General features: G+C 50.0%; 1 protein-coding gene across 1 annotated transcript; it reads left to right on the top strand.

Annotated features, from left to right (window-relative positions):
* The first annotated feature begins 47,392 nt into the window (after nt 1–47,392).
* LOC150020540 (biotin--protein ligase-like) lies at nt 47,393–115,964 on the top strand. Its single transcript, XM_090270960.1, has 10 exons — nt 47,393–47,407; nt 58,025–58,112; nt 59,791–59,951; nt 60,707–61,114; nt 70,530–70,594; nt 106,255–106,322; nt 107,706–107,866; nt 111,858–111,972; nt 114,114–114,327; nt 115,725–115,964. Exons 1-10 carry the CDS (start codon nt 47,393–47,395, stop codon nt 115,894–115,896), a joined length of 1,467 nt encoding a protein of 488 aa, XP_090127086.1. The 3' UTR covers nt 115,897–115,964.
* The last annotated feature ends 1,977 nt before the right edge of the window (nt 115,965–117,941 follow it).

The following is a 117,941-nucleotide window of genomic DNA, read 5'->3' as shown; positions in this document are numbered from 1 at the left end:
CAGCGGTGTCCGGAGAGCAGGTTTGCACGATGTGTGAGCTGTGTTCAATTGAAATAGGCTGGAGCTTTGTACTTGGAGACCTGTTCTGCTGGGTTCCTGCTGAAGGCATTCTTTGAGCACGCTGTAATCCCATGTGCAGGTTCGAACGGTGCTCTTGGTGAAGAATTTTCTTTTTATTCCTTCTGTTTCCTGGACTTTGATTAAAGCTTGAAAAATGGAAAGCAGATGAAAGGAGTGGTTTAAACTCCCCAATTAGTCAGTATTAATTAATCCTCTTATTCTGAGATAGTTGAAAATGTAGGATCATAGAGGCAGTAAGAAAAGCATCTTCCCCCAGCATGGGACTAGAATGGAAGGAATGTAGGATTCTCCCCATAAAACCCAGGTTCACAGTTTCTAGGCACTTTCCCGGTTAGACTGCATAGCTAAACGCATAATTCAACCTATGGAACACATGGAAATATTTTGGCCTTTCTTCGTAATAATTTCTGGAATTCGATAGCATGTTGATCTCAAACGATGGCCTTAAGATTTCTTGACGCTCACACTGGAAGTCCTAGAAGCGGCAGTGGCGTGTACGCGGCGGACAGAGGAGACGCGATCGCGCAGGGGAGTTGGCGGATGCGGGGCGGGCCCGCAGGACCGGGGAGCGAGCCCTGACAGCCACAGCTGCTGCTGACTGAGGCGTCTCGGGTCGTACGTCTCTCCCCAGCGTTCCCAGCCTCTCCTGCTCCACTCCCCTCTCGCCAGTCCCCGGCTGCCCGGCAGAGGGGAAGCCTGTTCTTGTAGGTGGAACCGTCATTACTTGCTGGTTCAAACCCTGTGATAACCCTTTGTTACTCAGCGGAACACTCTGTTATGTTGAGGGGGTGACCCTGTATAATTATGTTTTGGCATGACGTTGGGCACCAGATTTGGGGAGGTGAAAAGCAGAAGGAAAACCCTGGCACTGCCAGACCATTTTTGCTGTGTTCGTGGGCATCAGTGAAGACTCCCGTGTGCTGGGCGATCTTGAAACCTTGGAATGATGGGCTCTGAGCTTGAGTTTGTGGAGTGGGTGGTGCGTGTCCAAGAAGCCTGCTCACGCCCTGCTGGAGTGGATGGCCTGGCGCTCCCACGAGATCGGGTCCTTGGGTTTCCTCACATATCGGGGAGCCTGGCTTAGGGTGGAAAAAAGTGCCATGCAGATACACGGCTTTAGTACCCTCGAATATCGGTAAGCTCCTTTTTGGCGTTGGCCTTTCTATAAAGAAATAAAAATTGTGTCTTAAGCAGCGGGGGCCTGTAAAAGTGTGGAGCTGAGCTCCGTGTTAGTGGAGTTGGAAACTTCTGTAGGATTAAGAGTTTCTGTTCTTACAAAAGAAAACTATTTTAATTTTTCCGAGGGCATTATGAATCTTCTTTGTTTCTCGCCTTGAGGGGTCCCTGCAGCGCGCAGCGTGAGGTGGCTCTGGCGGGTAACGACTGCCCCTCTGCTGGGCACAGAGCAGATGCTGCAGGAGCGGCTGCTCACAGTACCGGGTCCTGGATGTCCTCTTTGCCTGCGCTCATGGGAGCCTTCCTACCCGGTGGGGTGGGGGGGCTTTCCCTCTGCTGTCAGCTGCGTCCGCGAGCCTGCTGACCAGTTCCTGGGGGGCGGGAGCCGTTTTTAGGAGAGGTCACTTTAGTGCCAAAATGACCTGAAGTTGTCCACAAAGAGACCATGAGACAGATCAATGGAACATATGGCTTATTACTTTCTAAGCACAAGACCAGAAACATTTTTTACCGCGGATATTATATTTGATCCTCCATAAGCTATCCTTTTGGAAACACAGTATTGTGGTAATAATAACAACCATCATAGCCAACACATATTGAAAGCTTTTATCTTCCAGACGCTGCTTTTATGTACTTCACACGTATCGACTGATTTCATACATCATCTCTCGGTGCCTCGGGTCATTCATCACTGGAACAGAGTCAAGCCCTATTATCGCAGCCGTGTGTGGAGGCATTGCTGTTTCTGACTGTTTATAATAATTATATGGCACATCACATCAGTGGGTCAGCGCGGCAGGGCAGGAAGGGCTTTCCGAGCCGTGGGCTGGATTTGCTCCGTGCTTTGTGTTGCTGTCGTTGAAGTGGGGGCCCTCGAGTCCCCTGGGCAGGGAGGGGAAAGGAGAGACTCCCCACGCTGGTGGCGGGTAAGTTTCCTGGTGGTCTGTCCATCTGGCAGCCTGGGGTTTCTGCTCACTGTGGTTTCTTGCCCAGTGTCCTTTGGGGTCTTGGCTTTGCCTTTTTTTGGGGGGTGAGGGAAGTTTTAACCTTACCACAACTAAGATGAGCGTTGGAAGGCATGGGGTTTTCACGTCCTCTTCCTGAGAGGGTTTGGGGTCTGGGAATTGTTTTGAGGGCGAATAATCATGGCTTTTTACAGCTCTGGTTTCTGGGGAGATAGAAGTGTTTCAAAACCTCAGGAGGCCTCTAGCCCGTGTGCTTCCGATGTTCCATGTGAATAGCCATGAGTGGCCTCGTCGGGACAGAGGGCTCTGCATCCCCTTCTCCCCCAGTTTGACCGCAGCTCCCTTGGGCCGAATGAAGCGCTGGGCTTGGGTGGAAGGCCGGCCCGTCCTCACGTCTTTGGCATAAGGATCCTGAGCATCTGTCTTTATCACTTGCTGAGGCTGCGGGGGCAGCCCCATAAGCTCCAGCGTAGATCCTGACAGCGCCCCTCTCTTAGCAAATCTGTTCCACCTTCGGAAGACTGCCTAGCTCCAGTGGAGGTCGCTGCTCTTTCTTTGAACTTTGCTTGGAGTGTCAAGGACGGAGACACTGCCATCAGAGCTATTGGCTACAATGATACAGCTTCTATCAGACACCTCCAAGGTGCAGAGGCCAGGCTGCATGACCACAGTGGTCACCAGGGGTCGACCTGTGACACCTGTGTCCTCGCCACTTGTCCCGCCCAGATGCCCCCTTCCGGTTGCAGTTCTAGGCCTTGTTTTTGTGGCTTACCGATTCTGTGCCCAAGATCCAAACCCTAGCTCACCTGATTTAGGTGCCAGTTTCTAGGCCAGTTAGGATCGCGTGCGGCTGTGAACGAGGTCCCCAAATGAGAGGCACTTAAACTGGATGGACCGAGGGGGGTGGTCCTGGGCCAGTGCGTGGCCCACAGGGTCAGGGACCCCGCTGCGTCGCTCTGTTGCCCTCAGCAGGTCCGAGAGGCGACCCGTGCATGTGTGCTCTCCTTTAGGCCAGTGAGCGGGAGGAGGGGCTGCAGGAGGGCGCGGCTCCCTTCTTTCCAGACCCTTTCTTGTCGTCAGTTCTGTGTGAACAGCCACTGGAATCTTGTCTGGACAGAGTTTCCCAGAAGTGGCTCATGGCGTTTTTGTTTGCATCCCAGGGCCAGGACCTATGGTAACATGACCACATCTACGCCCAGTGAAGGCTGGGAAGTGAACGTGGTCTTTATGCTCAGTGTTCATGAACCCAAGAGCCCTGGGGCTCTAGCGCTGAGGAGGAGGGGAGGGCGGGTGCTGGAGGACAGTTAGCAGTCTTTGTCAGACACGTGCTTTCTAGGTGCCTGATGCTAAACACGGTAGCTGCAGCCGTGGCCACAGCCCCAGTGCCCGCAGGATCGGAAATCACAGGCGGAGGGAACACTGAGGGGGGTGGGTGACAGCAGTTTGGTGTGACTGCTGACTCAGCGTCATTAGCCATGGTCCTCCTGCATCAGCGTAAACTGGGAGGATTTGGAAGTTTCTCTTTTGGAGGACATTGTGTTTTCTTCAACGACTGCAAGCCCAGCCGAGCTGCTCTGGCCCGGAGGTGGCACTGTCCCTCCCCGGGGGTGGACACTTGCTGTCTGCTGTCTGGGTGGGAGCGCAGGCTGGTTGGTCGTGAGGCTGCGGCCGGCCACCTTCACCCCCACCCACCCTGTGGATGTCAGCGCTGCGCTGGTGCCTCCGCAGAGGGGACCGAGTCCTGGGGAGAGCCATCTACACAGGGAAACGTGGGAGCTGCCTGCTGACAACCAACTAAGTCAAGGCGGTTGGAGGGCTGGCACCCCCCGGAATGGAAGTAAAAGAGAAAACCCCCGGAGGGATGTTCCCCAAGCAGTCTGACTTAGCTGTGCCGCCCCTCCCAGTCTGGCGGGAGGAGGCCGTTCCACTCTGTCTGCCCTCCCCGCGCGTTCCCTCTGACATACGTTGCTGGCCATGACCCGCATGTCTACTCCGTTGCCAGGGTAACACCTTTTGGGTGCAGTGCTGATTTTGGTCGACTTTAGATGCCTTTCTTTTCCTTTCCGTCCTGTTTCCTGCTATGTTTCCCTGTGACCTATTAGCTCAGCTGGTTGAACGGGGTCCCACAGGTTGTGGGTTTAGTGCTGTGTCTGGACCCGTGAACCAGACTCTGGTCCAAGGTCATGTTCTCCAGCTGCAGACTCAGAAGGCCACCCACTCACGCGAGCCATCGGTAGGGTGGGCTGTGGACAAGGGTGTGGACGGGCCACTGCTGGGAAAGCACCTCCGGGTGCCTGCTCTGCCCCGGCGCGGCGAGAAGCTCCACGCGTCTGTTTAATCTCCGATGAGCGATGACCGCGAGGACAGCCTGAGGCTGGACCACGGAGCTCAAGAGCTCGGGGGAACTGAGTCACTGTGGTCACTTGGAAATGTCTTTTTATTTCACTTCTTGTACCTTCGTGAGGACTTGCACCTTGTCTCTGTCAGCTACTGCAAGGACTCAGGGTACAGCAGGGCGTGTGGTGAGCCCCCTGACCCCCAACTTGTCCACAGCGATTTCCTTCATGTCCTTGTACGTCCTAAATCAACTGGCCACGGGCGTGCTCGTTTTCCTTTGTAAAGAAGAATTTGTTTCCTTATTAAATAAGTTTATTTCCGGAACGCGAAGGCCTTGACTTTTCAGGCTGCAGTGTGGCTTCACCATTCATGGGATAAACGTGATGCCGTGTGTGCTGGGCGCGGGAGAGGGACTGGTGAAGGGCCCCCTCGCCCCAGCGTGCGCAGGAGGCAGCGTTCAGCTCCTGTGGTTCCGTGCCCCTTCTGGGCTGAGCGCTGGGAGTCGGGGCGGAGAGGGGGGGCCCCAGCAGGTGGTGTGATGCGCGGTGAGAGCTAGACTGGCCAGTGAATGTTTCTGAGCAGCTAGCACTCTGTGTCAGGCCTTGTTCCTGATGCCAGAAAGCTCGGTCTGGCAGGGAAAGTGCTGGAACTGAAGCTGTCACCGCCGACCAGCTCTGTAGCCTCAGCGGTATCTCCCATGGGCTCTGCTCTCCTCAGCTGAGAGGTCAGGGCCCTGGGTGCTCCCTGGTCCTTTGTCCACGTGCCGCTCCCAGGCCAGCACCTGCCACCGAGCCGGCCTTCGTGTCCCAGTAACCTGCAGCGTCTTTAGAAGGTTGCTTGGTTTTCTGATCACCCTCACGGCAGTTAGAGAAACCTTGTGTGAAAGACAGCGGAACTCTCCAACCAAAGGCAAAGAACAACCAGACCCATACGATCGTTTTTAAAAGCACTTGGGGGAAATTGCATCCAGGAGAAGAGCCACCGTCATGTAAGAAAGATAGTATTTTTGTTTCAGGATGTGGGGCCCCTCCCGGCTCTCCCCTCTCTGCACGCAGGTCTGGCCGGCCCCGCCCAGCTCTCCCCCTTCTCTTCCCTTCCGACTCCGGCCCCTCGCCCGCTGCTCTGCACCCTCCTCCTGAAGTCCAGGCCTGTGAGGACAGAACCTGGGCTGGAACTAATTTAATGGCTGAGTGACCTCACAGTAGAGAAACAGCCGGATCCTAATGGGGGTCTTTGTCTGCCTTTTCGCCCTGGCTGGTAGCATGCCAGTCAAGAGTCAAGCTAGAGACACAGGTGGAAGCGATTAGACCTGTCATAAAGTTTGAAAAATTGATTCTGGAGGCGAAGTGAATAGATTGAACTTGACAGTGTTGTCCTAAAGATTCTAAGGGAAAATTCTGTAGTTTAATTTGAAATCCCTTGATTATTCATTAGCCTTCCAGATGGCTTTTGTTGATGTTTTACATATTAATGCCTGTATTGTGTTATTGGTGTTCTCTTAATGCGCACGTAGGTAATGGGCAAAGAATAAGCGCCTGGGTGAGTGTCCTACGTTAATGGGATGGTAACGTGATTGTGAAAGAAAGGGTCTCTGAGAAGCGGATTGCTTCGGAATAATTAGCGCAAGCTTTTTTATGGGCCAATTTGGTACTTTTAAAGTGAAAATTATGGGAGAGTTTTAAAGAAAGCTTCATTTTAATGTTCATTTCTAAATTAAGGTTTAGAACAGAACCTCAGCCTTTGCCTCCGGTGTTTCTGGCAAGCTCTCCCTCCGGTGCTTTTTGCTGGTCCCAGCCCAACGCCTGGTTACGTTAGCCTTTCCCACTCAGGACTCCTGGAATTGAACTAAAAAGTGGCCTGTTGTTGCCCAGAGATCCCCCACATGACATTTTTTGGTGTTCTAGCATGTTTTTACATTTTGTCATTGATTTTTAAAAGTAGGGCAAACGTATTGTGCTATTTGCCATTTTATGGCGGCCGCAGTCTGTCAGTTAGATGGTATTTTCATTAGACTTGGGCCTTCTTCTCTGTCTGTCTCGCTCAACGCTGGACGCCATTTAACTCTTGGTTCACCTGAAAGGGTCCATGTGTTCCTGCGCCGAAGAGTGAGACAGAGGGCAGATGCCAGGCCCGGGCTGAGGGACAGGCCCCACCCGTGGAGGGGCACCCAGCCATGGCAGGGGACGGTAGGCACCCTTCCTCCGAGCCCTCCCTCAGACCCCCAGTTTGGGCTCTTGCATGTTCTCGGTGGTGGCGGGCTACATCTCCTGAGGGTATACCAGACTTTGGGGGAAAAAAGTAGATACCCTGGTGGGGTGTCCACTGTGGGAGCTATTTGCAGAAACTGCTGTTTCTCCACGGGCACCCATTTCACATTACTGAGGACCTGGTATCTTTTTTTTAAAGAAATCCTCACCCAAGGATATGTTTACTGATTTTAGAGGTGGGGAGAGAGAGGAAGGGGGCGAGAGAGAGAGAGAGAGAGAGAGAGAGAGATCGATGTGAGAGAGAAACATTTATCAGTTGTCTCCCATATATGCCTCAACTGGGGATTGAACCTGCAACCGTCTGGTGCCCAGGATGATGCCCCAACCCACTGAGTCACCTGGCCAGGGAAGGACCTAGTATCTTGGTTTGACCTAGGGGCCTAGGTCTTGGGGTGGGGTATTGCTGCCCTGGGTTCCACCTTTTCCTACGTGAGTAACTTAGGGCAAAGCAGTAATGGTCAGGCCTCCGTTTCCCTGTCTCTGTGTTGTAGCTGGTAATCGTCTCTGCTTTTTGCTTTTCTTTTCCCTTCTGAGTTCAGGCACTCAGCTAAGGCCTCCTCGGCACCAGCTGTGTGCCCGGAGGGGTAGGCCGCAGCCTGGCCTCTCCCCCAGGAGCCCACACTCTACCTCGGGCCCCGGGAAGAGGCCGGGCAACAGGCCTGCGAGCCTCTTAGCTCCCGTGTATTGGACCCTCCGCACTGTTTACCCTTCGGAGGGGCTGCTTTCTCTTTGACCTTCTCAGCGCGTTCTTCCCCAGCCGCACCGTGGTGGCCGTGAGACAGCGCGGTGTGGTCTTTGGACAGTGGGCTTTCTGGGGGTAAAGTTTTCATTGAGGATTATGACGGCTTCTTGTTGACACATTGGGAGCGCAATGGCTCATCATGAGCTGGTTACTATTTTGCCAAAAAATGTGTTATTTTAGTCCGGCGTTTCTTGAAAGAAGAGAAAACATAGTCAGTGGTCCGTGGGTGTGTTTCCCTTAAAATATGTGGAGCCAGTTCTTTTCATCAGACTTTCTCTTTATAAATCTTAACGCTGTCATTTTCGTAGGTGACAGCAGTCAATTTGAAAGAGCCAAACCTTCAAGTGTTTGAACAGTCCCATCTGTTCCGTGGAGATGCCTCGCGCATGATCCACACCTTTCTCTGTGCCAGTTGGAATGAACGTATGGGTCCGGTACTGCTTTAGTCTCTTGAATTTCTTTAAACTTCTCAGATATTTATCACTCTGTGGAATGGCTTGATTATACGCATATATTTGATAGTCATTTTGTCAAGTGCTTCTGCTATGGTCAAACAAGTAATAAAAGACCACAAAAGGAGTAAAGCAAGAGGAGGCAGAGGAAGTAGTTAATTAAGGATGAGACGGGGAATTCTCTAAAAGGTTTTGTGCGCCCAGCTCACGTTTACCTGGGCGAGAAAGCCAGGAGTGTCAGCTGCAGGGGACAGGAGCGCTGAGGCTTCTGCTGCTGCCAGTCTGGTTGTGGATCACAAAGGAGTTATTTCGTAGCAACAGGGCCATTTAAATGGTCTTGGGGCGCCCAGAGGGCGCTTATTAGAAACCTGGCTAACACCGGGCAGGACAGCGTGGGATACTGACGGCAGCCCTGGCCTTGGAGCGCCGGCAGGTGCCTGCCGGGGCCGAATGCTGTGACTTCTCCGCTCAGAACGGGCAGACCGGTGTGATGCCCACGCGTAGGAAGGCCACTCGGGTCACGGGGGTCAAAGGGAGTAGTGACGCGGAGCAGGCGGTCAGCAGGTGCTGGGTTCCTCTCCTCTTTGCCCGCCACCTAAGCCCGCGCAGTGGCCTCCCCACGTGGGGACTGCTGACAGCCGCGTGCCGGGGACCGTGCGGAGCTCAGGTGGTAAGAAACGTGCGGTAAGAAAACAGGATTTCTAAAGCCGGGCCACACGACTGCACGCGCAGGCCTCGAGGACAGCGTGCCGAGTGAGAGAAGCCGGAGGAGCGTCAGTGCTGTGCAGTGTCGCTTATGTGTGGGGCCTAAAAGGGCTCGGGAAACAGAATCAAATGGAGGTTGGCAGAGGCCGGGAGGGGACGGAGCAGGCGCTGCTGACGGGGCCGCACTTCTGAGGAGCCAGGCCATCGTACTCTCCGGGTGCCTGAGCGGGGCGGGGGCTCCGTTCCCGACCACCATGGTAAGGGGACCATGGCGATCGTCACAGACTGTTTGGTGTCTCATTGCACACAGTTAGTCTGAGGACGCAATAGCATTACATCTAATAAAACAGCCTATGTACTGTAATTAAAAAAACACCTCAGCCCTGGCTGCTGTGGCTCAGTGGATTGAGCGTCGGCCTTCAATCTGTGTCGCTGGTTCGATTCCCAGTCAGGGCACATGACTAGGTTGCACATCAGGTCCCCAGTTGGGAGCGCGAGTGAGAGGCAACCACACAGTTATGTTTCTCTCCCTCTCTTTCTCCTTCCCCCCTCTCTAAAAATAAATAAACAAAACAACAAATAAATAAATAAATTATTAAAAACAAAACAAACACCTCATCGCTAACAAGTGCTAACCACCATCTGAACCCTCGGCAAGTCATAACCTTTTTGCTGGTGGACGGTGTTGCCACATGGCTGACGAAGGGCACTGACTTACAGGGACGCTAGTGGAGGCCTCACAGTTTACACGCAGTAGCTGTGAGGCGCAGTAAAGCGAAGCTCCGTAAAATGAGGTTTGCCCGTAAATAAGTCCTCAAGGTCTAGTGCCCGGTGTGGTGAATGAAGACGACAATATTGTATTGGAGCCATCAGACTTGCTGAGAGACTAAAGACTAATTGTTCCAGTAAAAAGAGCTGATACTTTTGTCGCATGATAGACAAGCTAGCTATGGCTACAGTGGCAATTCTAATATTTAAACATATCACATTAACATCTGCACCTTAAATGTATATCAAATAATTTCAATTAGAAAACCGAACACTTCTCTAAATGCAGAAGAAAACCATTTGGTGTATGAATTAACATGAGTTTCCAAGTGGAAAAATGTCAAGGATTCCCAGAATTTAGTCCTCACGATAATCCGAGTCTGACCGCTCACCTGTATACCTGCGGTGAGGAAGTGGAGGCTGTGTTTTGGGCAAAGTCTGTCCGCGCGCGGGGTGACCGAGCAGATGTTTTCCCTCTGCCCCACGCCGCATCCCTCCCCCCCGCCCCGTCTCTCTCCTGACTGCGCTCTGACTCACTTAGAAAAACCTCTGTTTTCCTTTCCAATAAAACACTTACCTGCTTCGGAGGTGAGGCTTGATTTGCTTTCATCTGCCCCTTTAAAATCTTTTACACACCTACCATTTGGCCAGGCACACTCAGAGCTCAGAAACCCGCTTGTTTCTGCTTTTTGTTCGCAGAGAAGCATGTTCTGTTTCTGCATGAGGGGCATTCCGTCACCGTGAGATCCCCAACGCCGCGTTTTTTCTGCATCGCACAAGGAGTCATTCATCATTTTCCTTCTCTGCTTGGCTCTCCCACAAGAGCACTCAAATCAGCGAGGAGAGCGATGAAGTCATGGCCTGGCAGAGAAGTGTTTTCCTGGGACGTGGGAAGAGGCGAGGAGGCAGGAGGCGGGGAAGGGACCGGTGAGGTCTGCGCCGACCTCTCCTTCCGCCCTTCGGTTCCAGAGGGCACGTGGATGCCAGTGTAGGCCTCCCAGCTCCACACCGGATACCGCGTGTGTACAGAACTTACCTGAAAGACACCGTGGGCCGTCACGGTGTCTTTCTGCTGCCGCCGGCCAGCTGTATGGAGTTGGGCGAATCACCCGAGCTCTTGGCCCGTGGCGTAATTATCTGTGTAGAGCGGGAGCCCCTTTACAAATGAGGCGCCTCGCTGTACAAACGGGGCCGGGGCCCTTCTCAGAGCCCAGGTTCCTCAGGCACCGGGGTCACTACCACTGGCCCAGAAGTGCCCAGGGTCCTCCCAACGAGGACAGTCAGGTCCAGCTGGCTGGGGACAGTTACACCTTTATGGCAGGCTGACGGGTTAGCCGGGCTGTTTCCTTCTATACCCTGTCATGTTCCAACAGGGTTTAAGGCAGCGGGGATTTAAGGTCAGCCCTCCTGAGTTCTTTCTGTTCCCCGTGCAATCGAAATGGCATTCGCGGGGTTTCTTGGTTGGTAGGTGTCACGTGCAAGCTATTGATGTATGCATAGCATTCGTGAACCCAGTGCCATGCAGTTGTGTGATTCTCCCCGGCTAACAGTAGTGAGCCCTGAGTAAGTGGGGTTCCCTCTGCAGCCCGGGGGAACCTGGGCTGTGAACCTCTGACGTGGGCCTTGTTTTACAAGAAGTCGGTTTTGTTTTTGTGTAGAAGCTCAATTTAAATGCCTCCTCTGGCTTTTGATTTTGGGTTTGTTCCTTCCATTCCCATCTTTCTCTCCTCTTTTTTTTCGATGCAAAGGATAAGTGTCTTCCATCTGCTGGGACGTTCTTGGAGATTCCCTCCAGGTCCATGCAGACGGAGCACCATGAGAATATAATAGGCAGCCCTGACCAGTGTGGCTCAGTTGGTTGGGCTTTGTTCCAAAAGCAAAAGGTTGCTGGTTCGATTCCTGGTCAGGGCATAGGCCTGGGTTGTGGGTTTGGTTCCTGGTGGGGGTGTGAGCGGGAAGCAGCTGATTGATGTTTCTCTCTTGCATCAATGTTTCTTTCCCCTCTTTCTCCCTCCCTTTCCCTCTCTCTAGAAATAAATACATAAACTCTTTTTAAAAATATTATAGGCAGTTCCACTTAAAAAAAAAAAAAGAACTGTGACATCAGGAAAACTATCGTGAAATAGACCAAAATTTCCCATCACAATGTTGCCATCATTGGGATAGAGCGAAGGATTTGGCATCTACTAAACCTGGAACGGTGGATACCAAAACTCTGAAAGCCTCTTAGGTCTGCGGGTGCCTGCAAGGCCAGGCACCCCAGCTTCCCGGTGCCCTCAGTGCTGTTGTGGGTGTCTGAGCACCCGGTGCTGGGCAGCTTCCTTTTTATTTGTTCTGTTGACAAATGTTTATTGAGCTGTTATAGCTCGAGGCAGCTCCTTCCAGTGACCTTACAATAGTTCTCTCTCCCAGGGTGGGTCCTTGTGAGCCCACAAGGCAAAGTTCCACAAAGCAAATCTGGCCATGGATCCAAACGGAGAAAATTTCACTTTTTGCCAAATGAGAGTTAAGGTATTTGTTAATTAGTTAAGATAGTTGTTTGTTAAGTCAGTTATGGTTTATTAGTTGAAGATAATTATTGTGGCCTTGCTTGTCCTCATGCTATCTTCTCGAAGCATCTTCAGTTATAAACATTTCTTCACAGCCCCATGCTGGAGGTCGAAACTTGAGGTCTGAAGGACTAAAAACCTTTTATATGCCAGGTATATAAAACTACTGAAATTTATTTTTTTCAAAATACTACCAGTTATAAGAAGATTCATGTCCATTACAGAAAAACTTGGAAATAAGTAATGAATAATAAGGAAATGAAATAACTCCACCATCTATAAAAGATCATGTTAATCTTTTGGTATGTATTGTTCTAGTCTTTTTTCCTTCCTATATGACATGTGTAAATTATGGTTCTATTACATGTGAAATAAACATTTCCCACACAATCAAATGGTCTGCTAAAAAGATTACTTTTATTGGGTACAAGTACAGTAGTCCCTCGCTATATCGCGGTTCGCTGATCACGGCTTCACTGTATCGTGGGATTTTTAAAAATATTATACTTAATTATTTATCACAGATTTTTTGCTGTATCGCGGGATTTTGTGGTACTGTGTACACATGTTGTTAAAGTGACGTAGGTTTAAGAGTGTAGAATATGTTTAAGAACATAAGTAGTGTTTATAAAAGTGTGGAAAAGGTTAATAAGGGAGTGGGGATGGTTTATAAGTGTGTGGGAAGGGTTTATAAAGCCTTCAAATATATATAAATACTGAAATAAACGTAAGGTCCCTACTTCGCAGATTCTCACCTATCGCGGGTGTGTGTGTCTAGAACATAATACCCACAATAAGTGAGGGAATACTGTTATTTGACCATAATTTAGTTAAGCAATTTCCTATGAATACATTCCTCTCGTTTCCAGTCTCCAATACCTATTATAAATGATAAACATTTTTTTCATTTATTTTATCGTATTCAAAAACATATTTCTTTTTAAGCTAACAGTTAGTAACCTCATTCCACTACTCCTTTGCCGGAAGATAATTGGAAAATAATGAAATACTGATAGAAATTGAACAGGATGAGGCTCATATATGTTGTTATTTACAATATTTCATATTATTTCATCACTATTACACAATTGTCTCACATATTCCATCCTGTTTCCAGAGAGATGTCATAGCTTAATAAAGATAGTTCACACTAGACAGGCAGTTACTGGGAGGTGGGTCCCGTGCACTAGGTGTATTATATTTTCCCCATTCAGTCCCTACCAACCCCCACGAGACAGGTACTCGTTGTTCCCATCATCAGAGGTGAGAGAGCTGGAGCTCAGAGAGTGGGAATGACTTGACCCGAGCCACAGAATGAGTTAAATGGTGGACGTGTCGTCTCGAGAGCCTTAGTTCTTAGCTCCTAATAGGACGTGATCTCCAGCAGATGCTCTGTTGGAATCCCGAGATGCTCTATTCCCCAAGCTCCCAACACCTACCTACATATTAATCTCGTTACAAAAGGAAATCAGGTTAACTGACACGTCTAATTCTTGGTGATTTTCTTACATTTTTTAATGAAATGGGTGCCAGAAAGGACGATAATGGGAATTCTAAGTTAGTTACTGGTGGGACGAGTTACCTAACTTGTTTGTTCCTCTGTACCACTGTCTGTAAAATATGGGCAGTAGTACCTGTATTAATGAGTTATGATCTGGGTTAATTAGAAGAACATATGTACAGTATAGTTCCTGTAGTATACTGGTGCTCAAGAGTAGTACTTTCCTTATTTCTTTGAATTTCAACTGGGATAGGACATCTCTAGTTAGTAAAATTTCCTTTGAAAATTAGAATGGCATATTTTGTTTAGTTTGTCTAGTGCACAGTAACCCTTCAAAGATCAGCCATAATGAACCTAGTTATAGTTCCTCATGCTCCCAAGTTCTGTGAACTTGAAAATGGATCAATAATAATTATCCAATTTGAAGAAGAGAGAAAATGGTTGAAAAAAAAATAACCCCAAACACCTGAGGCTCAGGAACCTGTGGGATGATATTAAAATGTCTAATATATGTGTAATTGGACTCCCAGAAGAAGTAGAGAGAATGGGGTGGAAAAAAAACCATTTGAGGAAATAATGGCCAAATGGTTCCCCGGTTTGGTAAAAGACATAAATTCACAGGCTTAAGAAGTTTAGCAGACCCCAAACAGAATAAATAAATGTGATGAAAGTAGACCTTGGATAAGGGGAAAATACTGAAAACAACACTTTATATACAGAGGAACTATGAATTGAGTGGCCACAGATTTCTCATCAGAAATTATGGAGGCCAGAAGAGAGTGAATAATATTTTCAAAAAAGCTCAAAGAGAAGAAAAACCTTGTCAACCCAGAATTCTATACCCAAGAAAAATATGCTTCACCAATGAAGGTAAAACACATTTTCAGATGAAAGAACACTAAGACAGTTTGTCATAGTGCAGATCTGATGTGATACATTTGACAGCTAGCTTCGAGGACAGTGGAGGGTGGTAAATGACCTATATGACTGCAATACTTGTACATCTGCTGTGAAATGGTATAATTATGCTCAGTAGATGTATAAATTCAGCAGATATAGTTTAATCCATAGAATAGTCACTACAAACATAAGGCCAAGACAGAAAGCCAGGGAATAATTGAACTAAAATATCCAAATAATTCAAAAGAAGGCAGGAAAATAAAGGAATAGAGAAACAAAAGACATAAGGAAGAAAACAAACAAAAATGATCAGAATGGTAGACTTATCAATAACCACATTAACTGACAATGGGCCAAGCACTGCAGTTAATGGCAGAGAATGTCAAGATAGATTAAAACCAAGAAAGACATGAGTGTATGTTCTCTTTAACACATTTAAAAATTATTTATTTATTTATTTATTTTTAGAGAGAGAGGGAGAGAAACATCAGTGTGTGGTTGCCTCCCGTGCGCCCCCAGCTGAGGACCTGGCCCACAACCCAGGCATGTGCCCTGACTGGGAATCGAACTGGCGACCCTTTAGTTCACAGGCCAGCACTCAGTCCACTGAGCCACACCAGCCAGGGCCTCTTTAACACCTTTTAATTATAAAGACACATGCAGATTAAAAGCAGAAGGAGGGAAAAGGATACACCATACAAATAGCACACTAAAGAAGGGTAGAGTGACTTGATGAACATCCAATAAAACAGACTTCAAGACAAGGAATTGCAAGAGGTACAGAGGGATGTTTCATGACAAAAGAGTCAATTCATTGAGAAGACATACGATCGTAGATATGTGTTTACCTAATAACAGAGCCTCAAAATACATGAAGCAAAAACTGACAAAATTAAAGAGAAAAATAGACAACTCCGGAATCATAGTTGGAGATTTTCATACCACTCTCCTAACAGGTGATGAAACAACTAAGCACCACTCGGTCCTCTGGGCCGCACCAGCCAGCGCTCAGTCGCTCCTTAAAAATTGATGCTTATAGAGCACCGCCTGCAGCCGGATGTGCTCATAGAGCACCGCGTGCAGCCGGATGCGCATTCATTTCACGTGCACATGGCATATTCATTGAAGTAGAGTATATGCTGGGCCGTAAAACCAGTTTCCATAAACATAAAGTAGCTGAGATCACAGAGAATGCATTCTCTGTCCATGATGGAATTCAGTTAGAAACCAGTTAAAAAGTATATGTCTAGGAAAATCACAAATATTTCAAAATTAAACAACAGACATCTAAATAATCCATGGGTCAAGGGAGAAATAACAAGAAAATTATAAAATATTTTGCCATTAGGGAATATCTATATGGAGTGATCGTAGCAGAAGGTTCAGTGTTGTTAAGATGCCAGTTTACTTTAAATTAATTTATGAGATCAATGCAAGTTTAATCAGAATCTCAGCAGGAGTTTTATAAGTTGAATCTAAAAGTTATGTGGAAGTTATATAAGATGCCAGGGTCCTATAGTAGAGAAAATTATTTTGAACAAGAACAAAATCTGAGAAGTTATTATCTGCCTTGAAGACTTACTATAAAACTGTGACAAGCAAAGCTACGTGGCAGTGGCATTACCAAAAAAAACAGAAAAGTAGAACAGAATATCCCCAGAAATAGACCTGCCCTTCACTGGGCATTTGGTTTTGACACAAGTGTCAAAGCACTCCAATGGAGAAAGGAAAATCTTTCTAAGAATAACTAGATGTATGCTCCGTATAGGAAAATAAATAAATCTTGACCCTGCCTCCCATCATACACTACAATTGATTTGAAATGGGTCATACGCCTAAATACAAAAGCTAAAATTATGAAGTTTCAGAGGAAAATAGAATATCTTCATGACTTGGAGTAGGCAGAAATGTTTCAAGTGCACGTGATATATTAAGGTAGAATATTCTGATTATGAAGGCAGTCACAAAAGAGATTAATGAATTAGACTTGTGAAAATAAAAATACTCTGCTTATCAAGATACTAATTTTTAAAAATGGATAGGTAAGCCACACACTGGGAGAGAAACAGTTGCAGAACGTGTATCCGACAAGCACTGTTATCTATGATATGTAAAGAAATTGTGTAACTGAGTAATAAAATGACAAACAGCCCAATTAAAACATCTGAACGACACTGGATATAATACCGCCAGCCGGGTAAGTATATGAAAAGATTGTTAACATTTCCCGTCTTTCAGGAAAATGCAAACTCAAACCTGAGCGAGATACCTCTACACACCCACCAGCGTAGTGAAAAACGGAAAGACTGACCGCACCGAATTTTAGGGAGGATGTGGAACCAACCACAATTCCCAACCACCACACCGTTGGTGGGAATATAAAATGGTTCAACCACTTTGAAAGAACCAGTGTGGCCGTTTTTTATGAAAGTAAACATGTACCTCCCTTCCGACCCAGCAGCCCCACTCAGAATTGTTTACCCAGGATGAATGAAAATATGTGCCTCCGCAAGGGACCTGTTCAGAGCAGCTTTATTTGCAACAGCGGAAACCTGGAAACAGCCCAGGTGTCCGTCAGCAGGTGAATGGCTACGTTGTAGCATATTCACACAGGTGACCGTCATTCAGCAGGGAGAGGGGGCGGGCTGCGGATGCGTGCATCAGCTTGCATGGGTGTCAGCACCTTCCCCAAGGGCGGAAAAAGCCTTCCACAGAAGGACATACTCTGTGACTCCATTTTGCAGCGTTAGAACAGGCACATCTAATCTGCGGCGGGAGGAAATCAGGGGCGTAGTGGTGCCTCTGGGGGAAGGGCGTGGAGATCAACTGGGAGGGGCCGTAAAATTAATGTTATTAATGTTATTAATTTTGAGAGGGGTTTTGCTAACATAGGTGAATATATTTGTCAAAACCCAGCAGATCTTAGGCTATCGCCACAGATATATTTTACATGAGAGCTTCAGGCTGAACTCTAGCGAAATGGCGTTCAAGCTTTAGTATTTCAGGCGGGGGGTGTCTGTACCGTCCACCAGGATGCACGGCGCGGTACGTGGCCGGTCAGGTGGATGGCCTGCTGGTTGCGTACTAGCGTGAGCGTGATAGAGTGTCAACGCGGGCGCAGGTGTTCCCTCTAAAATTCAGCCCTGCTGTAATGTGTCAGTATTTGTGTAAGTAAATCACTTGAAAAATTTTAGAATTGGCTGTGATCGTCCACTTAAAATCAATTTAAATTTACAAAAATTGCCTTTATGGGACATCTTTGGATAGCCTTGATTATACGGGGACGTGAAGGCTGCCCCGTGAAAGCTCATTCATTTTCCTCTCCGGTCTTCTTCCTCTTCTTATTTATGCACACAATTTTCTTTCCCTCCTTGAACAAAATTGTTTGAAATATTAAGTTTAAACTGAAGTATTAACTTTTGGAGAATTGCTAGATTATTTACTCCGTAGGTACTGAGTATTCTGAGTACTAAAATTTAAAACAAAAACCACAGTCTGCATTCTTGTTTTCTGAAGTCCCAGTGGCCTAATTTCTCTTTCTTTATGCCCCATAGTGAAAATATGCTAAAAATCTAAATTTGTCTGCACATAAAGTTTTCATTTCTCACACCTCATATGGTCCAGCCTGCTGTCGGGCCTTTACAAGTGTGTGCGGATGGGGAGGCTCCCTGCTGGGCACAAGCTGGGGTTGCCTGCCGGCAAGCGCGCAGCCCCCTCTTAGGAAGGGAAGATAGAATTAGCATTCTCATCCTGTAAAGTGTTCTCGCTGCTATATGTTCTAAGGGGATTTTACTCCGTAACTGCTCAGAAGAACCTCTCTGAGGTCGCCATGGCGGGCGAGGGGCAGGGGCCCGAGTCTCTGCCTCCTAAGATGCTGGTTCCCGGACCTTCTGCCCTGTCCTTTGACGCAGCCCTGGTGGGCTGTGAGGGATCTCCTTTCTTCTCTAAGGGTTTGGGTTTGCTGATAAGCTTGTTAACTCGTCCTTAAGATACATTTCCGAAGATGGTGTTTTGTCCTAGCCCCCTGCCCCCCTTCAGACTTTCCGTTTACTTTAAGGGGCACTTTCAGCTAAGATTCCGTAACAACGACTGGCAGGAGGTCTGACATGGAAATCCTCCTACCTCCAAATGTAGCAAATTTACCAATACCGGAAGGAATGACGTCATAGTTAGTAGTGCAGTTTCTTTCTATTTATTGATAACCTAATTTTTAAATTATCAGTAAACTATTATCTAGGGAGATATTTTAAGCAGTGGGAAGGAGAACTGTTCATATAGGTGACAGTCTTTCCAAGTAATAGCTACTGAAACTAAAGAGTTCAGTGCCGATAACCACGCGAGTGACTGCGGCTAAGACCTCTGGATGTTCTCTTCATGCCTCCCACGTGCCTCTGGGTAGGAAGGAGCCTGAGGTGCAACTGGGGGCGCAGCAGCCTAGGTGCGTGGTCCTTGGGGAGCTGCCGGGCTTGAGTGCAGGCCGGTGGCAGCCAGGGGCCATGGTCCTCACCGCAATGTGGGGGCCCAAAACAAAAGCAGCTGGACCTGGCCCCTGAGCGTCATTCAGTGGTGACTTCCCAGGTCCCCTCAATGGAACCAACCACACACGGTTCACCGTGGAGTTCATTGTCAGACCATGGCTGTTACTTTGACTCTTCGGACTCTCGGCAGTTTGAAGGTGATAGCCAGGGGTCGCAGGTTTTATTGTGACGGTGGTTCTCTGCTGTTCCCACCCCCGGACCGTGTACCCCTCCTAGACGACACCGGAGCAACAAGCTAGGGTTTCCCCAGAAACGAGTGCCCTGTGTTCATAGAATGATCCTGAGTGCAAAGACCTCCGTTCTTTTTCTTTTCTTTTCTCCTCTCCTCTCCTCTTCCCTTTTCTTTTCTTTTCTTTTTTTAAATAAGGACATTAGACGTGATCCCTGAGTCAGTGCTGGAGTTCTGGCTGTAGTGTTCACTCAGCTGATATAGACACAAGATTAAGGGTGCCGGCTGCAGTAAACATAGGGGTGCATATATTCTTTTGAATGAGTGTTTTGGGTTTCTTTGGATATATACCCCAAAGTAGAATTGCTGGGTCATAATGCAGTTTCCTTTTTAATTTTTTTGAGGAACCTCCTTGCTGTTTTCCATAGTACCCATCAGTATAGACGAGTAGATAAAGAAGTCATGGGATAATATATACGATGGAGCCCTAGCTGGTGTGGCTCAGTGGATAGAGCGCCGGCCTGCGAACCAAAAGGTCGCTGGTTTGGTTCCCAGTCAGGGCACAGGCCTGGGGTGCAGACCAGGTCCCCAGTCAGAGGATGTGGGAGGCAACCGAGTGTTTCTCTCGCACATCAGTGTTTCTCGCCCTTTCTCCCTCCCTCCCCTTTTTGAAAAACAAATAAATAAAATCTTAAATACACACACACACACACACACACACACACATAATGGAATATTACTCGGCCATAAGAAAATGAAACCTTACCCGTTGTGACAGCGTGGATGGACCTGGAAGATATTATGCTGAGTGAGATAAGTCAGAGAAAGACAGATACTGTATGATTTCACTTCCATGTGGAATCCAAAGAGTAAAATAAACAAATCAGAAACAGACTCGTAGGTACAGAGAACAGACTGAGGCTGCCAGTGGGGAGGGGGCTGGGGGCCTGGGAGACAGAGGGGGAGGGGGCTGGGGCCTGGGAGACAGAGGGGGAGGGGGCTGGGGGCCTGGGAGACAGAGGGGGCGGGACTGAGAAGCTCAGATTGGCGGTTACAGAACAGTCACGGGGACGCAGAGCGCAGCACAGGGAACGCAGTCGGTAATATTGTACTAACTGTGTGTGGGGCCAGGCGGGTGCTGGAACTACCAGGGGACACCTTGTAAAGTCTGTGACTGCCTAACACTATGCTGCACACCTGAAACCAATACAAAGTAATATTGAATGTAAATGGTAATTGGAAAAAAAAAAAAAAGATTAATGGTGTCAGTAAATTTAAAGGGAAAGGTTAACAAAATAAGGTTATGGCATCAGAAAGAAACTTTAGAGGTGGAGAATTTAATAGAGCTAAATGGCCCTGGCAAAGATGAGCGTCATCAAGGCTCGAATTTCTGTGCGCTGAGCGTCAGGAAACTTCCCGGGCCCGTCTTGGGCCCTCACTTTTCTTTTTAAACGCGAAGGACATTTTGAAAACACAAAATGCAGACTGCATGGGTCATCTGTAGGAAAGACAGACTGGAAAATGAAAATCTTTTGTCTGGCACGTCAGGAGATGGCTGAAAGGAACTCATGTAAAATTAAATGTCTTTCCCTTAATACATTGACTCAGATCATTAAAAAAGAAAAGTTGTAATTTTCTCCTTAGGCCGTTTCAGGTGAGGCCTGAATCTGAGGCGTCAGAGCTCAGACACAACCTAGCGAGTCTCTCGGTTTTTCACGGGAAGAAGATGCAGCTCAGCTCTGGCCAGTGCGGCTCAGCTGGTTGGGTGTCATCCTGTGAACCGGAAGGTCGCGGGTTTGATTCCCAGTCAGGGCACTTGCCTGGGTTGCCAGTTTGGTCCCCAGTAGGGGCTCGTGCAAGAGGCAACCGATCAGTGTTTTCTCTCCTCTTTCCCTCTCCCTTCCCCTCTTTCTGGAATCAATAAAAAGGAAAAAAAAATTTTTTTTAAAGAAAAGAAAATGCAGCTCAGAGAGAGGAGGGGCTTCTCTATAAACCTCACCACCATCAGCAGGCTGAGGGGGCCCTTGGGTCGCTCACCCCCACTGCTGGCCAAGCCCAGTGCTCTCTGGGCCTGTGGAGATGGGCTGAAGTGGGGGTACATTGTCAGGGACTCCTGGGGACAGAGTTCTCTGCTTGTGGGAGGCACTCGCTTTGCTGCCTTTGGAGGGGGAGTCAGGGGTGGGGGGCAGGGCAGGCAAGCAATGTTCTCAGGATGCTTTTTTCCGTCACAATATTTATTTTGGTCATCATTTTCTTTTTACTTTGTGGAAGGATGTATTTACTGGAATTACATTAGAATAAAAATACAAGCTCAAAGCAGAATTTAGAGGAACAATGGAATTATACTCAAAATCTTAGAAATCCTATGGTCTGCTACCTACCAGCTTTCAGTTATACAAGTAACACATATTTTTGTCATAAAATGAAAAATTGCAACTGATGTTAATGTTCACCCAATCCTGTGTTTCTCCTTTCCCCTCACCCTTCCCAGCCCTCATCCTACCCCTTTAATCACCGTTTGGAGGCTGAGTTTTCTTTTTCAAGGGCTTTTTACAAAGCACAATATGAAAGGTGTCTTCCCAGATGTTTCTGTCCTGGGATAAAAGACGGAGTTGCTGAGCAGCAAGAGACCCCGCAGTAATTTGGCTTTAAGAGAACGGCCTTCAGTTCTGCCTCCCGCGGTTGTCCGGGACACGCCGTCTCGGTCCCTGGGCTGCCGTGTTCCGTGCGGTCCTGCGGGGCCCCGGGCTGACAGTGGTTTGGGTCTTTAACGTGTGCCTTCCTGGATCAGCCTGGTCCTTGCTCTTCCGCTGGAGGGTGGCAGTGGAGGGCCGGAGACCTTCTCCGAGACAGCCGAGGCTGGAGTGGAGCCTGGCTCTGGCCGGCCCGGCTGAGAGGAGGGGCGAGAGGTGGCAGGGTGCAGCCAGGAGCAGGGGAGGACGGTGGGGGTGGCCGCTCCCCTGCCGGCTGCACTGCTCTTTCTGTTGTTCAGCCGCGGTCGGGAGACTTGGCTGTTAGTGCATGCACACCTGGCTCGCTCCTTTTAACTGCTGCATAATATTCCACAGTAATGTTTGTTTAGCCATGTGCTTCTTACTGGACAGTGAGCTGGTTTCCACGGCTTGCTCTCAGCATCTGTGTGGCAAGGCACCTTAGGCCTAGGAGGAGAGAGTGAGGAAAACATCCACTTGGCATTCCACTTATTTGTGCCTTTGCTGGCTGTTTCTTGTATGTGCCGTGGCCGGGGATCGAACCCGCGACCTTGGCATATTGGTCCAGCGCTCTAACCAACTGGGCTATGCGGCCAGGGCAGAGCAGAACAGTATTTAAAAACAACACAAGTTCTTGGCTTTATTTTGCAGCCAGCACCTAATACTAATTTATTTCTAGTTACTCAATTTAGTAACAATTTAAAAATCTGTGGTTGAAGATGATAGTTAAAGATGAAACCGAGTTATTTAAAGGAAATAAAAATTAGCTTCTGATTTAGCACCGGCTGCCTTAGAGCAAGATTGCTAAGGAGGAATTTATGATCAAAGGAATGCGATCCCTCCGTTTCTGCTATAGATTTGCTCAACTCGTGAAAGCAGCCCCCCAAATTAGAGGGGCGCTGCCCTTCACAGACCAGAGGGGTGATGTGGTGCTAAAGCTGTACCTTGTATTCTAGTCAGATCTCACGATTCTGAGCTGGAACTTGCAGAAATCTGTACCATTTTTGTAGACGCAGCTTTACACCAACCTCATATAAACTTACTCACATGGTCCAAATGGTTATTATTTTTATTCTAAGATAATGTTTATCATTATCTATGCATTGGTCGATATCTTTATTTCCTAGTGTATCCTAAATTTCCTTTTCGAAGGAAAAGATGAATTTCTTCAAGCCTCAGGTTATTGATTTGGTTTCATTTCCAACATTGCTGCCTCTTTATAGTTCCCTGCCCCCAACCACCAACCAGAGACTTAAATGTGTTATTACTTTGTGCTGCGAACCAAACTAATTTTGTCCAGATTGAAAGGTTATAAAATGTATGCAACTCAGGCTCACAAAAATAAGACAGCACATGTGAATTCAAGAAGCTGTTAGTTATGAAGCTCTTTTCCTTTCTGAAAGGAAAGTAGTTTTAAGCTTCATTGAATGGATCTATGAAAAAGGTTGAGTATTATTTTACAATAATTTTAGACTTTCATGACTGGAAATTAAATACAGCACTTTTAGAGGTATATTTTACTTGAACTTTTACAAGCTCAGGCCATGTTTTTATTAAAAAATCGGACTCAGCACCTTATATGGAGTACAATACCAGATGTGAGATACGCGAGAAATTGCTGGGCCACCTGCTTACTGTGTATTAAAAACTTGTGTGGTAGCTGATGTCATATAAAGTGTGTATGATAGGGAATAATTTTGAGTTATTAGACCACATCAGAACAGTAAGGTTCGCTGGTGGTGGAACCTTCAGAATTTTCGATCACATTTTACTGTTTGTTTGGAGAAAGTTGGGTTGAAATGATGACCCTTTGCTTTCACAACAACAGCAGAAGCCAAGTGCAAAAACGGAAAGAGACCCTGTGGATGTATCTGGGAGACGCAGGAGCCGGGTAGGGGACAGCTGAAAGAGGTCTAATTTGATGGGCTTGGTGGCAAGAAGCAGAGATCTAATTTGTAGAGCTTTTCTCTATTTTAAAGAAGTTTTTTCATTTATTTTCTGTTCTTTTCTAAGGCTTTTCACCCTTTTCATCTTTGCTTCCTTCCTTTTTCCCAGTCAGTTCTTCCTCGGTGTCAGTAGGAACAAAGCCTCCGTTACAAGGTTTCAGCAGAGTGACAGACCCCGGAGTCTGCAAACGTGTGCCTCGGAGCCGTGGTCTTTAAACCAGGGCCCGTTCTGGGAGGTGTGCGTGGGGAGCTGTTTTGCTTCCAGACCCTCGGCCTCCAAACGGACCCTTTCCTGAAACTGATCGCTTGTACAAATGCCTGCAGCGGGGCAGCGGGCCCGTGTTACCCCCTGACACCCCCTCATAATCGCCCCTTTGCACCCATCCCTAATCTTATCATGGACGGTGCCCTGTCTGAGATGGAGCAGCCTTCGGGGTGGCAAACAAAGGGAGAGTGTGAAATATTGGTGCGAGACAGTGAAGGACACCAGCCGTCCCTTTGGCACACCAGGTAGTTTCCAGTTCTTCAGATGAAATTGAAGAAGGGCCCCACCAATCTGTCAGCTGACAGGCCATTAAAAAGGCCGTCGATGACAGATAAGGGTGTGATTTTTGGCAAATACGCTGGAAGGCGTTTAAAGCATTGAGTGACACTGCTATAAGAAAATTCCCCTTTCCCTCTAGTTGTGTGTGTGAACAAGGCTTCTCAGTGTTGACATCTGTAGAAACGGAAAGGAGGACTAGAACTGATGCTGAGCGCTGTCTCCTTCCAGCAATGGTGCTAGTCATCCGCGGGGCCAGTCGGAAGGGAAGAAGGCCCCCGTGGTCTCCTTAAGAGATGTGTTTCTGGTGCATTTCAGCTTGTTATATGTGAGGTTTTGATAAAAACTTGAAACATTGTATTTTATCAGTTCTGTGCTGTTCATAATTGTAACTATAAATCAACCCAGAAAACACATTTTAATACTTATAACTTTATGGTTATAGGAAATACAGCAATTAAAAATGTCAAATTTTACATACATATTTTTATTGTAGACAAGTAAAACAGGGAATTAAGACTTTCAAGTAGAATACGATTACTTTGGGATGAAATTCTGGGGATGAAGTGGAATTCTACTGAAGGATAAAAAGAAAAGAAAATTTCTGACTAGAGAGCTTTATGTACTTTTAAAATAAGTGATGATGGCTTAACACATTTCAATGAAACTTTGATTCCTTTGAATACGTTTAAAAGAGTGATGTAATAGTTTTATTTAAAATATCAATGTCCACCCTGAGTTGGAAATTCCATCCTTTGCAACCATCCAGACTTATACTGAAAAGCTTCATGTGTCACCTTAAAAAATATGCGAGTCTTTCATAGTTTTTCGCAATTCTCTTAGGGGCTGTGCAAGCCAAAGGTTTGAGGACCACCGCTCTTGGGTGCATGGAACCCCCAGCATGGTGGCGCTTCCTGTCCCCGGGGTGGGTCTGAGAGGGGCTGTTGGTTCTTGTGCAGGAAAATGTCTCCAAGAAGAAGCGAGACAGAGAATCTTGAACAAGTTCAGGTGTTATTTTACAGTAATCTTCAGTTTTCATAACATTTCTGGAAAAAAAATCTGTGTGATGTTTGGGGACATTGTTGCTTCAGAGAGTGCTAAGTGCAAATGTGTCCATGTGACTGGCTTGGTACGTTCTAATCTGTAAAATTCCAACCCTTCATGTGCCAGGGAACACTCCACCCCTGGGCTCCAGCCTTGGGTCTACTCCCCATGACCCTGCCCAGGACCCTGACCCCCTCTCTGTGTTTTGGTTTCCTAAACACCTGCGATTTGCTGAAAGTGGACGTTTGACGGTGCTGTTCCCACTGCCTGACTGGTTTCCCCACCGTCTCTCATCTGGTTCACTCCCACTGCTTAAGCTTGGTCACTTCTCTACCCTGGACACCTTGGTCACGTGCGTCACCGCAGCACACTGGCACCATGTGTCCCCTCCCCCAACCGCTCCACATGCGCCCTGTCAAGAGTGATGAGCTCTTGTATCTATGAGTCCACGTACGTGGGGCTCATGGGATTCGGGGTCTGTGTGGCATAAAGAAAAGGCAAGGGTTGCACGAGGGGCCTGACGTCGTTTGCTGAAAGGGGCGGTGCAGAGGCCTTGGGGCCCATGTCAGCCATCACGGGACTGCCCTCCCTTTGGCAGGCCGGCAGGCCTTCGTCTGCTTCCTCCTCTGGTCTGTCAAACATGTAAGTGCTTGATGAGAGGCTCTTTCATCCCCTTCCCGGTCTGAAAGCTGAGAGTATAGGCTCCATAAGGCTCGCCAGCCATGTGTGAGCAGTTACCCCGGCCCCGCGAGGAGGCAGGCAAGCCCGGCACGGAACAGGAGCGCGAGAGGGGCGGACGACGGGCTGGGAGGGGCCCATGTGGAATTTGAAAGAATATGTGAACTTTTAGAAAAATTTGTAAAGGAAAATGGATCTTTTCATGAGCACATGAAAAAATGCCCCACGTCATTAGCCTTTAGGGAAATATAAGTCAAGACCCCAATTTGATAGCATGTCACATCACCAGACGGCTATAATAAAAAAGACACACAATGACAAGTGTTGGCGAGGATGTGGAGAAATTGGAACCCCCTACACTGCTGATGGGACTGTAAAGTCATGCAGTGGCTTTCAGAACAATCTGGCAGTGTCTCAGAAGGTTAAAGATGGGGTTCCCATGTGACCCAGCAGTTCCACTCCTAGATATCTACCAAAGAGAAGTTGAAATGTAAGTCTACCCAACAACTTGTGCATAGACATTTATAGCGTCACTATTCCTAACAGCCAAACAACAAATGTGTACTGTGGATACTTAAAGGTGATCTGTCCATACAGGGGAATATTATTCAGCTGTAAAAAGGAATGAAGGACTGATCCATGCTACAACGTGGACGAGCTGTGAAAACAGTATGCCAAGTGGCAGAAGCCAGACACAAAAGGCCACGTATCGTGTGGTTTTATTTATGTGAAATGCCCAGAACAGACAAATCCATGGAAATAAAGAGCAGATTAGTGGTTGCTAGGGACTGGGGGAGGGGGGGAGGTGGGGAGTGATGCTAATAGGCAAGTGGTTTCTTTTTGGGGTGGTGAAAATGTCCTCAGATTGGGCCATGGTGATGGTTGTACAACTCTGAATATACTAGGACCACTGAATCGCCCACTTTAAAAGAGTGTATTTATGACATTTGAATTCTATCTCAATAAATCTGTTATTTAAAAAACTATAGGGGGTGTAGAATTCAGAAGTATATGTCAGATGTGATATGTCTTTAAAAATAAAATGCAATAAACATCTCGTGGCGAATAAGGTTTTCCACATCTGGAAGCAGCTTAGAGTAGCTTGACAACCACTCGGGCGCAGGGAAATTATCTGGACAGAGTGCAGGGGTTTTGGTGGTAGGGAGGGGAAAGGGGAGGGCCTAGAGCTGTGGGGTCCGGCATTTCCTCATTTGGGCTGCGCAGAGACGTGGCCATGTTATAAGGTGGGCTGCATGTGCTCCTTAATGACAGGGGACCACACTTCATGCCTCTGTGTCTATCCCGTTCCCCAGCCCGTAGCGCGGAACCTGGTCAGCATTCCATAAATGTTGGTGGAAATAAAACGACGTAATTTTTCTGTCAACATCACCGCCATTGGAAGAGGTGAAAAATGGAGAAAATGAATAGAATGTGTTTAACTTATTTTCACACTTGTTTTATTGAAGCGCTCTGTAAAAATAAACCCATGTGGAAGGTAATTGATTGAGTGATAATTTCTAAGTAGCCACGTGTTAAAGTAGATAAGTGCCTCCTACTGTAGGGAGGTGGCCTGGCCAGAATCCCCACCACTGAGGTGTTTATTTTAACACCGGGGAACAGTTATTACTGTAAACTTGGTCCTGTTCATACACAGCATCTATCATACCAGATGTGCCACGTCTAAACGCGACAGGCTTCCAGAAAAGGCAGTAATCCCGTATCAGGTGAACGTCTAAGAGAACTAATTTTCCCTTTTCATTTATTGCTTGTTTCTTCAGCCTCTGTTCCTTTAAAGTAAAGCTAAAGCTGTCACTTGGCTTAGTTTATTTGGCTTACACAAGAATTAATATGAACATTGTCTTATATTTTACTCAAGTATAGCTTCGAGTTAAAATTTGAATATCTCCAAATAAAATTTGGACTTGGGGGTCTTATTAACAATGAGATATCAGCCATTTTCCCGGACCGGCTCCCTGACTGCGTTAGTCCTAAGTGGTCAGTTTGAGGACGGAGCCCCGTGACTCCTGGGGAGGGCATGGCTCCCGGGGGGGGGGGGGGGGGGGGGGCGCCCCCGCGAGGCTTCCAGGGGCGGGGTTTCCAGGGGGCGTGGCTTCCCAGTGGGTGTGGCTTTGAAGTCTGATAAACCTGGTTTGAGTTCCCCTCCACGGCTTCCTTCCTGGGTGACCGTGGGGAGGTTATATGACCTCTCTCTGTTTTGTTTCCCCTTCTAACAAGTCAGGAATAATAATGCCTACTTAGAGATCATAAGATGAAATCAAACGCTAAGTTTGATACCAGGGACAGAGCAGGTGCTCAGTGAAAATGCACCCCTCCACCCGTCTATGCTTCACGTGTGTGAGGATCCCCGTGCATTCTTGTCCTGCTAAATTTGACCTGAAACCTGCCATATACTGGGCTCCAGGTGAATGCTGGCTGACCAGATGTGTGACCTACAAGGAACAATTCTAGGTTTGGGCTTGGGTCAGCCTTGTCCCCAGGCAGCCTCTGGCCCCCAGGGTGTGACTGAGGACTGCTAGCATGGCCGTCTTCCCCCTGTCCCAGGACAGCGGCATTTGAGCGGTGCTGGGGCTGGCAACACATCTGGGAAAGGTGTTTCATGAAGCTCACCTGGGGACCCCTTACATTCTTGTTTAAAATCCTTACAATTTCAGTCTAAACTATATGCCAAAGGCTGAGGGAGAACGCTGAGTCTGCGCGTGGGCTAAAGGCAGTTAATGTGATGGAAGTTGGGGGGGTGCGGCTGTGACACAGGGGACCTCATGGCACCGAGCAGGCGGGCCCCTTCCGCCGCCAGTTTGAGGCCACGTTTTGAGATTAAAAGGTTGAAATCCTCAATCTTTCTGCTTCTGTGAAGCATTAAGATGGCAGCTGTCACCCCGACCTCCCTTTCTTTGTAGACTGTGGGCGTCTGTGGGGTGCACAGGCAGAGATGTGGGTGCCAAGCCAGACCCAGAAACCATTTGTGAATAGCCACGAAGTTTCCCAGGCATTTTGCTGAGAAAATCAAAGTCGGATCAGGGAGAGGCGAGAGGGTGGGGACGATGCAGGTCAAGCCAGACAGTATGTGAGTGAGCAACGGGAGAAGGTCATGGAGCCACGAGAGAAGGTCACGGAGCAACGGGAGAAGGTCACGGAGTCCTCGGGAACCCAGCAGATCGCAGCCCAGCACCTGCAGAGGGTGATGGCGAGGAGGAACTGCCAGTGGCCGGAAGGCTGTGCCCCGCTCCTCGGTGTCTCCCGTGGGTCTCTGCTCAGATGTCCCCATGGCCAGGTGGGCTCCTCACGCCAGGCACCCTCAGTCTGCTCCTTCCTGCCCTCCTGCCCTCGTGCCCTGTCTCTCTCCCTCTAAAACCCAGACCTCACCAGGTCAGGAAGTTGTTTACTGCTGATCCATCGTGTTTGCTGAATGAGCGGATGCGTTTGGAAAACACATTCAAGGCCGTTCTGACCACTTCCCCTGCAATCCTCTGATGCGGGTGTCGATTTAATGAGAGGTTGATGTTTCCCACCTCAACTTTGCGAATGGTGGTTCCTCTTAGAAATGAGGGCTTAGTGTGGTTAGGGAGAGAGTCTCAACTTTGTATTTCAGGTAATCCTTAGCCTGTAACTCCTTTTGGAACATTGTGTCTTTTAGAGGTATATCAAAATAGATTGCAGATGAATTAACTGAGGAATTGGCTATAAAAACATGAGAAACAAGGAGACAGTGAAGTACATATTCAGTCATGCTCCTGATGAGATAAGCCTTCTTAAATTTAAGGACAATCAGTGAGATGTTTTTAGAAACCTTTAATAACTTTAAGTATTGAATGAAGATGTTTAGAATACAATAGTACGTTTTAAAACAAACAGGGCGCCCCACGAAATGGCAGCCAGTCGAGAACCGGGCCTTTGTGGAGCGCAAGGGGCCACCGTGCTTTGTCCGGGGAACAAGCGTGAGGTGCCTACGTGGGCAGCAGTGCTGAAACATCCTTATACCAATACTGTCTTCTGGTGTTAATATCCTGTAGCGATTGGCTTTGCAGTTCTTCATATGCAGTAGCTTTTAGAGTAAAAGATGGCGCCCTGGCTGGTGTGGCTCAGTGGGTTGGGTGCCAGCCTGCGAATCAAAAGGTCGCCGGTTCGATTCCCAGTCAGGGCACAGGCCTGGGTTGCAGACCAGCTCCCCGGTTGGGGACGCACAAGAGGCAGCCACACGTTGAGGTCTCTCTCTCTCTCTCTTTCTCCCTCCCTTCCCCTCTCACTAAGAAATAAATAAAATCTTAAAAAACAAACAAACAAACAAAAAAACGATGGGCCAAGCAGAGCAGAGCAGAGTCGACCCAGGGCCTTAACACTACGGCCCCCCGTGCAGACCGGCCCGTCTCCTTGATAACGGGGCTGGGCACCCTCAAGTGTACACACAGGTAAGAACGCCAACGGCACGGGTCTGTGTGGGCTTCTCTGTGACGTGAAGGCAGACAGTGTGAGGAGCCGAGGTTCTCGGTGTTTCTCCTCCCCAGGTGCCGCCTCTGCCTTCCCACCTCCAGCTCTGGGAGAGGGCCGGACGGAGAGGAGGGGTAAAGGGAGGCAAGGGGGAAAGATCGAGGGGCTTGTGTTGCCCAGTAGAGTCACGCAGACCCGGGCTCCATGGTGGGCCTCGGGGGCGGGACGGCGGCGGGGAGCAGGCGGGCAGCCACCGTGAGAGGGGCTGTACGTGAGGTCCCCCGTATTTGTGAGGACTTGGAAACATCGGCTGACCTAGTTGGGGTGCAGGCGTTCCTCGCTGTGCGTGGTACCCTGTTCGCTGGATCCCACGCGTGTCAGAATGGTGACCTCACTTTGTGCGGGGTTTGAGGACATCGCTCCCATAGGGGTGGGTGTCAGGTACCGTGGTACCACGCGAGGTGAGAACTGCCTGTACTAATAAACAAATAAAGTTAAGCTCATCAAAGTATGGCTCCACGTGGGGGAAGGTACCTGTGTGTGTGTGTGTGTGTGTGTGTGTGTGTGTGTGTGTGGCATGTGCTAGTAAACCTTAGTTCCTTTGCGCTGGTTTTCTGATTTCAAAATACATTCGCCATTTCATGCTCTGGCTCATACCCACCTCGTAACTGGAGGTGCGGGAACATGATCCCTAGATGTGGTTTTCTCTTAACAAGGTGATTATTGGTGGTGGGTGCTAGCCGGGCACTCACGGATTTTTTTTTTTTCCTTCTCTTTTTCTTTTTGCTGCTGTGGGGACCATATGACGCATGTTGGCTGATGATGTACCTTCTAGAACGGGTTACATTTTCATGCCTTTCCCATGTGTTAATTGGGTCCGGAGGGCTTTGAAGGGCTACTGTGGGCACGCTACGTGTTCTTGATGCCTCGCTGACCCAGAGAAGCCACTTGTCACCAGAGCCAGCATCTACTTTAGAGTCTCACCCCTGTTTGCTGCCGTGTGCATGTCCCTTAAAACCGCAGCCGTCCCAACCTGAACAGCAGACGCTCCATCCTTCCCCAGCAGTTTCACACCGCAGGACCCCCTCCGACCAGTGCGCGCCTGCCCGGGCTCTTCTCAGTCCACTGCTCGAAATAAGGGTGCGGTTTCCAACCAGATGACACCCCTACTTTTTTTAAAGAACAGCTTTTTTGAGATAAAACTCACATCCGATACAGAGCAACATTTGAAGTGTGTAATTAATTCAGTGATTTTAGTGTATTCAGACCACAGCAAATTCAGAACATTTTTGTCACTCTCCCAGTGGGGCCCCCAGTGGGACCTCGGACCTGTTAGCTGTCACTCCCCGTCCCCCGCCGTCCCAGCCCTAGGCAGCCACTGTCTGCCGTTTGTCTCTGTAGATGTGTTTAATCTGGATGTTTCATATAAACGGGGTCATACAACGTGGCCCTTGGTGTCTGGCTTCTTCCCTGTAGCGTATGGGGTCTAGTCATGGTGTGGCCTGTCCACACCTCTTTTTTAAATAAGTATTTCATGTGACCATCTTTGACCTCTGCAAGTCAAATTCATAGATTATATAACCTGTCTGCACACATAACTTAAAATTCAATGTAATATCCCAAACATCATAAAACAGGGATGAAGAGGGATTGTTAAGGAAAAACACGCCTGGCTGTTCAGGACGATGCCCCACATGGGAGCGGTGGCCGTGCCGGCCGCCGGACGGGCCCGTACGACTGTGCTGCACTGGGCGGCCCAGGCACCGCGGACGGTGTCACCTCAGACCATGTGGTTTTACATAACGGGAAGCAGCTCAGCCCTTTGGACTTGACCCATTTTTCCTTGAGTTATGTGGTGGGACCATCCTTGGAAGGCTGAGTGTAATAAAACTGTACAGAAAGTTTGTATGTAAAGATAAAATCAGGTTCTCCTGCCAGGCACTCGTGAACAGGCTTTAGATCCACGTGAGTGCCCAGCGGGCCGTCAGAGACCTGGTCCAGTGTGGGGGCGAGCCTGGCTGTCCAGGGCTGGCCTTGCGCGTTGCAGGACAGCGTGAATCCCTGGGGCCCTGTGAGCACTTGATCGTCGTCACTGCGACAACCAAGGACATGGAGTTCTGGAATGGCCCCTCAGGGGCAGTCCTGCGCCCGTGCAGGACCCCCGCTCTGGGCCTACCTTGTGACATCCGCTTTATGAACGCGCTGTTAGTACTTAAGCTTTCTTTTCCTCCCAGAATGGTTCAGATTGTGGGCAATACTCCCATGAGCGAGAGGAGAGCCGGGCCTTCCTCAGGGGCGGTGGGAGGAAGCACTCTTTTCTCCCGCTGCCCTGCCCAAGATTTCAAGTTCCCCTTCTGTTCTGAACTGTCACCTACACAGACCAGTCCCAAGAAAGCGCTCCCGCAGCCTGGGTCTCCTCTGGGTGCTTGCTGCAGCTGTGCACGTTGTAAGTTATCTTCGGCTGGGGCGCGCTCCTAAAACCTCCCTCGCCGCGCCCAGGACCTGCCTGTCTTGGATGGAAACCCGCTGAGCGTCAGTCTCTGGAGGGGGCAACAGGACCTTGTTATAGCACGGTGCTTTACTTTAATCTTTTTGGAGTTGACATACAATAGTGTATTAATTTCAGGTGTACCACGTAGTGATTTGACATTTATATATACCTTATGGAGTGAGTACCACGGTGTTCTAGTAACCGTCTGTCACTGCGCAAAGTTATTACAATGTTGTCGACTGTATTCCCTGTGCTGTGCGTTATATCCCTGTAACTTATTTTATAACTAGAAGTTTGTATGGAGCAGGGGTTTCTAAACTCCTCACTGTGTACCCCTAAAGTAATTATGAAAATCTACAAATCCCTTTACATGTGTTTCAGCTGACATCTAACGATTTTCATCAAAACTTTAAATAATTGCAAAGAATGTAATTTTCAACATATGATGAATATTTATGTTCAAAAGCAGAGCATCCCTTTCTCGAGTCGACCTGGTGACTGTACACGCATACCTGTCTGAGGCCTGCCATCATCCATGACTACCAGATGAAGCTCTCTCATAGGCAAGCTCCCACGCTAACTTCATCTCCTTGAAGTCTTGTTTCCGTTTCAGGCCTCCTGTAGAATTGTATCCTACTATGTTACATCTTTATGCCGGTAACCTCATCACTCACTCTAGCATGCTTCTTTACTTCAAGACTATGTAATTTTCTGTGAACATAAGGCTCTAAGAACTAAAAAAAAAATTCTTCCAGATCGAGTTCTCCTTATAATTATTCATGGCATATAACATACCAGAAACAAATGCATTGTACTGTTTGCCACCTGCTTATCGAATGTAACTAAAATTTTATTGGAAATATACCTCTGGGTGATGCGGACGGAGTCTTTCGTGTCAGGTGGTTTATTTGCCTGGGAACGAACGTGATTTATTGGCAGAAGGAGATAGCTCAGCATTTTTTCTTTTCTTTTCTTGTTACATGTGGAATTGATGAGAAATTTCTCCGCATAAGAAAGTAGACGGAATGGAAGACTTTTCTTTTTTAACGTAGCATCATCACTCAATTTCGGGGAGACATTTTCACGTTCTCAGATTATGTGCCAAAAATTACGTTGCTTGCTCCTCAGTAATGTTTTTACTGACTTACCAGTTGGTAACTCAGTGAAGTCCTTCTGCCGCTCTCCTCAGTACGTGGAACTGGAAACCACCTGGACTGACGAGGGGATTTGTGAACAGTCGTTAGAGCCCTCCACCTATTACTAGCTGAAGTTTACCAGAGAGACTTTATTGAGACTTATCAAATTATTATAATTATGCTTAGCGATGCTTTTTCTAGAGACTCCTAGTTTAAATATTTTATTTATTTATTTTTAGAGAGAGGAGCAGAGGGGGAGAAAGAGAGGGAGAGAAACATTGGTGTGTGGTTGCCTCTTACACGCCCCCAACTGGGGACCTGGCCTGCAACCCAGGCACGTGCCCTGACTGGGAATTGAACTGGTGACCCTTTCGTTTACAGGCTGACACTCAATCCACTGACCCAGACCAGCCAGGGCAAGATTCCTAGTTTAGTCTACTTAAAATAGTTGAGAAAATTGAAATAGTTAAGTTTAATACAGCCCCATCAATAGATTTTTTTTAAAACAAAATGCTTTTATTTTATCCCACTTTAAAAAACATTTATTAATTTTAGAGAGATGGAGGAAGAGAGGGAGCGAGAGAGAGAGAGAGATTTATTCTTCCACTTATTCATGTATTCATGGGTGTATCGAGTCAGTGCTGCCGCCAACTGAGCTATCTGGTCGGGGCTATCCCATGTGTTAAATATACTTTCATATAAACCTCAGAGCTGCAGATTTAACTCTCCCAGTTTTTGGAAAGTACCTGCCATATAATCTCATTGGCACAGCCAGTCCTCATTGCAAACTAAAAAGCCAAATCAAACTGTGTTAGAAAGTCCACTTTTTTTTTTTTGCCATTTAAACAAACTTGTTAGTATTTCGGCCCCCCAGGGTATGCCTCGCTTCTTTATCCCAAGTGGAAGATGAGTAAACGAGGTACGCAGTTGGTCCCCTGGGTGAAATAAGGTGCCCCCAATCTTAAATAGTTCTCTTTGGCGTTGTCCTGGGAGCAAGCCCCCTTAGATAGCAGCTGAGGCCTGAAGAGGCGAGACCGTTACGTGGATGTTGTTTGCCATCCTGGCCGGCCCCGGCGTGCACCTCGGTCAGGAACGGTGCGGCAGGGACTGGTACCGCTGCAATGAAAAATGGGGTGGGGGCTCCTCAGAAAACGAAGACCAGAGTCCCGTATGACCCAGCAACCCCCTCTTCTGGGTATCTACCTAAAGAATTAGAAAGCATTTATTCACAAAGACATATACACCCCTGTGGTCACTGCAGCAATATTCACGTGGCCAAGGCGCGGGAAGAGCCGAAGCGTCCTTTGGCAGATGCGTGGATAAGGAAGACGTGCCGCACCTGTACCATGGAGCCCTGCTCAGCCCTCAGGAAAGCTGAAACCCTGCCATGTGTGACAGGAGTGGTCTTGAGAACACCATGCTCAGTGAAATAAGTCAGAAAAAGTCAAGAACTGTATGCTGTCACTCATGTGGGCTACAGAACTGAAAGCAACTATCAAATAAATAAGAAAAACAAACGAACACTCATAGGCACGGACCACAGGACAGGGGTCCCAGGGACGGGGATGCGGTGAGGAGGCAGGAAAGGGTACAGCGAGCAGAATATATGATGCGGAAGATCATTTGACCTTGACCTTGGGTGGTGGGCACACAATGCCATAACCGGATGACATATTGTAGAATTCTACACTTGAAATCTATTATAACCTTATTAACCAATGTCACCCCAATACATTTAATTTAAAAAAAAGAATGATGCAGCATGGATCGGAATGCCTCCACTCAGGCTCGGCACTTCCCAGGCTGTGTGTGTCCGAGATGGGGACCGATCTCCGGTGTCCGGTGGAAGGCTCTTTTTTGTGTGCCGTCTTCAGAGGGCGGGAGGCATTCCCCTCCTCGGCGTGGGGCTGGGGGGAGGCTGTCCGTCTCAGGAGGCAGAGCGGAGCGTGCGTGCCTGGACCGCACGTCTGTTCTGAGACAGGCTCGGCTTAGGAGTAGCGCATGGGGAAAGCTGAGGCTCTGGGGTCCTTTTCCTTAAGCCGGTCCACGCCCGAGTGCCCTCTGGAAGACGCGTTGCCCCGGTTGGACAATGCCTGTATGTTAGGCAATCACGAGAGTCTGTAGTGATGGCTGTGCCTTGAGTTCTAGAAAGCCGAAGAACATGCCGCGAAGTTGTGCTTGTGTCTGGAAGTTAGAGAATGCATGTTCTTCCTCCCTCTTCCTTCTCTGTCTCTCCTCCTCCTGCCCTGCTCTGTCCCAGAGGGGGTTAAGGCAGTTCATGGGGATGCTAAAATCTATCAGATCCTGAATTAAAACCGGGAGGGACAAAGTTGGTGGAGACATACAACGGCGGGGAAAATACCTAAAGCCCTGGTGGGAGTGGGTGAAAACGCTGTGCAAGATAAGGACGTGGCTCGCTGGACCTGAGGCTTTTGCTCCAGGACTTGGCTGGAGTTTAAGGCCATAGGGCATGGCTCACGAAATAGACTGTCACGGGAAACTCACCAGCCAGAGACCAGGCCCCCTTCTGGTACCCGTGGGAGAGGTCTGCGTGGCCCTGTGCTGGAAGGAAGTGGGTACACTTTCCGGGGAAGGACCCTGTCCCCTCCTGGTCTCGCGTCATGCAGGACCAGCCCTAACCCTGTCCAGGGATGGCCCCTGGGCTTGCGTCCCGTAGCAGGGCTTGGGTGCTGGCGTCCCGTAGCAGGACTTGGGTGCTAGCGTCCCGTAGCAGGGCTTGGGTGCTGGCGTCCCGTAGCAGGACTTGGGTGCTGGCGTCCCGTAGCAGGGCTTGGGTGCTGGCGGATGCAGGGGTCACCTGGGAAGCCCAGCGGCCTTGCGTGTGGCAACTTGAGGGACCACAGCAGCTCGGGGTGGCCCTGTTTTGCCCGCCGGGGGAACAACTGGCCTCATAGGGAACTGAGAGGAGGTAGGGCACCCAGTCAGTCCCGTGAATGAGGCTTGTGGTCCAGGTAACGCAGAGGGCACTCATGGGTGATCTTTTGATAGTCCTGCTTACCTCTTCACAGTTACACATTTTTTGTTTAAATTTACTAAGAGCTGATGTAAAGAGTAAAATCTGCTTTGTTAACAAGTTACAAATTAAAAATAGAGAGCCACTTAGAAAAGAAGTAGAATTATCCCAAGAGGTGAGGCTAGACGGGTATCTCTTCTGGATCTTCATGCAAGAACGCCGTGTGAGTGAACAGCGTCCTCAGAACCCTCTTCAAGGTGCAACACTGCTGTCACCGGGTGGCACTCGCATAGGTGATCTGTTAGCTTAAAACATCTCTTTCAAATTTACTTAGGAATCACAATTCCAAAGGAGTGGTAAATTTAGTTCTACTTTTTCTAATTAAAAAATTTCAAGTATGTGTTTCTGAAATGTACAAGGCGCTTAACCTAACTGTTGAAATATCTTGCTTTGTTCCATAGCCTTTGTTTCGGGGGGGGGGGGGGGGCGGGGCTTGAGGATGGGGGTGGGGACAGAAAAGCTCTGGCTGAGAGAAAAAGCATCCGATTTGGGGAAGCCTGGTGCCCAGGCCACACATCGCCCGCGGACATAGGCCTGCACCCCTCAGCTCTGTCCCACATCCCCACTGGGGCGGGGGTGGGGGCTGCCAACACTCAAACGTGCAGGGAGGGGCGTCCCCGGGAGTCACTGCCTCCCCACTTCCTGGCCAGCCTGGAGAGCTGACTGCCCCAGGATGGAGTCTCCACATGGGAATGGGGGGAGGGGTGGAAAAGGGACAGAAAATGCAGCAGGGCAAGACTTCAACCAGGACTTTCGTTCTTGTTGACCGATGCCACCCCATGGTCCCCTGCTCCTGGAAACTCCAGACGGGGCCACAGACAAAAGCTACCCTCAGGGCGTCTCTCCCTTCCCTCGCCCATTCCTTTGGGAAGGGAGCCCAGAGGAGCCCACCCGAAGGGCTCTGGGCACTGAGGGGTGTATGCGTGTGTCCTCTCATGCGGCCTGTGGCTCCCCCTTCCGGAGTCTGTGCTCTGTCCCTGTGCTGATTTGGGGCTAGCCTCTGGGAGGGGGCTTCTCTGTAGCTCCAAGGTACAGGGTACAGAGGAGTCCCTCTGTTTCCCCAACTCCCCAACCTGGCCAGGGGTCCCGCTGCCCCCAGGGGTCATCTCCACATGCCCCTCCCCCCTCGCCCCAAGTCCCTTCACTACAGTAAAAGAGAATGCATAGGTATCTAAACGTTGACAATAATGTCAAGGTCCAGATCCGTGTCTGACTCACTTTCTGATATATTCGTAGGAAAAAGTTAAGCATCCATCAGTGACAGCCACAGGGGCGCTGTGGCCAGCTGCCATACAGATACGTCCTGCAAAGTGGTGGCAGAGTGACCAACTTTCCCATTTCTCCTGGCCTCTGCGGGCTCCAACCCCCCTCTGCCGCCAGGTCGGTTTTGGGAGGGGAGTGAGCGGGAAGAAGAGATGGTGAGGGGATCAAGGTCAAGTGTGCCACGCTGTGAGATGCACAGGGGAAGTAAGATGAACAGAGGCCGCTTTTGAACAGAGGGTGCATACCTCAGGGCGTGGGCCGTTTTGCATGGCAGTGAGCGCTCGCAAGTGTAAGCCGCGGGTTTGTCCAAGCCAGGGGTCACGGTTGCCAACCACAGACTGCCTGGGAACGTGAGCAGAAAGGAAGTGTGTGGGAGGCGGGGTGTTGGGGAGCTCACCAAGTTGAGGGGAAGGTGGAGGATGAGGCTGGGGAAGCAAGTTAGAAAGCGGGGTGGCAGGGCCAGGATTCCGGTGGCTCCGTCAGGTCTGGTCTGGGGAGGCCGTCTGGGGAGGAAGCTGCGGGGCACCCCTGCCCACTCCTGCCCCTGCCCGCGCCCCTTCCCAGCAGGAACTCTGGGCTGGCTGGGCTCTCTAGCCAGAGTTTGGGCGAGCTTCTCCAGCCGCAGGAAGGAGGCGCAGGGCTCAGCCAGGAGCTGCCAAAGTCCTTCTTTTCCATTGAGCCCTGACGAGATCGTGACTACATTTAGTGACAGTAAAACGAACGAGATTTAACAGATTTCTTTTAACTTTGGGGAATACATAAAATTTACATGGATATGCGTATAGATCTGTTATAGGCCCTTAATAAACAATATACAAGTTAGCCCGTTGGCACACAATTATTGATTAATTGATTGCAGATGAAAAGGCCTTTCCCAGGGACGTTACTGAGGACCTGTGGTTCTCTTTTATGCTCCCCAGACTGGGCATGTAAGTAACCACGTACTTCAGTTCAACATTTTCTGGGTCATTGTTAAAATAACATGGCTTAAATGGAATTTATTCGCGGTGCTGTTATATCAATATATTCTTTATTATTTTAGGATTGGATTTCCGTGTATAACAAGAATGTTGTTATTGTCTTCAGAGGGGATTTTATTATTACCGTTCTAGAATGGAGCTTTTATTCCTTCACCGGCTCCATTTTCTCCTTCATTAACTAAGAAGCAAATTAGACTTGCATTTAGCCGGTGTCTGCCAAATGTTATTTTTAGAAGCCTTCTCACCTCTCCTGCTCCTCCGGGACTCCTCCTTTCTTTCCTTACCTCTGTTTTGCCCTCTCAATCACTGCAATCAAAATCGGTGCCCTCCCGATATTAGTTCAATATGTAAAACAGATTGTTTATTTGCTCTTGGGATAGGAAAGGCCTGTCTAAGCTTAAAAATCCAAGAGAAAATGAGAGAAGAGAGAGGTAGGTTTCTCTATAATACATTTCTGCATGTCAAGCAACACCATGAAACAGGTGACCGCTGGAGGAAAAAAAAAAAATTGGGGACATAAATTATAATCAAAGGGTTAATATTTTCAGTATACAATTTTTTACAATTGAAAAAGTGGGTAAGGGAGAGAGCAGTCTGTTCCCAGAGGAAGCAATCAGGTGAGCAGGAACAGTGTGGGAAACATCTGAATATCATTAGCAATAAAAATGGAAAAAGACATAACTTTTTACATGATATGTTGTGAAGATTAAAAAATTATTTGGGCAAAGGTGGAGCGAAAAGGCTATTCTCACACTGTTCGTGCGGAATTCGGACAGTGTCTCTGGTGAGCTTGTGTAACACGCGCCTTAAAGTGTGCGTGCATGTTGGCCCGGCAATTCATTTTGTGGGACTTTCACCCAAGAAGATGGAGTAGGTACAAAGGTATATGTGTCTGCATGTTCGCTGCACCCCTATTTGTAATACAGGAAAACAGCCTCAGTGCCGCATGGGATTTAATGAACTATTGTTAAAGCCATAAAAACAGATAAAAAATGCCTTGAGTATGATCCAGTTTTTGTTTTAAACAAGTAAAGAAGTGAAAAGGTTTGTGTATACTCAGACAGAGGGTGAACAAAGCCTGCCAGGGTGTATTAAAGGCAGTTAGGTCTCTTTGGGGCATGGAATGATGGGAGACTTCTTCCCCGTCTTTGTGGGTTTCTGAATTCTCTCCTGTGAGTGTGCATTGCTCCTGTAACCCAGGAAGAGAAGAACAATAAATCCTGCCGAAGGAAAGAGAGTGGCAGTGTTTTTGGCATGTGGAATATTAGGAAGAAGATTCTCCTTATGCTGGTCAGCAATGACCCAATTCTTTGCAGTTTTGACCCAAATGTTATTCTGGTTTGACAATTTACCATAAGCACGTTAAAATAAACAGTACTTTTGAGAATTTTTCGGGGAAGTACATTGGATATCCGTTCCTTAGCTTACATGCAGTTCTAACAAGTTGAGACCAATTTGTAGGATTGTAAATAAGATGCTGTTCATATCAACTACATAAAGTGTAAAAAATAAAGATACTTATATCTACTGTTAATGCTGCCCGTAACTCTGTGTGCGATGCTGCTGTTAGCACGTGAAATTCCTTTTAAATGATTCACAGAAATGAGCCTGTCCCAGAGTTCAGCTCATCTCGGTGCTAGCGTGCTTCCACGACTACCAGCCCTTACTGGTCGTCACTCCTGAGCCGAACACCGGACTTTTAACAGAAGAAAATTGTGCCCCCCGAACTTTCATTTCCCTGCAAAAAGGATTCCCAGTTCCTGGTGCCGTTTCTATATTCTGCACGCCAGATAGCTTTGCCATTTCCTAAAGTTTCTACCCAAAGCCTTTCATGACAAAACTGTGATAATTTGTGGCAAAGGAGGAAAATGCAGCCACTTTGTATTGTGGCCAAGAGCGCTGGTGCCCTCAACTTCACTGCCCGCAGAAGGGGGGCTTGAGAAGTGAGTTTAAGCTGGCGGGCCAAACAGCGAGCCAGAGGAATTGGATTTCTGTGTTTCTGCAAAGCCTACAAAGCTTGCGAGGGCTGTTCTGGGAGCGGCCTTTTGAAAATCCCCTTGCGCGCTGGGTGCAGGGCGAGGGCAGGGCTTCGGGCCCCGCATTGTAGGGCCAGCGGCACGGCGACCGGCTGTATTGACAGGAATGTGGCAGGAGGGCCGCGTGCAGCGGAGCTGTTTGCTTTCCGATTTAGCGGCCCTTTGGACAAGCAGGATGCTTTGTTCTTGCTCAGACCTGAGCGAGCGGAGCCTCAAGGTTGAAAAGTAAAAAGGGAACGTAAGACCAAGTCCTTTCTCAGCTTCGATTTCGGTGTGTCATATTGACTTTCCGTCAGAACCTCCTTTGTTCTGAGTGCTGTTCCTTTCCATCCTGCTGAAGGAAGGGGTCTTCAGGGCTCCCTGCGCGCTTTCGTTATCCGCTCTCTTTTGTTTCATCAAAAAACAAAACACAAAACCAAAAACCAAAGCAAATAACAACAACACAAAAACCGAATAGACTTCCCCCAGATAAACAAACAGAAACTTAAGAGAACTGTCCCCCTCTGTTTGGGACCACAGGGCCAGGCCCCCTAGAAGTGCCTTCAGAGGTCTCAGGAGGAGGACAGAACCCAACACTCACGGAGTGCCTACTGTGTGTCGACTTCTAAAGCTCTAGGAGGTGACCGTATTCCCATTGCATGGATGAAAACGCAAACGGTGCGATCACTCAGCTAGGAAGTGCAGAGCTGAATTTGAGTCTAGGTTTTTGTAACCCAGCCCCCTCCCCACCCCGTCTACAAAGAATAATTCAGTGGCCTGGGCCGCCAAGAAAAGGGGCCAAATGCTCCCCTGTGGCCGTCCGTCTGAGCTCATGGGGAAGAAGGTAGGTGAGGCTTGTTTCTCAGCCCCATCGTAGCGGGGGTACGTGGACATTTATACCCTAAAAAACAAACTATTAAACCTCCAGCTTTCACACAATACAATATACAGATGATGGATTATAGAATTGTACACCTGAAACCTATATAATTTTATTAACCAATGTCACCCCAATAAATTCAATAAAATAAAATAAAAAACCTTCGGCTTGAACAAAAATAAGCTAGTAATGTTTGGGGTGGACACCGGCCTCTTCGCTGTCCTGAGCCTTCCCCCCCGAGCCCCCCACCCCGACTCTGGCAGCTGTTGAGCAGCAGAAGAGCCTTGGTCTTCAGATGCTGCCGCCAAGGGGCTTCCAGCATTACCTCCGGCGCGCACAAGCGCTTCACACCGCGGACAGTGTCAGTTTTTGCGCACTTAGATCAGGGCGAGGCACATTTGCCACTGTTTTCCCTGTTTTACTGGGCATGAAACATCCTGGTTTTCTGATTAAGCTGGTGGGGAAGGCTGCGGTAGGACAGCCAGTGCCCCTGGTCGCGCCGTCCGCACAGCTGAGAACAGTTCGCGTGTCCCAACGCTGGCGTCTCTGAAGGTGACGCTGGCCCCTGTTCCTTCTGGTTATTCCTCACCTCTCTGGTGACTTGTGACCGTGGACCCCCTGTCCCGGGAGCTGAGCAGCAGGCAGGCTGGGACGGGGGAGGGGCGAGGGGCGGGCAAAGGTGTGCAGTGAATGCCTGGACCAGAAAGTTTGTTGCTCTTTTAAAAAAAGTCACAATCCAAATGTACAAAAGTTATTAAACTTATTTCCTGTGTTTAAAAAAATCGTGGTGGAAGAAAGTTGAAGCAAAAAAAAAAGAAAAATCAAGTCCATGTACGCTTGAGAAGGAACCTGCGGAGGTGGATTTGCACATCGGCCTTAATTGGCCCAATTGACCTTCTCTGCTGTATTTACAATTGCCTGAAAATTGTAAGCAGATGTTGGAAACCCCTTCTTTAATAGGCCTGCAACATCTGTTTCACCAGCACGGCTGCCCACCAAAGCAGCCGTAATTAGGGAGCACCTAATGCATACATCTTTCCTTCTGGACGCAATCGATCGTGTTTCTCCCTGAGGTATTAAAGTCGACCCTTACTCTTGCTTTTATTTGAATACATTTTGCATTATATTTTCTAACACAGAAGAACAGTATGCCAACCCAGTACAAAAAAAAAAAAAAAAACCAAAACCTGAAACCCAAAAAACCCACGAACTACCCCATGATTGTTGTGCTCCGTAAGGCATATTGAAAATCGCATCTGTATGATAGCCACTGACAATGAGTGAAAAATGTTCGCATCGTCAGTTGTAAATAAACCCTTGAAAATGTGCAAAAGCTTTTGTTTTTTCCTGTTGCTTTTGTGGTCTGGGTGAGGTGTGGCTTGCAAAACCAGCAACATAAAATGTGCAAATTTTAAAATCTGGAAGGGAGCGTTACTTATTTATTTTATTTTATAATTAACAGACTTCATTTCTTAGAGCAGCCTAGGTTTATAGCTGAACCAAACAGAATAGAGTTCCTGCATACTCCCTCCTCTCTGCTTCCTCACCCTAATTTCCTCGTTACTAACTTCTTGTGTAACAATTCGTAACATCCTGTATAACATTTGTAACAATTGATACACACCTGTATTGATACATGTTATTCATGATAAGTCCACAATTTACCTCGGGTTCTCTCTTCCTGTTGCACAGTCCTGTGGCTTTTGCTCAGCGTATAATGTCATGTATCTACCACTGTGGTATCATTCAGAATAGTGTTATTGCCCTAAAAATCCCCTGGGCTCCACCTATAGGAGGGAGCACTAGTAACTGAAATATTCTTATATGAGGAGGTGTTTACTTTCAAAAGAAATTATTTCTCATACGTGGTGGTCAAAGAAACAGTCATTCGGATGTTTCAGAACTGACTGCACAGAATTTCAGAGAACTTGATTTTTTACATGTTTTATATTTTAAAGCAACATTGCATATACCTTATAAATTTTACTAAAATTGCTATGGTATGAGGAATGCCTAATAATTAAAAAATTATATAAATTGCCAGCATTCATTTCAGTTGCTTGTAAGTAAATTATCCTTTTAAGGATTAACTTCCTTAAAGTTGTGTCTTTAAAGTGGGTAGGTGTTGGAAAGGACTCGCCTGAGATAGGATGTGTTTAGCGGAAAGAGTTTGGTGTCCGTGGGTTCATTTTAGCTCTGTACCCCGAATTCCTTCTGTACGGATGATGGCCGGAGTCTCAAAGTGAAGAAACGCGGCCGGGAAAAGTGCCCAGTTTTAAACATGTGGAAAGCAACAGCAAGCTGCCAGGTTAGACATGAGTGAAGAAGTCATGGGTGGGAGAAGGTGTTACGTCTGGCCCGTGTCCCCTCGCAGCAGGTGGTTAAGCTGATGCAGGCCCGTGGCATTCAGGGCTGGGGAGTAGAGTGGTAGGTGTTGCCCTTGGCGCATAACCTTGAGCGAGGCACAGGTTTTTTAAATCAGCGGGAAGAGTTGATTTTAAAAAAAGAAGTCTTGTGAAAGTATAAAATGCATACAAAAAAGTGCAGCTATCCTAAGGGGGCAGTGTTTTAATTTTTACAAACTAAGCTCATACATGGCGCCAGGTCAGGGCATACAACAGCCTAGCATCCCAGAGGCACCTGTCGTGGTCCGTGTGGTCACCGTCCCCCTCTGCGGGGCACTGCGCTGCCTTTGGCGCCATCCCGGTTTTCCTGGTTTTGTGCTTGATACCGATGGGTCCACGGCAGACCCCCCCGTGCTCATCCACACGGCTGCGTTGCTCGGCTTGTTCACCTGCGCTGCTGGGAGATGCCGTCGGGTGGGTGTTCCGGCTGTTGGACCATGCGACTTCTGCTGGGCATTTGGGTCGCTTTCGGTTCGGGGCTCCTGAGAAGAGTGCTGTTATGAGCAGCCTGGTTCTTTCGGTGGACATCTCTGCGGCCTTGTGCACGCAGCCCTTGACCTGGCCGTAGTCAAGCGCTGACTGAATCCTCATGCCTTTAAAGAAGCTGCATTCTCTGACTTCTGGGTAACGTGGGGAGGCCATTGTCTGTATCCTTTATCCAGGCCTCACTCAACGCACGCAGGATTTTACTACAGGCGTCCCTCTCTGTATCGCGGTTCACTTATCGCGGCCTCACTGTATCACGGGATTTTAAAAAATATTATATTTAATTATTTATCGCGGGTTTTTCGCTATATCGCGGGATTTTTGCAGTACTGTATACGTATTTACATGCATAGTATTTATGATTTTAATGATTTTTGCCTAAAAATTTTCAAAAAATATATAAAATATATAATAAACGATTCTAACATTAAAAGAATATTAAATCGAAATAAAATACTACACACTGTACTCGAATGTAAGGTTCCTACTTCACGCATTTTCAGCTCTCGTGGGGGGTCTAGACCATAATACCCGTGAAAAGTGAGGGATCCCTGTATTACCTTTGTAACAGTGGGTAATGTGCTAATGGTCCAGGGCGACTTATTCGCATATTTTATTAAATCTAGATCTTTACACACATTGTAAATTTTTGCTAATATTTGAACAATGATTTGTTTATTTTGTTTGCAGTTACCTCAAAGCCAACAGAATACCCTTGGTTGACACTTTCAATCCATTAAAACTTAATTATAAGCCAACTGAGTTAAAATGTTTTTGGCAAATTAAAACGCAACTTCACTTCATGGCAGTGAAATGAAAATAAACAAATGCCTCCCAAACATTTTTGTGTATGTGTACGCCTGAGTCTTTCTCAATTTTATTGAGATGCAATTCACATACTATAAAATTCACCCTTCCCAGAGTCTTGTCTTCATATTTCTTCCCCAACCCTTTGTGAAAAATAAAAAATCTTCATGGATTTTAAAGTGAAGTTTACAAATTTAGTCTGAAAGCAATATTGTAATATAGCCTGTATTACCTTCTCATCATTCAGGAATATTATTTTATAATCTCCTTGTATATGAATCATGATGACAAGTCACTTTAAAATATGGGAGACATGGCCTTGCTGCTGTGGCTTAATGGATTGAGCGCCGGCCTGAGAATCGAAAGGTCGCCGGTTCAATTCCTGGTCAGGGCACATTCCTGGGTTGGGGGGCCAGGTCCCCAGGTGGGGGTGTTTGAGAGGCAACCAGTTGATATTTGTCTCACACGTCCCTCTCTTTCTCCCTCCCTCTAAAAATATAAATAAATAAAATTTTTAAAAAATAAATAAAATATGGGAGACAGTTATAATTTTTGTATATCATAATTTCACTATAAGCAATCTAAAATTCTTCAAAGGCAATCATTAATATATCAATATTAATGATTGCCTTTAATATTAATATATTAAGATTCAGGTGAGTTTTTTAAAAAAATATTTGGGTATTTTTGCATGAAAGTGTCTTCCAAGTTCCTTTCAATAGTTATGGAAGCAATACGGCTTCAGTAGTAAAGGTAGATCAGATTTAAAAACAAAAACAACAACATTTATTCACTTCTGTAGAGATAGGTTATTTTCGTTTTAGGGACTAGTCAGTTTTGCCTCAAATCAGATTTAAGCGTCAAGGAATGTGCTGGTCTCGGGTCTACGATTAAGTAAGAATCGGTGATGAAATAAGTAGGTCTGTAAGGTGTTACAGGTTTCCTAAGTCAATCCACGTGTGCCTCTCTGTGAGCTAATTCAGACCCATCACTAACCTCTGTTATGACTTGTGGAGTCTTACTGAAGATTAGAATTTGTTTGTATTTTGAGTTTTTCCCCCTTGGAAAGCACTTTTAAAGTTGTGCTAGCAAATTAACAGCGGGCCGTTTATAAGCTACATAACAGTTTTGCTGTTCAGTACTCTTGACATCCAGTGAAATCAGTGTTAACTTTAGAATTTACTATTCAAGTTAATAAGCAGTATTGTGCTACTATCTTGAGTTTTACTTGTGTTAAGGTAGTTGGGCTGGAAAACACATGGGTGAAAACACCCTGCCTTTCAACGCAGTACTTACTAACGTGACCGTAAGGGTGTCATTTTTTAATGAAGTGGACACGCTAATGCTGTAGGCCGGCCTCTTGAGACTTTTCGGCCATGGCTGTTTCACAGGTGAGCGTGAAACAGGGTCCATGTGCAGTCCCACTGAATCTAACTAGCCGCCCAGTGCTTGGGTTGCGCTCAAGATGGGAAGCTGCTCCTTTACTGTTTGTGACGTTACTCTGCTGCTTAGAAATGAGAGTATCTGTGTATCTGGAATGTATTAGTTTCTTGGCACCGCTCAGACAGATTACCACGAACTGGGTGGTAATTATTCTCTGCCCGTTCTGGAGGCCAGAGTCCAAGCTCATGGTGTCACCAGGGCAGGACCTGCTCGCTGCCTCTTCCAGCCCCCGGCGTCCTGCGGCTGGCGGCTCACCACCCCGGTCGCGGCCTCAGTCTTTACGGGCCTCCTCCTTCTCTGTGTGTCTTCTCTCCTGTCTCTTATGAGGACACCTGTCCTTGGATTTGGAGCCTGCCCTGGGATTCAGAATGGTCTCCCCTCAACATCTTCCATTGCATCTGCAAAGGCCCTTTTTTCAAATAAGGAAATACTCTGAGGGTCTGGATATTAGGGCAGGGGCATATGTTTGGAGGAGAGGGGGTGCTGCCATGGAACGTGCCACGGACGGGAAGAAAACTTGCATTACAGAGAAGCTGGCGGCGCGAAGGGTGACGGAGGGTTACCGCCCAGTTCCCTGGAGGGCTGGAGGCTGGCATCCTGGCTCTGGGCGCAGGGAGAGCCCCGGCGGGCCTTCCTCAGCTGCTTTGAAATGAAGCTGCCACCTAGCTTACACTCGTCAGCTAAGAATGGGACGAAATAGCCTAAAAATAAGTTCCTAAGCATTCTCTGGCTTTCAAATTGGCCCAAATTACCACCCTACTTAAGGAGTGGGAAAGAAAAACTTGGGAAACTATCAGCCGCCTAAATGGTCATTACCCAAGGATTATTCCGACTTTGGCTTGGTTTCAGGAAGCACACTCATTTCGTTTCCAGTTCGTACTTTCTTGCCTTCCCGGCCGCCCACCCCCAGTGTAGGAACGTGGGGAGCCCGCCCCCCGAGGTACCAGGGTTTCAGCGGGGGCCAGCCGTAATGAGCCCGCCAAGACAAAGTGGCTTTCATTGTGGGGCTTGATGCAAGGTTCATGATTACAGCTGACTTACACATTTCTCTAAAATTATACTTTTATGAAAAACCAGCTCTTCCAATGTGTACAAATCACCACTCCTTTCTTTCTGTTTGACTGCTGTGGCTCTGACTGACATTTGTTCTTCTGTTGAGGAGCCTTACTGGTAAAAGAGTCTTTATTTTTAAACAAGTATCGTTCCATCCCTGCAGATAGTTCGGTGAATTGGAGATGGAGCGGTGATAACAGGAGCCGCTGGGGTAAGGGGAACATTAATGTCCTCTCGAGCAGCAAGTTTTTTTCGCTGAGATTTATCATCTAGCCACTTGCATTGTGTTTGGACTTTTCCTTGGCAGGGCACCGCCAGGATGCTCTCTCCTAATTGAATGTTTAAATGTGCAAATCTTCTTCCTGTGTGTATTCGGGGGGATTTCAAGTTGCCTATTAGTAGAGGTTTCTACTTAAAAAAGTATCTTCAGGTTATAAAAGCCGACATAACAGTGCAATGTTTGTAATGCTTTAGGGCTTCATGAAACCTCTGTAAGTCGCTTTCTGAACAATAAGCATGATCAGATCCTAGTACTAAGAATATCAAGGGCCATCCAGTTTATGCACCTTTATCATCTGTAGCAAACGGTTCCTACTACATGAGCGAGAAGCTTAGATCATTCCTTGACACTTACTGCCTCTGCTTGTCTGTGTTTTTTAACACATCCCGATTTTCACTGTACTGATGACCAAAGCAGTGATCCTGTCGCAGCCTTGCGGGGAGCACAGTTCTTGTTCCTGCTTTACAATGGAAGGAAACAGATTAACAGGCTTGGATGGAAGGGGCTGACCGTTGAGGACCTTTGCCCTTTCCGAGTATGGAGGCAGGGTTGTGTTCCAAAACAGTCTTGTCACAGTGGCCAGGAGGAGTGGTGAGCTCGGGGATTTGTGGAGATGATCTCACTAATCCAGGCCAGCCATAATTAGGACGAGAATTCAGACTGCAGCATCGAGGATAGGAGTTGGGAAGAGGCCCCGAGCGTATCTGCATGACATTATCGAGTAAGAAGATTAGGTTGGATGTGGGCACAGTTGGCCAGAGGATGAATATAAGCCAGGTGACTCCTGGTTGGATTTAAAAAAAAAAAAAAAGGGAATCAGCACCTTGTGGCAGTGACTGAGGCTCCAAAAGGCCCACAGCAAGAGGGCGCCACCTCTGACCCGGCTGAAGGAATATTTTTGTGTCTAAAACTGTCCTGGCACTGATCACAGCTGGAAAAACTTGACATCTTTATAGTGGCTAATTAGACCACTCATGTGGCATGTCTGCCTGGGGGACAGCTGATCCGGGGCGTGCAGGAGAACTGTGATCCCATGACACCTGATCCCAGCCCTGGACTGGGAGACATGCCCATGTCCATCAACACAGGGCAGCAGGGAGCCCTGGGGTGGCCTTGTGGGGGACAGTGAGGCCCCGGGACAGGAGCACGGCCTCAGGGTTGTGCTCTGAGCAGAGTTCTCACCCTGGAGTCCAGAGCGGCCGTCTGAACTATATTTAGATTAATGGGCCAGGGAGGGACCGAGTTATAAAATTACTGCTTCCAACTGTCATCTAGAGAATTGTGACTTCATGTTACAGCTTTGACATATGTTCTGGATTTAATCTTACTGCTGATAAAATAAGTTTTGGTTGTCAGTTGGTTTTAATCAAAATTTTGACCCGAAAGGTGATAGTTATGATTGCTGCGTTTTCTGCCTCATTTCTGTGATTCATATAGAAGTATTCAGCAGTGGAAATTGGCTCCATAAAACTCCTGACATAATGTGAAATTAAAGTCTTTGTCACAATATTTAGAAAAGACAAAGCTGCAAGTTGCTTTACTGGTGGCCTTGGAAGCCCTTGGCCTTAAATCTCTGGGAGCAGCAGCTGCCTGCCATGCTGGGCAGGACCCCCCCCCCACCCCCAAGCCTTGGGCTCCATGGTGGCCCCCGGGCCAGGACGCTGGGGCTGCAGTATGAGGCCGAAGAGCTGCATCGGGCAGCCACCACCCACTGCATCTCTGACCCCACGCAATTCCAGACCGATCGCTGTTCTTAAGAACCTGTTCTCTTTTTCAACCTGAAAGTTTATTTTTGAACTCAGAATATAAAGCCTTAGAAGGATTTTCTGGAAGCGTCTCTTCATACATAACCTCAACCGGCTGGACCACCCAACACACTGAGGCACGCTCGCCCCGGCCCTTGGGCCTCAGACATGATATTCTCACGGCTTTGGTCATTCTTGCGACAGGCCACCCTCGCGCTGGGTGGCTCTCTTGCGCTCAGTCTCCCTAGCAATGAGTCACTCGCTGGCCCTCAGCCTGTCGGCCACGCTCATGCTCAGGCATGCCCCTGGTGAGTTAGAGCACTTTCCCTTTTCTCCCAGTTAGAGAAGAAGAATGTTCACGTCCACAGCTGGAATCGGAGAACATCGGTGTAGAGACGGTAGGTGACTAAGTGACGACCAAGTATATTCATGCAGAGCCACAAGGACCCCTGATGGACTGTGAACATTAGCAGCCTTTCTTCAGTCTGCACAGATGTTCAAAGAAGAACCTCCTTGCCTCAAACCTCGAGCCCCAAGTCTGGGAGCTGATTTTGTCCCTGGGTGTACTTCACAGCTGCAGTGTTTCAGTGGGAGTTTTGGCATGGGCGTCTTTGGGTTGTGTGCCGCTGTCTTTCTTTGGGACCTTGCCCTTGTCCTGTCCGATTTACCCCCTTGGCTTGGCTGGTGCTCCCATATCATCTTTTTCCTTCACTGAATGTTGATATCAGCATACAAATCAGTGTCCGAAGCAAACATTTTCCTGTCTGTTTCGAAAGGCTTCTTTTGTGGGGTGCTGTGCTCCCCCTGTGTCTCATGGCGTCCCGCGAGGGGAGCAAGTTCCCCGGGACCCAGCAGCCAGCCAAACAACGAGACACAAACTCAGGTGCCCGGGAGGCCGCTTGGCACCCTTCACAGCCCTTTCAAAGTTCATGCTGCCGTGAGGACTGCTTTTTGAGGGAGCATGTTTCGTTTTTTTCCCCTTGCCTACATTTGAGGACACGCTTTGATGACTCTTCAGTTAGCATGACTCATAAACAAAAGATAACACAGGGGAACAGCTTTTAACATAATTCCTGTTGAGTTCGATTTTTTCAGCTGTTTTAGACTTAAATAGGCATGCCGATTCCAAAACTGCAGTTAGTTTTCTTCTATCACGTCAAGTTTTTTCTAGGCTGGATGAAGGGAAGCAAACCTCCTGTTGGCTGAGAGCAAACCTCCCTCTCTAGTGGGGAGGGGTGGGGGATGACCTTGGAGACCAGGTTCATACTTGTCTAGGCTATTCAGTTACACATGAGACAGTGTGGTGAGAGGCTGTGTGCCGCTCTATATAGCGAATCGTATTCCAAAGTGTAGTCCGAGTTCTTGTCTGTATACAAGGAGTTAGCAGAATTTATTTTTTTATTTACATACATACTTATTTCCTTTCCTTCAGATCACATCTGCCTCTGCTATTTCTCATCGTAAGTGCCTAAACAACCCTGATTCCTTTTGTTATATCTGTGGCAGTTTCACCATTCCCAGTAAAAGGACAAACATCAGCGCATTTGTCAGGCAAGCCTATTTTGCATATTTTAAAGTAGAACTGGGTGATCAAGATAAGTCTTGGGCCCCTCACAAAATGTACAAGCAGTGTGTTGAGAGTTTACGGATGTGGACGAAGGAAACACGTGATAAATTGCCATTTGGTACACCTACAGTTTGGCAAGAGCCCAGAGATTACTCAAGAGACTGTTACTTTTGTATAATGAAAACGTCAGGATATAAAAGAAAAATAAATGTAAAACAGAGCATCCCAGTCTACCATCAGCTATAAACCCAGTGCCTCATTCAGCTGAAATCCCAATGCCAGTTTTCATTGAACTACCCTCTTTTAAAAAACAGGAGTATGGTGAAGAACTAAGTGACAGCAACGATGAAGATTCTGAAATTGAAGGTGACTCAGTTCATGAGGGATTTTATCAGCATGAGTTGAATGATTTGGCACGAGATTTGGGACTATCCAAAGAGGCTTCAGAACTCCTAGCATCAAGACTGCATGAGAGAAACTTGCTTGAAAAAGGAGTGAAGGCATCCTACTTTTGATCAAGAGAAAGTGCGTTTCTGCAGTACTTTTGAAGTGACGGCGGCTTTGTGTATTGCCATGACATACACGGTTTAATGGAGGAATTGGGAATTCTAATCTATAATGCAACTGAATGGCAACGGTTCATCAATAGCTCAAAGCTGAGCTTGAAGTGTGTCCTCCTCCACAATGGCAGTGTATTTGGTGCAGTCCCTACTGGCCATTCAGTTTGTTTTTGTGAAGAATATGAAGACACAATGAGTCCTTGATCTGTTGCAATATCACAAGCACAATTGGATCATCTGTGTTGACCTTAAAATGGTCTGCTTCCTTCTTGGTCAGCAATGCGGATACACCAGGTATCCCTGTTTTCTGTGTATGTGGGACAGCAGAGCTCGTGAGAGGCATTGGGTGGAGTTGAACTGGCCTCCAAGATCTGACCTCAAACCTGGTGATCCAAACATTCTACACGAGCCACTTGTTAACAGAAAGAACATTATATTCCCACCTCTGCACGTAAAACTGGGTCTCATGAAGCAATTTGTTAAAGCTTTGCCAACTGAAGGAGACTGTTTCAAGTGTCTCATTTTGGCATTTCCTAGCCTGTCATCTGAAAGGATAAAGTACCTTAATATGAATGTTTGCTAGCAGAACTTTACTACTTGTACACAATTTGATTTACAGTAATAATATATAGCCTTTCTATGAATAAAATAACTCTAAATAAACAGTATATTCAGATAATTTTTTCTTGGTTTTCCTTTGTATGTACATTTTGTATGATTTTTGGGACAAAGGGAGGGTATCCTGTACCTTAAAAAGTTGATGTGATAGAGAAAAACTGGGGTCATTTTTGGATTCAGATGCCAAAAGTTAGTCAAAAACAAGTGTCAGATCTAACTCCACGAAAACTGTGTTCCCCAGTGTAATATTTTGGCAAACAGTGAGCAGAGGGCTAGGGAGTAACTCAGTGTGAGGTCTGAGGCTCTGCCAGTTGCTAGCTGTGTGACTTTGGGCCAGTTGCTTAACCTCTCTGTGCCCCGCTCTCCTAACCTGCACACTGAGGATGCCGTGCTGAGTATTAACGGTGCTGGAACGCGCTCAGAGCCGTTCCTGGCACTTCCCGTCCTCCCTGCGGCCACAGGAGTCCCTGTCTAGGCTGCGGCGAGGTCAGCGGTGCCAGCCCTCCCTCGCTTTGCCATTTCATTTGTAGCCGGCTCTCCTCAGACACGGACTGAGTTGCCTGTTCAAGGGCAGAGCTTTCCGGTTGCGTGACCTATGTCAGACCTTTACCGACACTCTCTGATGCGATGTTCTGACTGCTGAGGTTCCAGTCAGAAGACAGGACTCTTCACATTGAAAGGCCCACGCGGGCCCAAACAGAGTGGATTTTTAAAAAGGCACACCTTGACACGTCCTGAAATTTCAGGGACCCAAGGGAAAGGGGACTGTTCTAAACTAGAGAGGGAGAAATACAGGGACCCACAAGGAGATGAGACTTAGCAGTGCTCACGTTTAGACGAAGGATAATTTTTAGTCTAGAACCACGTCTCCACCCAAACCATCAATTACGTTTGAACATAGGTAAAGGGGTCTGGGGACACGCACAGACTCCGAGAGTCACCCTCATGCGTGTCCCTTCCTAGGAAGCTTCTTATAGGTGTGCTCTAGCGAAACGAGAGAGGGAGCCAGGAACCACAGACACACGGGATTCAGGAAACCGTGGGTCCAAGGGCCCAACCCATAGAAACAGGGAAGGAAGTCTCGGAAGATAATTATAAAGGAGCCCTCGGTTAACCCCTGAATTCAGAGGTGGGTGGGACAGAGCACTCCAGGGGCGAGTCTCTGGAGGAAAAAGGAAATTGCTGCTGTCAGTACCTGGAGGGTGCATTCGTTTTCTAGGGCTGCTGTGACAAATGACCATGAACCGGGTGCCTGAAAACAACAGAAATTCATTCTCTCGCAGTTCTGGGAGCCAGAAGTCCAAAATCGAGGGCTGTGTTCCCTCTGGGGGCCCCCAGGGGAGTATCTGATCGTTGTGTCTTCCAGCTTCTGGCCTTGGCTCACGGGCACATCTCTCCCGTCTCTGCTCCACCCTCTGTGTGTCTGTGTGTTTTCCTCTTCTGCCTCGTGTGAGGACACTTGTTATTGGGTTTAGGTCCCAGCTGGGTAGTTCAGGGTCTCATCACGAGACCCTCACCTGAATTATATCTGCAAACCCCCTCCTTTCTTTTTTCAAGAAGGTACTGTTCACAGATTCCGGGGATTAGGTTATGGATGTATTTGGTGGGGGGCAGGGGGGCATTCAACCCACTACGTAACAGTATCTGTGAGAATAGAAGAAGAGTATCTTTTATTTTGATTCTAGAAAGATTCTCCATCGAACAGCTCAGTGTACCCACTGAGAAGGAAATATCCTAGGGTGTTCTATGGTTTCTAATAAAATCTATATAGTTAATAATGTAAATTATGTGTCATAACATACGTGTATGTGACCCTATAGACCAGGGGTCCCCAACCTCCGGGCCATGGACCTGTCTGGGTCCCGGCCTGTTAGGAACCAGGCTGCATAGCAGGAGGTGCACTTGCATGTAATGCACTTGAAACACCCCCAAACCATCCCCCCGACCCGGTCTGTGGAAAAATTGTCTCCCACGAAACCTGTCCCTGGTGCCAAAACAGTTGGGGACCGCTGCTATAGGCAAATAACACAAGACAGAACAGTTGTTACTGGACAGGGTGTCGATGTCCTTGGAGTTGATAACGCAGTGGGGGACAGAGGTGGGAGGAGGGGCCGACGGGAGCTGGAATGAAGAGTAACGTTGGCGAGCTTCTCGCTCAAACCGGGCAGCAAGACCGCCTGGCTGGCAGGTCAGACGGTAGGTGGGGGGGGCTGGTTTGTCACCTGACGTTGCGGCGGACTTCAGTGGAAACGGGGAGTCAGTGAGCAGGCAGAGAGACGGGTGGTGGGTGAGTTAGCTCAGCCCCCCTAGCAGGACCCTGGGGGAGGACGGCGTTGCCAGTTGCCGAATGAAAACCAGTTCAGTAAAGCACACACTGCGCTTTCCGAGAGCTTTTCTTACTTTACCAGCCTCGGAGCTTGGCCAGGGCCTTTTTAATTACTCGTTTTCCACGCTTGGCAGTGGGGTCTGATAATGACACATCTGCCTTCCATGAGCAGTTCAAAATTGTAAAATAGGTATATCGTCCTTTGCCGAAAACTGAGTTCTGCAGCAATATTGTTATTACATTTTCTTCTCCAGTAAGTGAGATCGAAGGAGGGATCCTGAAAATTATGCTTATGCTGGACTTAAGTAAAAAGGATTTATGCAATCAGATTTACAGATTGTTTTTTATTGATCACAACTTTCATGCTGGGGATCAATTTTAATCTACTTGGCATCTTTAATTGCTTATCCACTTAAAAAATTAACTCTGGTAGAGGGAAGAGCACCTTCTGATGGGAATTGGTTTGCTGTTAGTGAAAATATGGAATTCTGTTATATATGTGACAGCCAGGGGAGAGGAAGAATGCTGAATAGGCCATTATCCCCTGGCACAAAGGAAGAGCAGGAAACGAAAAGGCCTCCCGGGAGCTGATGTATTCACGTCCTCTGACATCCCCAGGTGTCGGTCCCCCCGGCTCACATGAAACACAGCCGTCACTCATTCCGCAGACCGAGGGCCACCCGTGTGCCAGCCACCGAACTCTTGGGAGATAGCAGTGTGGATATTCCTTTTGAAAGTCAGGCCCAGTAACAATGTTTTACCTCCCTGCTGACATGCTCTGTCCTGATACCTGGTGTTACTCAGCTCCTTCTGAACCTCCCGAATCGGGCCTGGGCCGGCACGTCCAGTAGAACTTAATATCCTTTCTTCAGTTTTCAAAACGCGGAACAACTGGAGAAAAAGACTCGCCGCCGCGCTGCCTTCTGCCCCGGGAATTATTTAACCCTCACGACACACCTCACGCACTAACCCGCTCCTCGTGCCTCTCCAGGCAGCTCTGTGTCCCGGCCTGCCCCGCACCCGTGTTCTCCCGCGTCCCTGGGGCCTCCTGAGGGTGCTGTCCCTTCTGTCCTTCCCACTCGCTCCCCCTGGTCCGGCCCGTCCGAGCTCCTCGTAGCACTCCTTCTCCGCACATGACCGTTCTTTTCCTGCCCTTCTTCGGTCCTTCTGCCTGTCAGCAGGCCCAGACCGCATCTGTAGTTATGAAGCCAGCCCTGGGCCGGGGCACCTCCATGTCCTCCCCTTTCCTCACCTGAATATCTGCTCCGAGGTCACGGTCTGAGCCTCTACCGGGAGGCAGTAGAGCGGGACGGAACCCCGGTTCCATTGCTACCCGTGAGAACCGGGGCAGGCGTCCTCATGTGGGAGACGAGAGCCGTGGTGTTCCGTATTTCACTCGTGGTGCCGTGAAAAGCTCACAGTCCGTGGTGTCACGTGCAACTCGATGTGGCTGTGCTAGAAACTGCCGCGCCATGACCCGTTCCTGTTGGCCTGGTACGAGCTGGAGGTGAGGGAGGCCTTTTGAGTGGAAAGGGGTTGAGTGCGGGCAGGGCGGTTGGGAGATCAGCGAGAGGGCTGGCGGCCCTGCCCTAGGTGAGCCCCAGAATGACCTAGAAAACAGCCTCTGAAGAAGCCTGCTGCCGAGGAAGGGGCGGAGCCGTGGGTGCTATGGGAACCGCTGACTTTTGGGGCACCTTGTAGCTGGGGCCAGGCGTCCGGTGCCCACCGCCGCTGCACCTGCTCACAGCTTGCAGGAGGCCTGTGGCTTTGGGATGTTTGAGGTGGCTGCTGCCGCTAGGCTGGGGACTGGACACACAGCAGCCAAAGCAGCGGGAGGGCATCTCTGCCTCTCTTCCTTCTCCCAAGTCTCCGTGAGCGCACCTCATGGGGAAACCTGTGCTGCTTGCCTGGAGCCTTACGTGCAGGGAGCTTGGGAATGCCATTTCATGTTTTCATCTCTGCAGGGTAGGAATGCACCCTAGAAGCAAGTCGCAAGGGCTTGGGGTGTCAGTCCTCCTTATCTACTCCTGGGGGTCTGCAAAGGCTGCTTAGAGGAGGAGAGCTTTGGCTGGTGTAGGGGTAAACAGGTACAGGGTTTAGACCAATGGGACATGCCCTAGGTGGGCTGTGCTCAGTCCGTCCCTTGTCTCCACGTGTCACTGCGTGATCAAGTCCTTCTTCCCCTCCTAGCTTCTCGGCCCCGAGGTGCAGCTTCAGGAAAGGCCCTCCCTGCTGGCCTCTGACCTCCGGAGCCTTTGCTTTCACCCTCAGCCCTTCCGCGGAGGGGGTTTCTCTGTGAAGCGCCCAGAGGTCTTCCATAAGACGCGGGCCCACACCCAAGCTTCTCGTTTTCTGTTTAAGGACCCTTCACATAGGCACCGGAGACCTCGCCCTTGCTGTGTTTCTCCTCCTGCAGATCTGGCCCAGCTCTTCCTTCCATCTCGGCTCAGAGGCCAAGGGCTCCTTCACGGGCCTGCTCGCTGTTGCCTTTGCAGCTCGTCCAGGTGGGTCCCTGCATGCCCAGTGCGCCCTCCTCCCCCGAGACCCTCTCCGGGCGCCCGCATTCCCTTTGTATCACAGTCAGTACCGGTTATACTCCATGATGTCTGTAGTTTTCAGTTTACATGGGATGAATATTTTCACGCCAAATTACAAATAAACTCAGTGGGATTGACTCGTCACCGACAAAGTTAACATCCATGTTTGGCGCACACCTTTAATGTATTTGGAACAAGCAACCCAGCAGCAACGTAACAGAATGGAAAACTGAGGAGTTAGGAACAAAAGCAGACACCAGATGTTAAAGACGGACAAGCAAGAAGCTCCTTGTGTCGTGTGGCTGCCCCTCTTGCTGGAAATGCCAACAAGAACAATAAAGAATGGGCTGGGGTGGGGGTTGGATTAAAAGGTTCACTCATTGGAAAAAATACTTAAATCAATACATAGTAAAAGGTGATTATGTGTTTTAAATATTGGCCTAAAAGAACTGAAGTTTATCTAGGCTTGCCCAGAACCATTTCATGAGCAAAATCCTGGCTTTTTAGTCGATTTTCCATTATCACTTGGGTTAAAGTCATACTCCACAGAATGGAGGTTGATGGGATTCTTACATTTCTCCTCTTATTTTTATATCACGTTATATTCTCACTCCTTATACCAGGTGAAAAACACTGCCTCCCCCTTCCGGGTGTTTCCGGTTCTCAGTTGTTTGGAGAGGATGCCCTCCACGTACCATCCCGGGCCCTGTTCTCCTGCCCTCCCGGGTAGCGGTTGGCAGAACACCGGATTCCTCTTCGTGTCCTCGTCATTTAAAGCCACGTTTCATCCGTGGTTGTCTCTTATCCTTGAACTAGTTCTGATCCCCAGCTTGCCACTCATCCCCGGCCTCACAGATGTTAGCTCTGCGGTCTGCGCAAGCCAGGACCACCGGCTCTGCTCCTAGAAGGGCGGAATCCGGCGCTGGGAGGCACCTGGGGACTCCACAAGGTCCCAGCGACACTGGTGGGGCCAGACCCCTCCTGCATTTTAGTGGGACCAAAAAGTAATTGATTTGGGGAACAAACGAAACGCATCTTTTTAAAATCACTTACAGCAATGTGTAGACATATAGGTGTATGCATGCACAGGGCAGGGCCAACCCAGTCTGAGAAAACGGGTTTACACAGTTTATAACTATTTTTTTATTCAAATGTAAAGGTATTTGAAATCTCGGCAGTATAATCTTAAGAGTTTTATAATGGCTAATTAATCTTTTTGGTCTTAAAACAACAGAAATTTACTTTCTCCGTTCCGGGGGCCAGAAGTTTGCAGCGAGGGTGTCGGCTCAGCCACGTGCCCTCAGAAGCCCGGGGAAGAACCCTTCCCTGGTCTTGTGGCTCCTGGTGTTGCTGGCAACCCTTGGCTTTCATTGCTTGTGGCTGCGTCACTCAGCCACGTGACCCTCTTCTCCTGTCCCTCCCATCAGCTTCCCTCTGTGCGTGTCTCATGCTGTGTCCCAACGTCCCCTTTTTGTAAGGACACCTGTGGTACTGGAGTCCCTCTGCTCCCCCAGCCTCATTCTAACTTATCTCTGCAACATGCCTCCTTCCCCGTAAGGCCGCACTCCTGAGGTGCTGGGCTTAGGACTCTTAACACGTGTTTTTGAGGGGGGGGAACACCATTCCACACGTACCCGCCCTGCAGAATCAGTCAGCACAAGCCCAGACTCTGCGGTTGGGGCTCCCACACCCCCTCTTACCAAGCTCCTCTGTGTCTCTGCTGTGACTTCAGGGGGGTCACTGCTGGTCTTTGATGGCTGGGCTTTGGGAGCCCTGGCATGTCAGATTGTCCCACACGCCTCCGTGGTACGTACCCCGTGCTTTGCTGAGTCCTGCTCTGTCTGATGAGGCCAGATGCCCGCCTCGCACTGCAGATTGCATGATACGGTGGTTAAGGGCTCTTAGCGGAACCACAGGACCAGAGTTCAGGTGGAAGCCCCTGCACTTATTAGCTGTAAGTACTGGTCCTTTCTCAACCACAGCCGTCGTACCTGTAAAATGAAGGCATGGCCGTCCTTCACCTTACATGAGATTACGCTGCAAGGCAACAATGCGTACAAAGTGCGCACCCAGCCCAGCCTGGGCCTAATTTCTCAATAAGTTTTGGCAGTAATGATGATTGACAGTGATATTAGTTACTAAATTAAAATTGAGAAACATCCATTTTGGAAACTTTCTGGGACTCGTATACTTTCAGAGGCATTGAGCTAGGCCGGTCCTTAGAGATCCTGGTTGATTAAATTTTTAATGTTTCATATTTATTGTACAAACTATATTGTAATGAAAATGCATAAAAGAAAAAAATTCCATTATCACACTAAGTCAATATATCAGTAATTTTCAAATTTTTCCAAAAGTTGTTCCAGGTCAAGTGTAGAAGCAAAAACCACTTCACGGTGTTATAGTTTTAGTACGGACAGAATTCTGGGTTTCTTATTTTTCACCAAATTTTGTACTAGAAACACGTTCCAGCGTTGGCACGTGGCCTTCTCGTTAAAAACCACAGCAAAGCTGTATTGGATGCGTCTTGCGTCCGCCTTTTCTCCGGGCCGCTGCTGCAGCGACCAGCCTCGGACAGGGGCGGCCTGACTGTGCCCCCGTGGTTAGGAGGGTCCCTGCTGCTTCTCCCACCCGAGCAATGGGGGGCCCTGCGGGAGCCCGCCTGGCTCTCGTCCAGGCTCTCCTGGGATGAGCGTTCCCGTCGGGCGCACTTTGCCCATCGGGACCGGAGCCAGCGGTCCATGCTGCCTTCAGAGCTGTGGGCACGCCAGCCCGAGGCAGGCCCTAGGCAGCCTCTCAGAACAGTCTCCCCAGCCCCCACTCTCTTCACGGTCCGGAATAAACGCCCCGCACGGAAGGACGCCCTTGCCTCGGGCTCTCTTCTGGGGAGCGTCCAGGCTAGGACAGTCGGCAGAGCGGCTGAGAAGCTGTACCGTTCCGTGGTGTTCTTCGTGCCGTTGGTGATTGCGGTAATTCCAGAGTCCTGTCTGTGCTCCTGGAGCTCCACTGAACCTTTTTTAGCCAGTGTTTTCTTTCTTTCAAAGAGAAGCTTTAGGACAAACTCCAGGAGCCAGGCCGCTGAGTTAAAGATCATAATAAGCATGACTGCCGCTCACCTCCCTACAGGGCTGCCCTGGATCTAGGCACCACCAGCGTGTGATGGAACCGTTCAGCCCAGCTCGCCAGTGCTTTGAAGCTGGCCCCTCGAAGAGGAGGAAAGTGCCCTCTTTCATTATTTTAACTTGTGTTTCCTTCAGGGTTAGGAAGGTTGCACGTGCGTCTTCATTGCCTTTGCCGTGTTTGTGCCTCTCCCCTGGGCGTGGCCTTTGGTCCTGGCTCTCGTCAAGTCCCCAGGGGTCTCCACCTGGTGTCTGCGTGAACCAGCAGAGGGGGCATCCTGTTTGGCCTTGACCGTGCCGATGCACCCTGGAGCACGGCAGGGAGGCCCGGTGAGGAGGGCAGCAGGTGAGCGGCCAGCGGGCCTGTGAGTGGCCTTTCACGATGAGCTGACGGTTCTCGTGGTTGTGCTGTAACGAGAGTCTCTCCCCCTGTGCAGCCGGGGCGCCTGCGGGGTTGGGGCCTTGTTGACGAGTTCCTGGTACTTCCCCTCTTGCTTCTCTTGAGAAGGGATATTTGAGTACCGATTCTGTGTGTTGTTCTCCGTCCCCCTTGCTGCTTCCAGCGAGTATGGTGCCGGCGAGCTTTTGTTTCCCTCAAAGTCACAGAGTTACATACGTAGAGAACCTCTCAGGACAACAAATTAAGTCTTGTCCTCTGTGGATGGGAGGCGGAAATAGCTAAACAGGCCTGGTCTCCATCGCTCAAAGGCAGAGAAATATTTCTCTAGTAGTGCACACACACACAAACCCAGCTGGGGCTCGTTAGCACAGGTGACCCTGACGCTGCGTCTGGTGGTGGGAGACCTGTGAAGGCCATTACGCAGCACGCACGCGCTCTGCCCTGCAGCACAGCCTTGAATACACACACACCCACCTCCTCCCTGCCCCGTGCAGAGACAGAGAGGGAAGGCGCGCACGTCCTGTGCATCTGAAGCTGGTAAGGGGACCGTTGCTGGTCTTGTCAAGACCCAGTTCTCACGTACGCAGGCTGTAAGGCCAGCGTTCAGAGCATTCTTGAATCCTTGCAGGAAGTTAACAAAGTAGTATTTCAAGTTTACATGGAACTTACGTATAGGTGAAGAGTACCCGCAACGATTGTTCCTTATAAGGAAGGAGGGGGGAAGGGATCCCAGGCATAGGCAGGTGCAGAGAGGGGAGAAGATGGTATGTCAGCAAAATGTAAGTAATTCCATATTAACAGAGGGGTATGACGTCCTAGCCCACCCACTGATTCCATACAGATTTACCTGGTTCCCACTCCCTGCCTGGCATTGCGCGTCGTTGTCCAGATGACCAGGAAAGCTAGTTTGGGGTGGATTGGGTTTAACTTGATTGCTATTTCATCAGTTCTAAAACACGTCCTGACACTTCTGAAGTTGGCGAGTGTGCTGTGGTCCATGAGGTCTTAGATGAGATAAAAGAGCTATTATTGGCCATTATGCTATATGGCAGCGTTTAAAAAAGAAATAGCAGAGCAGTCCAGGATCACAGGCCAGGAAGCCTACTGGTTGTGCTCTGACCTGTATGTAGCACACGGAAATGATACATTAACTTTTACTTGGGTATGTTCATTTCTTTTAACTGTACTCTGAATTAAGCGTCATTTTTATTGGTAGTTTATTTTTTTAGTTATCTTCATTTTTAATCATTCTGCTGCTATGACTAAACATAAGCAGTTAGATCTTGTCCTGTTCTTGTTCTTCCATTTTCTGAGCACTTTCTAGGTGTGGGTACTTGGCCTCCCTAATGGTGTGTTTGAAATACACAGGAAGTGATACTTGTGGTAAGGGTTAGTGAGGTGCCACATCTGTGTCCATATGTCCCCGGACAAGCTGCTGCTGCTGGACTCGGGAGGGCATATGTGTGTGGTGGCTGCCGCCTGCGCTCAGCCTGCCACAAAGAAACACTGCAGTCACCATAGCATTGAAACAATGGAAATGTCAAATTATTCCAAAATCAGAATGTTATTTTTAAAAGCCCCGTAGGTCAGACGGGTATGCTTTGTGCAGTCTGCGCCCCGTCCATTAGCTGAGGACTCGCCCTTTGTCACCGCACAGCACTCGCAGGAAAGGCCCGGCCGGGTGGCCGAGGGGGTGTCGTCCCCACACGCCACGGCTGTGGTTCAGTCCCCGTCAGGGTGCACACAGGAACCAGCCAATGAGTGCATGGATAGGTGGGACAGCAATCGATGTTTCTCTCTCTCAACTCAATAAGTAAAAATTAGAAGAAGAAACAGAGGCCAGCAGTCATGTAAATTACTCGAACTGCGCCCGACAGGGGCTCCTGCTGCACGTGGGAAGGGGAGCCCGCTGGCTTCAGCTCTAGGCTGCCTGCTGTTCTTAGGCTTTGGACAGGGGGACCCTACACCCGGGCCCCGTTTCTGCTCTGCTTCCCCTCCCCCTTCCCTCTCCCCCCTCCCCCACTGCCCCTGCGTTATCTCCTCTCCCTTCTTTTCCCCTCTTCGTTTTGGCCACAGTTCTCGTTTCAAAGAATACACTTTCATTCTTCTCTCTTGTGCGTCTTATAGCCCAGACTCTCTACCTTAAAACCTAGGTCAGTTTTACGATAACCACTGACTCTTGTACTAAAAACTTAGCAGCAAGTCGTCAGTCTATTCAGACAAAACATTTGAAGTTTTTTTTTTCTTCTTCACACAAGTGCTGCAATACCATGTAGCACGTCACTGAGGTAGCCGGGAGGTGACAGTGTGAATGGGTGCGAGAGGTACGAGTGCCTCATTTTATTTACACTGTCACACCGACGCGTGGTGGGACCTCATATGACCGCACTTTAAAGTACTACACACACACACACACACGCAAAACAAAGTACTACACACATGCACACACACAAAACAAAGTACTACACACACGCACACATGCAAAACAAAGTACTACACACACATGCACACATGCAAAACAAAGTACCACACACACACACGCAGAACACTGAGGTAGTCAAACTGTTTAAAAGTACTTATCGTTAATAATATACCTACGAGTAAAAGTTTAAGTCATGTGTCAGAAATAGTCTTAAATGCAGCGACGATGATGCTCTTGGGCCAAGAAGACAGGAAGTGAACGTTGCTCAGCTTGAGAAAGCAAGAACAATATCCTCGGTTTATGATTTAAGATGTTTTCAAGTTCAAGAAACTATGCTGTTTATTCGAACACCATTTTCAATTATTAATAGTAAAGATTATAAATCTCTAAAAAAATAATAAAATACTAGTGTCTCTCTATATCACAGTTCACTTATCGCAGCCTCACTGTATCGTGGGATTTTTAAAAATATTATATTTAATTATTTATTGCGGATTTTCCGCTATATCGCGGGATTTTGCGGTACTGTATACGTATGTTGTTAAAGTGACGTAGGTTTAAGGGTGCAGAATAAATGTAAGGTTCCTACTTTGCGGGGGGTCTGGAATGTAATACCCGTGATAAGTGAGGGAACACTAAACTCTAACACCGAGATCATCGTTACAGCAAAATACAAAGCACAAGGTTTGGGAAGCAGGGTCTTCAGAGCTGGCAAAGGCCAGATCTCGCAGTTGTGATCCTCTGATGAGCGATGGTTGTCCCGGGGGTGCCAGTTAGCCGAATGAATGAATGAATGAATGTCTTAGCAACTTGAGTCAGCTCACTTCTATGCCTTCTCAGCGGCGGCTCCACAAAACCATTGAAACAGCTGTTTTCTCCATCATTCCTCACCCTCGTGGGCTCTCACTGGGCACAAAAAGCGAGTGGAGAGGGCATGGGAGTCGCGGCAGCTCTGCTGGAGGAGCAAGTCTCCTGGCCCCCACAGTGCCCACCTTCCAAAGGTGAAGGAAGAGCGAGGGAGACAAACTCCCAGCACCCAGGCGGACTGTGTCCCCTCTCCTCGTCCTTTATTCTGTAAAGTGGGTGGTTTGTTTTAGCCTTTCTTTCCTGGGGATCGTGCCTCCCCGAGGGGTAATTGGTTTATCCGTAGACACACCCTCCCGTCCCAGATACCAGGGCTGGCCCCAGTCCGGGCCACCACATCCCTCCCAGTCTTCACTCATCATGCCACACTTCCTGGGTCACGTCTGTCCTGCCCACCCCCGTCACTGAGCGGCCACTCCTGGTTCTCAGCCTTTGGCTGCGTTTCTCTGAAAGACGAAAGCCGCGCAGACCCAGAAGGAGCAGGCTGGGAGTGCAGTGTATGATGGGTGGCAGATATCTGGGGGTAAGGGGCTCGGTCTGGTTGCACCCGGGTACTTCCAGGCGATGGTGGAATTACTTGTGACTTTCGAAGGTTCTGTTACTCCATGTTTAATGCTTCTACAACGAACGGGTCTTCTCTTTACAGAGAAGTGGAACAAGCTTGGATTTTGGTCTGACAGGTCCCAGTTCCATCCTCGCCCTGGTGCCTGCTTGCCGGGTGACCTTTAACAGCCAACGTGCCCTCTCTGAGCTCCTGGTGTTTGATCCGGGAAATGAAGGCACCACCTCCCTGAAGGGTTGTGCGAGTGAGAGCCCCTGTGTGTGAGACGGATGCCATGTTGGAAGCTCCCCAGAAGTGGTATTATTCGTGTCCTTGCATGACCGTTATGTTCAGATGCCATGTAGCGGAGGCCGATCAGCAGGGTCAGTGGGTTTGACTAAATCAGAAAGAAGTGATGGATGCTCGTGTGAGGCGGAAGGTCGGAGAGAGTGACTGTTATTTTCGGACCCATGCAGCGCAGTGTTTGATTCAGACCGAAGAGCACATGCACGTACGTGAGTTAAGGAAGCGCAGAAAGCTGCAAAGTGGACCGGACCGCACCTCCGCTTCTCCCCATGCAGGGCCCCCGTGCTGACCCCGCGTCTCCCACTGAGGGCGAACTTCTGCGAAACGTGAGCCGCCTGAGTTGCTATCAATGTCCTGAGCCCAGCGGCCAGGTCTGACTCCGTTTGCTCATTCATTCGTTCCTGCATTTGATCGTCCCACTGGTGCGCCGTGGAGTCCCCCCCATTTTGAGGCTGCTTCCCTCCTCTGTGTGTTTGTCCTCGGAAGCCGCCTCACCTGCCGCTTCTGTCAGTCCCGCGGGCTCTCAGCGCGCTGTCCGTGGGATTTCTGATGTTAGAGCTGCCATCGCTTTCTGCCTTGTCTCAGTCCTTCATGAGGGGAGCCCAGCCCTGCCCCAGGCCTGCTGGCAAGGACTACAAACCCGCTCGTCAAGGTGTGATTTCCAGTCGGTGCTGGGCCCACCGCCGTGAACTGTCCTCGAGAGGCAGCCGCAGAGCTCCGCCCGCAGGGAAAGCCGCCCCGAGTGCCCGTGTCAGGGCTCCGCGCTGACTCCATCTGGGTGAACAGCTAAGCGATCCCGTAACCGAGTACAAGCGAACCGCAGTGGGGGGGACGGGGAAGTGTTCACGCTCCGCTGCGCCTTCGGGGGGAAATTGAGTGCTCGTTCACATCCTGTTTCTGAAAAGCGGGTGTGATGACTGCGGTGTGGCTGCCACCTGGGAGGCGGACTCCGGCCTGAGTGGGGGCGCAGTCCCGGAGCTGGGTCGGCTCGCAGAGGGGACCTTCCCCCGCTGTCGCGCGCAGTGTTCCTCGGATGATTGCTCAGGCAGCCCAACATGAAAATATTTTGGATGCAGGTGTCTCAAGTGACACACTGGACCCCTCTCCTCAGTGCGTAGGGACAAAAGCGGATTCCTTCAGACCTGCACTTCTAATGAACCGTCTCATTGTGGACACTGAGGATCTAATAGTGTGTCTTTTGGAGAAGTTGTTGAGAATTTTAATGCATTTTAGTTCTCATTCATCACGGCCTGTGTGCTCCTAGCGGGAGGGTCTTTAGAAATAGGATTAACTTCTAGAGGAACGCATTAGCCATGCCGCAGAAGTAGGCAGTGTGCTAACTAGTCTGATAGATCGCTCCAGCGCTCCGATCCCCCGGGCCGCCCCCTCCCCAGCGTCTTCTCTTTGTTGACAGCTTCTCATTGAATGGCCAGAAGCATTAGTGTATTTAGGAGTTAGATGTTTTGTATGATCCTTGGCTGATCTCATATTCCCTTTCTGAAATTAATTCGACACTGCTTTACATGTTAATCCGCAAAGGATTGATTTGGAGAAGGTCAGAGCGGTGCAGCCTCAGAAAATGGAAGAAAAGCCCCACTTAGGGCAGCTCATTTCGGTTCCCAGACCTAAGCCTCGCCGCCTTTTCATGTGGCACTCAGGCAGCTGTGGGCGCCCGGGCACCTCGCAGGACACATCAAACACTGGGGTCTGGCGTGGGCTGTCGGATCGCTGGACTAATTAAGTCTAGCCTGGTTAGCCAATTGCGGTTTGCAAATTGGACAATTGCACTTTGAAAGCTTCTGTCACAATAGAACACAGAGTCTTCTTTTTAGGCATAAACATTCCTCGTAATGGAGTAGTGCTTTTTGAAAGAAGCTTATACCAAAGCCGCACAATTTGGATGTCTCTCTTGTAGAGTGCGTCTCGCTGGTAACAAAACTTCAGTCTCCTTTATTCAGGGAATTGCATGATGTCAAAGCCAAGAAGCCCCGGTGCAGTGGGAGGGGGAGGGGGGGCGGAGTAGGGTGAGGTGAGAAATACCCGGTGGGTGCAGGATAGGTGCGTGTTTGAGAATGAAGAGATTTGAATTCTTCTTTTAAAAACATTGTAAATCTTGAGCCGTCATCAAACAAATGTCGGAGATCCGATTACAACTCTGTCACGAGATAGGTGATGGTTTTTAGAAGATCAAAGCACTGTAAACCCGGAAAATCAAATTAAGGCAGATGCAGGGTCTTTTGGTGAAAAGACTCAATTTTATAGGAAAGGGCACAGAAACCAGTTTAAGTCCAGACTGAGCAAAGACACAAATGGCAATTCCCAATGAGAACAGAAAGGAAATTATCAGTGTTTATAGTTTACCTTTATGTTGAAGGATTCCCAGTAGTAGTTTCTTTTTTTTTTTTTTTTTAATGTTGAAAATATGCTATGGGATATATTCTGTTATCAAACACTTAATCTTTTATTTTTGTCTAATCTTACTCTTTATGGGATGTTAGCTCTTGGCTCTGGAAAGTTCCTAAGACAGCCATGGTGTATTGCAGCGAAAGCCACTTTGAATGGATGCCAGGAAGGCGGAAAGCCGACTTTAATTTTCGCTAATGGACGTCTTACCGAGAGCTGAGCGGTGGTAACAGCTGACTTCTTAGATCCTTTGCTTAAGTAATTAGCGTCCTTGTTAAGCTTTTTTTAAAAAGGTTACTAGTCATGGAAAAGGAAAGCTTACCACCTCTTTCTTTCACACCTGTGGGCATGAAGCACAGCGTGGAGAGCCCTGGCCACCAGGGGCTGTGGCCGGTGGGGAATCACTGCGGTGCCCCAGAGCGCAGTCCTGTCTGACGCTCGTCTCGGCCGCTGCTGCCAGGCCACCCCTGCATCAGTGCGGTCTCGGGAGACGAACTCTGGGAGGCATTTCTTGCTACTCTTCTCCGTGGGTGCGGCTCACGATAAAACAAGTTTCACTGCGCTTCACAGCCTTGCCTCTTGGTGTCGTATGTGCGAGTGAGACAGTTCTCTCTCATCTGGATAAAATGGTGCCCATTTCTGAAGTTTGTTCGGTGGGTCATCAGCTGCTTCTGCAGCATTGAATTCTTAGGAGTGGGGAAACAGGTTGTTTATAATAAAATAAATGTGTGTGTCTGCATTTGGGATTTATCGGATGAGGCCTTGGTGTGCACCAGTCAGCTGTGTCTCTCCCCTTCCTCTGGCATGGCTCGTTATCTGTGTCTGTCCACACGCCTTGCTGGCCACACCAGCTAACACACCAAATTGTACGTCCTGGGACCCAGTTAGGGACTTGGCTTCATCACTAGAGGCTAAAAGGGAGTCTAAGGATCCTTGGTTTCGGGGGAGTATTTAGCAGTTCAGAACTTCATGCGAAGTAGCGAGATAACAGTAACCACAACAGCCGTGAGGACGGAGTAGGAGCGGGGGAGGTCACCGAGCTCTTCCTAGCACTGTGCTAAGCCTTTGACAGTTTTTCTTCCACTTATCCCTCCTAGGAACCCAGCGACAGCTGTCCTTTTATTTGCCCCCTTTTACAGTGTGGAAGCTGAGGTTACGTGTGGCTGTGTAACCTGGGATCCAGGTGGTGAGCGTGGGAGCCAGGGCTGGCACCGCCGTTTGAGTCTGGTCCTCTTCACCAACACACTTGAGTAACAAGTTTTTTAAATTAATTTTTAAACGTTTTAATTAAAAAAAATTTTTTTTTTGCTTCAAACTCATTTTGAGCATGTATGGTGATAATTTTTTTTTCCCCCCCCAGTTGGGAATGAGAAGGGAATTTGGAAGAGACCAGACCTTTTGTGTGGCACCTTCACCGCTCGCAAAGCCTCACCGGCCAGGGCCTCTGTCCCTCCCTCCCGCCGCATCCCGGCACCCGGTCCAGCAGGGCGTCGGGGAGCGTGGCCTTTGCGCCAGCTGCCTCGGCACCGCCTGGCACCGGGTTAGAAAGGAGGCCCCTGGCCCCTGGCCCTACCACATCTGGCTGCGCAGGTTAAGTTGACAAGACCCCTGGCTGATCTGTGCGCATGCTCAAGAGAAGCGCCGCGTGGAGCCCTGCTAGAGCCACGTTTTCTCCCTACACCGACCCTCTGCTCCCCACTCCTTCTCACGGCCGCCTTTTCTCTCCTTCCGGCCGGAGGGAAAGACGTCCGTGGCTCCTCGGCAGCACGGTGACCGTGCCGCGTGGATTCGCCGGCGGAAAGGCAGGGGGCCCTGTTAAATTTGAGTCTCAGATAAACAAGGGACAGCTTTTGTAGTATAAGTACACCCCGTGCGATACTTGGGACATACTCATACCAATAAGTTACCTGTTGTTTCCCTGAGGTTCACATGTTGCTGGGCATCCTATGCTTTTATTTGTAAAACCTGGCGACCAGTGTTGGACGGCAGTGAAAGCGTGCTCCTTACGGAGAGGAAAAGGAGAGAAAGCGACAGTGTAAAGGGCAGACAGGCTGTTCTAGAGGGAAGCCCGGAGGGCTGGTTACCGCCCTGCCCTGGGCCTGGCTGCCGCCTGGACGGGGGTGGGATTTGGGGTTTTGAACGAGGTACCCGGGACATCTTCCTTCTGACCCAGGTTGTAGGTGTGGGGCACATTTGGGGGAAGGGGAGGACAGGGTGCATGAAGAGAAAAACATTCCTTATTCTTTCCGAGCCTCCAGAGACTCCAACGAATAAGCCGTGCTCTGGGGAAATCCATACTGACCCAGAGTTGGGCCCCCCTCTTCCCCAGGCGGCTTTAGGGGAGGAAGCTGGCGGCACTGAGCAGCAAAATGAGGAAGAGAACATGTCCTCCGGGTGAGTATTCCCATGTCTACAGGGTCTGAGCTCGGGCTTCTGAAGTTAGCCTGAGCGCTGGGTTTTCTTGTTGGACGAGGAGCCCGAAGCCCTCGCTCACCCAGCCCGTTAGGTGGAGGCGCTGCAGGGGTTGCCCGGGCCGCACGGGGCCCCCTACTTCTCACGGCTGCTTCCAGGTGGCGGTGAGCGGTGCGAACACCCCGAAGCAGCGAGACTCAGGTGTGAGGTCTCAGCGTTGGCCGCGACTCCCAGCCTTTCATGCCGCTTCATAAGTTGTACATACAAATTCGAAGGGAAATTATGAGCTACCTTATTCATTACACATTTTTCCAACTTGTAATTTGTTGGCGTCAAGTGTTGGCAGCATTTGAAAGCAATTGGCATATTACTTGATCATTATAAATCTCGCCGTGCTTTTAACTGAAAATGGCATTAGAACCATTTTCTTAAAAATTTGCTTTCTTACATTACCCCTGTTCGGGAAATCTGCGGTGTGGGTAGAATTCTTTCAGGACCTGTGTGCAAGCCCAGCCTTTCAGGAACGGGTCTTTTTGCTTCGGCATACTGACCTGAAAAGCACGGATAAGAATGTCTTTGGACCTCAGGCATGAATGAGATTATTACAGGAAATTATGTGGTGGAAGAAATGGAAGTCAGAATATTAAAACGCTGGTTGTTTGGCAGTGTATTTGTGTTGCTTGGTATCATGAAGTGGGTTGTGCAGAGGAATGCTGACTAAATTTATAATCTGGTAAAGAGGTATTTCTAGTTGAACAAAATTATCCATGTAGTTTATGTATTTGCAAATATGTGTAGGATAATATTGCCAGAAAACAGGAGTTCAAGACTCCTTGAATATCACTTTTTTTTTTTTTTAGAGGAAGAAAAGTCAGAGATGAAAAATTTAATTTTTTTCTCCATCTTTTCTGCATCTGGTCTCTGGCATGTGCTTTCACATATACTTTCTTGTTTTCCCTTTTAAATTCACTAAAGTTGATGAATGTTACCGGTTTGTTGAGAAAATAATTTTAACAATTTCAACAATTAAAGTCAAAGTAATGAGAGCTACATGTGGGGGCTTATAAAACCTCACAGAATTTTTTTTAGCTTCTCACCTGAGAATACATTTATTGATTTTAGAGTTGGGGAGAGAGACAGAGAGAGACAGACAGAGAGAAAGAGTCAGGAAGAGAGAGGGAGGGAGCGAGAAGCATCAGTCAGTTTCCTCCCTTATGTGCCCCAACTGGGAATCGAACCTCCAGCATTTTGGTGTACTTGACGATGCTCTTACCAACTGAGCCACCGGGTCAGGGTACCTCACCTAAGTACTTTTAAAATTATTTTTAAAGTTAAAATTCTAAGACATAACTTACTAGATTTCAGCATTAGGCAGCCTTATTCAAAAATCAAAGGATAAAGCGTAGCATGGTGAATCAAGGATATGGAACTTTAAAACTTTGTTAACATGCTCTGTGTGTTGTAAAAATTATAAATCATGCCGTAGAAGGTGGGTTTTTGCCCTCTCCGTGGAACCCATTGGAAATCCATTACCTCCTGATCTGAGTAGACGCTGAGAAGCCCTGAGGGAGGAGCCGCCTGCTGAGCGGATTTTGGATACACCGTTGATTCCGGAAAACCCCAGTAGTTCTCACCTTGACCTGGCTGTACACCCTCTGCAAAGGGCGGCTCTGTGTTCATTCAAAAGAATGGAGTGTTCCATTCGGTTCAGGTCAGCCAACCTATTGGCCAACTAAAACAAAAGAAATAGCACTCAAAGAAAAATAAAATCCAGAACATGGACAATTTTTTTTTTAAACTGTCTTTTAAAAAAAAATTGTTTTTCAATTATAGCTGGCATACAATATTCTGTTAGTTACATGTGTATGACGTCATGATTAGACATTTATGTACCTCGTAAGGGATTACTCCAGAAGTCCAACACCCACCTGGCACCACACATGGTTATCACAGTGTTACTAACTGTGTTCCCTGTGCTGTGCTCTACGTCCCTGGGACTGTTTTTATACCTGGCAAGTTGTACTTACTTACTAATCCCTTCACCTTTCTACCCAGTTTCCCAAACCCCCTCCCATTGGGCGACCGCCAGTTTGTTCTCATCATCTATGAGTTTGTTTCTGTTTCATTTGCTCATTTTGTTTTTTAGATTCCACATATACATGAAGTCATATGGTATTTGCCTTTCTCTGCCTTATTTCACTTAGCATAATGTCACAAATGGCAATAATTCATTCTTTTTATGGCCACGTAATACCCATTGTATATATGAGGTCAGTCCAGAAGGTATCCAGCCATATAATATGAAAAGTAGAGACATTTATTGAAGAAGATACAAGATACAAGAAGTGTTGTACATGGGACAATAATGCCTCAGTCCCCTTCAAAGTAGGTACCTGGGGACCTCACAAAGTTCTCCCAGTCACCATCAGCTGCCCCGTCATATTTTCCTGAATCTCATGGACAGTCTGAAATCTCTTCCCTTTCAAAGGTGATTTTAGTTTTAGGAAAAGTGAGAAGTCACAGGGCACGAAATCTGGGGTGTAGGGGGGCTGAGTCACCCAGGTGATTTGATGTTTCACAAAAAAAACTCTGCATGAGATGTAATGCATAAGAGGGCCATGTTGTCATGTTAAAGCTGCCAATCACCAGCTGCCCATAGCTGTGGCCTTATGAATTATCAGAATAGTGTCCATGGAGGAGTGTTCAAACTTAATGCAAAATTGGATGCAGATTTATGGCTCTACACAGTCATTTTGAATGTGACAGCCACACAGTACACATGCTCACTCAGTGGCATCTACCGCCCCCACTGACTAGTACAGTGAAGTCGTCATTGTTCAGGCAGGTGCATTCCAGTCCTCTTCTTGGCTGCCAGGTTACATCGATGTCGCGCAAACTGTTCTCATTGTATGGAGAATGGCTGGATTTTTCCAGACAGACCTTGTATGTACTGCATCTTCTTTATCCACTCACCTACCAACGGACACTTTGGTTGCTTCCCTGTCTTTGCTATTGTGAATAACGCTGCAGGGAACGTAGGGGCGCATACCTCTTTTCAAGTTAGTGTTTTGGATTTCTTCAGATAAATACCCAGAAGTGGAATTGCTGTATCATATGGTAGTTCTAGTTTTAATTTTTTGAGGAACCCCCCCCCCCCTGGTTTTCCACAGTGACTGCCCCAATTGCAGCACAGTGCACAAGCGTTCTCTTTTTTCCCACATCCTCACCAACACTTGTTTGTTGATTTATTGATATGGGATCTGTATGTACCCTTTAGCGTTTGTCGTGTCTAGCTTACAGAAGTCAAGTGCCCAGCACTTGGAGAACCAGGAAAATGGAACACTCTCAGGAGGAGGGAAAACCAAGTGGGTCCAGCTCCCACACATGAAGCAGGCGTGAGAAGGAACAGGAGGGGATCTGGCTTCGGTGATTGTAACCGTCCTGCGTGAAGTGAAACAGCGTATTCTCACAAGGAAGTAAAATACAGGCCGTCTCAGCAGAGGAGTAGAAGTGATTTTTAAAATGAACCAAATGGAAATGATAGAACTGAAAATACATTACAAACCATTCACTGCGTGGACCTCACAGTTGAATGCAAATGACAGAGGAGAGAGAGGAAATGGGACAGAAACCATGTTAGAAGCTAAAAATTTTCCAGATTTTGTGAACAACAAACTTATAGATACAAGGTGATCGAGGACCATCCAGCACAGTAAAATACAAGGAAGCCCACGCGGAGTCTTTCAAGCTGTTGGAACAAAAGGGAGGGAGCGAACCTCAAAGGCAACGAGAAGGAAACAACACGGGGAACCCTAATCTGATCAAAGGCTCGTTTCGGAAGCCGCGGTGGCCGGACGAGAGTGGGACATCTTTAAAGTCCTGAAATAAAACAATTTTCTACTAAAGTTCAGTATCCAGTAAAAATGTCCTTGCAGAACGAGCACAGCAGTGTAAAAGTACTTAATGTCATGGGGATGTACCTCAAAAAAATCAATAAAATGGTGAGTTTTATGTGACACATATTTTCCCACAATAAAAAAAAAATTTTCTTTTTAAGAATGAAGGCAAAAGAAGGACATTTCAGGTACAAGAAAATTAAGAAAATTCATCACCAGCAGACCAGCACTTCCAGAAACGCTGAAGGAACTTAGGACCGGAGGGAAGTAGCACTGGGCAGGAATACCAGGGCTTGGAAGGGACTGAGGAGCATTGGAAATGGAAGTATTTGGGGAACTACAAAACTGCTGTTCTTTGTGTTTTTCTTTCTCAATTTCTTTATTAGCTACATGACCACTTAAAGCACAGTTATAACATGGTCGTGGGGCTTACAACATCTGTGTCGGGTGTGGCGCATGACGGCTGGGAGAGGAGCTGTGGGCCTCTGGTGTGGGGAGACCCCCACATTTTACAGGAAGGGGCACCACGCTGACTGTTGTGGACACGAAAAGTTACGACATGCGCTGTACTCCCTGGTGCCGCCACTTAACAATACGAGGACTGTGGCTGGAAAGCCAGCAGAAGAATTGAAATGGATATTCAAGTAATTTTTTAAAGGCAGGAAATGAGGAACAGAGGAACAAAGTTTTGATTTTTTTTTTTGTACCCATTAAATGAGTAAAAGGAAATAGTTTTTTTTTTTTTTTTTAATTTATGTTAAAATAATATGATGGTAGCTGTTTAAAATTGAACTTTTTGAAAAACATTTATTAACATGGGAAAATCACTCCCAGTGTATGTTACATGTCATGCTGGGTGGCAGGGTACTCAGCCACCGTAGCATGGCAGCTTTTTAAAACTATAACGGTGTACCCATATTGCCATACCCCACAGAAAAAATGCTTGAAGGAAATATACCAAAGTGCCTTTTGGTAGTAGAATCATAGGTGACTTATTTTTTTACATTTTCCAGATTTTCTACAAAGGCCATGAATTATCACAAAATTTATATCTTAGCTATTGCTGGTATATAGTCATACAATAACACTTAGTTTTTAATATCCTCGTTTTGTATACTTTCCTAAATTAATTTTTATTCTAATGCTTTTCCCTGTTTCCTTTAGATTTTCTATGCATATGGTCACATGATATAACCATTTAGTCGTGAGATCTCTTAACATGTCACTGCTCCCTGATGCACCGAGTGTTCCCAGGAGTCGGGGTGATCACACCAATTGGTGGATCCCAGCCAAGGGGGATCCCGCCTCCTCCTGGACACCTCCCTGCGTCCTCATCTGTAGCGCAGGCTCCTTGTAAGGATTAAATGTGGTCAGGGACGTAAAGCCTTGGCTCGGCCTTGGCCACCAGACACTCTCAGCAAATGTTAGTGCTGTTCTGAGGATGTATCTCTAGGTATACACATGGGGGGGTGGGTAGGTTTACAGTTGTGAGTACGGGAATTAGAGTTTATTTTTATATTATTATTTATTAATTACTGTATTATTTTCCATACACACAACACAACTGTAAACTGACTTTTGCCCAACCCTGTACTTGCCTTCAGGAAGGGTGCAAAGCGCAGCCCTGAGGTGGGAGAGGGGCAGCTCTCTGCAGCTGCATGCTGAGCAATGACATCAGTCTGGCATGCATGTTCTATGTGTCCCTTATAAAGAAGCCCCACATCTTATATGAAGATGAAGATAAGTGATAGATGTGAAGAGGGTAGCGCTGATGCATGGCCCGGTCAAGTGCTCTGAAGGGGCTCCCTGTGGAGGAGTCAAGCCCGAGGCTGAGCTGGGATGTAAGGCATCCCCCCCCACCCCCCCAACCCCCAGCAAGCAGCCTTCAAGGCGGTCCCAGTGACCGCGGGCTTCGGGTTCTCCCGCGGGCCTCCCCCCTTGAGTATGGGCTGGACCTGACGGCTCACTTCTGACAAACAGAACATGCCAGCAGGAATGGAGTGCCACCTCCGAGGTTAGGTTACAAAAAAGGCTGTGACTTCTGTCTGGCTTTCCTTCGCACTCACTCTCATCTGTTACCCTGGGGGACGCAGGCTGACATGCTGGAGTAGCTCTGTGGTGAGGGCCACGTGGCCAGGAACGGAGGAGACCTCTGCCTAATGGCCACGCAGAGCTGGCCGAGCCCTGCTGGTAGTCACGTGACTGAGTCCGGCCGTGGACCTTCTCCCAGTCAATCTTTTTATTTTAATTTATTTTTACTGTATTTTCCCAGTACCATTTACACCCCGTGTACCTACGCCCACCCCCATCCACCCTCCTCCCCTCCCCGCAGTCACCACCCTGCTGTTCATGCCCGTGAGTCCTTTTCTTTTTCGCTCCGTCCCTCCACCCCAACCTGCACCCCCCAAGAGCAGCCGGCCTGCTCTCTGTCTGTGGGTCTGTCTCTTTTTTTGCTTGTTTGTTCTTTAGATTCCACGCAGGAGTGACATCATATGGTATTTGTCTTTCCCGACTGGCTTATGTCACTCAGCGTATGTTCTCCAGGTCCATCCATGCTGCCACCAAGGGTAAAACTTTCTCCTTTCTTACGGCTGAGTAGTGTTCCCTTGTGTAAATGTCCCAGAGCTGTTTTATCCACCCATCCACTGACAGGCACTTGGGCTGCTTCCAGATCTTGGTGACTGTAAATAACGCTGCTGTGAACACACTGGTGCTTATATTCTTTCAAATTAGTGTGTTGGGTTTCTTCACATACATTCCCAGAAGTGGATTCACAGGGTCATAAGGCAGATCCATTTTTAATTTTTTGGTATCTCCATACTGCTTCCCACAGTGGCTGCACCAGTCTGCGTTCCCACCAGCAGGGCACCAGGGTTCCCCTTCTCCGCATCCTCACCAGCCCTTGCTGTTTGTTGATTTATTGATGACGGCCATTCTGACCAGTGTGAGCTGATATCTCACTGTGGCTTTAATGTGCATTTCTCTGATGATTAGTGAGGTTGAGCATCTTTTCATATGTCTGTTGTCCATCTGTGTGTCCTCTTTGGAGAAGTGTCTATTCAGGTCTTCTGTCCATTTTTTTAATTGGATTGTTGGTTGTTTTGGTGTTGAGTTTTATAGGTTCTTTATAAGCTTTAGATATTAACCCCCCGTATCAGATGTATCGATGAATTCCCTGGACTGCGGCCGTGAGGGAGACCCCGAGCCAAAGGCCCCCGCCTGTCCCAGACTCCTGACCCACAGAAACCAGGAGATAATGCATGTGTCATCTTAATCTACCAGGCGTGGGGTTAATGAGTAACAATAGTTAACCACACATTCTCTTAAGCAACGAAGAATCTCACTGGCTCCCCATCCCCCCATCTCATCCCTCCCACCTTTAGTCCTTGGGCAATGGCTCCAGTTTCTTCATGGTGCCCTTTTATTTCTCAAATGTTCCAGCAAAGCATCGAATGTCTTTCCTGCCCTTTTCTTCATCTGCCCACCTTTCCCCTGGCCCCGTCACCACTTTTTGCTGCGTTACCAACGGTGATCAAGGGACCATTGCAGTCATTTAATCTGCTTCTTTGGAGACCTCGCCTGCTCCTTTCAAAAGCCATAAAAAGATGTGGCTTCATTTTGATCTGGAGCCCAGAGCAGTGGCTCGCAGCTGCATTTTGTCGCTTTGCCGCGTCCCTAGGAGGGTGTCACATACAGGAACACTCTCAGTGGTTCCCCTCGGGTCACTGCCGTGAGAGAGCCAGCGACCACTCATGGTCCCCAGGCTCCGAGCTGCCAGCCACCCCGTCATCGTGCGCTGCCTGTGGGTTGACTTCCTGAGACTATAAATAGTGGGAGATTCTCTGAGCCGGAGAATCAGCTGGAACTGCTGCGTGAGACCCTGGACTCCCGTCCCATCACTGCGCCAGCTTTGCCGCGCCTTCCCGCCGAGCCTCTGTGTCCGGGAGGCCTGCACAAAAATCGCCACTCGTTCCCTGGAGCCTTAGGGAGGGGACTCCTCTGTAAGGGATGAGAAACAAGGGCTGACTGTTTTAAAGCTGAGCAGAATTTGCAAAGTATAATAGAAGCCACCATTGTCCCCAGATCCGAGAAGCGTTGAGGGGCGGGGGGGACGGGAAACAGCACATCTCACCTCATGAAATATCTGCCAATTGAAAATTAGCGTCTCATAAATTGCCTCCTTCTTTTAGCTCATCCTTATCACAGTGGACATTTGGCGATAGACTTCTCAGTGCTGTCCCCGTGGCCATCGGCCTATTCACACCATTCCTGGCCCCATTAAGTATCCCCAGGGCAGAGGATTAAGGCCGGTAAAAGCGTACTCTGGGTTTTACCCCGAGGTCACGAAGCGCCCCTCTTCCCTTGGCCGCCAGCAGCATTTTTATTACACTTCATTTATCTACTTGGGAGGACTCGGGAGGAGCAGCTGGGGCCCTGTCTGCACTCATCAGGAGTTAATTTCTGAGCGAGGTGCTGTGGCCATGAACAAGTGCAGAAGGTGCCCTGGTGGTCCTGCCAGACAGGAGGGGCCCTTAATTAGCAGCGACGTTCAATCAGGCTGCTTAACCTGTCACGGGGCTGAGGCGGTCATGTCCTTCCTGCCGCCCTCGTGTAAACACAGCCCACAGCAGGGCTGGGACACACCCGTCCATGTGCCCCAGGACGCGGGAGACAGCACAGACCCCAGCCCGGCTTCCAGCCAACAGACACCTGGACGTTGCTTTGAGTTTTGACAGAGGAGTGAAGGTTCACCGAGAGATTTTTTTTCCTCCTTTAAAATTCGGAAGCATCTTTTTGTCTTTGCCAAGTTTATATTTCCCGAAGTGTACATCCTACCAGTTTTCTTCCTTTGCTATTAAAAACAGCCTCCTGTTGTCCTGCTCGGGGAGTCACTCAGAGCTGCGTGTAGCCTGAGACAGGGTGCTGGAAGCGAGGAGGCCTCGCTATGCCTGAGCTTTTGCTTCGTCTCCGGATCTCAGGTCGTCCGGCTGCAAAGCGGAGGTGGCTGTACCTGGCAGAGCTGTTTGGAAGATCAAATATAGAAACAGCTGTGAACGGTCAAACATTACAATTCGGAGGTGAAATTATCGAATGTCAGGGTTGGGTCCCGTTTAGTTGACTCCTTCATGATAGCTAAGTAGGTATTGATTTCAGTGGCCACATAGAGAACATCACAAGCCGGTGTTTTTGCTAGGTGTTTGCACTTTGTTAGAAATACTGTCTAATGTTGCAGCATTAATACAGAGCAAGTAAAGATAGACACTTCCTCACGTCCCGGGAGTGGGACTCCAGTGCACACCGCCGGTGATGGCAGCTGGGGGTCTGTGTGGTCAGAGGAGGGAGGGGGCGTTTCTCAGCTCGCTGTGACATCTCACGTAGTCACGAGACCCTCCGGGCACCGCCAACGGGGAAAGCTGAAAGCGGGCTGTGTCATTCTGTCAGTCCACAGGCCCCCGAGGGGTGGCTTGGGGATGGTGCGCCCTGAGACTGTGAGCAGACCCCGCGGTTAACCCTGGGCAAGGTCGGCTTTGGAGGGCACGTGACAAGCCCAGCGTCTTCCCTCGTGGAAATGCGTACCCGGCTCCATTCTTTCTAGTGATCGGCTGCAGCCCACGAAGCAGCAGTGCGGGCAGCTCCCCGATGTCTGTGGTGCAGAGTGACTTGAGGAGTTAACTGAGTGGCAGCTGGAGCCCCTGCTGGGAGCGCTGTGCTGAGCCAGGGACCGGCCAGGGGCCACTGATGGGCCCGTGGATGGCCATGGGGTCTCAGCCACCAGAAGGGTGACATGCAGGCTGAGGAGTGGTTGGCAGAACATGCTCATTTAAGGTGGAAACACTCAGTATTTTAAAGGTTACTGTGACTTTGACGCTTCATTCTTTATTTACCTGGCAGATCAGAGGCCTCATATCTTGGTGTAACGGAGCATTAGGTTGGTATAGAGAAGAGGAAACTGCCTTCCTGATGGAATTCGGTTCCATTAGAGGCTGCTGGTCTGGGCGGGGGTCGCCTGGGAATGCATGTGTGTGTGTGTGTGTGTCTGTGTGTATGCGCGCGCGCGTGCATGCATGTTCACACGCAGGAGCTGCTCCTGATGGGGCAGTCGAGACCGAGTTGTCCGTTACATGGCTTGCTAATCCCACCTGACGGTTTTCTGAAATGGTTGGTGGATAGCGAATCCATCCCTGTTTGCGGGCTTTTTTTTTTTTTAAATAGGAAATTTCTTTTATCTGTGGTTTTCTTTTTCTACTTTTGCTCTGGAAACATGGAAATGATTTGTGTAGAATTATTTTGATGGGGGGAAAAGAATTGAAATTGAGGGAAAAACCAGCCACTGGATAGTTCTTACAGCCAAAACCTGTCGGAGCCAGAAGCTCCCGCCGCGTCTGGAACCTCGCGCTGGGCCTCGCGGGCATAAACTGGAACCTTGGCAATAAACTTCTGGACACAGAGTCTCCTTATGCCAGGGTTTCTGGAATCCAGATTTAATATCGCACATTCCTCCTTGTTTTGAAAGGAGGAAATCATTACTTTCAATGTTAGGTAAATCTGTTCCATCCTGAACATGGAAATTGTGAGGCCGGACACAGAGCCTGGAGAAGGAAGCTGTGGGCAGGTCATCTGCCGGCTCCAAGACGTTGCTTTGAATCTCGTCCCGCCAAGAAGGCCCCCTTGCTGGTGGAGCTCCGTGAGCAGCACCAGCTCGAGCTTTGAGTTCCTAGCAGTGTGTCCTGACCTGTCTTCAAGCTCCATCCATCGCCCTGGCGCCACGACCGTGGTGGGGGGGGTGGGATTCGCTTTCAGTTCAGGTCCAGGGCTAGGAGCTCTGCTCTCCCGCAGTCTCTCTGCACAGCATTAATTTTTAATTTAGCTATACTCACCCATGTGTGTCCCAAAGTCTTTGACCTCCCAAGTAGGAAGTAGAGGTCGTGTTTGGGGATTGTCGCCGTATTAACTCCTGCTTCGCTCTTTAAACACTCCCTGAAACAGCTAATATATGGCTGTTATGAGGGAAAGGTGACCGGCTGCTCGGACTGCTCTGTCGAGTCCGCCCTCGGGACCCGTCGAGGGATGGTGCCTTTTCCGTGGACTCGCGTGACGTGGAATTACATTGAGATGGAAAGGTGACCCCAGTTCTGCGGCAGATCTGTCCCGTCACAGGAACGCCGTTGACCTTGAAGTTCAGTACGGTGCCAAGAATAGCGGCCAGGGCTTGACATGTGGATGCTCAGGGCCGGGACGTCTGTCTCAGCTCAGTCACTCTTCTGCTTGGACACTGAGTGACCTCGCTAAGCCTCGTTGCTGCGTCTGTGAAATGGCAACAACAATAGCCCCCTTTCAGGTTTTTCTAGTGACAAGCAAGGAAGATGTAGGTGAAAAGTGCCGTGTGAACATCTGTGAAACACAAGTCAGAAGTTCATTGTTTAGGCAGGTACTGTTTGTGGCAGAGAAAATGCATGTGAATCCCAACCCGGTTCATCCCTCCCAGCTCAGCCGAGGCTACACGGGCGGTCAGCGGTCGGGGTGGGCGTGGCGGGGCCTTCCCCTGCCCAGCCCCTGGGCGGCTCCCACGCGTCCCTTTCCCTCCCCTGCGATCTTGGAGGTCATGACAGTGTCACCAGTGCAAAGGGCCTGTCTCTGAGTCACCGCTTGGAGCCGAGAGCCCTCTGCCGAGCCTGGACTTGGGCCGCTGCCCTTGGGGTTGTTTCAGGTGACATTAGCCTACCCTGATTAATCACAAACTTGGAGAAGTATATTATTTGCTATTCTTAGCATAGAAAGTGATTGCATATTTATATAGCTGACATCATGTACATCATAAATACAATGCATTATTGGTTAAGGCTATTTATATCATGCTGTATATAATATTATTACCCAAAGTACAAATGAATGTCAACCTACGTGCAGTTCTTATAAATAGCACATCTTAAGTTTTACTAAATTTTTGTATGAACCTTGACCATACAAAAGGAGGTCCATAGACTCACTGACAGGTGAGTCCCTGCTGGACACATTAATAGTAATAAGATTAACTGCCATTGATTAAGCACGCATCTCGTGCCAGGCTGGCTGTGCTGAGAACTTTGCCTACGAGACAGGCATAGGCCTCCAATGACACATTTTTTTCCTTCACACTCAGTTGTGTGACGATCCTTTTCTGGATCGTCGCGCCCCCTCCCCCGCTGTTAGAGCAGAATGCGGCCCAGAGGGACTGAGCAGGGGGCTGATGAAGTAGGAGGGCCTGGTTTCTACAATGGCACGGGGCAGGCAACTCCTCAAAGCAATGCCTGGCAGACTCTGCAGGTAGAAAAGCTGCGTGGTCTCTTTTGTGACGTGTTTCGGCTGGCGAGATTAGCAGGAGTAATTCAGGGGACCATGGCTTACGAGTGATCTTCCAATCCGTTCTTTAACTTTCTTACATACACATGTCCAGCCAAACACGGCTTCCCGCAGGCTTCTGCCCGCTGCGCTGAACAGCCACAGCGGCACCCACAGCCCAGTTTTCATCGAGGCAGATGCTGCCGTTGGTACTTACGCCCCTGCCGTGTCATCCCTCACAGGAGCTTGACAGCGGGTGGCCTTCAGGTGTGTGTGGCCTTGGCGCTTCCCTTTGCCATGGCGCCCCCCCTGCCAAAATTAAGGGGACGGAAGTCACAGCCCCCAAGGTAAAGAAGCGGCAGCCGACACTGCACTTCCTGTCCCCGGAGGGTTCCGAAGTTGGCCACGGTGGCTTGTTTTACGGTGACAAACGACGGAAAAGGCACCTTCGGATACTGCCTTATACTTGAGGCGAACGAAACGCTCCCCCCGACAGCCGGATTCCCTGGGTTCAGGTCCCAGTCCAGCCACGTGCACGAGTCCTTATCTACGAAGTGGGAATAATCATTGCACGTTTCCGCCTGTGTTGCTCTCCAGTAAAATGGAGTTAACAATATTATATTTTGGGCCAGTCTGACCAAAAAATAGGTACAATTTTGATTCACGTACACCAGGCGGCCATTGTTGTCTTGGCTGTTGGCATTTCTGTGTCTGACAATCCAGGGGACAAGCCAGTGCCCCTGACGATAGTCAGCATCGCACGTTTCAGAGTCCTGCGGCATGCCGGCAGGAAAGCGCTGCCCTAGAACGCTGTCACCCAGCAGGTGCTCAGTAAATACTGAGGAAGCAAACTATGTGCCTGCACGTGGGGAAGGCAGGCAGCGGGGCAGGGCGAGGCTTCCGCCCCTGGGTGCCTGCCCAGGACACGCAGCGCTGCGTTCCGTGCCGGCTGCGCTCCCTGTGCCTCTCGTGCCCTCGGCCCTGCGCCCGCGCGGCTCTGAGACGGTGAGGACCTGCGCTCCAGGAATGGGTGCAGGTGCCCTGGGTGTGTCCCAACGGGAAACCCTCCGTGTTTTTGCAGAGGTGTTCAAGTAGAGCTTTACACTCAGGAAGCGTCGCCAATGATGTGCAGCACACTGATTACTAGTCAGTCTTCCTCAGCCCCGCCCCTGCCTGGTGTGGCTCAGGTAGGCAGAGCACCATCCCGTACACCGAAAGGTTGTGGGTTCGATCCCTGGTCAGGGCGCACGTGGGAGAGAAGTGACCCACGTTTCTCTCCCTCTCTCTCCCCCCACTCCTCTCTCTCTGAAGTCAATGAAAAAATGTCCCTGGGTGATGATTTAAAAAAGAACAGAAATATAAGGTGAAACTAGGAGAAAATAATTCTAATAATATTTATAAAATGTTGGACTTAAATGCTGTTAAAACAACTATGGACATAAGACCAATACTGTTTTCTGACATTATCCTTCTCTTCTGCTGTTGAAGATGTTTGCTTGTTTTAATGCCAGACTGGAAGATCTTAGGCCGTAACGCAAACGACTGACTTTGGACGGCACAGCTGTAAGTTACGTGAGGACAGTGTTAGCCTGTGATCAAAAGTCACCTTTCCGTAAAAACCTGCTGAAGTTGACCTGGCGATCTTTTCTGTGCATTGCTGTGCATTGTGCATTACTTTCGTCCCCTGGTTCTGAATTCTTCCTTCTGGAAGTTTCCACTCGTTAGCATGGCCCCAGCACGTATCCTCCAGAGACAGCTTTCTCCCCTCCCGGCGCGTGGCCCTGGTGTGTGGGATGGGTTCTGTGGGGACACCACCAGGACCAAGCAGTGCTGGGGTTATTTGTCAGTTTTGGAGGGAGGCGGCCGTTTTATTTCCCGTGTCCCAGGTCACCTGGTCCTGGTCTCCGCAGACCACCAGTATGCAGAGTATGATCGTACTTTAAATCGTAGAAAGAAACGTGCTTTTGGGAATGAGTGAATTTGGGAAAGTCAGGGAATGGATCGTCTGACTAACAGGTCAGTGGGAGAACTCGGTCCACCGACGTTTATCAGATGGCTTTTCTGCCTCCGCTGGGATAATCACGTGGTTTTCCTCACCTCCAACCACTCACGTGAGGCGTGCCGTGGATCTGCTTCTCTGATGGTGAGCCGTCCTTGCGTTTCTAGCAGAAACGCGACTCGGAGAAAACGCGTTCCGTGTCTCATGCGCAACTGAATCCAGGTAGCTAGCGTCTCGTTTGGGGTTTTCCCGTCGGCGTTTGGAAGTGAAAGGGGCTCTCACGCACCCTCAGGACTGGGATTGTACCGGAACCGTGAAGCGAGCTGGGCAGCTCTCCCTCGTCTTCTAATTTGTGGAACATGATGGAATGTTTTCAGAGTTCACAGCTTCAGCTGTTTGAACCCCAGTTGTGTTTGGTTTACTGGAGCCACCAAAATATTTTTTTAAAGCCTTGTCCTTAATTAAACTTTTAAATGGAAAAGATACTTTTCTAGTTCCACTGTTTTTCTTTTTTCCAGTGAGTGACCTAAATTAGCTCTCCAGTTAATCTTTAATGACTGTTTATTCACTCATTCATTTGACATTCATTTAGATTTATCGGGCATTTGCTCTGCACGGGGCATTATCTCAGGCCTTGGGGGGAAGTGAACGGCAAGAGTCCTTCCCTCCTTTCCTCCAGAAGGGAAGCAGATCTCCTTCACCTAAGACGTTATGTCTCATGCCTCGTTCTCTGAAAGGACGGGGCTGGACCTCTTGGGGCCCTCAGACACTTGTCTGTCACGGAATACTAATTTTGCATATTTGTTTAGCTCTAAAGTAGCCATGGTCTCAGGTGTTGTAGTTTCATGTAGAAATGCACGTAGTCATTCCTTTGTCGGATATTTCTAAGGTACCTCCTATATGCCAGGCACTGTGTGTGGCATAGAAACACTGAAACTGATTTCAGCCGTTTGTCCCAAAGGAGGTTGTTGGTATTTTGGAAAACGCGTACGTCATCATTTGTTCCCATTCTGAATATATTTAGAGCTGCAGACCCGCGTCCCCGTGTCCCTCCTGCCCCGCTCCGCACACATGACTGTGCTCCCCACCAAGCACCGGTCCTGGCGCTTGGCCAAGGACGGGGTGCTGCCTCTGCGTCTGCAGCTCAGGCGTGATGACGCGGCATCCTTACAACGCTTTGTGTCTCTGAGGAAGAAATCAGGGCTGTGGGTTTCTGAATTCCCCATCTGGCGCCTGAGCTGGAGACAAAGTCAGGCTAATGAGACGCGTCCCCTCCGTGGCCTGACGCGTTCCTTAGCTGACTTGACCTCGGCCCAGGGCCCTAAGTACCATCTCCACGGCAACGGTTCCCCAATGAGTAGCCTCACCCAGACCTCTCTACAGGGGTGGTCTGTCCCTTCGACTCCAGACCGCTGCTTAGGTCACCTGGCTTTCTGGCAGGCCTCGGATGCCCTTTCCACGTCCACACCCAGCCCCGGGTTTCACCGTCCACCTGCCCAGCCCCTGGCTCCCTCCTCTCAGCAAGGGGCACCTCCCTCTTGTCCAAGTTGTGCCAGAATTCTCGGACCCATCCTTGACTCCTTTCTCCCAGGAACCCAGTGCATCGTCAGATCCCGTCGGCGCCGCGTTCAGGGTACCTGGGATGCCTGCATCGGCTCCCCCAGGTGCTGGCACCCCCTGCCCAGCCTGCAGCCTGCAGCCTGGCCTCTGGCTGGTTGATACACGTCGGAGTGTACCGCCCTCTGCTTGGAATGGCTCCGCGCGGCTTCTTACTTCATTCACTCTAAAATCCAGAATCCAGACCTTCGTGTCCCTAAGTCTGCCCCCCAACCCAAATCCCCGTAGCGTCCCTTCACCCAGAGACACGCAATGTCCTCCGCCACGTTGGTCACCTTGTTCCCCCCAAACCCACTGAGGGCCTTTGGCTGTGCTGTGCCCACTGTCTGTTATGCTCCTCTCTAAAAGGAAGCGCACTGCCTTTCCCCGGAGTTTAGGGGGGCTGCTGACTCTGGGGACCCTCGTATGACCTTGTGAAGGAGGCTGCGGTGACCCCCAGCTGGTCGATGAAGAGTCTGAGGCTCAGAGAGGCTGAGCCACTTGCCGAGGGTCAGGCTGGATGGTACTGGAGACAGAAGTGGCCCATCTTGTTCTAGCTGTTGCTTCTGGCTGCAGGCAGATATCTTTGAAGTCCTGCTAAGTTTGCATGATTTCTACTCCGTAATCCTGGTGTGTGTTTGTTTTAACGTCAAAGTCATATTCTAACCTATCAGCTTCCTCGGCTCTCTCGCTTTTCAGAGACTGACACGCTGGTGAGAGGCCCGGCGTCCCGCGTTTGGGGGTCCCATGTCCTCTGCTGGGCACCGCCTCCGGGTGTTCTGAAGCTCCCAGGAGAAGCAGAAGTGCTAGAGGAACGCAGTGGTGCCTGAAAAGATGTCCAGAAGTGGACAGGACGTCAGCAGGCGTAGTTGTTTGACCTGGACTAGATCTCAGGGTCTTGGTAAACTTGGAAACCCGCAGAGTCTGTGAACAGTCACTTAGAGAGAAAAGTGCATCCGGGGTTGAAGTCAGACCGAGCATTTCCATGCGGGCAGGGAGGCGAGTGGAGCCGGTGGCGGGGGAGCGAGGCCCAGCTGCCCCTTCCTGCCGCCACCCCAGCCAGGCAGCAGCCCCCTGTGCCGCATCCGTCGCGCGGCCCCGTTACTGCAGGGATGTTCAGCAGGTGCCTCCAAACGGAAGTAAAAGGGAAACCAGGCCAGGCGGGGAGGACCACTGTCGCGGTTAAGGTGTGGTTAGCAGTTTCGGTCCTGGTCGTTCTGGAGGGCTGGGTCTGGCAGGGCACAGCTGTGTCCCCCGCAGGCCCACGCCTGGGTCTTTTTTCTCCAGTTGCGCCTGCAGCCCCGAGAGGCAACCCCGTGGCGCCGTAGCTTGGTGGCTCTGAGGCGTGGCTATGGGTGTCATTATTTGGGAGCAGCTATTTGTTGTGGGTTCTGGGCGCGCCTCTTACCCGGGGGTCCTGGATAGTAGCTTCAGCCACCTTGTCTCCAAACGGGGTTGTCACGGTCCCCAACTTGGAGCACTGTCCCTGGATTAAATGGAATCACAAGCGGCAGCTCACGCTGGGGCTGGCGGAGCAAAACCAGCTGGTGACGATTCCGCCTCGTGTGAGTCCCATGGAAGTGCCTTCCCACAGGTCCAGAACGGTAGGGCGTCAGCGGTGACCTAACGCCCCCCCCCCCCCCGAAACGTCTGCCCTGACACGAGTGCACTGAGTGGTATGTAAGCAGGTGGCAGCTGTCCTGGTCACACAGATGCCACAGTGCGCTCGTCCTCCTGCCACGTGACAGAAGAAAAGGCTGCCTGTCCCCAGGGGTCAGCGCCGAGAGCCTGCTGAGCGCTGCCAGGTGATGTGACCGGGGGTCCTACTCCACGTTTCGCTATTGGCACCTGGTTAATGGGCTGGGGATTTAGGGACCCGGCGCCGAGCTTGTCTTTTCCTGTCCTGTGCTGCAGCGGCCCAGCACTCTGGCGACAGGGAGCGCATCCTCCCGCGGTTCCAAGGCGCGCGGGCCCCCGTCTGCGGCAGCCGCTGCCCCGAGCACTGGCTTTGCCCGGCTGCTTCTCCCCGGGGCTCCGCGCAGACCTGCTCGGCCATCCCAGCCTAAGTGGTGAGGACGCCCCGTTGTACCCCATTTTGCCTCCTTTTCTCCTCTTCCCTTTTGCTTTTCCTCTTTGCTTTGCAAAGAGTGTTTTGGGAGCCCCCCTGCCAGGTCTGTGGAACCCTGGAAACTTCATCCTTGTGGTGGAGCAGACAGGCCCCGTGGGAACAGCGCATTCCGTCCACAGGGCCGCCCACGGGGCTCGTGCAGGGCGCCCTGCGCTCCCCTCGGCCCCAGCCTGCCCATCGCACGTCCCCGTCACTCTCTCTGTCTCGCAGACGCCACAAACCCACCCAGAGCAGGTTACATTTAATGGGGTGAGAAAAATCCACATGGTAGGGGAACCGTCTCAGGTGAGGTCAAGCTGCTTCCTCCCAGGAGGCAGAACGATTTTCTTCTCTCTGGCTCCCACACCAAAGATTCGTACAAAAGAGCTCTTTTTATTTTTGATGTATTGCTTTGAAAAACCAAATCCTTCATGTTTTTTCATTTCTGGTTCATACCTCTTGGCCGACCCAGCAGGAATTTGGCAGTCGGCTGTGCTCCTTCTCACAAAGGCTGCGAGCTGCATTGCAGGGAGCCCCCCGGCTTCTGGGAAGGCGGGATGGGTGGCCTGGGTGGGCTGGGGAGCCGTGGGGAGCCGCAGGGTGCCCCACTGCAGTCTGGGTGTGTGCAGGGGCTTGTCACTTGTCGGTCCTGACGGTGAGCCCGGCCAGGGCCCTGACCTGACTCACTGCTCGCTGCACGGTTGATGCCTTCTGTAAGCAGGGGTGTGTTTTAGGGTTCCCCAAGGCACAGCGAGGTGGGTGTAGATTTTACTTCGGACAGATGCATGCATTGCTGTTTTTTCCCTTGTGTGACATCTTTCCTGTTATGATTAATGTTCTAGAAGATCCTTGATAAGGCATACTTACCCCACTGTAAATACAAGCAGGCTCAAGCTAAGACACACCTTAATTGGTCATTTTACTTTTTTCTGTTGACAAAGTACATTGTCCAACGCCCGAATTCTTCACTAGGAAAAGACTCAGAAGCTGCACCAATGCCATATCGACCCAGACAGGCAACAGCGGTGGACAGAATGGCTTAAGAAAATCCTGCCTACTTTATAACTTTTTTAAATGGAGAGAACACCAAAACTCTGCCATGTCCTGCTTCCCGAAACCCAAATGCTGTTCAGGCTGCCTGAAATGACGCCCTGCCAGACCGGTCACGTAGCGTCCTGAACTGCCTGCCGGTGCAGAGGGCCCCTTGCTGAGTCGTGACCGGCGAGAGATTGGAGCTTTCTCTCTGCCTTCTGGATGTTTCTCTGTGGTTGAGCAGAAATTTAAGACATACAGCATATGTCTTTGTGATTATTTTTATGTCTTTACTCTTGAATACAGGAGCCAAATAACACCCTAGGGCCCTACTTCATAATCCTTCACAATTTGGTGAACTCCCTTCACCCACTCAATCAGCCAAAACCAAACAAACAAGTAACAGGTTCTTTTTATTTTTATTTTTAAATGACACTATTCCAAGACGGGCAAGGATAGGATGAGACAGGCACTCTTCTTAAGCCTTGGGGGGAACAGAGCTTGGAACAGCTTTTTGAAAAGCAACTGACCAGCAGCCATGAGGAATCATAAGACGTTTCTATCCTTTGACCCGGTAATCCTACTTCTCATAATCAACCCTTAAATAATCAGCTAAGGCGGGAAAACCCATACTCACGAAGGCTTGTCATTAAATACGTCGTATACAGTAATTCATTAGAATGTTATCCATCAACACAAAGACTAACAATATAGAGAAATGCTCAGATGAATTGAAAAGCAGGCTAAAATAAATGAATAGCTCACAGATTAAAATCTTAAAACATGTACCTGAAAACGAATTGGAAAATATGGGAAGGTGATAATAGTTGTGTTAGTGTGACTGATTTCATTTCTCTTTTCCAAACTATCTATAGTGTGATTACGCTCATAAATTAAATATCCTACATGCTTCTGACGGTGGTAAAGGAAACATTACTTTGGCCTTCACTAATTTAGAATTTATGACTGTGTGGACAGAGTAAATTGAAATTTCCTTTGTGGATACAAAAAAGCTGTAGGGAAAATGTTTAAATTCCTTGGGCAGTTCAAGCCTAAAGTCATACTTCAGCACAATTTTAATTAATTGAATGCTTTTGAAAGAAGTACAACTGCACTAAGTAATTTTTCACATTGGACTAGAGTTGTCTGAGTCTCTGATCCTGTTCTGTTTGTGACATCAGGTGGACGAGGTAGCGTGGAGCATTTTAAGAAGTAAGCACACTCCCACCAGAGGGCTTCTGAGGCTGTAGTGGCCGGTCACTTGTTGCCTTTTCCTGGTAGGACAATGAAGGTGCTCATTTGCTAACTGGAGGAACTCTCTTGTGCCTGCCAGAACTTCCTTGATCAAAAAATGTGTTCCTGATTTAAAAAAAAAAAAAATGATACCCTACAAAAACAACAGAATTCAACTCCTCGCACCTACAGAGCTCTGGCAAATGACTGCACCCCAGTCTGCAGGAAATAGGGAGACGGCCCTCGCTATTACAATAATGAGTTATTCATCTTTACCAAAGAAGTTATTCATCCTCACTAAAAATTCCTTTGAGTTTTTATAACTTCAGGATCCTTTTAATAACACACTCATTTTCTATAATAACCTCCAACTGTAACGCAGCACACAAGCCTCTCACAGACCCCGCCCCCGAGTCCCCCTCTCTCCCTCATTACGGCCTGGTCTGCGGCAGGAACTCGCATGTTCCTCCCTGCATTTTAATGCGTATCGTAAAAAGCGTTATGAGAAGTTCCAGGCAGTTTCATTTTGGGAAAGCACACCGGCCATCTCGATTTCATTAGAATGTTAAGCTCCGTTTACTATTCTTGGCTGTGCGGGGGTCATTTGCTGGGACAGTGGTTAGCAGTAGGTGTAACGGCCGTGGTAGTCGCCTGTTCTGCTGGAGAGTCCGCTCGGGTCCCCTCTGTTGACCCAGGGTGGCCACGCTGTGCCGTTGTGCGGCGGGTGTGCCGCAGCCAGCCCGGCGGCACTGTGGACCCGGCACACCGCGTGTGGCCGTGGGCTGTGCCCCTCGCTTTCGCCAGCTGCATGCGTTCCTCAGCTTTCTGTAGGACGACGCTTCTCCAGGCAGTGAGCCTGGATGCGGAAGGGCCGTGTGTGCAGCGCAGCTTCGGGAAGACAGCGGGTGGGCGGCCGCAGCTTTCTCTTTTCCAGGGAGTGCTCACCGAACAGTTGGCTAGAGGCTTGGGGGAGTTGTCCAGATCAAGCAAATTGGAAACGGAAGAAGGATACGATCAGACTGGAGCCCACCAGAGGGGGGACGAGCACAGGGCTGCGACGCTTTGCTGACCACCATGCGGTGGCAGGGCTGGGGCCGGGGCAGAGGCAGCTCCAGCCTAGTGGTCAGCACAGGTGAGCTGACGTTCCTCCTCCAGGAGACGACCGCCACCTCGATCAGGTGTTGTCCCAGGATTCTCTTCATCTTTCTCGGTCTCGCCAGCGCTCCCCCAAGGACAGGCGCTGAGCAGCCAGTTTCCCGGTAAGGTTAGAGCATGACCCTGGGGGATGCACCCCAAATCGAGTTACACAGGGCTTTCAGTGGACGTGACAGTGTCCTAGGGGAACCAACATGTACACACACACACGTGTGCACACATGCATGCATGTGAACATATAGGCGTGCACACACACTGCCAACCAAAAACCTGAGCAGTCCCTACTCCCGGGATTTGTTCTTGGCCCGAGTAAGTTCCAGCTTGGAAATGCGGCTGAACGCAATGCCGTGTGGAGCTGAATTATTGTCCTAACAAGGGGCAGCTCACTTCCACATGTGATCACTTCTTTCAACGCAGGTCAGGGTGCGCTCGGCCCTACCCGCCCTCCAACCCCGAACTCTGACCCATCTTGTTGTTGCTGAGTCTGAAGCGGCCCCCTTGGCTTTGGGTTGCTGGTCGCCCTTCTCCTCCATGTCTTTTCTCCCCGTTTGAGTAAACGTTCCGTGAGAATTCGACTTTCCTTCAGACTTGTTTGCATTCTCCCGTATAGCTAACATGGCATTCTAATTAATAGCAATCTAGTGTATAAATGTTTGTTATTAAAGACTAACCCCCTGCCTTGACTTACTTTGTCTTGAGATGATTCAAGATGTCTTAAAAAAATTTTTTTTTTTTTTAAAGAAAAACGAAACAAAGAAAACCCAAGGAAAAGATTTATGTATTTGGTTGGGGGGAGGGGGAAATTAAACTTCTCATAATAGTTTTTAAATTAAATTTTGTACTCGTCCAAATCCTTTCCTTCTCCGCCCCTTCCTCTGATATTCCCTCACTCATTAAAACGGGATTTTGATGGTATTCGCAGGGAAGCTGATTTACTGGAATAAAGAAGTTCTTTAAGTTTTGAGTTTTGGAACGTTCCCAGTGTGTCTGAACCCGGGTTTCAGATTTTACTGGCATTTTGTTGGCAGAGCCGTCTTCGGGGCCTGTCCTCATCTGAGCGTGTTTCCTGACGCCTTTGGCGGTATGGTACCCTGTTTTTTAGATTTAAAAAAAGTTTAAATAGAAAAGCATATATAAACATATACAGAACATTGATTATAAAATGTCAAGCAAAATAAAAGGGCAATAAAAACTTTCAAAAATTAACAAATGGGAAGCACTTTCTTTTTAAAGGGGCAGGAAAAGGCAGGATGAAGACCAAGATCCCAGGAGAGAGATGGTTTCGGGAACCCCAGGGAAAGCCAGCTTTGCATCTGTGCTCATGGTCCTCTCTATGCACGGGGTCCCCGTTAAAACAGGGCAGTCATCGGGGCACCCACGGCACAGCATACGGATGTGAGGGCAGGGTGGCCGCACCCTGCACGGGTTGGCAGAGTCTCCGGGAGCAGGCACGGAGGGCATCCTTTGCCCTGACCTCCCCCTCCCCATCCTGGGCCTCAGAGGACAGGAGAGGAAATAGTATGTATCTCCCAGAGCCCTTCGGAGAATCAGCGAGTATAGAGACCAAGGCCCCACAATGGGAGAACCCCTGAATCCTAACGCTGGTGTCCCACTTAATGGGGATGCGCTGTAAGCATTTCCACAAAGACCAGGAGCGAGGCCAGGATGCCCACTCTGTGTCTCTCTGACATCGTCCTAGAGATATCAACCCTGTCACATAGGAGAGGTCAATCAGAGGCATACACGTGGCAATAGGAGAGCTGCCTCCATCCGTCGTTGATGTGATCGTATGCCCAGGAAACCTCCAGAATCAATGGTGAACCCAACTGCAGCGAGGGAGCAGGATACAAAGTGTCCTGCCAGCACGCAGTCCCACCACGGGCCAGCCTTGAGGGGCCACGGAACACGGTGGGAAAGAGAACTGGGGAGGCTGGTTGGAAAATGACCATTAGAACGAGACCCTCTTGCAGAACGGGATTCGGAACCAGGTTCAGTTCATGGGGGCCATAAATCCAGTGCATCACGGAGCCAAGTCTGGCCTGAAAGAAAGGGGCCCCTGTGCCCCTGAGTGAAGAGTTAAGCCGGTGCTTAGCCTCCTGGTCCAACCGGCTCAGGCAGCCGCGTGATCTCTGGCAGGGCGGGTCGAGGGAGGCTCCGGAGAGGCCTGAGCCGTGGGTGCGTGCGAGGGAGGGCGGCCGGGTGACACCCAGGGCAGCGAGCTGGTGAAAGAAGCCATGGATTTGAGGCCAGCTGGCAGGGGCAGGAAACTCTTCGTCATAGTTACCCCTGAGCCGGCCGTGCTGGGGTGGGAGAGGGCCCAGGGCGGGGCTGGGGGGGCTAGGGCGGAGCTTCGCTTTCTAGAGGAAGAAGTTCATTACCTTCACGCTGCCTTGTTTGCCCAGATGTTTCGGCAGCCCCTGGCTCTGTAGGTGGAGACTGCCTATGGTAGTATTTTCTGTAAACTCGGGAGCAGAGGTGTCTGTGCATGTTTGGAACAAAAACCTGTGTAGCTGGGAAGGTGCTCACTGAGACACGGAAGGCTCGCACGGACGTGGTATCTTGTTTTTAAAATTTTAAGATGTCTCTGTTTCGGTTCTTAAAAAGTGCAAGAACCCCACTTTGATTTTACTCTTTGGGCCTCTATTTTCATACCTTTCCAGAAAATGTCTAACCCCATCAAACGGACACACTGTGGAAGGCGCATTGTAAGAGACCGGTGGCGTGCCTACCTGTATGTTTTGTTTTGATAAAGGAAGAGATTCTTTGATAGTGACCCAGGGAGTGGGCCTCGGCGCCTGGCGACCCTGGTTAACTCTTCTGGGACCCAGCCAGGCTCTCTGACCTGCGTAGCCCCCCCCCCCCGACCCGTTCTCATCAGTAAAATTAGAGCACCTGGCTGTGACCATCACAAGCGTCGCTGGTGTGTTCCAATGAGGGGGTCACTCCACCGAGGGCCCGGCACGTGTCGGGTGCTCAGTAAATGGGACCACTGGGTTGTATGCAGTGTAGAGCCTCGTGGTACCTTCTGAGGACCCGAAGATCCCATTCCTTACCTGGAGTTGAAGATCCGCGGCTTATCGATGAATTAATTTGTTCACAAGGCCCTGGAGAAATCTGAGTGGAAGGAAATGGTGCTGTGCTGGCTGGTGAGCTGGCCGTCGGAGCCTGTCATGTGGCGGTGATGGTCAAGAGCAGTGTGTGTGTGACAGGGAGAAGGACAGGGAGGGGGCGGGGACCGAGCTCCAGCCCTTCCCGTGCTTCATGGGGCTGCAGACTGCTCAGGCCTGACGTCTGGTGACCACGAGTGAAGCCGCCCTGGGGGCACAGAGCCCTGACAGGGAGCGCGTGCCATTCCCAAGTCGTGACCTTGCACCAGCGCACTCTCTGGTGTCCACTTTCTGTCCCGCTGCCAATCCCTTATTCCGTCCTCCGTGTTTTCCTTTTTCTCCGCTACCAGCTACCACCTTGGCTCTGGCAAATAACAACTCTTCACATGCGGGCTGCTTCTGTGTCCTCCTAGGGGATGTGAGAAGAACACAGTCCTTTATTTCAGCAGTCGGGGTGGCCAGAGGAGGGTTACTAACACCTTGATGTTACAGCTCTGGGGACTTTTCAAGAACTATAGTTTTGTTTTGTTTTTTAAAAAGTCTTTGAGAAATACCTTTCGGTGCAGTGGTTTCAGAACATCGGAGGTTGGACCAGCTGCATTCCAGTCACCGAGGACGTACCCACGCTCTGGCTCTGGAGGTTGGGATTCAGTGGGACTAAGATGGGGTCCTAGCATCTGCTCGTTTCATTTTGCTCTTTAAACCTGCACACGTGGTTCTGATGTGCGGCTTCGTAAGAGGATTCTGAGGTCCAGGCCCGACATTTGTTGAGCTTGGTAGTTCCTAGCACAGACTGAGCCATCTGTTAAAATTTGGTAGGAAGTACACAGCAAAACATCTAAGTGTGTCCTCACTTGTTTCTGAAGTTTTAATGCAGGTGATTGAGGAGAGCCTTCAGACGGTTTCCTCTGTGACTCCGGCCTTGTTGGTAAACACGGGCAGTGTCCGGAGACCTGGGCGGACGTCCGGGTTGCTCTCTGCCGGATGTGGCCCAGACTTCTGGGGGGGGCCTGATGTCTGTCCAGCCTCACGGTCTGTCTGGGGCGAAGGGGAAGCCTCAGTCAGGCTCCTCAGCCTGAATTCAGGACCCCAGTCCGTGTGAATAACACTCGTCGCCTAGTTTCCCACAAGGTGCCCATTCCCTTGGAGTTAGCCGACAGGACCACTGGCCGGAACTTCGGTTCAGTCCTGTTGGAAGGCAGTTCAGTAGACAGAGCGTGGACTCAGAACATGAAGGAAAAAATTCACCTTCTTTTTTAGTGAAGGAAATTATGTTGATGTTTAAATACGTTAAAGACAATAGAAAAACAAAAACAACAGACGAATATCATTTGTGAGCGCCAGAAATAATAAATATTAATAAACAGATTTCAACACAAGACCTTAAGAAAATCATTCACCATGGTCAGATTTTTCTAAGAGTGCAAGGTTGGCTCAATATTAGAGAAAATTAATATATTTATAGATATATTGATTCATTAACATATTAATGCATTGAAGGATTAAAAATATATAGTTTTCACCATAGATACTAAAAGAGCATTTTATAAAATTCAGCATCTTGCTAAATACATTCCAAAAATAAGAAAGAATGGGTATTTAAAAAAATATGATCGTGCAGGTGTCCTAAATATAACTTCTTACTCAGTGGGAAAACACTAAAAAGTAAGAGCTCCACTAAGATCAGAACCCAGGCGAAGATGCCCACTCTCTCCGCTTCTACTTAACCTGGCCCTGAAGGTACCAGCCAGTCCAGACAGACCAGGGAGGTCACCCGGAGGCACCCGGAAAGGGGGAAACGTGGTCTCTCTGAACGTGCTGTGCTGGTGCGTCTGGGAGGCCTTAGAGACTCAGGGATCCTCTGATTCACGCAACAGAGGCATTCGTAAGGGAACGTGGGGTAACATTAACATGCAGAAGGAGTCTTTCTTTTTTTAAGACACATTTATTCAGCATCATGATCAGACTATTCCATTTAGCAATCAACAGCGTGAGTGCAAAAAGAAAAAGGAAACTGCCCTAAAAACCCTTTGTCGGAACGCCTCCCGCTTCCCGCAGAGCAGAAGCGGAAACAGCCTGGTGCACAGGGAGTCACAAACACGCTCCTTGGGGGTTCCGCCCGTTCGCATGAGGACCGTCGAAAACCTGTTCTGTGTAGCAGCTGGGCGCCGTCACCACTGTGCGTGGCTGAGGTCACAGACCTGCTGGAACCTGTAGCTTCCCTGTCACTTCTGTGGCTCTCCTCTCCCTCTGCCACGGCCACCTGGGTTTCGTGGTTTGGCAAAGTGTCGGCCTCCACCACCATAGGGGCCAGAGCCTCTGCCTCCAAAGTTTCCTCCTTTCACGGGGCCAAAATCTGAAGATTGGTTGTTGTCATTGCCAAAATCATTGTAGCTTCCGCCACCTCCAGAATCGCTCCCACGACCAGCGCCGGAGCCGCCTCCCCACCCCCCTCGGTTGGCATAGTCGTCATGGCTGCCACCCCCGACACAGCTCCCCGCCCTGGTCCCCACAACCCTGGCCCCTGCCGCGGTGGCCTCTGCTAGCCACCATCATTACCAAATCCAATCTGGCCGTCCGCGCCGCCACCATATCCGCCGCCGCCACGGCGGCTGCCAAAGCCACCTCGACCGCTGAAGTTCCCTCCACGGCCAAAGTCGTCACTCCCACCAACAGCTCATCCCCGACCACCTCCAAGGTCTCCAGAACTACTTCGACCTCTTTGGCCAGACAAAACACTAGCTGTCTCCTACGTAGGTGGGGCTTTCCTTACGTCACAGTTGTGACCATTCACAGGACGGCATTTCTGAATGACAGTCTTGTCTGCAGAGTCACGGTCATCAGCGGTCACAAAAGCGAAGCCTCTCTTTTGCCACTGCCTTGGGCAGTCACGATTTCAGTCACTTCAGTTTTCCCATGCTGTTCAAAATCATCTTGTAGGTGGTGTTCCTCGGTGTCTTCTTTAATACCACCGACAAAAATCTTGTTCACAGTGAAGTGGGCACCGGGTCTCTGAGAATCTTCTCTTGAGACAGCCCTCTTTGTGTGGCCTCACACTGGTGGCTGCATCCGCCTCCTCCGCAGGGGCGCACGTGACAAACCCAGGGCCTCTGGAACGCTTGGTGTTGGATCTCTCATCACCACACAGGCCGTGAGTGCCCCCATGGCTCAGAACGGCTCCTCAGACCCTCATCTGTGGTTTCCAAGCTCCAACCTCCGATAAAGAGCTTCTGCAGCTGTTCCGGCTCTTTGGGAGGCTCTGACTTAGACATGACGACTGCAGGGGAGGGGACCTCAGCGGTGCCCGCTCAGCGGCGTCACCGGCAGGAGGCAGTCCTCTAACGAACGTATCTCAGAGGTGGCCTTTCTATATGCATGCAGTCACCAGGAAAGGCTATGACGGTGCGCATTACCCGTAGCAACACGTAAGATCCAATACCCAAGAATGAACTGAACAGCGTAAGTGCGCCAACTTTAAAACGTGTCTGAAGGACACAGCGTCGACCTGAACAAAGGGAAGACGGGCCTTGCTCACAGATAGACAGCTTAGTGTCACAAGGACGCCAGTTCTCCCCAAGTTAACTCATGAATTTAACACACATGTACAAAAATACCGTCAAGGTTTTTACTGTTAAGCTAGACAAGTAGATGCTGAAGTTTATTTGGAAAAGTAAATGCGCAAGACTAGCCAGGAAAACAATGAAAACGAAAAGCCACGAGGTGGTGCTACCTTTGCTAGATTTTAAAATGCACGATAAAGCCTCTGTATTAAAGCAGTGCTGTGTTGGCATGTGAATAAATGGAGAGACCAGCAGAAAGAATACAAAATCCAGAAATAGACCCAAATACATATAGAATCTTAGTATATAATAAAAGTGGCATTTCAAATTCCTTATGCCAAAGGTGGACTTTTTAGCAAACCGTCCTGGCACAATTTGATAGACATTTGGTAAAAAAGATAAAATCAGATCCCTACCTTTCACTGTACGTAAGAATAAACACCAAATGGAGCAGGGATCTAAATTTAAAAAGTGAAACCCTTTAAGTACTAGAAACAAGCAGATGAATTCCTGTAGAACACGGGTACAGGCAAAGGCGGTGAGGACGCAAAATAAGAGGCAGTTAAAAAAGAGATTGATACTTTTGACTACATGAAAATAAAAAATAAAAAAAATTTTGCATAGTAAAAAATACCATAAACAACATCAAAAGGCAACAAACTGGGAGAAAATATTGGCAAGATAACACACATAAAGCACTAATAGTCCCTAATATATAAGAAACTGTTAAAAACATGAATAATTCACGCTAAATATATATACATATATATACACATATATATACACACACATGCATATACACATATGTAGTCCAGAAAAAGTCCAGCCATTTTTAATATAACAAGAATGGTTTGTGTGACATCGATGTAACCTGGCAGCCAAGGAGAGGACTGGAATGCGCCTGCGTGAATAATGACGACTTCACTGTACTAGTCAGTGGGGGCAGTAGAGGTCATTGCCTGAGCTTGTGCACTGTGTGGTCGTCACATTCAGAAGGACTGCGTGAATAGAGCAATGAGTCTGCATCCAATTTTGCATTAAACTTGAACACTCCTCCACGAAACTATTTTGATGATTCAGAGGCCGCAGCTGTGGGCAGCTGGTGATCGGCAGCTTCATCCTGACAATGCACCTGCTCATGCATCACGTCTCGTGCAGTTTTCGGCAAAACAGCAAATCACCCAGGTGACTCAGCACCCCTACAGCCCAGATTTGGTGCCCCGCGACTTCAGACTTTCCCCAAAACGAAAATCACCTTTGAAAGGGAAGAGGTTTCAGACCATCGAGGAGATTCAGGAAAATACAACAGGGCAGCTGATGGCGATGGGGAGAACTGTGTGAGGTCCCCAGGTGCCTACTCTGAAGGGGCATCTTTGTCCTGTGTACAATGTTTCTTGAATCTTCTTCAGTAAGTGCCTCTTTTTCCTAGTACATGGCTGGATACCTTCTGGACAGACCCGGTGTGCATACACACACATCCCTTTAACATCTGAAAACCGCACATACAGGAGGAAGCCAGGGTACAGCTACACTGAAATGCCATCTCTATAGACCAGACTGGCAAGCGCTAGGAAGCGTGGCATCACGTGGTGTTGGCGGGGCTGTGCGGGAACACATGTCCTGTTTCCGCTGGTTCATCGGCAGTGGAGGGGACTCTGTCGGCATCTGACCCAGCTACATACGCAGCTGACGCAGCATCCCACTTCTAGAATGTACACCTCGAACAACACAAAAATACACCCGTGCAAGGGATTCGTAGCGCCGTCTTTCTGGACAACACCTGAACGCCTCCCCATCGGAGAGCGGTTGATGAGCGATGCTACAGCCACACAATGGATTGTTACTCAGCTGTAGAAGGGAGTAAGGAAGGGCTCTGTGAACTTAGAGGGAATGTTTCCAGGGTATCGTAAGTGGGGGAAAAAACAACAAAGGAATAGCTATGAAACGGTAGCTTTCTCTGAGGAAGAAAGGGAAATAAGCAGCCATGCACGAGCCTGTTCATTTGTGCGGAAACAAGTGGAAGCATAAACCGGAAACCAGAGACATGAGCTGCATTGTTGTCTTTGGCGGACTCTTACTTCAGGGGGCTGCAGGTGGGAGGGGAGCGTGACGCTTCTCAGAGTCTGCGTTTCTGTACGTTCTGACCCTTGGAACCAAGTTAAAAATAAAGAAGAAGCAAGGACTGGAGCGGGGACCCTCTAATAGGATGCAGAAGTCCTATTAAGCCTAACCTTAATTCACTTGAATAACATAACCACAGCAAAGGGGAAGAGAAAGGAACAAGCCCAAGGAACTTTTAAACATAATATTTACTAGACGCCCTCGGGCAGAAGACAGAAAGAACTGTACATAACTGTGGAACCCTCGTCGGTAAGTTTGTTTCTCACAGTAGCACGGGTCAGCAATTCTGAAACCGCTTTCTGCGTATTCCAGGGCTGAGCAAATAAGGAAATGCATGTATGTGAGGGAGTGCGAGCCAGGTTTCTTACTGCTGGAGAGGGGCGTTCCAAGGCCGGGAAGGGGAGACTGCTGGGGTGGACCTTGGGTGGGACTGGAATTGGTGTGTTCGGCGAACTCATGGTTTCTAAGGGAGATGGATTGATGTTTGAATGGGAGGGAGGGAGGAACACTTTCTAGCTATTTTCCGGCGCCCAGATTTGTTTTATAAACACTGTTCTCCCATAAAAGGGACCCAATCTTCTTGCGTAAACGGCTGATTCCAGGACTGGGGCTGAGAAAGCGCAAGAGGAGCCTGGAACCTCTTCTTATGCCAGGAAGTAAGGAAATGCTGACAGACGACAGGGACATCTCAGTGGGACACCGGAACCAACTTGAGGGAGCTTCCTTCCACTCACCAAATCTTGAGAAATTGAGCTTCAAAATAAATAATGATAGGAAAGTATATACCCTATCGAGTAAGAATCCCTAAGTCCATTCTGATATGAAGAAATAAATAGGGAGCTAAATAAGTGGGGAAGAAGAGGAGGCCCTCAGAGTAGTATCCCCACAAGTAAATATGAAAGAAGGGATAGGATCAGAAATCCCTATTGGCAGTCATCAAATAAATGCAGCTACTCATCCACAGATGCGAAACCAGGAGACTGAATTTCCTGAGAGACATCTGTACCTTTCCCCAGGTATTTACTAATTCCAATGGGAAACCAGTAACTTCACAGTGGGACACCTGGCACTCCCTGCCTTACCCAGGTGGACCAGGGTTAAGTCACCACCTGCTGGGTACGAGCGTTGAGCAGGTATTGCTTCCCCAGCTGCAGCAAATGTGCCTCACTAATGCAAGGGGCCGACGATAGGGACGCCGAGGGGAGGTTGGAGGGGTGTTTGGGAAGGGGAGTCTGTACATTCTGCTCAGTTTTTCTATAAACCAAAAGCCCAGAAAATGCAATCTATTAATTTGGAAAATACTGCATCGTGGCGCATGAACGTACCTGAAACGGGAACGTGTCCATACGGTTTTGCTGAGACGCCGCCATACTTGCTTATGTGCACAGTCTCTGCGGCTGCGCTCCGGCTGGCGCCTCGGGGCGGGACACTTTCAGCAGCAACCACGGGGCCCTCAGACGACCATGGGAGGCCGGCAGCCAGGCCGTCCCCCTGCCCAGAGGCAGACCGCATGAGGGCCGTCACCGGGACTCGGCCTGCCACCGCTGCGCAGGCCACGTGTGCCGCTGGGCTCCCAGTGCGAGGGACAGGCGTGGCCTGCCGTGTGAGTTTCGGGAGGGTCCCTGCAGTTGGTGGCCCTTGCGTTGCCAATCTGCGACCCCTTGGGAAAGGAGGAGGAGGTGATTCGCCACCTGCTCAGCTGGCCGGTGCGTCCGTAACCTACTTCAAGGGAGGCTGGGATTACAAAACTTTCTGTTCCCAGCATATTCTCTGGTTATAAAATGAAGGTCCTCCAGGTGTGGGGATATTGGAAAATTCAGAAAAGTGTAAAGAAACTAAAAACCACTTGAAATTTTACTGCCCAGAGAAGACATAGAACAGCAGAACGAACTGAAATCATCACATGATTGTGCCTCCATGTCCTGGACGTCACCCAGGCCGGTACGTGTCCTGGCTGTCGCCGCCGGTGCACACAGGACCGCAGCCCACCTGAGTGGGACCGGTGACACCGCGCCTCAGCCTTTCCTTTTGGGTATCAGCCTTGTGAGAATGTCTGTAACTGTGTATCAGCGACATCATTTTAATACCGCAAATAGGGCATCTTTCCAGCTGTCAGAAACGTACGTTGTAAAATGTACCTGTGTGTGTGCGTTTTTTAATGGGAAAAAAGTCTAAGCGAATATATACTTTTAGTACGAAGAGGGGACAGTAACACCGGATTAGATGATGATTTCAATGTCTCCTTTATGGTCTGTGTAATCTCTGGAAGGTATATTTTCAAGAAGGACTTCTGTGGACGGCTTAGTTTCTGCTTTGTGCTTCCCTATATTTTTAAAATAATTATACTCTTTAAAATAACCGCAGCTAATATTTTCTAGCCACGCTGCGTGTGGGCATGTGCATCCCGATCAGGTCACCTCGTGGGGTCCAGCGGGCACTTGCCCATCTCACCCGGGGCTAAGTGACATCCACTCCTCCCAGCGGGGCTGCTGCGACGGTTCTCAGTCCTCTGTCGTCACAGCTGCTGGTGTGGTACCGGATTCTTCCCCAGGCAGTGCTGTGAGGGATGGCTGTGCCCCCAGTTCTCCTGTCTCCCCGTTCGAACTCTTAGGCTCTTAGAAGTACCTTAGTCACCAGGTCAGAAGGCATAACATTCTTCAGGCTCTCGCTGCATACGAACAGACTGGTTTTCAGAATTTCTGCTCGTTAATTACTATCAAATATGCTCTTAATAATAAAATCTGGCTACAGATGACTGTTATTGTCTTATTTATTTCTGAAGTGATCTTTTAGTCCTGTTCTTAGACATGTTTATGAATTGTTACTGACAAATATTATATCTGAACATAAAAACCATGCTTCCCCCCCCCCAAAGTCTTCAAAATAATTTTAAAGGTAACTAATCATGTTTAAAGAAAAGTTTAAAAATAAAAAGAAGAGATTTTTGTCACATCTCACTCCCTCTCTTCCCTGTGAGTCTTGCAGAGTTGGGATAAAAGTGTGCGGTTTTTGGGTCCTGCTCGTTTGATTTAACACCCCCATTGCAGGCATTTCTTCCCTGTTGCCACGGAGTCTCCATAAGTATGATTTTTAATGACGACAAAGGACTCCATTGACTTCACTACCGGAATTAACACCACCGTCCCCGTACGGAACACTTAGGCTACCTCCAGGTGTTTACTCCTACAGCGCTGTGGTGAATGTGGACTGCTTCCGTAGGTTCAAGTCCCCAGGCGGACTGACTGGGTCTGAGTTTACGTTGTTCATCCCTCAGAATTTTCACTTAATTCCTACTGGCCTGTCTTCTAGGTCAGCCTTAATGAGTGAAACTTGATTCCAACAACCACGTGAAATTCAGAGTGTTCCCATGGGCAGAGCACCCAGGAGCGGCTGTGGTGCCGTCAGGAACGGGAGGGGCCGGGACACTGTCCCCTCTGCAGAGGGACTGTGTCGGGTCTGCGGACGTCTCAGGCAGGAACGACGCTTTCCGTGCGTGCCCGGCTGGTCCTACAGTGGATGCGCTCGGCTGCCGCGCACGGAACCCTTTTACTCCACTGCCTTGGCCGACGAGGAAAGAAAATACACGGAGGCAGGGGGGTATCGTGTTCCCCCCGCCTCCTTTTCCTTTTCCTTTTTTCTTCCGTGAGAATATCCTCAAGTCCGGATGGAGGGCCTTTATGGTGCCTCCTCGCTGCCGACGCGAGCCCCGGCGACTCCCCTGGGAGCCGCACTGTGGGCGAAGCGCACAAGCGCTTCTTTGTTGCCCCGGGGCTATCTCAGATGCCCACATAAATCTGGCGGCCTGCAGTTGTCTCCGGGCAGCCTTGCCCTTCCCCGCCCGTCTGCCTCCTCGCGGTTTCATGTTGGCCTTCAGCGGCACAGACCCTGTCTTCCCTGTTAACTGCTGCCAACCCTCCAGCAGTTCCGCGCGTGGGTCCCCTCAATCACTTCTCTTTGTTCTAGAAGTCGGGGCTGGGTTTCTGATTATTCCCCGCCCCAGCTCCCCCCCCCTCCCCCCGTTCTGCTGTCGCCGGGGCTGCCTGTGTGACGCACGTTCAGGACTGCCTGCCGCAGAGGGAGCCCCCGCTGTCTGCGCCCCGCTTCTGCAGGCGTGCGTGAGCCCCTCCCCGGGAGCCCACGGCCTCGCCCAGGTGACGGGCTGCGGGACCTCCCGGCACGGAAGAAGCTTGCTTCCTAGGCCTCTCTGACGGCGGCGCAACTCGAGAGGAGGACGCTTCTTGTCTCGGCCGGTCCATCTCAGTGGGTCCCTCGTGGTGCCCGAGAAAAGCACCTGCGGAGCCGTGTTTCATGGGCGACGGAAGCGGGCTGGCCTGCGGGCACGGGCGGCCTGCCCGCTGGGAGTGCCCCCTGCCCAATGAGCCAGCTCGTCTTAGCAAGAGAGGGGGTCTCCGGGGACCCCCTCCTCGGGGCCCGCACACACCCATACGCAGCTCTGTGAGTCAGGGCACACAGAGACGCTGTGTGGCTTTTCTCTGCTTTTAAGTGTTTTTCTGCTCTTGCCATGTGTGAAGTCCCACCCGTCCCTTGAGCCCAGAAGGGAGGACGAAGGGCTACTCAGAGTGTGGACTTCCTTGAGAGCCCTTCCTCCTTGGCACGGGGGTGCTGGGGAAGGCTGGAGGCTATAACGGGGACCCCAGCTCTCCCTCATTGGCGCCCTTGCCTCTCCCTGCCCCCCGAAGTATTTCAGAGAGGCCCCAGCAGTGGCCCTGACGGTGGGAAAACGTGGTTTTTGCTGTTTGCTAAATCCTGCCGTGAACTCTGCCTGCTCGGCGTCCGGTCTGACGCTCCCAGGGGTGCAGAGGCAAAACCGTCCTCACACGGAGTTGACAGACGCAGAGCGTGGCTGGGAGGAAGTTCGCAGAGGGGGTTTTTTTTTTCCTTTCCTTTTCAGAAAACAAGTCGCCGCGGTCTCATGTGGTGGCGGTGCAAAGGCCTGTCCTTACCTATCCCCCGAAGGGAAGTTTGTATTCTCTTAAATGAAACCATTTTAAAAGCAGAACTCAAGCCTAAAGTGGTCCAAGGTTCTCCTGAGTTCTCAGAAGGTGTAGATTTATTTACTATAGTTAAAACATAATTAGTTCTCAGGGGACAGTGGATCTTTTAAACGGCTTTATTGCCACCATATTGGTTTTCTGAATAATCAGAAACTTCTGTTATGATTATGGTCTGGGGTTCGAACAGAAACACACCGTAAGTAGAAACAAATGTCAGGAATTGTTAGTTGTCACTCGAAGAAGGGACACCACATCAGAAAGAACCTGGTGGGGTATTCCAAAGAAATATAGTCTAACAACGTCTTAAATAAACTGGGTAGCAGCTCAGGCAAGTCCGCATGCCTCCCCCGCCTCCTCCTGCCCAGAGGCCGGGCGTGGGGTCCGGACCCTGGAGAGCCGGACACGCTCACACAGGAGTGTAAACAGTGCCCCCCACTTGGCGCTGAGGGATCTCCTGCCCGTGTCCCTGTTCCGGCTGACCGGCCTTTCCCACCGTTTGCAGGTGGACGTTTGAGACGCCGCAGGAAATGGGGTTCATAGCCATCGCCGCCCGCCAAACACAGGGCAAAGGTGAGTCCTCTTTGTTATCGCTCCTGCCTTGTCTGTTTTCTCAAACCTGACCCTCGCGGGCGGGTAGCCGTGGGTGGGGTGCGCTGATTCTCGCGCCCACTCCCGGTCGGGGGCGTTTGTTTCCACCCCCCGCTGCCCCCGCCCACCCCGCAGGGGGAGTGGAGGGAGCCCGTGGCGTACTGATCAGGGGACCGAGCCGTAGGAGAGTTAGAGCAGTCTCTGAAACCGAGATGTTCATTAACCCGTGACGTCCGCCCGGGGTGCCTTTAGCGTTCAGTTACCTACATCTTGTAAATTCTTCTTTCTGACACATTCTAGGCATGGCAGTCGTGCCTCATAACTGGGTTATGGGGACGTTTATTTTCCTCAGGGTTCCCTGTGCGGGGCTGTCTGTGTCACCGCTGCGTGTCACCTGGAGGGGCCTTTCCTGCCAGCCCCTGCCCGGACTGGCACTGGAATTTGCATGGAGTGAGAGCAGTGCCCGTTGACAAAGTGCCCCAGAGAGGCGGAGGGCTGCCCAGAGCTTCTGCCACCTGCTGACCCTCGGGGGCAAGAGCCCACATTCTCCCAGCGGCCGCCGTGCCAGGCTGAGCGCAGGCTCCGGGGTGGGTGGCCACGTGGGCGGCCCTCGGCCCCCGGCCCTCCCCACGCCCAGCGCGCCAGGCTGGCCCACAAGCACGTGTGACTGCCGGGCTCTGGCGCCTTCCTCAGACAGAGGAGTGGGGTACGGAACCCAGCTGTCTGCTGCTCTGCCTCCGACATTGCTTTGGAACGTAAAGAGAAAAAAACTGATTAGCTGTATCTCCTGTTTTGATTACTTTATTGTCCCAACTTCTGGGACAATAACAACTCAGAGAGTTAATATCAGGGATCACCTTTTAAGTTCAGCTTCCTTTTTTAAAGGAACTCTGAGCTATAATTCACAAGGCAGACAGTTCTCCCACGTAAAGCGTGCAGTTGTGTGCTTTTTCTATATTCACAGGGTTCTGTGGCCATCACTCCTGTAAGAGCCACTTCGAAAAGGGGGCTCCCAGGAGCTCCCCTGGACTAGTGTAGGTTCGGTCCGGTTTCCCGGCCTCCGTTTCGCCTGCATTACCATAGGGTGAGGATTAGTTTGAGGGATTTTCCAGCGCCGTGACCTTTGAATCACCAAAGCATAAAAGACACGCTCCCGGAGTATCAGCGGAGCTTCAGACTTTAGAAAGCTCCCCTGTTACCGGGTAACCCCCAGAACGTCCCCACGGCTTCCGTAGCCCAGGTTGATTCGGGGGGGGCGTGTCCTCAGCGTGCGGCCCTGAGTCCTCGGGTCCATCTCCTGGCACACGTGCCTCTGAGTCCGTTCCTGTGGCCAAGTGGCCGGTTTCTCGGGGGCTTGTCTTCCAGGGCGAGGAAGGAATGCGTGGCTGAGCCCCGTGGGATGCGCCCTCTCCACACTGCTGCTCCGCGTCCCGCTGAGGTCCCCGCTGGGGCAGCGCATCCCGTTCGTGCAGCACCTGATGTCTCTGGCTGTGGTGGAGGCGGTCCGGTCCCTCCCTGGGTACCAGGTACGTGCGCTCTGCTCCCCTCTGCGTCCCCGCTCCGCACGCAGGTGCCGCCGGGGTGTCCGCGGCACGCGTCTGTGTGACCGCCCCGTGCACAGCCTCGGCCGCTCCTCGCGAAGCGGGCACCAGCGTCCCTGGCGTTTTAAAAGCCCCATCGGGTTTTCTAGCTGCTTCAGGCTCGCCAGAGCGCGCTTCTCCCCCGGGACGCCCCCTCTGCCCTGTTGTCAGACAGCCTGGTAAGGGCGAGACTGTTTGTGATCGAAGCACATTGGACCAGATGGGGCTATTTGCGTTTCCTGGTGAAAAGGCTTATTTTATAGACCCCCAAATCCCCCCTCATTGCCCACGCTCACCACCAGAGCCTGTATTCGGCAGAGCTGTGCTTGACCCACCGTTGTTCACGTTCAGCGTGCGGGCTCGGCGGGGACGTGGCCCCCGGCTGCGGGGACGGAGGTGCCCGCCTTCCCGTCACGTCGGATGCGTTCCTGCCGGTTACGGGGACGACAAGGAAAGGGGAGCAGTGGGCACAGGGCACAGTGACTGAGAAGCCTTTCCTCTGGCACCGGCCTCCACCTCCTGTGTCCCCCTTTTCATTTTCCCGGGAGGAATTGCACGTGGCTGCAAAGGGGGGCTGTGTCCCCGGCCTTCCTCCCCCCTTCAGCTCTTGTTTACGTTCAGGCTAAAACCACGCATCATCGTGTCAGCTCTGCGGCGAGAGGCTGAGCTCCTGCCCCCCGGGGACGCCTGTCGTCCGTGTCTCAGCAGAGAAGCAGGTCCCCTCCACGGTGCTGTGTCCTCGCAGTCACTGGGTAAGGGGCTCGGGCCCCCGCCAGGCCAGCAGCGTGCGCACTGACACTCGGCCTCTGTCCCCGGCACTCAGCATCCTTGCCGTCTGGTGGGCTTGGGCTCCTCCGACTGTCACGGAGCTCCGCGGGCCCCAAGCCGGACGCTGTGTCTGGAAGGAAGCAGTTGAGGAGACCAGTTCTGTCCTGGGCAGGAAAGGCTTTGTGGCCCTCGCGACAGGTTCACTAGTCTGAGGAAAAGCAGCAGGGTGCCGAGCCTGCATCTTTGCGGCTTTCTCACGGTGTTGATTGGGACCCGGTAGCCTCGCTTGTTAACTTAGGGAGCGATCTGTGTGTGCTGGCAGAGCGTGAGACGGTGCCAGGCGCCGGGCCCACAGCGCAGCCCACCCCCAGCAGCTCATAGTTGGTGGGGGGAGGGGCACCCAAGTCCATATCCTGCCTCCTCAGTCGGCCGGCTCACCTCTGTGACGTGCCTTCTGTTTGGATCATTTGCGTTTATTTTTGACCCAGACCCACCATTCGCTGGCTCAGTACAGCTACAGGAGGGTTGAAATCCGCCCAGGTCACTAAGTTGGCCTCTCCTGTGTCCTTCTCTAGGGCCCCAGTTTATGCCGAGCCCCGTCCCTGCCAGCACACAGACCGTGCCGCGTCTCCCAACAGGCGGCAGCATCACCGTCCTGCTCACCATTCCTTCCAGAACCCAGTCCCGCTGCTGCTGTTTGGTCTGTCCCCGAGGGCCCCCAGACTTCTGCAGCCCAGCCCCCCAGCCCCCCTTCTGCTCCCACTCTGGGCTGCCGAGTGACCTGGGGCCCAGCTCAAGGCCGTTCCCTGAGCCTCAGGCTGCACTGTCCCCTTGCGACAGCTGTGGCACTTCCGTTACCATGTCTCCATGGATCGCTCCCAAGAGGAGCTGTTTGTGCTCCTGGTCCGTCCCCTGCAAAGGAACCAGCTGTCTGCACACAGGGGTAGCGCTCAGGCCGGTGCTTCATGCATGAGGCCTGCCTGCCGCAGCCGTTCGAGCAGATGACCGAGGCCACAAAAAGCGAGCACGTGTGGCCCTTCTCTCCATCACGGAGTAAGTGTCATTGTCTGCCTGCGTGACAACCCAGAATTTTGTAAGCTGGGTCCTTAACTAAGTCGATCTGAACATGGGAAGTCACACAGGGGCCTGAGAGTGGGGTTGCAGAAGCGGGGCTGCTCTGTGCTTTGTGGGGGGCACACTGCACAGTAGCATGGGAGGCACGTCGGGGTAAACAAGGGAATTGCCAGGGTGGCCATGACCAGTCCCCACATGACGCATTTCCTACGCCAGCGCTTCTACGCCTGTTGCCATGGATGTGTGGCCCCACATCTGCTTGGGGTCGTCCTGTGCACTGTGGGGTGTGGAACCTCATGTCTGGCCTCTACCCAACGCGCGACACTAGGACTCCCTCAAGCTGTGACGATCAGAAGTGTCTCCCCGTATCGGCCTATGTCCCCTGGGGCAGAGGGCCTCCTGTCCCCCCCGCTGAGAACCCTATTCTAGACAGAAGAGAACTCGCAATCTCCTTATCTGTTATGGGGGCTGGTGAACACCCCTGGTTTTATTTATACTTCCCTCCTTTTGTGCTCCTGCGTTTCTTCTCTCAGCCTAGAACGTTCTGCCAGGGCAGGTGAGCTTGAACAGAACAGAACAGAAACGTGTTCTCAACGGTCAGAGTGAAAAGGAGGCCCGTTGGATGGAGAGAAAGGATTTCTTGGAAGCAACTGCTGTGTAGCACACTGGGTTGGCCAAAGAGTCCACACGGTTCTTTCCGTAAAATAAAAGACATTTTTCATTTCACCAATAACTTTATTGACTTGGATATTTCGAGTGTGTCGGCTGTCTCCCACATGGTAGGACATGGATTGTTCTCAATCAATGCCTCGATTTCATCGCTATCGAGCTCACCTGCTCTGCTCGACTGGCGCATCACCACCCAGTGAGGGATCTCCAGGACGAAATTTCTCAGACCACTTCTGACACATGTGATCAGTCACAGCACCTTCTCCATATGCTGCACAAATCGTTTTTTATGTTTCAGTTGCGTTTTTACCTCCCTTGAAATAATAAAGCCTAATATGCTGAAAATGTTGCTTATTTTTTCCATCTTCAGTATTAAAATGGCTACACAAACATTCACCAATTTTGATAAGTATTTGTTAAAATGCACGCTGACATGACAGCTGTCACAATACAATCTAACAAAGTTGTTTTGAATGAAGTTAAAGACAACGGAGCGCTGCTACAGCCGTCTTACAGAGAAGACCACGGCGACTCCGTGGCCACGCCAGCGGTAGGAGGCCCGCGGGCTTGCTGCCAGAGCCCTGGGTACGGAGCCCGGCTCTGCCGCGTCCTGGTGCTGTGGCCTTCGGAAGCGTTCGGTCCCTTTGTGCTTCAGTTTTCTGCTCTGTTTCACAGGGCGACACTAAAGCCAGCAGAGGGGATTGGTAGAGGGAACCCCTCAGTGCTGTGAAGGGGCTTGGTGCCGGGTCGACCCCCCAGGGCAGGAAGAGCCAGCCCCCGGGCCTGGGGATGCTGTCAGCTCCTCTGGTCTCCGTCCCCCTTGGACTGTTTCACTGGGACCGGGCACAGGCAGAGTTGCCCAGGGCACAGCCTCAGGACGAGGGCACTTCCCTCTCCGAGCTGATCGCTGGCATGCTTCAGGGCCATCTCTGATGACTCAGGGAAGCACGTTCCTCCCCAGTGCCCTCACAGCACCCTGCCTGAGCATGTCTATCCGCCTCCTGTGGCCTTGGCTGACGGAGGGCCAGCTGGAATGCGGCTCCTCGGACCCCAGGAGGATTACTTCCTCCCTGCCCCCTGCCCCCTGCACAGGATAGGTGCTCCATGGTGGTGCACCTGAGGCAATGAACTTAGTTCCCCCGACAGACATCTGCAGAGAGTGCTGCTGCTGAGGACGAACAGGGACGGGGGTGGGGAGCACGATGGGCTGAGGGCCAGAGAGCTCCTTTAGGATGCTCCCCTCAGCCCCAAGAGGTGCTTTAACACCAGATGTCCCACAGAAGGGACTGTCATTCTGAAAAAGCGGAGAGGGGGAGACCCTGTGTTCGAGAGTGTTCTGTTCATCTTCCTTTTAGCCGGGTGACCTCAGCCGGCGCCTTTGGGTCCTGTGATTGCTTACGTAATTAACATGCAGGTTTTCCTTTAGGACATCAACTTACGGCTGAAGTGGCCCAACGACATTTATTACAGTGACCTCATGAAGCTTGGTGGCATTCTGGTCAACTCAACGCTTATGGGCGACACCTTTCACATGCTTATTGGTAAGTCTTTAAAGCCTTCCCCCGGCATGTCTAGATTAGTAAAAATAGCAGTGTTTACATGTGGTGATGTTGGGGGAGTGAGTTAGCGGATGTGGTACTTTTCCTCTGAGTCTGTAGTCCCCGGGTGCAACGCGTGCAACGCAGGCAGGTGGGTCGCAAGTACTTCAGGGGGGTCGGCGCTCTGACCGTGAACCCCAGGTGGCGTCACGTCGCACACACTTTCCTACACCTTCCCACGCTCCTGCTGCTTGTTGAATTAGAAGACAAACCACACTGAGCTGTCCCCGCCCACCTGCTGGAACAGCCACTACCAGAAAGACAAGAAACCAGTGCTGGCGAGGACGTGGGGAAAAGGGGACCCTCGTGCACCGTGGGTGGGAATGCAGGCTGGTGCGGCCGCTGTGGGAAGCAGGATGGAGGTACCACGAATAATTAAATATGGAACCGCCATGGGACCCAGCAATTCCACTTCTGGGTGTTCATGCAAAGAAAATGAAAACACTAGCTCGATGAAAACATACGCACCCCCGTGTTCACTGCGGCATTGTTTACAGTGGGTCACCTGGGGATTAGGGGGCGGCTAACAGCCGGTGACAGGAGACACGTGCCCGGGTGTCAGAAGTGTCAGCTGAAGACCGCGGGGTTCATGCCTCCAGCCCTGCTACCCACCGGCAGCGCCATTCTGGGCACGCTCCTTCTTGCCCTCAGAGCTCCATTTCCCATCGTTACGTGACTCATTGGGCGAGATGCAGAGATTCTTATTCATTTATTTTTTTATAGATGCAGAGATTCTAAAGTAGGGGCCCCAAGAGCTGAGGAGGCCCAGGGGAGCCAGGGAGAGTGGTCAGCATGGGGAACACGCTACATTTCCCTGTGGGGAGAGTCCGTAGTTTTTAGTAGATCTTGACGGCCGTGGGAGGGGGCGAGGTGGGTGTCTGTGACCAGGACAGATCTGCAGTCCCCAGGAAGGACACAGCCTGCATCGACAGTAGTCAGTGTTGCTCTTCCCCCGGTCCTTTTTATTAGCTGGCTACTGAAATGAGCGAGTACAGGAGAGCACCTCCAGCACCGCGTACACTTAATTCCACGCCTCACGCGTCATCGGAGTTGCGCGTGTGCGCGGGGCTGAATGAATGAACCGACGAGCCCCTGCAGAGTCTGCCCTGCCCCCGGAGTTCCTTGTTTCCTCCGGGCGTAACTTACACTGCTTTGTATTTTAGTAGGCGGTACATTTTAGAAAAACATGCTGAGGCCTATCGGTGCTTCCCTTCACACCGGAAATAGACCAGAATGTGTACCGAGGAATACCGTTCTCGGGAACGTCACGGTTCTGTGTGAGGAGAGTTTGGGGGTTTCCTTCTCAGAGGCCCGAGCTCACGATAGTCTGGTTGCCTAGTTCTCACGATATTTCGTTGCTGATTGAAGACCCCTTTGAGGTTGATTCAGGGCCCTGCTGAAAACGTGGGTTCGGCTTCTCTGCAGACTAACCGCTCCTGGAGGAGGGGGGGTGTTGAGTAACCGCAGAGATAAGCCTGTTCAGGCCCCGCCACCGCTGGCACCCCCCTTTCCTGAAGCCTCGGTTCGGGCGTCTGTAAAGAGCCACTGATCAGGGGTTGGCCCCTTGCCAGCAGCGTAAGCCCAGCACCCAAGCCGTCCGAGGATAAAGTATTAAAAGATGTGCTCTAGGGCTGCACCGTGACAGCGTCTGAAACCTCTGAACCCAGAGCTGACTCCTTAAGGCCCGAAGAAAACCCTTTCTTTTCCCGCGTGTGTTCTGTTCCTCGCGGAGGAAAGGGAAGGAGAGCCTGTGGTGCTGAGTCACACAGCGCCGGGCACACCCCCGGGTGTCGTGGCAGAAGCAGCTCGGGGAGGCTCTGCCCCTTCTCGGCTTCTGTTGGGCCGCCTCCGGAGCGGCCTGCTTTTCCCCGCATCCCTGGCAGTGAGGTCGGGGTGGTCCTGGCTGGGCCGGGAGGGTGGCGAGGCGGGTGGGCTCAAACATACGTGTCATTCTCGAAGCGGCAGGGGCAGCGAGACACAGAATGGGCACGGGGACGCAGGGGGCTGGCTAGTACCCTTTCCGGGGGGTGAGGGAACGAGCAGAGCCGCTCACATGTGCCGGCTGTGTGTCCGTCTTGGCCCAGGCTGCGGACTGAACGTGACCAACAGCAACCCTACCATCTGCATCAACGACCTCATCGCGGAACACAACAAGGAGCACGGGGCGGCCCTGGCGCCCCTGAGGGCCGACCGCCTCATCGCCAGAGCTGTGACCGTGCTGGAGGAGCTGGTCGGCAGGTTTCAGGCCGAGGGGCCCCAGGCCGTCCTTCCCCTGTACTACAAGTACTGGGTACACAGGTCAGTGCTGGCCCGCCCGCATGCTCTTAAAACCCCCGTCAGTCCTCAGCTCGGCGTCTGATGAGAAGCTCCGCGCCGGCCCAGGTGACGCTTCTTTGCCTTTCTGATGGACACTCGGTGGGCACCGCCTTGGGCAGGTCAGCCCCGCCCGGCCGCCCGTCACAGGGCCAGCTGGTCTCTCGTGCCTCCTGGTGGGGCGCAGCAGGCAGGACCCCGTCACCGGAGGGGTTTCCTGCCAGCACGTGTAAGCTGATTCTAGCTGTGAGGACACAGACTACATTGTAGAATATTCTGGGTGACACTGGTTTTCCCAGTGGGACCCCCCAGGTGGCGGCAGCAGCCGTACCTGGGAACTCGTTGGGAACGCAGACTCCTGAGTCCCGCCTGCACCGGCTGAGTCAGGAACCCCGGGCCAGGCCCAGCTCTGTGCTGCAACGAACGCTCCGGGGTGCTCCCGCACCCGCAAGTGTGAGAGGCGCCCCTGTGTACAGCAGCGGGCCTTGCCCCTCCGGAAGTGCCGGTGTGCTAAACAAGGAGGTGGGAGCTTTTGGAGATGAAAGAGGCGTGACGGCCAGATGCAGCATGTGACTCACAGTTATGTCCTGGATGAGAGGGAACAGCCACAAAGAATATGAAAGGGGTGGTGGGGGATTTGCCCTGTGTCTTAGGTAATGTCAGTGCGTCAGGGCTGGGTTCTTTAAGGGGACGGTGGTATCATGGCTTTGCAGGAGACGGTTCTTATTCTTAGGAGGTACAGGATGGAAGACTGAAGTGTGAAGTGTCACGATGCCTACAACTTACAAAGTGTGTGTGTGTGTGTGTGTGTGTGTGTGTGTGTGATCAGTTATGTGTGAATTGAAGTAAAGGGAGAATATGAGGTCCCTTGTACTGTTTTTCAACTTTTCTATAGATTTGAAATTCTTCAAAATGAAAATGTTGGAGGGAGGAAATTCTGTACTTTTAAACTGTTAACAAGGATGTAACTCACTAGGTACATTTGGGAAATATTCAAAAGAAGGAGAAGGGGAAGGAGCTGACTTGTAGCCGATGCTACCCAACTTTGTTTCATAAGATGGAACTTCAGCTCCGCTTCTTTCCCCCCAGTCTCAGCCCGAACACCTGAAGTGCTGCAATGCTTCTGCAGGTGCCGGGGGGCGGGGGGGGTGCCCAGTGCCAGCCGGGACGGCCGGGCTTTAGGAGAAGCAGGTCCTACCTCGCTGTGGGACTGGCCATCCCCCTGGTTATTCAGGTCGTCATCCAGACAGTTCGCTCGGACCGTGGGAGTCACAGCTCAGACTGGACGCCCCTGAGCTGACCCGGCCGCAGCCGCATCCCTTCCCGTCCCGCACTGTCCCACGCAGCTGCACTGCATGCCTGTCCCTGTGCTTCGTTTTCAGCGCCCAGCAAGTCCGCCTGGGAAGCGCCGAGGGGCCGCAGGTGTGGATCGTCGGCCTGGACGATTCCGGGTTCCTCCAGGTTCATCGGGAGGATGGTCAGGTGGTGACTGTGCATCCGGACGGCAACTCCTTCGACATGCTCAGAAACCTCATCGTCCCCAAAGCGCGGTAGTGCCCGCGCGGGAAGACGGCCTGGGGCCGGGTGCTCAGCGTGGGCCTGGCGCTGGGGCAGCGGGACAGGATTGCAGCCGTCGTGACTCAGGACTGGCCCATGGGCACGACGCTGCAGCCAGCATTCCAGTCCGTTCCTCGCCCGTGGATTTGAAAACTAATTTAGAGGTGTAGGCGCATTTTGTCTCCCCCCACTTAGCCTGATTGTTCTTTAATTTTCTGCTGTTGGTTGTCATTGCGTTTGGTGTCAGAAGGTGGTCTGGGTGGGGGGGTTCGCAAGTGGAAAAGACTTCGTTCAGGTAAAGCCCTACAATAGGTGTGACATTTTTCTCCCCTCTTGGGCTTGGATGTGTGTTGATTGCTCCCCCCCCCCGCCCCCCCGGACTTTCTTTTTATGCGGAAACCACAGGGGAATAACAGAAACGCTGCCTTGGAGGAGACCTTTACCCCTGACTATTAAACAGCAAATCAAAGGAAGCCTGAGGCTGTGCAGGGGTGCGGTGGTGGTGGTGGTGGTGGGGGTGTGGCCGCTGTTTACAGGCACCAGGGAGGCCTTTCCTACGGGAACAGACTTCGGCACTTCGTCCTCGTCTTGTTTTTGCGTTAATGAAGAAAAGAGAAGCGCAGCTTTGGAGGGTTCCTCTTGGCCTGGCGGTTTGTGGCCCAGTTACAATGGCTGACGGCTACAGAGGGTCGCCCCGCTGGGGCCGTTGCAATGACCTCGCAGAAGAAATCGGTGAATGACTCTGACATTCATTTATGAGCTCTCCTTTCACGCATTTAATTTTACTGCATATTCTGAAGTGATAGGATCGAGTTCCAGATCCTTAATGGGTGGATTCGGCGTTGCTGGGACGTCGGTGGATGGCTGGGCACTCACAGCTGGAGGCAAGGGCATGTGTGCTCGCTCCCCACACGCAGGGGCGGGTTTGGAGCTTTTAAGCCGGTTCAGGCGGGCCTTGAACCGGGGAGTGTCCCTGGGAGGCTGGCGCGCCCAGAAGACAGGAGCACAGGGCGTTGCACTTACGAGCCATCATTTTGTGCCCCCTGCTTCTGACATCAACCAGAAAGAAAATGCTATTGCTCTGGAATACCGTAATTTAAGAGAGAGAGAGAGAACTCTTTAAAAGATCTTCAAACTCTTGATATTCTAAAAGTCTCCACCAAAGAACAAAAGAAAGGAAATCTTTTGATATATATTTGCTGTTTCCAGATGTAGTCCATGCTTTTTCCATGTAACTCCTATCTTGTTGAACTTGGGAATCATACACGTTACTTTTCAGTCTTAAAAGGCCAATTTTTGCCCATTTTTCTCCCTTCCTGCCAGTCCCAACTGAAATGAGTGGAAAGAAAACTTGATGGCGCTCTCAGCTTTGAACAAAGTTGCCTTATTGTGCGAGCAGCCCCATCTTTACCCAGTGCTTAGCCAGTCGGGCTAATTCCAGAGACTTGTGGTTTCCAGTAGAAAATCAGCCTATCTTCAGCCAGGCATATAGCCCCATAGGAAGAGGGGAAAAAAGAACATGTAATTAAGTACACCAACCCAATATGTGTTGTTGTTTTTTTTTTTTGAAACTTAACTTTCTAAAAAGAATTTCAAAAGTAATTTTTGTAACTAAGGCTTCCATTAGAATTATTACCCTCTGCCTGCCCCCAGAGGATCCCTCTCTCTTAAATGCCCAAGTCTTCTTTTAGAGTGAGTCACAAATTTAAATAAAAATCCGCTCCACCCCGAAATTACAAAACGGACTCACCCTTGAGAGGGCATCTGCAAAACATCATCAAGAAGAAAGGTCTCGGGCGCATGTTGCAAGATCCATCTCTCCCACTGTAACCCAAGGCAAGCCATCTCTCAGAGCTGCCGTCACTGCCTCGTGTGTTTCTTCAGGGGGTTGTTTAATGAAAAACATGCTATGTTTTGTTTTAAGCTGAAGTCCCGTTCTAGACAGTCCTGCTTGGGGAGAAACTGTTATCATTTAATTTCCTTTCTGTAAATTAAAACTAATGAAGTGTGGCCACGTCAAAGCAGATAGAGCTGTTGTGGGC

Source organism: Furipterus horrens, unplaced genomic scaffold, assembly GCF_987537825.1.
Source record: "Furipterus horrens unplaced genomic scaffold, mFurHor1.1.pri manual_scaffold_1, whole genome shotgun sequence".
NCBI lineage: Eukaryota > Metazoa > Chordata > Mammalia > Chiroptera > Furipteridae > Furipterus > Furipterus horrens.
This window is presented reverse-complemented; position numbering and strand designations above follow the sequence as displayed.

Bases quoted from the DNA above. Each gene is read 5' to 3' on its own strand.
- LOC150020540 (XM_090270960.1), top strand. The intron at 70,595-106,254 runs GTGAGTATTCCC...CACCGTTTGCAG, and splicing joins GAAGAGAACATGTCCTCCGG to GTGGACGTTTGAGACGCCGC. The intron at 114,328-115,724 runs GTCAGTGCTGGC...CTTCGTTTTCAG, and splicing joins TACAAGTACTGGGTACACAG to CGCCCAGCAAGTCCGCCTGG.